This window comes from Apostichopus japonicus, chromosome 21, assembly GCF_037975245.1.
Source record: "Apostichopus japonicus isolate 1M-3 chromosome 21, ASM3797524v1, whole genome shotgun sequence".
Classification (NCBI taxonomy): Eukaryota; Metazoa; Echinodermata; class Holothuroidea; order Aspidochirotida; family Stichopodidae; genus Apostichopus; species Apostichopus japonicus.
The window spans coordinates 16,680,961-16,799,059 of NC_092581.1; the positions used below are offsets into that span (position 1 = coordinate 16,680,961).

The 118,099-nt window shown below is 37.5% G+C and overlaps 2 protein-coding genes and 1 long non-coding RNA gene across 4 annotated transcripts; 2 read left to right on the plus strand and 1 right to left on the minus strand.

Annotated features, from left to right (window-relative positions):
• Positions 1-21,488: 21,488 nt before the first annotated feature.
• On the minus strand, positions 21,489-92,315 carry LOC139963055 (proteasomal ATPase-associated factor 1-like). The gene is made up of 11 exons (XM_071963532.1): positions 92,198-92,315; positions 92,060-92,100; positions 91,049-91,152; positions 89,292-89,381; positions 87,680-87,778; positions 86,347-86,497; positions 83,795-83,992; positions 83,139-83,230; positions 82,296-82,411; positions 81,279-81,361; positions 21,489-22,494 (listed from the first exon to the last, which is right to left on the minus strand). The coding sequence occupies exons 1-11, from the start codon at positions 92,260-92,262 to the stop codon at positions 22,337-22,339; spliced, it is 1,197 nt and encodes a 398-aa protein (XP_071819633.1). The 5' UTR covers positions 92,263-92,315; the 3' UTR covers positions 21,489-22,336.
• On the plus strand, positions 27,451-43,224 carry LOC139963060 (uncharacterized). Of its 2 annotated transcripts, none has more exons than XR_011791493.1 (3): positions 27,451-34,153; positions 38,506-39,061; positions 41,981-43,224. It is a non-coding gene; the product is annotated as an uncharacterized lncRNA (long non-coding RNA). The 2 variants fall into 2 exon arrangements; XR_011791494.1 differs by having other exon boundaries at positions 41,984-43,224.
• A 175-nt stretch (positions 92,316-92,490) lies between the features above and the next one.
• On the plus strand, positions 92,491-114,933 carry LOC139963054 (WD and tetratricopeptide repeats protein 1-like). The gene is made up of 15 exons (XM_071963531.1): positions 92,491-92,618; positions 95,896-96,069; positions 96,759-96,845; positions 97,861-97,907; positions 98,437-98,548; positions 99,788-99,975; positions 100,924-101,060; positions 101,484-101,651; positions 102,712-102,921; positions 103,310-103,460; positions 104,310-104,483; positions 106,874-107,109; positions 108,033-108,237; positions 108,646-108,838; positions 109,237-114,933. Exons 2-15 carry the CDS (start codon positions 96,016-96,018, stop codon positions 109,420-109,422), a joined length of 2,148 nt encoding a protein of 715 aa, XP_071819632.1. The 5' UTR covers positions 92,491-92,618; positions 95,896-96,015; the 3' UTR covers positions 109,423-114,933.
• Positions 114,934-118,099: the final 3,166 nt, after the last annotated feature.

Below are 118,099 nucleotides of genomic sequence, written 5' to 3' on the forward strand. Positions count from 1 at the left end.
TTAGCTAACACACAAGGGACACACACACACATATATAATATTGTGGTAGAAGCCGGAAATGGTGCTATAGTTAAATACGTGTCCAGCAGGGGCATATAGAACGTCCGAACCTGATACGTTGGCCACATAATTTTGGTGATGGGTCAAACATCAACATGGCAAACGGTGAAAGTCAAATAAAACGTGTTGATTGGCCACATAGGACATGATTTTAGAAGGCCACGGATATGGTAAGCCAAAGTCGTGTGGTAAAATATAGAGAAACCCACACTACGGTGGTCCTGAAGGGACATACAAGACGTAGTCTAAATGTAGCGAATGTCTTAATGAAACATGACTTTCATTTCCGATTTTCAGTAACATACATCTTGATAACTAGCTAGGAATAGTTTATAGTTGCATTAAGTTAGGTAAATAAATCTATTTTAGAGGGGTGATTAGCATTCCAAATACAATTATTTTTTAATCTACTTTGTGTGCTCAAACACAGAATTCCATACGGTACCGTTTAAAATAATCATTGTACGAATTTTGTTTAAAATATTATGAATATTACCATGGCAACAATACAGATAGTATAACCAGAAGAGAAAAATACAGGTACGGTTAAAACAGCACAAAAACCGTGTTATATTTCTCCTTTGGGTTTAATTGTTGCGTTATCAGTTTGAGCGTGCGATACAATATCATCTTACCCTTGTTATCATTTTTTATGAGTATACACTGAAACGATGAATTTAGGCTTATTTAAATAATATTATGAAAATATCACAGACTATATACACAATGCAACCACATAGTGTATAGGGTACAAATCAATTTAATATGAAAGAACTGCTCTTTAGCTATACAGCATAGGCTTAGCATTATTCTTGCAGGGGTGGGTTGGAAGAGGGTGGGTGGGTGTAGGAGGGGTGTTAGAGATGGAGAAACAACCACCATATTCAGAGGGGGTTATATCTGGAGAGAACGTTCTTTCTCAATCTCTAACACGTCCCTGCTTAAACATTACCTATACTTTAGTGCATAGCTTATGACGTCTGTTCCGCACAAACAATGCGAACAGGTACCTGATCCTGCTGTTCAGACAGAGTTGAAGGCAAATTTTTGTGGAGAGAATTATAAAGCAATGGTTTAATATTAACATTTAAGCTGGTTTTAGCAATGATAATTCTGGCCCAGAGTAGAGCTGTTTTATCCTTGGTGTTCTTAACTAACTTAAGACCTTATCGAGCGGAGGGGTAGGTGGGAGTGGGAGGGGTGGGGTAGGGTTAGGGGTTGGGGAGTTAGGGTTGGGTGGGGATGAGGTTGGGGTTTAGTGTTTTATAGTGAGTTTTCATAGCACTGGTTTATTACTACCTCTATTATAACCCAGTTTAGTTCAAGAACTATTTATATTGCCCACCCCCCAAGAAATAAAATACTACTACTACTACTACAGCTACTACTACTACTAATAATAATAGTAATAATAATAACAATAATTTTTAGAATATATTTCGAATCAATCGGAGGTAAATATTCCGGTTTTGTAAGTCCATTCAACTTACTTTTGTGACTTAACGTCTTACGTACAGGTCTGACGTCATGAACGGCGAGGTAGATGTATAGTGAATAAATGTGTTCGATTCTTAAAGCAATCCAAGTTTTTTCTTACGTTTTAATTTGATAATTTGATATAGTTTGATATTTTTGGATCGTTACTGATTCACAGTATACAGGTACCAGTATGCATACAGAGTTTCAACATATACTACTTCTGCGAAAGTCTGCCCTGTGTGCATGAACTGAGCGCATATTCACGGAATAGTTCACTGCGTGTTCAGGCAGCGTCAAGTATAGAGAGACGGTAACTCAATAATATCTGGAGAAATGAAGTGATTAATTAGAAATACTTACAAACATACTGATATTGCGTGAGGGAGAGAATTGTCTAGATTCATTTAACAGACTAGTCTGTTATTCATTTGCGGCGCGACCTTGAAACTGAATTATGCATGGCCTAGTTCCAACAGTCATAGAACTTATTAAAAGGAAAGGACTTTGAAACACTTACAAATATGATTTTGTGGTGAGGAGGCTATTCTATTCAAATAACATAACTTTCTCCTGATCTTTTAACGAAACTCCTAGCTGGGGGGGGGGGGGGGAGTCGGAGTCACAGCTAGCAGTTATTCTTGATTTATGAAAGTCGTTCTTTGATGCGTAGAGAGTATATCTTATTTTATTATTTATTTAATAATGGGAAAGGCAAGGAGTAAACCTGACTTCAGTGAAGGATTGGATGGATGGAAAACATGTAACCAGGGGCAACTCATGTTTGAAAATTGTATACTTACAACAACAAAAAAGAGTTAAATTAGAAGAAAAAAATTTGTTCGGTAAAATTACTTTGTTAGGGAAAACTAGGACTTAACATTATTTCATAAGCTCTGCACTATTCCTTGGTTTACACAGGTAATGGAAGATATAAAAACATGATAGAGCATTCTGATGGTAACCGTAGTCCCTTTTATACACAGGGATGTGCTCACACTGGGCGGCACCGGGCGGCTGTGCCCAGCAGTTCTGAATGCCGCCCAGCACAACAGTATTTTAAACATTTCCGCACTTTTTTATGATAATTTAACAAATTTACCATAACCAAAATCTGGGAGAATACATGGCACAGAATAGGAAAATAGCACCACCTAAGCATACTTCATGTGATGTGCAAAATTTTTCCAGTGGGGAGGGGGTACCCCATCCATGAGATCCCTCTCCCAGGGTGTGGATCACACTACCGCACAATCTGCCCGGCACTCAAATATTCCTGAGCACATCCCTGTATACATTATACTGAGGGGAAGCCATATTGGGAATTTGTTATCATTATTTGTTTTTACATGTCAAAACGGGACCTACTGGTGGGGGAGGGGGTTGGGGTGAGCTGATTGGGTGGGCCATGTAGGGGACTGTGTCTCCGTATTCTTAGTTAAAAACATTGGGGAACTGATATAGGGGCTAACAATGAAACTACGTTTATTGTTATTCTGACGGCAAAACTCGTGAAAACCAAAACAAACTCAAGGGTCATGGCATCATCCACGATCGTGTATCTATGTGATGAGCGGTTAAAATAATCATCGTAGGCCTAATTTCATTTAAGACTTTACTTTAAAAGTAAGAATGATAATTAGAAAAAGCTTTTCATTTGGTGAAATTAACTATTTCTATATGCACGTGATTTGTACACTTAGTACTGGGTGGTTGGGTCGGTCGGCCATGTTTCTTATCATGTTATGCACCATCAGAATACAAAAATGTCCAGTTGTCATACTCTTGATAACATTTGTTGGCAGCCATGGAATTTTAATAGGACTTTTGCGATGTATGTAGTTAATGAGGTGAGAGGGGGGGGGGGGGGGAGCCAGCTTAATAATTTCATCATGGATTGAGAAGTTACAGAAACAATACAGTAGGAGAGACATTTCAAAGTTGATAAAGAAATTTAAGATGGAAAATCTTTCGAAAGACTTTGCCGTCGGCTTCTCTCAATAATTGTCAAACGAAAATCAAATGCAGGTAGCAATAATTCCTTCTGGATAAAGTCCAATTAGAATGATGACAAACTTGAGCCTATGTTATGTTTTTGCAAATGTTTATAGCATGCCAATTAATGCAAACATATAATTTTGAAAGCTTCATTTCGCGAGAGTTTGCTTTTATGCAGTTATTTATACATTATATAAAGAATATTACTCAAATATGATTGCTATCTATGGAGTGAATCAACCCGCCTCTTTTTGTTTCAAATATTATGATAAAAAGTTAATAATTTTAGCATAACGATTTGCAAAAAATGAAAAAATAAAAACTTATTTTAGGAGACTATAAACTTCAAGCCGTCCAATACATTTTTTGAAATTATATATAGAATTCTTTTATTTGTATAATGGCTCATCATTAATATCTTTATCACGTGACCACCGTTAATTATAAATTAAATTATGAATGTTGGGTTTGTTACTATTTAATGCATGGTCACCTGTGAGGAGTTGAATCATTCCAATGATAAACTTTATCATTATTATTTTTTTTTTTAAATTATTTTATTTTTAGTTATAAAATGTCAAATATACCGCTGGGCGGTGTTATCTATATTGTGAGATGTCAAGACCAAGTGTTGTAAGCAAATATTGTTAATCATTATATATCGATACGTGCTATATAAAGAACACTGCGGCTTAAAACGTGTTCCAAATTTTATTTTATTTCAAACTGAAATCAACATGATGAGTCACGTGATATGGGGAGAATTAAAATTCCAGTCACAATACATATCTAGCTGGATATTACCTAAGCATATTTAGCAGGGGAAGTATATAGATTGAGTACGGTTGTAGTTGGTGCAGAGTCCAAGACACTCGAAGTAATATAATACCGTCAGCAAGGAAGCCGTGTGGCTCGCTAGAGTGACCTTTCCACAAATTGCATGTAGACTTTTCCAGAGCACGAATTAGGCTAAGAAGATGTAACTGGGTTAATAGAATAGTTCAAGGACGTTAGTCAGTCTGTCCTGGTAGCCAGCCTCTTTTCGCGGTGTGTTCTGTAATACGAGTCACTGCAGTGTACTGTAGTGTACTATATACCTTTGTTCTAGCGTTTCTCCACCCGAGGGACCTTCGTTAATCCTCCGGTACAGTCTATTTGTTGTGGTGATGCGTGCGGTGTCCGTACTTCGCTACCATGTTACCTCAAATAACCCCCAAAAAGAACATCCGTCTGCTCACTATAAGGAGAACCGTGCCGGTAACCTCAGTAAAAAAAGTTCTGCACGGTTCAAGCGATATTTTTTATGAGTTCATCGCAAAATTCAATCAAGGATGCGTAACAGAATCGGCTGTGATCTATAAGGCAACGAACCATTTCGGCTAGCTATATATGTCTCATAATAGAATCTTGATATGAGGATCAAGTATCCCGAAACAAAACATGTATTCAATGTTATCTTGTAAGCAAAGGTCTGAACAAAAGCAGTGGTCATAACGTTGTAGAGTATATGGTGTATTTGCATAGCCTATTGGCAATGTCTTGGAAAGTATATATAGACCTACAACAACTGGTCGAACGCTTTAAGATGTCCTAAGCCACGCAATGGAAATATATTTTCTGTATTTACCTCTCTCACTCTCCGACTGGCTGAGTCATAGTAACGCAGTTTTAACTCATTAACTGTCGGGAACTTAGGTACATACCTATGTAAGTCTTTTTTTTGGGGGGGGGGGACCAGATGTTGTCCGTATGCGTACGCTCACTGGTAAATCAAAGCAAAGAGGGAGTCAGTGTTCGTCGCATCTGACAGGAGCAACGTGTTTCATCTATATTATTGTTTCGATAAAGTTCATTTCAGGCCAAACCAAGGCCCTTGTAGAAGATATTCCAACGGGAAACGAGATATTACGTACGTTGTCTGCATGCATGGTTACAATATGACATATGTGGCATACATCGTACATAACATATAAACGACTGAGAGCTAGCCACTCAGGACGTTCCGGGCTTTTGCGTACGCAAGGAACATACTACCTAGATCATACAAATGTCATATTTGTCATTTTCATTGTTAGCCTAGTCTTCTGCTGCAATGTATACGGGAATTGATAGATCACTTCACTGCACGATATTACACGATAACGAACACCGCCTCATACGGGAATAGTTAACCATGCCCTCATCATCGGTGCCGACAAGTCGCAAGAATAAGTGCGTTTTCTGGAGCGACCCCTGAATATGTGAAAATAGGGACATTCCCATTTATTTATTTTTACACTTATACCTCATTACCGTTGAGCAGACTTAAGGTGACCAGGCCCGAATCCAGTGGAGATATACACCCCTTCCCTTCTTCTCCCCCCCCCCCCCCCACCACACACACAATAGTAATCATTAACAAATAAAATTAGGTATGGGCATAACCTTGCGTGTAGACCTAATTTTATCCAAAGTATAATACCGAATGCACCATTCCACTTCTAATTGTTTTGTCTGGGGGGGGGGTGGGGAGACCCCAGCCCCCCCTTCGTGGGAGCAGGCTTCAATGTCCCGCCCGGGCCACGCTCGCCTTTTTTTTAAATTGTGGTTTCCGTCCCTAGCGGGGGGGGGGGTGCTTGTTTGTCTCCAGCATGCATCGCTCTGACTAAAATGTTTCACAAAACCATTGATAGGTAACCGCAAAACCACGGATCGCGTAGTAAAGAGAACATAAACCCGGGAACATTAATATAGCGTGAAGCTCAGCGCTACGTGTTATCTTTTGGCGGGAATAAGTGAGTCTTTGCAGCTGGGTATACGCACACTATACAAGTATAAGGCTTGAGGACTACGCCCATGCTGACGACTTCAAAATAACGCAAAGATGTAACATTGAAGTTCCCAGACCATTAGATGTAGCAGATGTTACTAGTGCTGAGTGCGAGTCGATTTGTCAACCAGATTTCGTAATCCTACGGATTCCATCTCGAGCATTACTGTTTATCGTCTGATGATTGGCTACTTTAACACGTGACTTACACTTAGTCTACAGTGAGTCACATGATTGGTTGTCTTTACTCCGAATGGATCATTGACTAATCATAATATTTCTATCTTAGAGCACTCCATTGATTACCTCATTATGTGTTGTGGTCAGTCTAGATAGAGACATAAAGAGTAGTATATTTCATTGTGGTGTTGGGTGTGGATGTGGTGTTGGGTGGGGTGTTGAGTGGGGTGGGGTGTGGTGGTGAAAAGCAAACTGTTAGGGTTGCCTGTATGCAATAGCTTTGTAAAACATACTTGCAATAAAATTCGAGTAACTAGAAGCGTGAGTTAGCAGGTTACTCCACTTACAAGAACAACCGTATTGGGATAAACGTTTGTCGGAAGGAGGTGGGAAGGGGGGGGGGGGACAACGTAAGGATAATGAATGATTGTAATTCCTTTATCTCAGTTGGCGACTCTTGTGAATCGAGACTTGGCCATACACCAGATGACCCGGACAAAAGACGAACATGACCCGACGTTGCTATAGCCTATAAATATTTATCTTTATTACTTTTGATCAAGATCCATGTTAGCGGTTTTCAAATCGAAGTTTCATCATTCCGATAAACGTTGAAGTCTCATTACATGGCTCAAGTTTCCGTAGGTTCAAATTCCTCTGTGTACATGTGGTTGCCGCCCAAATAATTATTAATTTAATGCAAAACCGTTCTCCCTGGAGGAATAATTTGCCGGTTGGCTTTCGCAGTAACAAATTCCACAAACTTGGCTTTCAGTCAACCGGTTCGGGATCTAAAGAACACGCGGGCTTTTACAATTACCACACTTGAGGACATAATTACGTCTGAATGTTTACCGTATGTGCTCTACAAAGATATATGCGTATACTTAATGTTAGCGTGAACGGGGATAAATGATAAGATTTCAAGCTTCTGTTGTGCGCATGCTCCTATAACGTTGTTCGAGTGCATGTTCGTAGTTTTACTTTGTTCACGCAATAAAATTGTTTACATGGAACGCCGAAAGGTTCAAATATGATATTGTTTTGAAGAATAGGACCGTGTGTATACTCTAAAAGATATGTTGCTGCAAGACATCATACTATGATGCTGTGATGTTTATTAAGATTGTATTCTGATATAATGAACACGGACATTCCACTTTAAAGCAGCAGGGGCGTCAATCATGGGTAGGACAGGGGAAACATCTCCCACTTTGTGAAGGGTGGGGGAACAATTACAAATGTTACCCCACCCCCAGGTTTAGTGACTAACTCATGTAGGCGTTAGGCCTATCAGGCTCATAATGACTCGTGTATCATAATGGGTGCTCAAACATTATGCTATGAGCTAAGTATAGTTATTAATGTTAAAGTCTAATCTGCTCACCCCCCCCCCCAAATGAAAATAAGAACTTTTCAACTGGATTAAAATAAGTAATAAGTATTTCATTTAAAGCGTAAATTATGGGGGAGGGGCAGGGGTAGGGGGGTATTGTATGTGGTGACTCATCACCCATGGAACAGTCGTGAACCTAAAAAGCGAAATATGTGGTGATACATGCGCAGTATGTATATATCATGAGGGAATAACATTATCTGCACCTCTTGGTGGTAGGGGAGGACCAAACACAAGCTCTCTTTCGATACCTTGTGGACCATTATTCGCTACCTGTCCAATTGCTACTATAATGACATTAGGATAGCGTTTTTTTACCACTAATGGAAACGAAATTGTCCTTTCATCTTCATTGATTGTTCTTCAATGAAAAGCGGCTGGACTACCTAGGTTAACAGACAGCTCCGCGCGAGAAACTACAACACGTTACTGTAGTTAGACTTATTTCGTCTCAAAGAAACATATTGATATTACTGTATAATTCAATTCAAAGGACAAATATAATTAAAATTAAATTAAATAAAATTACAATTTATAAAATAGAAATGTATTAATACTTAAAATCAGGCCCGGACTGATGAACCATACAGTCTACTAGACGGCGACCGCATAAAAAATTAAACCTCTAAGTAGATATTAAACTATAACATTATCTTTATCAACAGTTCTGCTTAAGTCATACGTTAAACTTCCATGGAAGTCATTGACATCTTAAGTATACTGCTTTCGCTTAATTTTTTATATATTATTTTGATGAAAAACATGAAAAATTAAATATTACATTTCCCTCAATTGCAAGAGGACACGGCAGACGTTTCCCTTCGATGGTTTTGGCTGATCATCCGGGAGAAAGCAGTGATTCGTATTGTTGTGTACGGCGCCGTCTCGGTTGGCTTGTGATTCATTTAACCGCTGGATATTTATCCAAGAAATTAAGAGAAGTTTAAGCGATCGTCCTACATACACGGTTATGAAGTGGCTTAACGTTAAAATCCCATCGTATCACGTTGAATTCTTCTCGGCAGCATTTAAACATAGAAGCAGATCTGACGAAAGGGGAAGGGAGTGGAGGGGGGGGGGGTCATGGGATATGTTATGATGAATATTGTTATCTACTTTTACTGAAATTTTCATAGAAAATGGCAGTACTGAAAAAATGATACGCCCAAGAATGTAGCATGAATTTGGAAAAACTTCAGAAAGGAGGGAGGGTGGGGGTGGGGGGGGGGGGGTTGACGTAATGTTCCAGGGCAATGTCTCTCTCGATTTCCCTTCATATAAGGCTGCCGACCTTTGAAATAAATTACTTAATGTTTTACGAACCATATTCGATGTAACCCGCTCGGGCCGACATGCAATATGAAAATTGGGTAAACTTTTCAACTTTTATTCATTACTTAAAATCAAACTTGTCCAGCTAAGCTAAAGAAGTGCACTTTTGGTGGGATTCTAGCTTCAATGAGCTTCGACACACTGTTATTGATCAATACAAACTTAAAAAATGACCTTTACTTGTTGAAAATATAGAATGATGTCTTTGTGTGTGACTGTGAGACCCTGTGTGTTAGGTCTTTGTCAATATCCAGCCACTCAGTCTACAACATGAGGCTGAAGAAACTATGTTCCGCCAGTTTTCCAAACCGACAACTGTGTCTGGCGGAGTCTTAAGTGGTATCCTTCTTTGGAGAATGAACTCGTTCAGTGAACTGGAACAGAAGTTATACAGCTAGCTAGGCTGGAAAACAAATTGTATAATGTTTGCAACGACAGAGGACCATGCAGTTCTCTAACATAGTTTTATCAAATACAGTGTGTAGAGAGCACGATCCAAGCCCCTACCAATCAGAATGACATAGGCTGTAACCATGACAACTTGTGCACGCCGGACTATCATGCACAGTCGTCTGGAAGCACGTCTGCCCGTTTGTGGTAATTGCAAAACGGTATCCCGTGTTACTCTTATCCACGAGATGGGGTCGGGTATATCAGGGTCGGGGTAAAATGGAGTGAGTGGTAAAGGGAACGAGGGAATGGAGATATGGGTAAGGAGGTAAGGGTAAGAAGGTTGGGGTGGGTAGGGTAGAGGTGAGGAAGGGGCTGGTCACTCGGCTGGAAGAGAAAGTTGTGGTGATATGGGCGGGGATAGGCCTTCTTACTCCATCATGTGTCGCCCTTCGGTATAGCGGGAAAATGAAACGTCACTTCTATGGAATCTGATAGTTTTATAACGATGTTACTCAACGGGACATAAATACGTGAGTCGTGACTATACGAATAAGTACAATCTTAATTATTATCTACCGGTGTTTAATGATATCCAAACATTTATGTATATATATATTTATATATAAATTCTACTCGTGCAATAAATGATATCATTTCCAATACAAAGGTAGGGTAATCATAGCCCAATCGATATCTCAACCGTCCCATTCTGATTTTTATGAAAGATACCATAATTATGAGATTTCGGGGACTTTTAGATTAGTTTGGTTCGGTTTTTATTTATTACATGTTGAGAAAATCTGCCCACGCAAACAACAAATGACTCAATGGGATATTCAAAACCGTTTTGTTTTTTCAAATGATGAAAGGTATTTCGTAGAATCGTTTTGAATTTAATCACCTTCTAACCCGCAGCTGACGTCATTTGGCCTATAAGGTGCAGGTTGAATTCCTTGCTTAATGTATTAACCGACGTTTCCCTTTACCTTCTGGTTGTTCTGAACGATGAACCTTTCGACTGTTTATGCACAGGTTTCTCGGAATAAAGAAAAGAACAACAGGATGTGAAAAAAAAGAAACACGGTTTTTTATGGAAGAGAGACGCCGATATTAGAATAAAAGATAAGAAAAAAGAACAGAAACGGAAGAAGAAAGCAGAAAGAACTGAGAAGATAGAAAAGACAACAGAGGGATTAGGGAGTTGTATACCAAAGTGGTAACAGTGAGTAGTGGAATTGGATTGTATAGACAGTTGATATACAGCTGAAGGAGCCTAGCTTTTGGTGGTGATAGTACGTAGTGCTGCACATGAATGTTGCTAGGGACTCAGGCATGGATGACAAGTGCGTCCCTTAAATATCCGTGGTCCATGTATACCCAGTGACAATAGCTTGTTGCTGAGGGAAAAAAAATAAATAAATAAAAGACACCCTTTATATCAACATGTCAGTTACTGACTCATGTTCCAGTGCACTATTTTGTATATTTTTGGTTTAATAACAGGAGCCCTATATAGTCAGTTTGTGCCGTTACGTATCATGGGTTTGAGACTAAATTATTTCCACGCAATCTACATCCATCCCTACACATGTTCGATACCGTATAGTTGTTAACCACAATAGTAATTATAACAATGTAGAATATTGCCGTGTTCTCAAACTGCAAGAAGTTTACAAAGGGTGAAAAATAAGAAGTTAATCGCAGTCGACTTAGTAAACTGTCGCAGTTCATATGATATTATCTTACAAGCATTCTAGTAACATCTATATCTTTGCTAAAACGAATATGGATCAACCTCAATGTTTGTATCCGCCGATCTATAAATGTTGAGTACAATGAAATGAAAGAAAAAGTAGCCCGCATTTCGTCCGCTGGATATACGCTAGGTGCCCTATAACTAGCAAATGGACCCAACACCGGACGGCAGAATACTGACGAATTACCCCCCCCCCCACACACCCCCGCCACTCTTAAATATGAATATGATACCTGTGTGCCTTAACGACGCCTGCACTGGGCCGCTGGTGATAAACACAACTTCGGATAAATCCCCACATTATGCCCCTTTACATGTCTCGGCCGATAATTGTTTCGTATGGCAACATTTACATGGAATCCATAGGCTATGAGGACATGTTTCCGCATGTCGTAGACATTAGTGCATAAACACGCAGAGCACTATGTCATTCTAACCATGGAGCTATCTGTTTATAGCTCCATGTTCTAACTGTCGGTCAACGGACGCAAGTTCGTCATGCCAGTCGTTTTCACACAATGCAACACTCTAATCATTTCGATATATCTTTAGGTATGCATCGTTTAGCATGCAAGTAAAAACTCAAAGAGTCAATATGCAATGAAGCATTTCAACTTGCAGACATATCTACCAGTCTGTATGACATTGATCAATCGATTCTAGCTGGATGGGAACTATAACTTACTTAACGAGTACTACTTACTGTAAGCGTCTATATTCATAATTACACTTATCATGGCTGGCGACGCCATAGATGTCTTTGGCATCGTTTAAAATACACTTTACAAATAGGAAGGGAAGAAAGGTTTCTTCTTTTCAGGCGAACTTTCCTGGCGGAGTGACGCTATCAGTTTATCGCAAAGGAACATTTTGTTGCGAGGACACGAGGGATTCAAGCAAGAATGTTGGGGAGGGTCAGTGAAGGATGGGGTAGGGTAAGAGGAGGGACGGGCTTGGATTTTCAAGCTATCTTCGCTAGAGAATGGGGAGTGGGAACATGAACATTAAAAAAATGAAGGAGCGATCGACTAGGCGCAAAGCCTTTATCGGGTGGGGTCCAGGGGCCCGCCTTAGGACCCTTGATGGGGTTCAGGCACGAAGCCCCGTCGGGGTCCCAGGGGCGGACTCACATCTAGAAATCTTCAAGGTTCTGGTTGGTCCCTGAATTGATATGTCAGTCATAAACATATTTTAACAAAAGTCACATCTGACAAGAGATCAGACTTAAATCAAGAAAGACTTATCTAGTTAACATCCGGGTATTTCTAAGGCCCTTTATCATGATTAGTATAATTGAAGCCAAAACCGGGAAGATTCTTAAACTTTGCACACACGAATACATTCATCTTGTTATACAGTTGTTTACAACATGCACACATATAGTATCATATGTACATTAAAAAGCACCGTTGGGTATTTGGGCACATTTACTTTATCGGAAACATTACAACCTATAAAGTAAAGGTACTTCAGGGCCGTAGGCTGGGTAGAATCTCTAGGGGCAGTTTAGGAACACCGAGAAACATTATATATAGTCGAAATGTTACATAGCGATGCATTTGATGTGCTCATATACCACGGCCATTTTAAAGAATTTTTAGTGGGTGGGCCATTTCCCAAAAGGGACCATCATTACAATATCTAAGCGGAGCGCTACCATCGGTTGTCGCGTAGCGTAGCAAGAAATCCCCCAGCAAAATCCCAACAAAATCCTGCCAGATTGCCGGAAATGGCATCTTAACATTCTTAATTTTGAGATCTCATGTTTTAAAAATTTACACTTCGAAAAAAAAGAAGGTAAACTAGAAAAGTTTTATTCGGTGGAACCACTTTGTATAGATTAATATTACTTTACGTGACTTTTAAGCTCTGATTTATTCATTGTTTTACACAGGATATGGAAGATAGGCCTATACAGCACACTAAAGAATTCTCATGGTAGCCGTAGCCTGTATATGCTGAGGGAAGCCAAATGGGGACTATCGGATTTATGTTACCATTATTTGTTTTACATGCCAAAATGGGATCTACTGAGGGGGGGGGGGGGGCAAATGAGCTGAGTGAGTGTGCCGTGTAGGGGACTATGCCTCAGTTTTCTTAGTTAAATATTGGGGCACTGATGTAGGGGTTAACAATGTAACTGTTAGGCCTTCATAAAACATATAGACGTGATAAATATATTTATGAACCGTAGTTTCATATTAGACTGCTACACTGCAGACTGTTCACGCATGTTGAATCTTATGGGAGCTCTCTACGTTTATTGTTATTCTAAGAAAACTCGTGTAAACTACAAACAAAGGCACGTTCATCACCTTCGCGATCGTGCATACGTGATGAGCGGCATTCTGGCTAAGTTCATGTATAGAATTATGTTCGAGGGGGGTCGTGATACACACCTGACGATAATCACACCGTCACAGTCTATACATGCATTGGGGCTGGGGTTGAGAGCGGATCAGTCGTTTGGTTTTTCATGCCCAGGTCCTTTCTTGTGTGACATTTTATTAAAAAGTACCCCGTGTTCTTTTTGAACGCCATTCCTACAATACGTGCCTAGGATCTTGAGGTTACTCACTATATCGACTTATGAAATCAGAAGAAATGATGTGACCATTTTGTCAAAACTAACTGAAATAGCGCACACTGTCCAGGCGTTCACATTAATGTAGGCCTATTTTCAGTTAGGAAGTAGAAATCGTAGGGGGTAGCTGCCCACCCCAGTCCCAACAGGCTACGGTCATTGGCATCAGTTACCTTAATCACAAATACAATATTTTGTGAACATATGTACATAACTACTCAACTAGAACTCGAGGTAAAATGGGTAACATGTTTATAACAACAACATGACTAGCAGCTTAGCACCCATGCTTAGCAGATAGCCTCAGCGGTTTATGGGCGTGGTTCCTCATATAATTTACGCTATAAATAAAATCCGTAATACTTATTTCAATCCAGTTGAATAGTTCTATTTTTCATCGGGGAGGGGGAGGAGGGGGGGGGTGAGCAGATGAGAATAAAATATTAAAATTGACTTATCTCATTGCACAATGTTTGAGCTCCCTTTATGAGATACAAGCGTAATTATGAGCCTTATCGGCCTAGCGCCTACACGAGTCAGTCACTGTACCTGGAGGTGGGGGGATGGGACATTTAACATTGTGTCCCCACCCTACACAAAATGTGGATCCCCTGCCCCCCTCCCCCATGATTGTCGCCCCTGCTTGAAGGAAGTTGTCTTCCAGTCAACAGTTTTTCTGTATTTACCGAGAAAGGCCCAAGTTGGTCATCGATTTGGGCCCGCATGTAAGCGTACTGGTTAATAGGAAAGAGCCCATTTAGACTTTCAATTCATTTTGCACATTATTATTAGCCCAAAGTACATTTTGCTCAATTACCATTAGGTATTAGTTGAACGTTGTATCTGTTGCGGTTTAATGTATCGTGCTTTAACATATCTTGTGGTTTAAATTATGGCGAAGTCATAAAGTCACACAGAAGGCGGTAGAATCACATTAAGGTTATTGACTTCCAGGAAATCTATCCTAGCACATTTGCCTATAATGACTATAACACATTCAGTGTATCGTGCTGGCGTTATCAATCATCGTGTCAGGACTGCTGAGGTTACCTCAACCTTCAACGACGAGCAATCCACAGGGTGACGTTAACTTCGACTCGGTTTTCAAGGGAAATTTACTCCAGCGTTGAAGTTGGTTAACAAATACGTCATTAAGGGCTCATGGGTGACGAATTTTATCGCCATTAGTCAGAATAACTTCTTGAGTAAGAAATAATCGGAGTGACCCGTCAGACATAGGGACGATTTTTCCCTTTGTGTTGTGGAAATGACACTCGGGTGTGTGAGAAAGATGAATCCATTAGTTAAAAAACAAATATTAATCATAATATTTATTAAAATGATATTAACAGATTTGAGATATTGGTTGAGGCTGGTTAAGGTACTTTGAACTGTAAAAGCGGAAACAGGACGCCGAGTAATATGGAAATACGACATAGGATATGTCGGGTGCGTGGTCTGAGAATGTCAGGGCTGAGTTCATTCCCAGTACTATATAGATCACACAATATCAAAAATAGATTACATGGAATACTATAATAAACTAAACGTCACACAAGAGTATAAGACTGGTATAGGCTGTTAAAGCAGCTAACTACTGGTCAATTGTTGTTGTCTGTTGTTGGTTTTATTACAAAGGGGTAACCGTCGACTAATCGCATTCCACGTCACCAACCAGTTCAAACGTACTTAATTAACTGTGCCGTAATGTTCTTTACGTTTCGATAAGCAATTCATCCCATCCAGAAGGTGCGGATAGCTGATAACACTTAGCCTTCGTTCCACCCCTTTGTAACACACTGGCCGCTATCCATCACAGATACGTAGTTCTTCGATTTCGATGCATGGTTGACAAGGGCGGCGGAACCGGGGGGGGGGCACAGGGGGCACGTGCCCCCACCTTTCCTCAGGTTAAAAATGTGCCCTTTTTCTACATAAAAATTGAGGTGTCTCAAGTTAGCAATTAGAGGCCAGAGAACCAGAATGAACACTCGGGAAGGGCCGTTTCCGGCCATCTGAGGGGTTTGTAAAACCAAAAAATTTCTTGTACGCTCCGCGCCGCTCCGCTCAGATAGTCGTGCATACAACTTTGCAAATCCTGGCGACGCCCCTGACTTTTAATGAATTTCTGTCGGTCAAACTCAAAGCTATTTCGAATGGAAAAATTTGTTAAGATATTAACAAGAAATAAACTCTAATTCGGAAGATTCCTACATTAGCAACTAGCATGATTTCACCTCATTTTGTCTCAAAAGAAAACTTGTTCCCCAATTTGCACATTGGATATTGCAGTGCTAGTATGCATATTTTCCTTGAAGGGGGGGGGGGGGGGCTTGATGGAGTGATGTGTATACGCAAATAAGATAATACAATAAGAGTTATAAAGGGTACTAAATATAAGGCTGCATCAGTCCAATCGAATTTCTGCAAAGTGCCCTTTGATGTCGGTGCCCCCCCCCAGATTAAAAGTGCTTCCGCCGCCCTTGATGGTTGAGAATTTAGAGCTGGCAGGTTCATTCAATATTTGGTGCGTACCAGGCCACATGGAGTCAGCCTACATTTTTTATGTCACTTCTAACCAACGTGTTTGTTCCAAGCACACATATCAACAAACTACTACCTCATAAGCGCTGGTAGCATTCGTCACTCCCGCTAACCACTTCGGTTCCGGTGAATGTTGATGAGCGAGCAGATGGAAGGGTGGGGGTTCAGTATCAAGGGCGGCGGAACCGGGGGGGCACAGGGGGCACGTGCCCCCCCACTTTTCCTCAGGTTAAAAATGTGCCCTTTTTCTACATAAATATTTCGAAATAAAAAAAGAGTTTACAAAGCGAAACCCACGTCGAATGAAATATTTCGGGAAGTTTTAAATGTTTACTACCACAGGCGTAGGAGCCCGATTTGATTTGGGGGGGGGGGGGAGGGGCTGTAACGACTTGCCCGAAAAATATTACCAAAATTTTTCGCGCGCTACGCGCGCGTTCAACATGTTAATGTGCATAGGCATGCGTTGGTTATTACATCGCATGCCAATAACATACAATCATTTGCCGTGTTATACCCCTTCCAAATTGGTTATTATTGTGGGAAAGGGTACTAAATATCAGGCTGCATCAGTCCAATCGAATTTCTGCAAAGTGCCCTTCGACGTTGGTGCCCCCCCAGATTAAAAGTGCTTCCGCCGCCCTTGCGCCCAACCAATCGTTTTTCTCGTCTTCCCATCTTCCCTCTTTGAAAAGTTTACAATGTCATCGATAAGCATGCCAAACGTTTGAAGAAACGGAAAATAAATCGCATATATATTAGCTAGGAGACATTAGAAAATGCGCGACCTTTATTGCACAATGCGTCCGTTATTTCAGAATGTCGTAATTGTTTTTCTAATTCCGTCGATTATTTCAAAATGTCACAACCTTTATTTCAAAATGCATAAGGTATTCCAAGTTTTGTCGGTTACGGTCATTAAAACAACATTATCATCGTGGGACATACCAGCCGCAAATTTTCGTTTAAATTAATGGAAAATATACAGTGGTAGAATATATATTATGCGGTGATATGAGTCATAGCATTTTCAAGATACCTTTTACATAGAAATGATGGTTTAACATTTCTCGGTAACTTCCTTTTTGTATCTTCATTAACTTACCCGCATCATGCCACCCCTCGTCAGTGTAAACATTCGTTACTTTACTGCCTGTCATCATAGGTTCACCTGGAATGCTGACGTAGCAAACAAAGCATTTATGTAAAGTGACTCGTCTACGATGAAAACAGCTTATGGAGGCGATAAGAATGATACCAAGCCCAATCATACTATGTTTTGTTTGCTGCACTTTTACGACTTCCCGGAAATCCATACTTCAGTTGTCACTGAGCACGTTCAGTTGTGCTATTCTTAAAGAATTCACAGGCCATGTTATTGTGGGGGAATTGGTAACACGTTCGACAATCTGCACCCCCGAACATGGATTACATAGCCTACACATATGGTATGAACATCGAATTGAGACCACTTTCTACGGGTGTTAGAGAATAAGATTTGAACGTTTTTTCCGGCGACTGTACAGTTTTATTGAGAGACCAAATGATTTAACAATTCACGATTAATCCCTAGACTTTTGTTTGTCAATGACATGTTCCGAAGTGGAAAATAGGAATTCTGTTCTCCACAGAGTAATCATGATAGTGCCATATCCGGGGTTACTACAGATGATGTAAATAAGAAATAGCTCACCGATGGTTGGGCTTGGACCAGTGAATTTGGACTCTCTTTATGGGCCCATTTCTGCCATATTGCTCCTAGCCATTACACTATCAGTGGGTCTTACGTACTGGGGGGCTATTGGATGTTGTCGCATCATTGATCGATTCATATGCAGGCACATTCAGGGTGCTATGGACTATCTGCAGTGATTCATTGTAGTGAAGATTAATGCAGTATATTATGAGTGGGGTTACTTCAGGGTGTTATGTGTGGTTACTTAGGGTGTTATGTGTGGGGTTACTACAGGGTGTTATGAGTGGGGTTATTTCAGGGTGTTATGTGTGGGGTTACTTCTGGGTGTTTGTGTGAGGTTACTCTAGGGTGTTATGAGTGGGGTTACTTCAGGCTGTTATGTGTGGGGTTACTACAGGGTGTTTGTGTGAGGTTACTTTAGGGTGTTATGAGTGGGGTTACTTCAGGCTGTTATGTGTGGGGTTACTACAGGGTGTTATGTGTGCGGTTACTTCAGGGAGTTATGTGTGTGGTTACTTCAGGGTGTTATGTATGTGGTTACTTGACAGTGTCATGAGCGGGGTTACTTAACGGTGTTATGAGTGGGGTTACTTAGTTTAGTTTAGTAGAAAAAAGGATCAGGAGGGACACTTAAGTCCCCATCAAGGACCCTATAATAATAATAATAATAACTGTTTTTTGTATAGCGCAGGTATCCAGAGCACAAGGCAATGTTCAAATGCGCTCCCACGTAAAGGGTCTAACTGTGATATTTCTCAAAAAGGATAGTTTTTAACTGTTTTTTGAGATCCGTCTTACTGGATGGAGAAATAGGTGCCTCTTGTTTGGCTATGAGATTGTTCCACAGTCGTGGGGCCATCACGGAGAAAGCTCGCCCACCAAAGTTAGTTGAATGAAATGATGGCTCCGCAAGCAAATATTTATTTTGGACCTCAGAGATCTTGGTGGAATGTAACGATGGACTAATTCTGCTAAGTACAATGGAGCTTCCCCGTTGAGTGCCATTAAAGGTGAGATACAAAATTTTAAAATCTATTCTTGCACGTACAGGTAACCAGTGAAGTTCACGAAGTACAGGTGTTATATGGGCTCGCTTGGGAGTTTTCACAACAAGGCAAGCAGCATTGTTTTGAAGCATTTGTAATTTATTCATCAACTCATTGGTGATCCCGTACAGAAGGCTATTGCCACTCATAACACCGTCAAGTTACCCCACTCATAACACAGTCAGGTAACCCCACTCATAACACCAACAAGTAACCCTATGACAGTGTTATGAGTGGGGTTACTTGACGGTGTTATGAGTGGGGCTACTTCAGGGTGTTATGAGAGGGGTTACTTCAGGGTGTTATGAGTGGGGTTACTTCAGGGTGTTATGAGTGGGGTTATTTCAGGGTGTTATGAGTGGGGTTACTTCAGGGTGTTATGAGTGGGGTTACTTCAGGGTGTTATGAGTGGGGTTATTTCAGGGTGTTATGAGTGGGGTTACTTCAGGGTGTTATGAGTGGGGTTATTTCAGGGTGTTATGAGTGGGGTTACTTCAGGGTGTTATGAGTGGGGTTACTTCAGGGTGTTATGAGTGGGGTTACTTCAGGGTGTTATGAGTGGGGTTATTTCAGGGTGTTATGAGTGGGGTTACTTCAGGGTGTTATGAGTGGGGTTATTTCAGGGTGTTATGAGTGGGGTTACTTCAGGGTGTTATGAGTGGGGTTATTTCAGGGTGTTATGAGTGGGGTTAGTTGACGATGTTATGTGTGGGGTTACTACAGGGTGTTATGAGTGGGGTTACTTCAGGGTGTTATGAGTGGGGTTACTTCATGGTGTGTGTTATGTGTGTGGTTACTTGACTGTGTTATGAGGTGGGTTACTTGTTGGTGTTATCAGTGGGGTTACCTGACTGTGTTATGAGTGGGGTAACTTGACAGTGTTATGAGTGGGGTTACTTCAGTGTTATGAGTGGGACTACTTGACAGTGTTATGAGTTGGGTTACTTGTTGGTGTTATGAGTGGGGTTACTTCAGGGTGTTATGAGTGGGGTTACTTCAGGGTGTTATGAGTGGGGTTACTTCAGGGTGTTATGAGTGGGGTTACTTCAGGGTGTTATGAGTGGGGTTACTTCAGGGTGTTATAAGTGGGGTTACTTCAGGGTGTTTTGAGTGGGGTTACTTCAGGGTGTTATGAGTGGGGTTACTTCAGGGTGTTTTGAGTGGGGTTACTTCAGTGTTGTGTGGGGTTACTTCAGGGTGTTATGAGTTGGGTTACTTCAGGGTGTTATGAGTGGGGTTACTTCAGGGTGTTATGAGTGGGGTTACTTCAGGGTGTTTTGAGTGGGGTTACTTCAGTGTTATGTGTGGGGTTACTTCACAGTGTTATGAGTGGGGTTACTTCACAGTGCTGGGGACAGAATGCATCCTTGGTGATTTATTGATTTATTTTCATAATCACTTCCAATCAACATGGTTGCCTATTGGATAATAGAATTTGCAGTTGTTCCATTTGAGTATATTCAATTCTTGAACAGAATGGGAAACTCCCCCAAAAATCAATTTTCTGGGAACAGTAACTGACATCCGAGGGGGAGGGGGTAGACACTGAGGTGGGATAGATAAGAGGAAGTAACAATGTACTTTTACATAAATGATATCACTCTGCAGGGATGTGCCCAGGATTTCCTGAGTGCCGGGTATACTGATCGCTGTCCTGGGGAGGGGGTCTAAGGGGAGGGGTGACATTTTTACATACGTGGTGCACTCGCGCTACAACTGTCAGCCTGACGGTGACAAGGGCAAGTTGTATAGATAGCTAGTGTAGTGTGATACTGCATGCTGCAGATTAAAGCCACGCCTACTCCATATCTCTGCACCTGTGGTTATGTGAATTTGACCAATGGGGGTAAACGAGGATACATGTGGCCCAATTTATGTTGAATATAATATTAGGAATATCAGAATTTTAGAAAATAATAGTACTGGGCGGGAATCACGATTTTTAAGACGGTGCTGGGCGGTAATTTTTAGTGCTGGGCGGGGCCGCCCAGCGTGGGCACATCCCTGCTCTGTACGTTAACAGTAGGATGAGTGACAAAGGATAGGGCGCAGGGATGACAGAGAGATATGGAAGGGCTGGGGCAGGGGAACATGGAGAGAGAGATATATGAATTCCTATGTCAGTTATGCAAAATGTAGGGGATAATTACAATAAGAAAACTACTTCTATTGACAGTGGCTGGGTAAATGCAAATAATGAGAGGACACAAAGTTGTTGTCAGTCTTGTCCAGAAATTTAATCTGTTTGGAAACATATGCAGGTGCCAAACAAAATTTGTTAAAAGTTTCCTTGAAATATAAAACCTCACCCACCCAATGTTATTGAAAATTATTGTCAATAACTGTGATTCACACCCACCCAGCTGTTCATGTCACTTGTAAGTGACTATAAAACTATCACAGACAATAAACATTTATCTTTATAAATGTTATTGGTTCTTCCAAATTAACAACATTTATTACTACAAAATACCATAAAGGATACCACAACAACTATAGTTCATTCCATTAGGGTGGTTTAGTATCACCTAGCATTCCTGAGTCTGTTCACCTGTTGTGACAGCTAGCAGTTGCTCTGATCAGGGAGTTAATCTGCTGACTCTGGCCAAACTAATGACAGGTTGTTATCAAGAAAATCAATCTCACTCTCTAACCTTAACTCTGTCCAGCATTATAATATAGAATAAATATAAATAACTGCCCAAATCCTTCACAAATTAACAGACTTAACATGTACAGTAGCAAGCGCTCTATCTGACGTTCTTCAAAGGAAATTACAGTAATGAACTTGCTAACGCTTGTCATTTTGACCCTTGATTGAACCGGAGCCTGCTTGGCCGACATTTGATCTCTTGATATGGCTCAGGGTACTGTGCAAATAAGCTACACTGAATTCAAGCAGTGCCTGCCCAGCGGACACCATATGATAGAATGATGATGATGATAGTGAACTCCCTCCTTCCATCTAAACAGTTCTCGCAATCTGAAGACCTTGAAGTAAACCATGCCTGCAGGGCACCTCTAATTGTCAACCGACACCTCGCCTGGGATATGATGCAGGTGATATCAGACAGTGTACCTGCGAACTGCACCATCTCGGCAGGCGGTGAAGAGCTGGTTGCCATGGCAACTCAAGTCGTATATGGGATGACAATCCGGGCCAGTGAACTCCTCCTTCACACACGACAGACTGCTCAAGTTGAAGTAAGTGCAAGAACCATCAGCTGCAGATGAAAAGAAGAAAAAAAAAGTGTAAATATTTAATCCGGGAGGTTCCCAGGCTCATATGTACTTAAAAAGGAGAGGGGGGGAAAAATGTTTTTATGATTTTTTTACAATATTGATGGAATTTCTATGAAACTTCAAGGTCTCTCTCCTCCATCATACAATGTTGGATGTTAATAGCTTTCCCTGCATTCTGACAATTCACAAATATCAGCCACACTCGAAAAGATTTTCTTTGACGTTAACTTATTAGGTTTTGACAGATGAATAAACATTAAATATTTAAACCAGTTAAGCTTCTTGAGCTTGACAAGATGAAAAGGGTCAACCAACCTTTAGCAAAAAGGAATGAAAAATATTAAACAAAACCAAATAAAGATGGGTCTACAATCTGAGCTACATAGATAAGTCTACAATTGCTATAAGTGAGTTGACTATAAACTACTTTCAATAAATACAAACAGAGTTCTAGTTCACTGTTCATTCCTGTTGTTACCGTAAGACAATTCCTGTTCTTCAGGTTAAACATGTCGAAAGTATCTGATATGTTCTCTAAGAGTATGTAAGTTACCCTAGGGTGATGAGCATTCATTGACAGATGCAGAAATGGTTCATGCAAGGCTAATTATCATGTACAGTTATCATGTAAATACAAGTGTGAGAGGAAAGGTTGAAGATTCTATGTGAGAGGAAAGGTTGAAGATTCTGTAACATAAGGACTATCCATCTAGAAATATGGTAATTATACATGAGGTATGATAACATCAGAGATAACATCAGTAGGATCTATAAAAGTATGTGTGAAACACACCAGTAGGAACCGTATAAGTATATGTGTGGACCACACGAGTAGGAACTGTATAGGTATATGTGTGGACCACACCAGTAGGAACCGTATAAGTATATGTGTGGACCACACCAGTAGGAACCGTATAGGTATATGTGTGGACCACACGAGTAGGAACTGTATAGGTATATGTGTGGACCACACCAGTAGGAACCGTATAAGTATATGTGTGGACCACACCAGTAGGAACCGTATAGGTATATGTGTGGACCACACCAGTAAGAACCGTATAGCTATATGTGTGGACCACGCCAGTAGGAACCGTACAGATATATGTGTGGACCACACCAGTAGGAACCGTATAGGTATATGTGTGCACCACACCAGTAGGAACCGTACAGATATATGTGTGGACCACACCAGTAGGAACCGTACAGGTATATGTGTGTACCACACCAGTAGGAACCGTATAGGTATATGTGTGGACCACAGCAGTAGGAACCGTATAAGTGTATGTACATCAAACGTTGTCATTAACATTTTGCAACCAATCTATGATTATTTATGTTATCTTTACCTATGGCAAATATTGCAAAATATTGAGTTGCCAACTTATTTGTATTGGTTTGTATCTTATTAGTTCCCTTTAGAGTAAAGTTATAGCACATACACCTGGTTATGTAAATATTTTTTTTTTCATTATGCATTTAAATGCCTCTGTTAACTAGTACATGTCCAGTACCAACTATATGTATAGTAGTATCAAGTTATATCATTGCATCTACTCCTTGTGTATCAACACCATTTGTTATCATGTTAATCATATTCATTATTCAGTGCTAACAGACAACCAATACAACACCACACTATCAATTGATGTGAATATTAATATTGCTTGGAATGCATGAAGTAAGCTGAGGTGCTAATATATCCAAATATATATTTGCATTTATTGTTATCTGTCTACTCATTTCAACAATTCTGAGATACCTTCCCTTTCCATACCATGAGTAAACCCACCATCATAAAGTAATGTCCATTTGTCAAGCAGGGAAGTTACTTGATCAGGAAAACATCTTTAGGTATCATCAAGAGGATCCTCCTGGCAGCAGCGATAAAAATCAGAGATTTAATCGCAGCTAAAACTTGGCACATTTTTCTCTCTGCAATGCTTTATTTATATACAACTATGACAAGTTGTTTACAAATGTTTTACTATAAAGAACATTTCAGACATTAAAGCAGTATACTGGATCCGTAACCCCTCAAAGACATCATGAATGATAACAAACTATAAGAGATCAAGGCTTCATCTTCCCCATCGAATAGTTTATCTATGTCACACATGTAGCATCACATCAACTAGCTAAAAGGACTTTACCAATGCAGTCACACAATTCATGGAATATGTCAGCTGGGGTAGGGTAGACGGAATTTTTGATTGGGTATAGGGGTAGAATTTGTGGTTAGGTGTAGGGGAGAATTTCCTATTTACAATACAAGCTGGAACCTTGGGTCCCACCAGTCTTAGTGATATACAACACAACATCCAAAATATATCGGTAAGGGACATACTTGATGGATATCCTATACGTATATTACCTATTCAATGATGAAACTATATGAAATTAATTCATTAAATTTGCAATTTCATGATAAATAATCTTTTATAATCAGTGGTGAAAGAATAATTTTAACACAGCGGTAAATAAGTAAGAGGGCATTTGAGGTTGCAACTTGTAATGCTCAGACTTCTAGTGGCATCCTTATTAGCCCCTTAACAAGTATCTGACCTCTGACCTGTTTGCTAGATAACAGACATATTGTCCAGCCAGTTTGATGTTATGTCAAACATAGCAAGGGTAAGACTGGTCCACCAAATTCACCCTAGGAAAATTGATCAAAAATTATCAAGGTTTTGCAAATAAAAACACTCAACATTTTGTTAAATTTGTGGGACAAGAATGTTACTGTAAATAATCAGTTTTGGATAAAACTGTTATTACTCACTAACTGGAGCAGCAAACTTTTTGTAGCAAATGCCATTTAAATCAGTTAGACCGAAGCATGCCTAATCTGAGTGGATGTTACATTGTTTGGTCAAGATGACAGAAAAGTCACAAATTTGCTGTTGTAAGCTAGTTGGGCAAGAAGCACAAGTTTGTCAAACACAATACAATTTGTACCATGCTTATACACAACATACAGTTTGGACTGATGTAACTTGGAAGTCACTAAAGATGTGGGTATGAAGGAGCAAAGGAACAGCAAAGACTCCCCCCCTTCTCCTAAATTCCCTTTTCTTATGTTCCTGGCATTGTTGACCTGTGAGTCATCTTCCGCTCATAATTACTCACGAGTTACTCTGAGGATTATAGGAATTGGAAATGGACAGAATTGCTCGCTCAGAGCTGCCTCCTCAAAGAACCACTTACTTTGGACTTATTAATTATGCTATTCTCATTGCTGGTTTGTTTGACAAGGTAGGTCAATATTAGCCATTATTTACAGAGTAAGTGAAAGGTGTGATCCCAAAACTATCCAGAAAAGAGCTTTTAAGGAAAGTAAGGGTTAGGTAAGACTGGTACAATCATCTCAATTATTGAAGCTAAAAAAGTGTCACATGATATCTGAATACACCACTTATTCATACATACCTTTAAAAGTGTCATTGCAAATCCCTGGAAGCTTTCCAGAAATGAACTCCTCTAAAGTGAAATTACAATGCAGACCACATTAACCCCATTTTACTAAAAGGTTAATGCAAACACACTCTGACAGTTGTTTATAGCAAACCTTAAGGCCAACTAAGGAACATCTGAAAACCATGACTTGTAAACCCAACTACATCCATTTAAACTTGGCTAAAAACAAAAGGGGGGAATGTATGGCTTCATGCAGGATGCAGGACATGAGGATAAAGACTAATGTATTTGGTGACAGGCTGTGTAACATTAAACATTCAAACTATATCTTCTGGAGTCAGATTAGTACAAATGAGGAGAAGTTAGGGTCAGTTTACAACTTTATCTGTCATGGCACTAGCATCTCCCCTGATGCCTGTAAACAGATAGGGATTCTGATGGGAGGAAGGTTAAACATTGACGGTCTAGATAAGATGGCAACAGGTCAAAGGTGACAATGATAGTCATTGTAATGTAGGACTCAATAATGGTTGTGTGCAGACCAGGAACAGCGTATATACCACACAAGATACAGTACTGAGTTATGCGTATTCTAGGCTAGATATGTGGAAATACAGCATATAACACAAAGGTTATGCAGTAGATGTGAGCAGGCTAGAGATATGAACAACAATGGCAGTCTACAGCAGATAAACCAAAGGTTGTAGTAGATGTGAGCAGACTAGAGATATGAATAACAATGACAGTCTACAGCAGATAAACCAAAGGTTGTAGTAGATGTGCGTAGCTTAGGGATATGAATAACAATGACAGTCTACAGCATATAACACAAAGGTTATAGTAGATGTGAGCAGGCTAGAGATATGAACAACAATGGCAGTCTACAGCAGATAACACAAAGGTTGTAGTAGATGTGAGCAGGCTAGAGATATGAATAACAATGGCAGTCTACAGCATATAACACAAAGGTTATAGTAGATGTGCACAGGCTAGAGATATGAATAACAATGACAGTCTACAGCAGATAAACCAAAGGTTGTAGTAGATGTGCGTAGCTTAGGGATATGAATAACAATGACAGTCTAGAGCAGATAACACAAAGGTTATAGTAGATGTGCACAGAATAGGGATGTGAATAACAATGACAGTCTACAGCAGATAACACAAAGATTATAGTAGATGTGAGCAGGTTAGAGATATGAATAACAATGGCAGTCTAGAGCAGATAACACAAAGGTCATAATAGATGTGCACAGGCTAGAGATATGAATAACAATGGCAGTCTACAGCATATAACACAAAGGTTATAGTAGATGTGAGCAGGCTAGAGATATGAATAACAATGACATCTACAGCATATAACACAAAGGTTATAGTAGATGTGAGCAGGTTAGAGATATGAATAACAATGGCAGTCTACAGCAGATAACGCAAAGGTTATAGTAGATGTGAGCAGGTTAGAGATATGAATAACAATGACATCTACAGCAGATAAACCAAAGGTTGTAGTAGATGTGAACAGACTAGAGATATGAATAACAATGACAGTCTACAGCAGATAACACAAAGGTTATAGTAGATGTGAGCAGGCTAGGGATATGAACAACAATGACAGTCTACAGCATATAACACAAAGGTTATAGTAGATGTGAGCAGACTAGAGATATGAATAACAATGACAGTCTACAGCAGATAACACAAAGGTTATAGTAGATGTGAGCAGGCTAGAGATATGAATAACAATGGCAGTCTACCGCAGATAACACAAAGGTAATATTAGATGTGCACAGGCTAGAGATATGAATAACAATGGCAGTCTACAGCAGATAACACAAAGGTTATAGTAGATGTGAGCAGGCTAGAGATATGAACAACAATGGCAGTCTACAGTAGATAACACAAAGGTTATAGTAGATGTGAGCAGGCTAGAGATACGAATAACAATGACAGTCTACAGCATATAACACAAAGGTTATAGTAGATGTGAGCAGGCTAGAGATATGAATAACAATGGCAGTCTAGAGCAGATAACACAAAGGTCATAATAGATGTGCACAGGCTAGAGATATGAATAACAAAGGTTTAGTAGATGTGGACAGTGAGGCCAGGGGCTTGAGTTACAATGGCAGTCTAGAGCAGATAACAAAGATAGTATGAGCATGGAGGTAAAACTGACTGTTTTACCTCCATGGTATGAGTGAGGAAGACAGACATCACATAACCGAGTGGTTATAAAGCCTATATACAGTTTAAAAGCTTTTCTCTTAAAGAACACACTCAAAGGGTCCTAATGCTCATTATGCAGGTACTTATAAGGTATTTAAAGGTATTTAAAACATTGCAGAGGAACTTTCCAATCTATTTGTTTATCCTATACATTTTTGGAAACATGGACAACAGACAAAAAAACATTACCTCCAATCTAGCTGTTTAAACATCTAAATTGGCATCACAAAGCCAAGTGTAATTATAATTTTTATACTTGTTAGTCAAACTACTGAAATAATTATACCAGAAAATGAAAAAAGAACCAAAAAAGGTACGATAGTTTGTTAATGCTATGATTATCATGGAGCAAACGAGCACAGAACCGATACAATTTGTTCTTTTAATTACTTCATTATAAATGTTACTTAGCCTAGCTTCTTCTATTGCAGAAGATTTGTCAAACTGCTCCAGAACTGTCAACTTCAGGATTAATAAAACTTTGCTAATATTCACATCCGCTATCAACAAAGGAATTGACGATTTCTCTCCAGAGAGTCGTCGTAGAAACCCACTTCTTTACCTTGCTAGGAGTCATTCAACTTCCTTAAGATGACCGCACAAATCGATGCAAATATTGCCATCGTAGGAGAAACGAGATAGGCTAGTAATTACAGATACGACACTAGTTCAAGTGTTTCTAACACCTTAAGTAGCCATTAGTGTCTCTGTTCCCTTCGTATGGTCACTGATGAAGGTCAGTGAACTCTTTGGCAACATCTCAAAATTCTGGAGGAGATGCCTAGATCTAACAGATATATAGATAGCGTCAACACCATGGGAACTTAATGCAAATGTTCACGTTGCCACTTCCATAGTCACCCTGACAACGACTCGGTAGAAAGGTCAACATCGAATCCTTAGACGCCTTGAAAATCTTGATTTCCCAATCACTTTTGCAAGTTCTTTTGAGAAGCTTGACTCCTACTTTTCTTTATCTAAGCTTTTCACATTTTCTTGAAAAAGGTGGAATCAACAATGAAAACCATGGGACAAGTATGTTTGTTTCATGGGGCTATATATACACATTCTAATTTAATTTGAAACCTACAAACTATAAATCAGTATTGACTGTATCTCCAAGTAAACAACACACACTTATCGGTTTGAAATATGGAGAAGGTTTTACGGTGGATTCCATTCGGGTCATGAAAACTGTAATTTGTCAACTTTGAGACATTATTATTAAAGATATTTCTCTTCTGCTAGTAATAATCAATCATTTTGGAGTCCCAATAAGGGACCCACCCTTATAGGTAGCTAATCAAAACTGTTTTCTGGGCCTATGAAAAAGAGGAGTTAAATCATGTATTGTCACTGATGTTAAAGTAGCCATATAAAGCATAGAGATCAGGCGCATAACATGGATCAAGAAAAACAACTTTCAGAACGAATTCAAAACACTTCTATAAAAGGTGGATGACATTTTCTGATTTTTGCAGTAATAAATCACTCGAGTTAAGCACTTCATTATGATACTTGATCAACCAGGCTTAAAAGCTTCGTTTGTAATTTGGCATAGTGCAAACAAGGAAAGACAGAAGTTATGAACCGATCAGCCGATACCGATTCCAGAACTGATAAAAATAGAAAACGAGTAGCTCATATCTCATTTAATATTGTTTCTAACTACTGCGTTTCTAGCTGACTGATTCTTAATCAAATACGAGCTATTTGTGTTTAAAATTTTACTCTTTGGTTAACTTAATATTCGTTTTCGTTTGCAGTAAGATTGCACAATTTTGATGGTAGGCCTACACTATTATAGGCTTCTATATAGCCTACACGTTGCACACGTTATGCAAACCATTAATTCTTACTTATATACTGTTCCTATGCTATGGTGATGCATGAGAATGCAAATTTAAATGTAGTTAATCTTCAAACATACTGTACATACATCGGCCTTACTGATAATAAATAAATGAATTCATGATAATTAATTATCAGTTGACATTTCGCTGACCTAAAGTTTGTTTCCTCTACAATTCAACACTGAGAGCATCCTAACCTGTAGCACAGTTAAAAGGAAACTGGAGTAATAACATGTATGACTGATACACCAGTGGTTGCTATGGGAGGACATGGAACAATTTGTGCAAGTACGCCTAATTAGTGGTTTAGACAATACAGGTTCTTGCATGCAAGTAAACTTACAGGCCTACAAGAAAATGATACACAAAGCACCTGTGATTAAACTAGTAAGATGCCCGTATTAGTGTATCGTATGGGAAGATGACCCTGTGACTGCCAGCATACTGCCACCAAAGTAACATGGCCGTGGCTTCTTGCAGTTCTTATACGGTCTGTATCTACTAACTAGTGTGCAGTAGCTGTGCATTGTAGCCTACATTATTGCGCTCCGCTGTGCACTGTTTCTGTTCCTAACAGATGTATGGCTTGCAAAAATGATATTATCACAGTTCAAAATTTTCGTACTCAAAGGATTTACTACGTTAATAAAGAATAGAGATTGGTTTCTAAACCAAAATATTTTCAACTGAAACACTGATAACAGCAAGTTTGTTTTCAATATTGGTTGCTATATAGCTATTGGTAAATGAAGCAAATTTTACCGACTAGATCACATCAGACTGGTATCGGCCAATACCGATAATGCATGCCGATAATCGGTGCCACGCATACTTAAACTGTGTGGGCTGAGAACCAAACACGTACAAGCAGCTAGTCACCTCGGTTATGATTGGCTACGGTACAAATCAAAACAACCTCCACACAAAGTATTCAAACTTGATTTCACCTTCGGCTCCTCAAGTGAACCCTTGACTAATGTGAACTACATCTCGAAATTTCACTCTTTGTGGTATCCAGAAATTACCACTATAGCACTGTAGCGCCTAAACCAATCAATTAAAATTTTAGTGGAAGATTTAAAGGAATCTACAAACTTACATTACATGAAAGTGTACAGTGATGCAAATGACTGCTATAAACTGCTAAACAGATCTAGCTTCAAAGTACCAAAACAAAAATACCTTGACCATACCATACCATACAATATAATACAATATTATTATAAGTATTATTTCGCAGTTCTGGAACACGTATCTATACTGTGTTTATAGGTTTGTGCATAACTTTATATGGAGGTATTAGCAATAGTCATGTGTTGAATTATGGTAACAACAACCATAGCTTGTTGCTACCTCCTGTAGGACCTTCAAAGTGTGAAATTAGATGGATCTGATGATGTGGTTAATTTGCATGGTGTTGAATTGACAAATGTTCAAGTTGAAAACACATTGTTTCATCTTTCTTATGCAGTTCTGGAACAAACTAAAGTAAATGGCTGATAGTGATTAGCTTAAACCAATGGATACCTGGCCAAGAAAACATGACAATTTAAATTCTCTGTTTTTACCTTTGATTGAAATGAAAGCCAGAGCTAATCTATAGTTGGCTTCCAATAGGACCTGATGTGATCCTTTAACTTAGCTTTCGGTGGTAACAACTGCACGAAGCCAAGTTAAAAGTAATATGTACATCCCCCCTCCACTCCCCGACATGCCTCTTCCCCCTATCATTCCAAAGTTTTGTTTTAAAAAAAAATATCCAGTTCAAATAACAATTAACATGTTCACTTGTTGACAAAACAGGATGTCAATGTGTGATGGCTAAGTTCCAAATTCCTGGGTCGATTGCAGGTTAACTACGTTTTTCTTTGAACACAGAATCATGTGTGCTATTTTAGACTGTAATTTAAACTTGGGGCTGAGAGAGATCGGTTATTAATGTAATATTAAAGGACTTTAAAAATAGACTGGCTGACTTCAGCTAAGGCTTAAAATAACATATGGTGTTAGGTAAACTGCAGTTTAACCTTTTAGACACAGCTTTTATACCTGATACTAGTTTAGTGCTTGATTAATTGGATCATGAAAAATTAGAATGGATTATTTATTTTCCAAAGCCATGCTTCTACCAGTTTATGGAAAGTGAGAGAAAAAACCCCCCAAAACCAATGTCTTTTTGATTCCAATATTTTGTCACGCATGCAAAATGCACCCTTAAAACTAATCATGAATGTTTTAGGAACTTTAAAGGTTAGTCTGTGGGCAGAAAGGTAATCTTCCGTTTCATATTTCATTGACATTTTGAAACATCCACAAGCAGGATATAGCCTGGATATCAGATATGGTTTGAAGTTGAAATAGAGGTCACACATATGGGAGGCGTGGTCAGTGTTTATGCTGCAAAGTTGAATATCTCACATTTGCAATCAATTAACTAGCAGTCTAAGTATTAATAACTTTTTACCTGAAGTAAATGCAAGGATATGAGCATTTACAAAAGTCACCAGGTTAACACAGGTTGTTGTTGCGTTAAACATTCTAGACATCAAAGTTAACTTGACTAAATTATGAACAAGAGTGTCCCAGACTGAACCATAGCGTGAGCAGTTTCCAGTGCAGGTTTTTTTGTGAAAATGTCATGAAAATGTAAACTATGTCACATCTGTGTGCAAAACCAAAATACGGTGTCTACTCCTAAGTGGTTCTCGGCGTTGAAGTTTATCATCTATTACTGGTTCATATTTTTAGCTATTAGGATGGATACAAAAGGAAAAAGCTGGCTCTAAATATCCTGCTATGTAACTTCTCAAAAGTCCACAATTTGGTAGCTCGGAAAAATGTTGTGAAATGTAAAGATGTTTCGATATATCTCCATAGAATCTCACATGTATAGGAATTGCTTTCATGGTGACTTTACACAATGTACTGTTTAATGATGACTTCTTGTCTTTTATGGCACCTTTACCTAGGCTTGAATGGAACCTAGCTTCAAGCTTCACATAGAACTTGTGTGATACCTAACACCTTTCACAAGAGCTTGCGTGGTTCGAAACCCCAAAACTCCCTGGATTGGATTTGACCAGCAACAATACCTAAATACCTGTCTCGAACGTCTACTACATGGTAACTTTCCGGCCATCTACCTAGCATATTAACTGGTAACATTTTTAATAGCACTGTGCCCCCCTCCCTCCACCCATTTGATCCTGCTCCTGGTCAACTATCCATCACTCCTTCCTTCTGAAGGTAAGAGAGGAGGGCAGTTAACTATACGATGCTTCGATAGTACTGGTATCGCACATAAAGTCGATCATTAGAGCTTGCATGAAAAGTACAAGCCTCTCGCCTCTAGTACATGTACCACATCTAATGCCTTTCACTAGAGATTGTTTGGCACAAATGGCATTTCACATAGCTTGTCTGGTACTTAACAAACTCACATTTGCAGTTTCAGTGAGTGATTGATCTCAACCTCTTCTTCCTGTCACAAAGACAGAAGACCAGACCAATTCAGTGAAATGACTGATTTCCCCAAAAGTAGGCAAAAAAAGAGTTTCAAAGGACATCAAACTGCAAAATGCACTTTTTTACTTGATCTTTTTTTCAAATGTCATTTTTTTCCAGTTTTGTCTCATAAAAAACAAAATGATTTAATTCTAACATCGTTGTGATTATAATACGACAGTTTAGACGATTAAAGGAAAAACATTCAGATTGCGTGTCATAATGGGTCATGTTCTGAATGTGGGGCTTGCTCGTATGTGGACATCAGCATATTCAGCACGACCCTCAAAAGAACGATAAAAGTCGGTTTTGACAGACGATAAAACGTGACCGATGCATGAGCCTCATTGCCATCATTCCTGGATCAGAGTAGACATATAAAATACTTCCCAGCAGGCGGCTTGTCCTTGACCTCATTGCAGAATCAAAAGAGAATTAAAATAATAGCCTGACGACACTTAATGAACAACATTCAAGGTAACTGGGATACCTGACCCATTTATTCTTTTGTTCGAAGACCTTGAGCGCTCTCATTTTCTGGAGAGCTATTTCCAACGAGACCCAAACCACCACCACTGTCGCCGCTGCAATGCTGATAGGAAAGATTGCATGCTAAAATGAAGAGGTCCACTAATCACATCAGGTAATGTACTTTTATGCCATATCAGTCTATATATATCAGTCATGATAAAATATCTACGTCAAAACTTAGCTTATGACAACAATTACACACAATACAACGCTTAGTAGGGGTTCCAGATATTTTTGAGGCTAAACAGCTGATCGACTGTTCACAAAATTGACCTTGCATTTATACTTTTAGTGCTAGTCTGAGTATTGTACTCAAGTCCAGAGAGAAATTCCCAAAAGTGGAAGTGAGGAGAAAATTTATCAGGTGGACAATTTCTATATATATTCAAATTTTGTGAATATGGCAATAATTGAAACTCGTTCTCACCGGTAAAAATTCATAATATCATTCAATACTGAGTTTTTATGGAGATGAGTTTCATACAGAGAGAGAGAGAGAAAGAAGGAGAGAATAGGTGAGGGGGGTTGTTCCCAGGGGATGACAGTGGGGTCAAGTGTCTTCAACTGACCTCGAATATTATTACTTTATAATGCAACAGTTGTACATATCAAAATACTGCCAAACATTTGGCCTGCTTGCTACTCTTACAATCTGTACACACAAACTGGTTCTTTTCTCAAGTTCTGCATTATATACACTGAGTATAAACCTGCCCTTTAATTTCTCAAAACTGAAAGTGTCTGTCTGATCAGATTGAAGCCAAACCTCATTCTTTTGTAACTGTCTCATACAACCATCACGACTCTATGCACAAAAGGTTATGAGAGTTTTCAAGGACTGTTTCTTTGCCAATCCCATATTTCCAATGCTGAGTTTGCTGTTATGTCCCTTCCCATGCACAACCTCCCCTATAGCCATGTATCTGTTTAGTACCATGAATCACTCTGAGAAGGGGACAAAAATTTGCTAGAAAAGATTTTAAATTCAGTCTGACAAAACCTATAGAATAGGACCCACTAGTTTGCACATGATCTTAAATCAGCCTTCCACGTTTCGTTACAAATTTCTAGAAAGTTCTGAAAACCTTAGAACTGATTGTTTCTTCATACCAAGCAACCTTTCTGAATGTAATCATCAGCACATGAACATTGATTTGTGGGCAGTTCGTTTATGATTCATATTGGAAATTATCATGTTTTCTCTTCATATAATTGTTTAATAAACCAAATTATGATATTAAGGAACTGTTACTTAAACTTTTAATAATGAAGAACAGTACCAAAGGTTGACCAAAAAAAATCTCCTTAAAATGTTGTTTCCCAATGCGTGATTTTCTGGAAAATCCAGGTATGAGTTTAGATATATATCTCTTTGAAGTATTTCCTAGACTGTCTAGCTTAATTGTAATTTCAGATCACATCAGGATATTACTAGGCATTTACAGATGTTTTTCTTGGTAAGAAGGATATTTTTGGGATTAATTAAGCAAGATTGACGAATTTCCTGTCCTGACAGAAATTGAACTTTCTCTTCTTTATTTTAATTACCAGAAATGCTCAAGGGGCCATTTTAAAGGGTTTGAATGAGAAATAACAAAACATGACCAAATACTTGCAAGGATGTATTATTTAAATTATTGGCTGGTTAAAAGAAATTACTATGGATTTATTCTTTTATAAGGAAATGATGCATGCTTAAGTGGTGGTTAAATACAACAATAAGTTTGAAAATAGCCAGCCGATGAACTGGAAATAACCTCTAGAATGATATTAATATTTCAATAGTTCATGACAAGTCTTAATGTATGATCATCCTTATGTTTATTCAAGGTAAATGAAGCTTACATGGTCACATGTACTTGTTTAATAAAAACAATCACTTCCTTGAATTCAGTTTTGTGTCTTCTGTTATGTCTGGATTAGAATATATAAAATTGTTGTCTGTTTGTAGAATATAAAATGAAACTGATCACACGATCTGATTAGCTGTAACTTTTGTTTCAGAATTAGACCTTATATTGTATGCTATATATTGGGTTGTAGCAAATCAAACCAGATCTTTGTGGGTACAAACATTTGGATGCTTGAAACAAGCAAGCAACATAATCATTGGAGAACTAGAGGAATCCTAGCCAGCTGGAATCAGAACTGATATATATATGTACCAATGTTACTGACAATAATTTGGTCATATTTAATTGTGTCATTACACACAGAGGTTGTATCAGACAAATCTCAACAACAAATTGTTTGTCCTTTATTTTCATTTTCTGTTGATGACTCGTGGTTGAATTCCCTTTCGGTATCATATACTTTCGTGTATTGAATTGTAGCTTAACAGTGATATTTTAATAAGATACACACAATGGCATCAATCATGAACAACATCAACAAGTTTCCATGTTATTTGGGAATGAGTCTTAATAAAACTCCAATACTACAGACCATGTAGCAACCAAAATAAAAAAGTCTCTAAGATACTGTTTTCATCAATCCTTTGCAACAAGAACAAAATGGAAGGTGAATGGGATGGGGGGGGGGGGCAGGATGAAAGAACAGGAAGTAGGAGTAAACATGCAAACAAAGAGTAAAATAACTATGGAAATGAAAGAAGGGAGGAAGGTAGGTTACAAAAACTAACCAACAGAAGCTTAAAACACTTACAGTGAATTAATTTGTCTTTTTGAAACCATCTCTCTGTCACAATTGAAAACAGATAACCTTGTCCCAGGCTAAGGAAGGATTACATTCTTAACTTTCTAGCCTTCAAATTTCCCTCTTGGAAATCTGTGGATTTAAGAGGTGCGTGCAAGAAAAGTAATGTATGTAGGCCTTCTTCGTGACCTCATCCAGATGTGTTTCTTTTAATAGATGGGTAAAGCATAAATGTATCGGCTATAAAGAGGATTGATATCTATATTTTTGTGAAATTTCTGATCTTATTAGTGATGGCTTTCTGATATATAATAACAACCTTAACTGATCCTCATGCTAGTCAACGATCAGACAACTGTCAAAGATTATCTTTAGAACCCTCCTCCCTAACCAAATATGGTCAAAAGTGGTCAGCAGAAGTCAAAGTTGATCTATTGTCATATTACCCACTTGAGAATGCCTTACTCTCACAGAGGAATTTAATCACAGTCTAACATTTTCATGAATATAATTTGGGACCTATACTAAAGTTTGCTTTGGGAAGAGAAGGGGGAGGGGATGGGTTGGGGAGGGGGGTATACACTGTAAAGCATGGGTGTATGGGAAACTGGTTTTAAACAAAATCAATATACAATATCATTAAACAATATCATTTCCATCTTTCTTGGAACTGGATGCCGGGATATTTGTTTGAATAGTACAGCACTAAATATAATACTCGCTGAAAATGAATTTGCAAAACTGATGTACTTTGAAGACTCAACAGGTTGTCCTTCAAAGACTGAATTATTGAACCTAATGCGAATATTCTACTTCATATTTTTCCCTTTTGTTCTTCATGTCACTAAAAATCATTAAACATGTATTACACTATTGAGGGTACTTTACTGACCGAGGGTCGCGAGGGTGGGGGGGGGGAGGGGAGTAATTTAAGTTCTAATTCTTATGAAACTTGTTATATATATTATTGAAATTTCTGTCATGGTAAATGACTGAATAAATTATGTAGTCTGCTACAGGGATTTATACCAGCCAACTGTGTTTAGTTTTACTGAATTATTTCTACAAGGTTTAATGCATTTCACCTGTACCAGTGGTGGATCTCCAATTGTTGTTCATAATATATATTTTCAAACATTAAGAGCTTTCTATCACCAACATTGGTCACTGTACCTGCCTATTGTTTGAAACACAAACAAAGGCAACCTGTACATCCATGATCCAGAGGAGTCAAATTTTGTGGCAATGAATACTGTGGTAAACCAAGAAAAGATTTCATGGCTTCACATTAAATAGACCGGGTATCCATGGTTACCAGGTGTGACAAACAAGGCAAAGTCTTACCTAATAAATGTTATCGTCCCAAAAGAAATTGTCTGGGATTATCGTTTGTCTTTTCTGCATGCATGGCGCCAATTAAACGATAAATAGCAGACATAGATTTATAATAACTGTTGAAATGTTGTAGTAAGAAATATTAGCATCTAGACATATCTTAATAATTGTTATAATGTGGCAGTAATAAATAGCATATAGACATATCTTAATAATTGCTCTAATGTTGCAGTAATAAATTATCTTAATAATTGTTGTAAGGTTGTACTAATAAATAGCATAAACATATATTAATAATTGTTGTAATGTTCTGGTAATAAATAACATAGACATAGCTTAATAATTGTTCTAATGTTGCAGTAATAAAGAGCATAGACATAGCTTAATAATTGTTGTAATAAATACCAAACACATAGCTTAATAACTGTTGTAATGTTGTATTAATTTGGATTATCCTTTCATTGAACCATCTAGGGATAGAAGGCTGTAGAAAACTGAACAAACAACTGTCAGCCGTGTGATGTGGACGGCCATATCAGCATCGTAAAATGTCAGGTACACTGTGAGGCCATTCACAAAACAATGTCAACAGAATCATCTTGTAATCCAAAGACACCAGAATAATTTCAAACCGATGTCATGCACCTCACTTGGGGACTACAAGGGAAACACTTTTACAGCTGACAATCAATGTTACACCCTCTGGCAGTGTAAATCATTGCATTGACTTTGATCGGACATAGTTTGATCATGAACCAACCTTAGAACAATTGACACCCCTGCCTGCCCCCTCCCACCCCTTGGCCAACTTTCTAGTATCAATTATATACTAAGTCATCATTCCAACCGAGCTATATAATCCCCCCACCCCCCCAGTATGGGTAAGGGTTTTACAGCGGTGACGAGAATGGGAGGATTTTGTTTTCATTTTCCTATACACTTATAGAGATTTGACTTCAAGAGTGGGGGGCTGGCTAACATATTACAGCGGGAAGACCAGGCTCTTCATGCCAACTATGCATCGATCCTGGTACGTACTACCTTTGTGTAATAGTTTCCGCAATCAATGCATCCATCCTGGTTCATACTAGCTTTGTGTAATAAATTAAATGCATCCATCCGGGTATGTACTACCTTTGTGTAATAAAATTTAATGCATCTATACAGGTATGTACTAACTTTGTGTAATAGTTTTAATTAATGCATCCATCCTGGTTCATACTACCTTTGTGTAATAGTTTCAATTAATGCATCCAGCCAGGTTCATACTACCTTTGTGTAATAGTTTTAATTAATGCATCCCATCCTGGTTCATACTACCTTTGTGTAATAGTTCAATTAATGCATCCAGCCAGGTTCATACTACCTTTGTGTAATAGTTTTAATTAATGCATCCATCCTGGTATGTACTACCTACATGTAATAGTTCTAATTAATGCATCCATCTTGGTATGTACTACCTACATGTATTAGTTCTAATTAATGCATCCATCCTCGTAAGTACTACCTTTGTGTAATAATGTTAATTGGTGCATCCATCCTGGTTCGTTCTAGCATTGTGTAATAGTTTCAATTAATGCATCCATCCTAGTTCATACTACCTTTGTGTAATAGTTTCCATTAATGCATCCATCTGGGTACGTACTACATTTGTGTTAATTTATTCAGTTTTCTCCTTGAAATTAAAGAAAGGAATTCATAATAAGCATTAAAGGTCGGAAGAAAGAGCTCATATCCAGGACGCTCCATGGCATTGTTAAATTATTTCTGATGGAGCCCATTATTATGCTTATTTTGGAAACAGTTATTTTGAACTACAACACATAGCGATTGACCATGAACCTATGGAGTTTTGCCTCACGGCATTCTCTGATAAATTCTAAACGCTACAATTTGATACATCTAATTATGATATTATCCAGTACAGCTATCGTAAAAAAATCCCAGGGACCTTATTTGGAAATGTTTTTGATGTTGACATTATGCAGAGTGTGTTGTTGACACCACTGAAATGAATGACAGTGTTAGCCACAATGTTTTTTGTGTACAGTTTCTGCCTATTGCTGCTAAGTGTGACTGATGTTGTGCACTTAAGATGCTCAGGTGTTGCAGCAGCGTACAGGTGATTGAATTGGAAACTTTCAAAGTACTCAATTATCTCGGAAAATTTCCATCGTCCAAGGAGCCTTTAGATGTATCGGCACATTCCCGATAACACTGTATGTTGTCCATTAAAAGCAAAATGAGTAGGTGGACAGATGCGAATTGTGAAACCTACAACAATTATCCAATAGCTGACGAATCAATTCTACAACAAGAATGTGCACAGTATAGCAGTTGCTCAAGCAAGAGACATGCTTGCGGTTTGAGTACTACACAAGTGACTCGGGTTTGAGTACTACACAAGTAACTTGGGTTTGAGTACTACACAAGTGACTCAGGTTTGAGTACCACACAAGTGACTCGGGTTTGAGTATCACACAAGTGACTAGGATTTGAGTACTACACAAGTGACTCCCGTTTGAGTGCTACACAAGTGACTCGGGTTTGAATACCACACAAGTGACTCAGGTTTGAGTGCCACACAAGTGACTCAGGTTTCAGTGCCACACAAGTGACTCAAGTTTGAGTACTACACAAGTGACTTGGGTTTGAGTACTACACAAATTGACTCAGTTTGCAGTACCACACAAATGACTCATGTTTGAATACCACACAGGTGACTTGGGTTTGAGTACTACACAAGTGACTTGGGTTTGAGTACTATACAAGTGACTCAGTTTGAAGTACCACACCTGACTCTGGTTACCATTTTTAGTCTCCAGTTCTCCCATGCTATCATCTTTGGATGCACAAATTGTATGCAAATATATATACTTTCATCAAACTCACACCAGGGCAATTTCTTGCTCAGCTGTTCATTACTGAGTGCAATTGTGACTGCAAATGATCAACCAGCTGAAATATACAAACATATTAAACATCAAGACAAACAGTTCAGGGAGCAGGCTGTATAAAGCCTGCCCACTACACTGCCATGGCACCATAGTCAACATTTCACCTGGATTCTATTTGATCCAGCTCTACAACCGACTGACCGCACAGCTGGTGTTGGTATTGCCAACTTGGGCGTTAATTCAGCCCGTGGTGCTGTTGCTGAGGGTCCTGTATATGTAAGAATGTCTAACACAAACTTTCCTCTCATCTATCATCAAACTATACCTGCAAAAATGTGACAGCTTCCGTAAAGTTCACAAACAAAAAATTTGTGTCTGGCCTATTAGTTAGCTCCATCACGTACACAGAGAATGAGATCACGTTTCTAATTCGGGTTTCCTTGACCTCGGTAAACTTGCCCTCAGCCCATAAAATATTTATGATTCAGACAATAGCTGAGGGTATAGAGAGGGAGGATGAGAAGAGGTAGTAGCATCGGACGACCGACACAGTGACCCCAGAGGGAGAGAGTCTAGGATTATATTAAAGTGATAATTACTCATATCCAGAAATACAGAATCAAATCTATCATACCTTTCCCTTTGGAAAGTATAGGTTTGGAGTTGTTTGTAAAAAAAGTTGAGTTTAATACCTGAGTATTAGAAGGTGTGAAGTTCAGCTGAGGTCAAGTAGTAGCTGACTAATATTGTATTGTTGGAGTTATGGTCAGGTAAAGATGGAAAATTAGAGTAGGGAGGGAAGAAGGGGGCCTTGGAATTATATTTGTCTTTTATTACCCAAAAGTAAAAGGGCAAATTTCCATGGATGAGATCTTGCCTATACTTTTGCAATAAGTGTGACCAGCTTTTTCAGGAAAAAAAGTATTAGAAATGAAAAAAATTAATTTCACAAGCATACAACCAAAAGTAAAATGAAACTATTTTTTGTCTCCTAATTATGTCACCTTTCAGGTACTTTCAGTAAGTTTGTATTGTTTTTCACCTTTTTTCAGCAGTGAACCAAATGTTCAACATATTCTGTCGGCAAAACCAACTCCAACTACTGTTTACCAAGCTCATGACTAAACAGCTGCATGAAAAATCATCATCATCTCCTATTCTGGTACAGACCAACCAAGAGCCCAGCACCGATCAACACCGAGCAAAATACACCCAACCGTCTGGGAATTTTCATATCGAGGGCTGCAGCAAAACAGTTCCAGTCTGGTACAACTAAGAGATTTACAGCTAAAATACAGACAGATCCTTTAATTATTTGATCCATTTAACAGAACCCAAAGCCTATGAAACTCAGATGATATAAAATGCCATGTGAAAAGTGTTAGTATATTATTCATTGACGTTGTGTAGCACAGAACTAGTATTTCTACCAGTCATCTCAGCTTTAACAGATCCTCTAACTTTCTACATTCAAAAGTCTACTTAAGACCCACCCATCTTTTCACTTGTTCTTTTGTAAATTAATCTGCTTTCTTTGTAAAGCGCCTTTAGCAGTGACTTTTGTCTACTGATTTGGCGCTATATAAGTCTCATTTATTATTATTTAGGAGAATTAAGCAAAGTTTAGCTCAATTCCCACTGACAAGGTTTATAACATGTTATCAATAATGCAGACCCAGTCAAGCTATGAAATGTCTTCTTGCATGAAATGTTTCAGGAACTTTAACATGATCAGCCGAGTCATCTAGTTACCATGTCAAACAGTTTTGCCAAAATTGCAGTTTTTTCTCAAAACGTCAAATTCCTTCATCATTAACAAGTTTCTCTTTATTGGATATGTGACATTACATTAACTTCCACCACACACTTTTCAAACAAGTCAAGGCATATCAAATTTCCACTCTACTCTCCTTCTTTAAAGATATTATGCTCGAGTTTGGCTAAAAGCAAAATGACTTTACATGTTCTAAGGAACTGTTTTGTCCATGTCTAGCTCCCCAGTTTTATCTATTGATAATACCTACATTCAGATTCTCTTGAAAGTGACCCAAATGTACTATTTTTTTGTTAACCATCCTTAGGCAATCCGAAGTTAATTTAGTAAAAAAAAAGAGAACTTTTTTAGCCCAATGTGTCAAATGACTTCCACCATCTTTAGTAAAACCTGGAGATTCATGCATAAAAAAACTAAAAAAAAAATCTCTTTAAAAACAAGAAGCATCTGAAAATGACCTTGGACGGTCTAGTTTTTTTTTTGTGGCTTCTTTGTGTGTGTTACCGCTAGATTCATAAAGTGCTACTAACCTGAATTCCTCCAAACGATGGAAATTGATTTTCATATTACTTACAGCCTACCATATTAAAACACTTGGTAAACAAGTCAAAATCATTCCATCAGCTCCATAAAAGCTACACGTAACTACGTACCTAGCTCTGTAAGAACCGACCCGGGAGGAGAGTTTAGCTCCCAGCCTTGAAAATTATGAAACTGTGCCAATGTATGCAGTTGCCATGACAACTTAACAAAATGCAGGCAATATTAGTGAGGCTTGAATTACCTGAGGGGGCTATGCTTTATCTTACTGTGGTCCTCATGAGATAATGTCATAAAAAAGGTTGTTGTTTAGCCCGGGGGGAATGACTCTGTTTGGTTAACAAATGGAGATTGAATCTAACATATGTAGGTGAGGGCAAAGACCCTCCTTACGAGCCAAGCCTCTGATTGCAGAATTGTTTTCAGAATGTCTCTCTTTAAAAACATAGGGCTGTCTGTTAAACTGGGAAGTAACATTTCCCATATTGTAACTAGATCCCATTCCCGACACTTAATCCAATTACAGTTCTTTGACAATGCGAGAATGTTATATTCAAAAATAACAAACAAACACATCATAATCAGGCAAATAACAAACTTGAGGCTCCATGATGGTTTAAACTTCACATATCTTTACCCCGAGACGAGTTCCGATTACACTCACAGGCAATGCATTGATAATAATAACTGTGAGTTATCTAAATAAAAATAAAAACAAAAGGAGGAAAATAACACAATAGAAGGGAAAACAAAAATGAAAATGTCCAAATAACAGCTATAAGTCTCAAAATTATGAATAATCTCTCTACGATTTAAACATATGAAACTAGCTTTGTTAATCATTTTGAAATTTTACATTTATTTTAAATGATGACAGTTAGAGGGCCTGATGTTTTGACACCACCAGGATCTTTCCAGTTGAGGGCAGTATTCTGAAACAAGCCCATGGTGCTAGTGTCAGTGACTTAGCCTGTCAACTGTTGAAGAAGTCATATAACTCAAGTCATGTGACATATTTGTTACCAATTATGCTACATGCACAAAGAGTAAAATTGTATGCAGAACTCAAGATACTACCCTCCTGGATTTAATCATTTTATAAAATAAATAATGATTCTGTTTTATTCTAAAACTTTCATCATAGGATACTATCCTCCAGGATTTAATCACCTTATATAAATAAATTAATGATTCTGTTTGTTCTAACAATTTCATCATCAAGTTATTTCTTTTCTATTAACAGTATTAATCACATCCACAAAGCACTTTGCATCTTTCAAAATTTTATATCTTGTCTTGACTATTTTAAAATGAAAAAAAAAAAAACCCCAAAAGACCAAAGCTAGGTTTAATGAACATCATTAATTATGGGGATTTGCATATCAAAATTATTTCCAAATCACTGCAAAAAAAGCTGCTATGAGACACACAAGATTCAGTACAAATTCAGTCTTCATTTGAATATTTCTTTCATTTATGTATATGGAATCCTCCATGTTCCTTTAAACATATGCAACCTTCTCAAGAAAATAAAAGATACACCTGTAGATATATTTCAAGAAATTTAAAATAATGAATTTATAAATAAAAAGTGCAACGATCCTAAAACCTTTGAGCATGATACACACATATTTAGAAAGTTTTACTAGAAAACATAGATTTATCTATCCAGTGGAGTGAATTGATATAGAAATCCATCCGACCATCTCACTTCTTTTACAACAACAAACTAAGACAAAAGACTATATTCCTACAGGCAATCTTTCAGCAGTCTGCTTAAAAATCATAAATTGGAATAAGGTTTATGGATTCAAATTATTCATAGCAAGATGAAGTCTGTAAGACTTATAGATTAAGAATGGATAAGTATCAAATATATATGAATTGCCAGGTTACAGTGTGAGATTAGAACCATTTATAAGACTTCATTTTCATTTTGCTTCTGGTTTTTTTTTTAAATCTATGCATTACACTTTGAGCTGAAGCAGTACAACCAGCCATGAAAGACTTTGATGGATTTGGGGAAACTGACTAATAATATATTTCATAGAAATGAAAACTAATAAAATATTGATATAAGTATTCAGACTGACTGAATTAGTGCAGGTATATATACATTCAGTTAAGCAATGGTTGTATATATATCACCATTATAAATATGGATGGTAAGAGGGATGCGAAGACTGTATCAAGTCAAAATCACCAAATTTTAGCTGAGGGATGAATTTGATATTACAGTTGACTAACAGTTCTAGTCTGTTTTTTTTAAATGAGCAGTAAAAACTTTGCTTTATCAGCTTTTAATGTAAAGGGAGTAAATCAACAAATTGTGTGGTGCATGTCCCCTATGTCCCAACTCCACCCACCCCCTCCTGATACATTGCTGATTCTCCTATAGTTCCACCACCCCCACTTATCCCCTCCCTATACAATGCAGATCCCCATGTTCCTATCCCCACCCAACCCCTCCTGATACAATGTAGATTCCCCTATAGTTCCACCCCAACCCATCCCCTCCCAATACAATGCAGATCCTCTCATGGTCCTATCTCCACCCACCCCCTCCTGATACAATGCAGATTCTCCTATAGTTCCACCCCCACCCATCCCATCCCTCCCTATACAATGCAGATCCTCCCATGGTCCTATCCCCACCCATCCCCCTCCTGATATACTATAGGTCCCTGAAGACCCACTAGGTGCTGGTTTATCATTAGATGGTGGACCAGGTTGGGGACAACATATATATCTGCATAATTTCTGTATGACTCTAATAGCATGAATTTTAAAGATGTAGGCTACACAATTCAGGGACATAATTTGTTAGGGTTTAGATTGAAGTTACTAACAGTATTATCACAGAAATTCTATTTCAAAAGTAATTGGATAAAAATAATCCATCGAATTAAAGAGGTAGTGGGTGTTGACCTGAATGTGGGTCAATGGGGGCGCTATGCTAAAATGTTACCAATTTGTAGTCAAGGTGCATGGGAAAGTGAAGTAGTTGTGAGAAGATAGGTTAGAGAGAGTAGTGTATCCATATTTAAATATCAAGGTATAGCATCCTGCATCCTACACACACACAGTCAATTACTAGTCCTGTACATGTAAAGAGACCAGCCTACCTTATGTTTCAAACACTCATACTTTAACATTTCACTGCAAGCCTTAGTATATAATAGAGAAAGAAGTAAAGACAACTTAAAAGATCTTGAGTGTTTGACAAGATAATCAGACCTGTCTGGGTTGAACACTGTAGTAATGTCTGTGGCAGATTATGACTATAGAAACATTCGTGGTTTTGATTGACTTTTAATGTTGAGATTAACAAAATTGACATAACACAAGCAGGAGAAACTCTTCACGCTAACAAGGGTCTTAATATGAAAAAAGAAGATTCTAATCCAAAAAACTTGAAGCATTTATAGACAGCTTCAAATATAACCTGTCAAGTAAAGGATGAAGACTGATAAAAAGGATGTTTTTTTCTCTTTGAAAATCCACTTTGACAATTTCACTTGAAGATGACATGAACTTTCTCAGGCCTTATTGTCTCCACGCTCTTAGAAGTAATAATCTGACAAGTGTTAAAAACTTCAACAAAATTTCAAAACTCAATTTTTTTTTCTTTTAGAAAATATAATTTGGAGACAGTTAAGATATTACTTTCATACGAAACTGTGTTTATGTTTGTATGGACTTCTGACAAGGCAATGCAAATTTTGAGCTACCAGAGTTGACAATATTTTCGTTCAAATTGAAAAGTTCTTGGCCTTTTCAGCTCAGAATGTAAATGTTTGAGAGAGGAAATGAGGCTATTTCTCACAGGGATATCAAGTTTACTATAAATATTCATGAGGGGGATATATGTTTCTTAAAAGGTTTGAGTTTACAAACAGCTGAGCCAACAATTTAGGAAATTATCAAGATTCTTTCATCCTTGACTTCTAGTTCAGAATTCATCATCACCTCAGAGGTGAATCTTACTTATGGATGTAGCTTGGAGGTGGATTATTTCTCATTGCAATATATTACTGCTTGCGGTCAAGCTGTGGTCGTACACACTAACTGGATTGCATAATGCCAGGGGACGAATTGGGATGGGGTGGCAGGAGGTTGACAAATCCTGGGGCCCCCTAGTCTTCCAAAGTGACAGGATACAATGTCATTAAGAAGATGTGGGGACCGTATGTTATGAAGTATGTTAGATCTATTGTACAACAAATATATACCATTAAGAAAAACCCTGATCAATTACCATGTACTCCGGGTTTTTATATTATTAATATTATTATTTTTTTATGGTAGGGGAAAATATACATCGGCTCCTAATAAATGTTGGGTTTGTTTTGCTTGTTTTAGGGGCCCCTATCTAATCTTTGGCCCCCTGACCCCAAGTTAATCATTATGCCACTGGATTTTTGTAGTCGTACAGTTTGTGTATCACATTCACTGATTTACAAAAAGGCAGCTTTAAAGCACACCATGCTATCAATGTGACAGAGAAATCAGTAATATACACTGTACAATGAAAAAGTTATCCCAAAAATTGGTGTAAAATATACAGATTTATGGAAACATCAATGTTACAGAGACAACAGGCCTCAAATCTGACGGTGACATGAAACACTATCACTCAATAGGCAGAGTGAGCAGCAAACTAGTCGTACAGATGAGATGATCCATAGGCAAAGTGAGCAGCAAACTCTGAGATGATCCCATAGGCAGAGTGAGCAGCAAACTCTGAGATGATCCCATAGGCAGAGTGAGCAGCAAACTCTGATATGATCCCATAGGCAAAGTGAGCAGCAAACTCTGAGATGATCCCATAGGCAAAGTGAGCAGCAAACTCTGAGATGATCCCATAGGCAGAGTGAGCAGCAAACTCTGAGATGATCCCATAGGCAGAGTGAGCAGCAAACTCTGAGATGATCCCATAGGCAGAGTGAGCAGCAAACTCTGAGATGATCCCATAGGCAGAGTGAGCAGCAAACTCTGAGATGATCCAGGTGCTCTTTGTCATGACTGAATATACATATTATTACAGTTTTGGCTGATTTGTATGTCTTGGTGGATGAAAAAGTGCAGTAGCATAGACAGGTAATGCATGACGAGGCATAAAGTCATAAAAAAAACAACAATCACATAAGGAATTGTGACAAAATCCTTGATTTGAAAGACTGAGTTGATGTTTGGTCCAGTTCTGGAAAGCTAGGCCTACATTTAGACTTTGACCTCATATTCATCATTAACCTTGCAACAATAGAGTCCTTGCATACATACAGTAGCAAGAATGAGGATTGGAAGTTATTGCACAGAGATTGATCTGTTTAATTTCAGTTGAAAACAAATAACCATCAATGATCCCTACAAGAAAGGAAAGAGTTCAAGCACTGTGCACTAGGGTAGGCACTGTGCACTAGGGTAGGGTGGTCCCTGCAAGAAAAGAAAGAGTTCTAGCACTGTGCACTAGGGTAGGGCAGTCCCTGCAAGAAAGGAAAGATTTCTAGCATGGTGCACTAGGGCAGAGTGGTCCCTGCACAAAAGGAAAGAGTTCTAGCACTGTGAACTAGGGCAGGGTGGTCCCGGCAAGAAAGGAAAGATTTCTAGCACGGTGCACTGGGGTAGGGTGGTCCCTGCAAGAAAAGAAAGAGTTCTAGCACTGTGCACTGGGGTAGGGTGGTCCCTGCAAGAAAGGAAAGAGTTCTAGCACTGTGAACTGGGGTAGGGTGGTCCCTGCAAAAAAAAGAAAGAGTTCTAGCACTGTGCACAAGGGTAGGGTGGTCCCTGCAAAAAAAAGGAGTTCTAGCAACGTGCACTAGGGTAGGGCGTTCCCTGCAAGAAAGGAAAGAGTTCTAGCATTGTGCACTAGGGCAGGGTGGTCCCTGCAAGAAAGGAAAGAGTTCTAGTTCTGTGCACTTGGGGAAGAGTGGTCCCTGCAAGAAAGGAAAGAGTTCTATTACTTTGCACTAGCGTAGGGTGGTCCCTGCAAGAAAGGAAAGAGTTCTAGCACTGTGCACTTGAGGAAGGATGGTCCCTGCAAGAAAGGAAAGAGCTCTAGCACTGTGCACTAGGGCAGGGTGGTCCCTGCAAGAAAGGAAGGAATTCTAGCACTGTGCACTAGGGCAGATTGGTCCCTGCAAGAAAGGAAAGAGTTCTAGTTCTGTGCACTTGGGGAAGAGTGGTCCCTGCAAGAAAGGAAAGAGTTCTATTACTTTGCACTAGCGTAGGGTGGTCCCTGCAAGAAAGGAAAGAGTTCTAGCACTGTGCACTTGGGGAAGGATGGTCCCTGCAAGAAAGGAAAGAGCTCTAGCACTGTGCACTAGGGTAGGGTGGTCCCTGCATGAAAAGAAAGAGTTCTAGCACTGTGCACTAGGGTAGGGCAGTCCCTGCAACAAAGGAAAGAGTTCTAGCACTGTGCACTAGGGTAGGGTGGTCCCTGCAAGAAAGGAAGGAATTCTAGCACTGTGCACTAGGGTAGGGGGGTCCCTGCAAGAAAAGAAAGAGTTCTAACACTAGGGTAAGGCGGTCCCTGCAAAAAAGGAAAGAATTCTAGTATGCTGCACTGGGGTAGGGTGGTCCCTACAAGAGAGGAATGAGTTCTAGCACGGTGCACTAGGGCAGGGTGGTCCCTGCAAGAAAGGAAAGAGTTCTAGCACTGTGCACTAGGGTAGGGGGGTCCCTGCAAGAAAAGAGAAAGTTCTAACACTAGGGTAAGGCGGTCCCTGCAAAAAAGGAAAGAATTCTAGTATGCTGCACTGGGGTAGGGTGGTCCCTACAAGAAAGGAATGGGTTCTAGCACGGTGCACTAGTGTAGGGTGGTCCTTGCAAGAAAGGAAAGAGTTCTAGCACTGTGCACTAGGGTAGGGGGGTCCCTGCAAGAAAAGAGAAAGTTCTAACACTAGGGTAAGGCGGTCCCTGCAAAAAAGGAAAGAATTCTAGTATGCTGCACTAGGGCAGAGTGGTCCCTGCACGAAAGGAAAGAATTCTAGTACTGTGCACTAGAGTAGGGTGGTCCTTGCAAGAAAGGAAAGAATTCTAGTACATTGCAGTAAGGGAAGGGATCAATCCCTGAATGAAAGGAGAGAATTCTAGTACTGTGCACTAGGGGAAGGGTGGTGGATTTACAATTGCTGTGTAAGTTCATCCAACCTTTCCAATTAACGTATGTTTAAAATTATCACCAGATGACTAGATTCACTGACTTATCACAATATGCATGTCATATGCAACATATTTAATTTAATAACTGACATTAATCAGTTGTTCTATACTGGACAAAGTACAATCAACTATACCTTACTAAAATAGCCTCATAATTCACACAACCCATAAACAATCTAAAAGGTTACCTGTCTTATTTTAACTACATTTACCAAAAAAAAATTGGAATTCTCTAGCTTCATGCATATATGAAAATTCAAGAGTTTGAGAGAAAAAAAACATGTCCTTGGCCATAACAAGATTGTAACTATATTGGGAAAAGAACACACACACACACAAAAACGAAGATAAAAAGCAAAGATGGGAAAAGGTTTGAGAGAAAGAAAGAGTGGTGAAAAACTTCAAAGAGAAACAAAAACTTGTCGTGATAAAATATTCCCAGTTGAGATGGATATAGAGAGTATGAAATCTGAAGCAGGGGTATTGATATCTGATGTCAGCCATTTAGACATCCCTCCCTGACAAGTATATTCAGACTGGGATGAGATTTTAGGTTTTTGTATTTGATAGATTAATGGGAAGGATGGCAGCATCAGTGGGACTCCTGTCAATCAATGGAACGGGAAACCTGGGGTCCCTGAATATAGTCTGGCTCCAGGGATGAAGGTGTCTGCTTTAAAGCAGCTGCCTTTTACCATTCAGTATTATAAAGCAACTTAACCAGACCCAGCAAGTTTTACACCAAACATGAGACAACCTCCGATGCTTTATTGACAATGCGATGGGAATTTTAGCAATTCGAATAAATTATAATTCGAATAAAGCCCCGACAAAGTTGTGAACCAGAAAGCCTCAAATGGCCATGAAGTGAGTCGTTTGATACCATATTTCATATATGTAATATATTTAATGTTACACTGTAGCATCGACCATTGCTGAATTTGCATGATCTACATAGATTTTTGCACTCATGTGAATCTTTTCACTTGTGTGGTTTCCATACCTTGTTATTCAATAATTTTTACCTTTGACATCTATGTAAAAAACTATAGAGATTTTTAACTAATACCAGGCACATAAAATTTGAAGTTAATCCATCGTGTACTTACTAAAAATATATATGTGCATATATATATATATAGCCATATTATGGTATGTACAATATTATACATATCTTGCAAAAGATGAGAAATAAATACCAAATTAAGCCTGTGGCTACTTTAATGGTGATCCAATCATTCATACACCACAAGCAGTTTCTGTTAGCCCCGGCATTAAAGGGATAGTATTCCACTGCTGCCAAAGAGAACTCTTCCACAAAGCTGCTGTTAATTTGTTAAACATGGTATCAGACAAATGCATGTTGATAGCAGACAATTTTGTTTCAAGTTGTAGACAGGTATATCGGTCATTGACTTACTATGGTGATGTACCAATCATTTGTGGAGAGAGGACTGCAGTAAGTCTGACCAGAGAATAAAACAGTAATCACAAAATTTAGTGCAGTAATCAAACAAATGTAATATTGTATCTGGACAATTGCAATACAGTAGTGTGTGCATCAAATGTATCATAGTACTGTGAGATACAGTATGTCGGTTCTATGCATCATTGACAAACAGATGTAACAGAGTAGTCGACAACGATGTTATAGTAGTGAGAAACAGGAAGAAACTAGTCAGAAAAATGTCACATAGTCAGAAAAACGAAAAACTGTTCTATGAGAGGATATGTAATAAAGCAGTCTAGAGAATGTAATACAGCAAACAAAAGTGAAAATATAGTCAGAAAATGTCATATGTAGTCAGCATAATGTAATATGTAGTTGGAAAAGTGTCATATGAAGCCAGCAAAATGTCACATGAAGTCAGCAACATGTCATATGTAGTCAGTGAAAAGGTCATATGTAGCCAGCAAAATGTTATATGTAGTCACAAAAATGTCAACTGTAGTCAGCTAAATGTCATATGTACAGTAGTCAGCAAAAATGTCATTGTCAGCAAAATGTCACATGAAATCAGCTAAATGTCTTATGTAGTCAGCAAAAATGTCATATGTTGGCAGCAAAATGTCATATGTAGTCAGTAAAATGTCATGCAAAATGTCATATGTAGTCAGCAAAATGTCATATGTAGTCAGCAAAATGTCATATGTAGTCAGCAAAATGTCATATGTAGTCAGGAAAAATGTCATATATGTAGTCAGCAAAATGTCATATGTAGTCAGCAAAATGTCATGTGTAGTCAGTAAAAATGTCATATGTAGTCAGCAAAACATCATATGTTGTCAGCAAAATGTCACATGAAGTCAGAAATATGTCATATGTGGTCAGTAAAAATGTCATATGTTGTCAGCAAAAATGTCATATGTGTCACAAAAATGGAGTCAGAAAATTTGTTATACAGTACACACACTGTAGTAAACTTGATGTGAAGTATAGTGACCAACCAAACAAAGGAACTTTCATAGTTACTTCATCATTTCCCCCCAAAACAAATATCCCAAAGAATTGCTTGCATAGTCTGACTAACTTATTACAACAATATAAGTTACAACTCATCCAATAGATATATTATGACTCTATAATGTCCAACATTGTACCAACCTCACTCTAACTTTCTCCTCTCACAATGTCACTGAACTTGATACCCCCTCTCATTATGGATAAAAAAAATACATATTTAAAAAAACAAAAGAAAACAGAGAAGCTTAAGAAGAGATGTATCATCTCTCAGCGATGGCAATAATCCTATTTCAGGGTAAACATATCTCCATTTCCTTACTCCCCTTTTAAAAAATATGATCTTGAAAAAATAGGAAATCATAGATTGCTTTGATACTTACAAAAAAATTATCAAGGCTCCACGTAAATTAACTTTCTTTTAGCCTCAATAATAAAAAAAAAAATAAGCAATAAGTATTCTATGGCAAAAGAAATGACTCTGAAGGCTATTGGTAATGATGTTGTGTAGGAATTACCTAAGGGCAAAAAACCAGAACAGGCTGAGATAATGTTCAACCTGGGAAAGCCTTAATGCTGCAGATACGACACGCTAAATTCAAGGACAACCTTTAAGCGGGAGAGGAGAGGAGACGGAGAATAATCTGACACAATGCTGTGACAAAAGAATGAGCAGCTTGGGAGGGTAACTGTCAAGTTAGGCCTTCCTCTTTGCTGCTCCCCCCCCCCCCCCCATAAGCTGCTTATTGGGGGTTAATCTGCTGAGGTAAAGACTTATCAGGATAACAAGACAGGAAAATTGGAAGGTCAACAATAGGTCAAAAAACTCTCAGATTAACACAGCGTTGTCAAAAGAGAGAGAGAGAGAGAGAGGGCGCTCGGCAGAATAAACTTCAAAGTGTATTGTGTAAGCATGGCTGGCTGGCTGGCTGGCTACAGTTTGAATGCGTAGAAAGCAAAGGTTGCATGTAGTATAACCTGACAATATTGAACTACTGTGCTATTATTATGCGTTTTACTGTTTTTATTTGCCTTGCATATTTCCTCCTCTTAGTCAGCTAGTTAGTTAATTGTCTGTAATTGAATAGTTTCTACCCATCTTTTACCATTCAAAATCATATGCCTGTATAATTGGCATTTTTCGCAAGTATTTTTCGCTGCACTTCGGTATCAAACTTGACCCTAAACATGCAAAAAGCTCCTTTAAAACTCCTTTCCCCTCCTCCTTTTATACCCATTCCTATTTTTCACCAAGAGCAACCAAGAACCATGGCCATTATCCTTATTAAAATATTAAATATTGAAGTTTTGATTTTAAAGTACTGTCAATACATGCAGCTACGGTCAAAACAAGTGTACATAGCAGAGATGGACATCTCAGGTTTCATTACTGTCTGCACTTTGTAGTGACAAGAAAAAAACTTCACTTGCAAGCAACGGAAAGTGAACTTTTTTCAGAGGGCAGCACATGCTTTGGGGCTATACTCTTCAATGCCTTTAAAATAGTGTGTTAGCTATACGCAGCATAAATTAAGATAATCATTAAGTGCAAGTTAAGCCCATGCATATAAATACAATGCAAAAGTAAATGTGAATTCATCACAGAAGAAGTACAAGCAATTATTGCATGTATAAACCAAACACCCAATGTCATGTCATAAAAAGGAAATAGTTTTTTTTTATGGATCAAAACAAGTCTTAATGTCACTGACCTTGGAGCAGAGCCCTTGTAAATGATATCGATGATGTAAATGAATCTGTTGGTAATATTTCAGCTAATGTTTCCATGTTAGTGATAGATTCAAGGCCACCTGGTTTGTCTGCTGTCATGCAACACCAGAAACGTCCTTGACATTCTTATTACGGGTTTCAATGGGTGCAATGCCTGTCAACACAGATTTAAATTTACCAATACGAGCCATATTGATCGCTCTACAAGCTGCAGTTATTACATGTTGTTGACATTAGTCAACTTCTTTTAGCCTCTATTTCTGGCAGCCCACATACTCATTGTGCTTGGGGGTTGTGACCTTAACATTTGGAGGTGGCCTCGTCAACCATTACAAAGTAGAACTGCCAAAACGACTGTTATCAATTAATAATGTTTTAAATATAGATCTGGAATGATTAACAAAAGAATAACTTTCACCTTGTGAGGGAAAGGTATTGCCAAAAGTTGTACTATGTTAAAGAGTCGATAATTTTTAAATTCATATTAAATGTTAATTTTCCTTTGGTGACAACATAAAACTCAGAGGGTTGTCAGAAAGATTCTCTATAAACATGTTTGGTGCAACTTTTGCACCATTCATTTTACCTTTGCCCATGCCGAAACGCTGCTTTCTTCCGAAGGATTTTGCGAACTTTTTCAGAGGAAATAAACTCACCTCTCCTCTCCTTTTTCCTTGCCATCTTTATTATGATACCTTGCTCTTTTCACTTAGTTCTCTACGTGCGAGAATGATTAAAAAATCTCTTCTTTCTGTGCATTTTCTTGAATCGCTATCATGAAAACATCAACAAAATTGTGGAGAGCACGTATCCATTATTTCCTGAAACTCAATTGACGACAGGATACTTCTGTTAAAAGGATTGTCTGGTGGCCCAAAGAAGTTACCTTAAAAAATAGCAAATAATTTTCCAAACATGTTGTCAAAGTATGAGAACGCTAATGTTGCGTTTGACAGAGAAACGATTTTTTAATCGTTATGGATAGACATTTCAAATATGATTTGAACAGTGCAATACGTGACGTCAGCTCTGCCATAGCAGATTGCGTCATACCCCACCCTCCGCACAGTACCAATACGGTAATCACAACAAAAACCGCGTTTGTATACAGATAACTTTCTTCCTTAATTTCCGGTGAAATTTCTTAGAAATTAGATATGTTTTCAAAAACTCCTTAAGCCGCCATGTACTAGATCGGTGGTTCCGTGGTCTTTGTGTAACACAAGGTAAATTTTAACAGCAGACTCTTCGTTGTTTAGGCTTTACATCGCGCTATCCAGCTCCAATGCGAGAACTGATCCATAGCCACCGATCAAAGCATATTTAATATGGGGAGGTCATTAAGTAAGTGGCTAAAATCTTTTTCACTATGGTGATTGGTCCGATGGAGGGAGTTACTTCTGAACATCTCCTCATATCAATAGGTAGGTTAGGTTACCTGTAAGGGCAATATTTACCCAATTCTTTTTAGGTGTAGACTGCTTGGGAGTAGTCCATTTGAGGCCAAGAGAAGGTCAAATAGTGACCATTGTAAGGAGGCAACTATTTTAAGTTGATCTTATGATGTTCATCCTATTTTTAGTGGCTTGCAGTGAGACGTACAGCTAGTTATAGAGTTTCAGAGGTTGACATACGAAAAAAAAAATTAAACATCTAAGAGATGTCATGGAGGTCGCTCAGTGAGGTCAATAGTTATACATTTCTCAGGGGTCAAAGGTTAAGTAATAGCGTCACTTCTCTTTACCATAATCTCAGATATCAGAGTCAGGAATTTCAGCCACAAGGATACAAACAGCTTTATAAGCAAAATCTCAACAAATTAGGAAGGTTTGTATAGCAGGTTTGTGCAGCAAGATCAAGAGTGCAGTAGGTGTGTGGAGACAGGTAACTTTGAAACACACTTAATTAATCTTATTTCTTTACAAAAAGACTCCATTTTGATCCATAAAATGAACTCACAAATTTCTGCAATGGTATTATCAAATAAAGTTGAATGCAGCATTAACTTCATTTGAGGTCAAATTTCCCTGCATGAGCCTCATCATGTACATGAAACATCCACAGAGCAGTTTCACATGATATGTTTCAGTAGACAAATGAGGTTACATAGGACCTCCATTAAATACCAGGAGACCATTCAACAAGGTAGCTGAAATGAAAACAAATTAGTTAGCCTACAGTAATATTTCTTCAGTTTTCCCTCAACTGCTCTTTAAACCAAAACCTTTAAATATTTGTCAAGTTTAAACAGGCAAAACATGCAACCATTATTTTTTTCTTTTTTCTCCTGCTGCCTCCAGTGGCCTTGAACATTCCCGTGGAAAGTTGAAGAACCGCTAAGCGTCACAGTTTGCCACTTGAGGGCATGTACTGACTAGAATCTGGTGCCGCTGTTGACTACTGTGGAACACCCCATCATAGAAAAGGCAACAAGGAAATGAGGTTACTTATGGTAAACTGAGACCAAATGTGTCCTTGAATGTCTGAGGCAAGCTTGGTTAAAAGAAAAAAAAACGGAAAAAGCTAGGTTTGGGTGAATAACCTCCAGAATTAGCAAATATATAACATTTCCAAATGAACCTTGGCTTTGACATTTCTAAAACATATGGATTTAAAATGGACACAGAGACTTTAAGGATTGTAAGCAACAAGCTCACTCAATATAGAACTGATGTCTGTCCTTTAGTACATCAATGTCACAGTATGGTGAAAATACTGCAGTTTGATGTATTCTTTAGTACATCAATGTCACAGTATGGTGAAAATACTGCTGTTTGATGTATTCTTTAGTATATCAATGTCACAGTATGATAAAAATACTGCTGTTTGATGTATTCTTTAGTACATCAATGTCACAGTATGGTGAAAATACTGCTGTTCGATGTATTCTTTAGTATATCAATGTCACAGTATGATAAAAATACTGCTGTTTGATATAGTCTTGAGTACATCAATGTCACAGTATGGTGAAAATACTGGCGTTTGATGTATTCTTTACATCAATGTCACAGTATGGTGAAAATACTGCTGTTTGATGTATTCTTTAGTATATCAATGTCACAGTATGATAAAAATACTTCTGTTTGATGTAGTCTTGAGTACATCAATGTCACAGTATGGTGAAAATACTGGCGTTTGATGTATTCTTTACATCAATGTCACAGTATGATGAAATACTGCGGTTTGATGTATTCTTTAGTACATCAATGTCACAGTATGGTGAAAATACTGCAGTCTGATGTATTCTTTTAGTACATTAATGTCACAGTATGGTGAAAATACTGCTGTTTGATGTAGTCTTGAGTACATCAATGTCACAGTATGGTGAAAATACTGGCGTTTGATGTATTCTTTACATCAATGTCACAGTATGATGAAAATACTGCTGTTTGATGTATTCTTTAGTACATCAATGTGACAGTATGGTGAAATACTGCTGTTTGATGTATTCTTTAGTACATCAATGTGACAGTATGGTGAAATACTGCGGTTTGATGTATTCTTTTAGTACATCAATGTTACAGTAAGGTGAAAATACTGCTGTTTGATGTATTCTTTACTACATCAATACAGTAAGGTGAAAACACTGCTGTTTGATGGATTCTTTAGTACATCAATGTCACAGTATGGTGAAAATACTGCTGTTTGATGTATTCTTTAGTACATCAATGTCACAGTATTGTGAAAATACTGCTGTTTGATGTATTCTTTAGTTCATCAATGTCTCAGTATGGTGAAAATACTGCTGTTCGATGTATTCTTTAGTTCATCAATGACACAATATGGTGAAAATACTGTGGTTTGATGTATTCTTTAGTTCATCAATGTCTCAGTATGGTGAAAATACTGCGGTTTGATGTATTCTTTAGTACATCAATGTCACAGTATGGTGAAAATACTGCAGTTTGATGGATTCTTTGGCATACCAATGTCACAGAACGTAGTGAAAAAAAACTGAAGTGGGATTATTTTAATAATGAAAATACTGCACATGGTAATGTTGTGTTCTATTCATAGATATTGATATACTATTCATATCTCGGACTGCTCTGTGAAACTGTAATTTATTGCTAATTTCAGCTATGTGTGTTTTACAAGATCAGGGTTTAGACTACAAGATCCACCACCTTCTTTTGATGAGTCTTTAGACACTATGGCAGCCCATAGTTTAAACCATGTATCACAGGGTACCATTGTCACTGCTCCCTCCAATAACATCAAAACATCATACAAAAGCGTTCACTAAGTACTGCAGACTATTCAACTGTTCCAGACTTGTTGTTACTGAAACCCTCAGGCGAATTTCCTCACAGTGACAGTCAATGGCGTCATTTTAACCATCCCCAAAAGCCTCTCAAACAGTTTTGTAGCACATGTGTAGACCAGTTTTAAAGTATTCACTCATAATTTGGAGTAAAGCAAAAAACTTTTTAAGTTTTCCCTAATATCTCTGGAACGTAAAGTGAAATTTGAATTAATCTATTCGACCGATAGAATGAAAGAAAAGAGGAGATGTAGGAAATGAACTTTCATAAACTAGCAGGCATCAATGAATGTAGTAAGTGATGATTCCTTCTGTGTTTTTATGTGTGTGTGTGTGTTTGTGCCTTCTGTGGAAGCTCTTCATGGTTTGGACTTTTTGTCCTTAGTGGACCCATGGGTAGCTTAATGGGGGGGGGGTAGGTAAGATACAACATTCAAAGCATTGTTCAGAACATGGTACTTAATAGATGATAGTGCAGTTCTTATGAGGAGACAGGTAAGGCAGACTTAAGGGACATAGGAGGGATGAAGTGATGAATATTCAATAAACAGTACATGGACGTGTAATAATGTTAGTGTAATAATGAGGAGAAAAATAATATTTCCCCCCAGTTTAGAAGTTCTTATCTCCTCTTCTGCCATGCAAATGGCTCTTAATTGGTTTTTTTCATAATTACCTAATGTGCTGAACATTACCTTTCACATTTTACATACAATTTTATCCAGCTATCTGTTTTTATTTGGTTATGAAAATTGAAAATTGTCAATGATGTTACTTGACCTTCTACTGATGTACCCCTGTGCACACCCCTGACAGAACTATAGCCCAATAGCCAAATGGCAAGCTATGAAATTCAAATTGATTAATTCCTGATTTATGATAGTAACATCTTTAATATAAAATAACTTCCAGCTAAACTTTCTGCTGCCTCTGACATATCTGAGACGGTCGTCCCAAAATTGTTGAAGGATTCCGAAGAGACGACGCAATCTGTTCTTACTGTACCTCTGACCATCTAACATCTTTAATTATTAAAAACCACCTTCTGAGAACAACAATATTACCCAAGACAGCATTTTAGGCCTCCACTTATTTAACAAATCGATCAGCAAGGGAATTGTAAATTCGACAGCATCTGTGAAGCATTGGAAAATGTTATTACACGAAAAAAAGAAAAAGAAAAAAAACGGGTAAAAATACAGGTCGTCTAAGTGACTGACTTCGCCTAGAGGAGGGGATGATGAAATCCCACAAATTTAAAATTTTAATATTGTTGGATAAAATACTGTTAAGGGGGAAAGAAAAAAAAAGATAGAAAAGAAGTAATTTCTACAGCTGGCAGAGATACAACTTGCAATGTGACATTTGAAAGATGGTAAATGTCCTTGAACATATATATCTATATATATATGTAGCAACAATATACACTTGAAGAGCAAGTTTACTCAAGGTTATACAACAACCTCCGGGAGACTCCAAACTTTGTAAAGAAAAATCGAGAGAGAACGGAGAAACTTGAGGTGCTGTAGGTGCTAGAGTATTCAGATGCAAGAAGGGTTGACAGAAGGGGGACATGGCACATCTCGAGCAGTCAGAAGGGATGGTTATAGCATCGGTCTATAATGTCAAGGCCAAACATGATACACTAAGGACAACCTTTACAAAGAATAGTCCAGATTTTTTTTTTTTTACTTTTTCTTTTTCATACTCATCATAAATAACCAAATATGCAAATCTACACTTCATTAAAGCATACATGAATATGAAGAAGAGGTTACATGACAGTGGAAAAATAACCTCAACACCCGAAAGTTTTATACAGTAAGAACATGTTCGTTGTGCTGTCATGGATTCAATTGCTATCATATAGCCAACCTAGATCTATGGACTACACACATCTCCATAAACCACTGTATAGATGACTATTGGCCAAAACATTTAGGTTTTGATATAAGAATTCAAAACACCCCCAACCAAACAAATTTTGTTCATCTAGATTCCTGACACTAATTAAAAAGTGTATTGTTTCCATCCACTCATTTATGATTATGATTATTCACAGATAATTAGAAGTAAATAACTTGAAATAATGTTGAGTGAGCCTCTCCATCATCTTATTGATTAATACTTACTGGCTTTTAGCTCCAGGTTTTCATGTCGTTAATTATACATTGATGGACTCTAATGCTCTGTTACATTTCACATTACTATGTAGTAATTGACACTACATTTATGTACAGGTAAATGGCCTAAAATATCATTTCAAAGGTTTTTTTTGTTTTGGAAACAGGACCTAGCAGTAGAGGCTCTAGACATTTGGACAGTCTCCAGTGAATATGTGAGGTCACAGCAATGTTCGTACTGTTTTAAAGTTTGCTGGGAGGGGGAGGGGGATGGGGGGATTGTGGTAAGTGTCAAATGCTTTGGTGAAGTGATGTTTTGCAGTTTTGGATTAATCTATGATTAATATGAAAATCCTCTAAACCATTTCAGTTCTTTTCATTTAGGTTCTCAACCTTTTTCCATCCACAGGTCCTTAGGGACAAAACAAAATGTTCATACATCACCCCCCCCCCCTTCCCCCAGACAGAGGGAGTATCACCAATGACCTCAGGCTCAAGTTTGTTTGGGCTTTCTTTGCCCTAAAACTGCACTCTAAGGCTGTGAAGCATATATAGAAATCAGTAAAATATTGATGGACCCCTTTAGCTCTGACTACTTCAGTTTTATCTGTGGATCCCTAAGGATCCCTCTGCCCTCACAGACTCCCAATAATCCCTTAAATGGCTCATTTGGGGATGAAAATTTTTCTTAATATTTGATATTAAAATGCTGACACATTGTATCTGAAGGTTTCATGTTGCTTTTGCTCAGATTACTGGGTCGAGGTTGTTGTTGACGACACCAACATTTAACATTTTGTACCTCTCATCTGTTTACTTCAGAAATGATACCAAGATTCCTGCTAAAGTAGGCCAAGTGAATATGGAAAACATCACAATTTCACCAAAGATACTACATAGATAAAGGTCAGTAGTAGAGTTCAAACAATGGTATCCCATAAGGGGACTGCACACAGGGAGGTTATGATGGTAAAAGCTAAGACTTCTCCTTTTCACATCTACTGACAAATGAACACGTAAGGTAGTAGTAAACCCTCCCATGTATTAGACAAAGACGCTAAAAAACATTTGTGCGACTAATTCGTCTTGCAACGCAAATTCCATCTCCCTTGAAAATTTGTCGTTTTTCTCTGGAGGCAAGCAGAACAAGCAATGATTAGGTGATGAGAAATACAATTATATAGATTAAAAACACCTACGTATGTAAAACAATATGGATAAAGGGAAACTGGGAAACTGGGACAATGAGAGTTGTGGAGAGGGCTTTTCTCCCAAATGATTCTAATGTCAAACTGATTAGATCAAAGGTCTTATCTATTGCCTATGTTACAATTGCAAGGTTAGAATTGTGTCCTACATGACAAACAAAGAACTAAAACATAAGAAAAACACAATTTTTTTTATTTATAATATTGAACAAAATACTGCATTGTCTGTCATTATTGCTTAATATTGGAGGACTTTTTGAAATTCAAAACGGTGTTGTTTCACACTGCATAGCAATTGGATTACACTATTGACAATAAAGGCCAACTATTTGATCAGGTTGTCGTCTATCTTCCAAATCATGGATCTCACAAATTCCAAAACAGCTTTCAGTTAACTTTGAAACTCCCTCTCACCAGACATACTGTACATTTAAACATGTTTATATGATAGGTTATCTCACCTTCCAAACTCTCTCTTAAGTTCCAAACTCCTGATAGCCCTCCTAAACCTCTTTCAACTATGAAACCCTCTATCACAAATTCCAAACCCCTTCTCACCTTCTAAACCCCACCTCACTTTCCAAACCCCTCTCTCGTCTTCAAAGCGTCTCTCAACCTGCCATCCCTCAAACTTTCCAAACCCCTCCTTTATTCAGTTGCATATGCCTAAAAGAGATGCAGAATCGACACAAAAACATGTATGAGAGATGTGTGTGTGTGGGTGGGGGGGGGGGTGGGGGAGATGAAATGCTTCAACCTGAAATAAAACATAATTGAGTTTTACAAATTGTATTCTTCCATGACTAGCTTGTCTTTCAAGTCTAGCGTATTTTAGGACAGTGAAACTGAAAATGCAGATTAGTTTATAGCAGCAGGGCAGGCAATTAAATCTACTGCAATACATGTACAAAACATATACAATACATGTACCATACATATATAATACATGTATCATACATATACAATACATGTACCATACATATATAATACATTTACCATACATATACAATACATAATACATGTACCATACATATACATTACATGTACAATACATATACTATACATGTAACATACATGTATTGATACATACAATACATGTACCATACATATACAATACATGTATCATACTTACAATACATATACCATAGATACAATACATGTATCATATATTACATGTACCATACATATACAATACATGTACCATACATATACAATACATGTACCATACATATACAATACATGTACCATACATATACAATACATGTACCATACATATACAATACAAGTACCATACATATACAATACATGTACAATACATGTACCATACACAATACATGTACCATATATATACAATACATTAACCATACATATAAAAAAATTCACCAAACATAATACCTGTTCTTAATAGATTTCATCTATCACCTAGCTATCATCAATACCCTGAACCTAGAGGTAACTGTTGCAGGTAGCATTGGTTTCAAATCAATAATTTCTAAAGAGGTGAAGGCCAAACATCAGTTAAATGTGTGGATATATGGTGTTTTCCAGTATTACTATGAACCAAATAGTATGTATGTAAACAGCATCAGTGAGCAAGACTAGTCTTTCCAACAATGACACACAGTTATCTCACTGAAGAAATAAATAATTGCTATCTTATAAATTATGTCAGATTAACATCACTAGTTTGATGAAAATGAGAAAAATCTACACACAAAAGCAACTTTCTTTCCGACATATTTGTTTTAAGCATCTAGGTATGTACTTTCGTTTGTAAGATAATTTCAAAACATGGTAGGTACTGTTGATCACTATGGCCATATATATCTATTATATGTAGGAAAAGACCTTCCCTTTAGGCAGATGCTGTACAATCAGAGTAGAGGGCATACTTTACATTCAAAACAAGAGACTTCTAATAAGTTGCCAGTGACCTCCTGAGCAATCTCAACTTCACTGACCTAGCTATATTGCTCAGTTCTCGAGTCTCAACTTAAACTTGTCAATTGAGCTGAAGTTTGAAAGTGTCATGTTGTCACCGAGGTAAATTAACATATTACTTTAAGATAAGGGCCTAAACTTCAAGCTTGAATCTTTCCTGTTTGCCAGCACTTGTGTCTAGGACTATATAGTTGGACTGGATTTTAGATGAAAGATGATAAATAAAGTAGCAGTTGTATATTTAGATGATATCTGAGGATAAAGACTGCCTGAGACAGGTCTTAGCTGGCTGAAGGTTTCATGGAAGTGTCAGAGCAGTGTGACAACAGTCATATACTCACTCCGGCAGTTGATGATGAAGAACTTTGATCGAGAGAACAAAAACTAGTGAAGAAGAATCTTGTGGAAATCAGGATACTAGCATGGCCTTCAATAGCTAGCAAGTACATGAATATGCATGAGATCAATGAGTACTCATTTGACATAGCTTGACAGCTGAAGGTATAGAAATTTGTGACAAAATGATATTTTATTCTGGACCACAGGTATTTAGGTACACAGAGTGAATTACATCCAGTTAAGGTATAATGACTGTATATATAGTATGTGTTGCACCAATTATCGGTATCCGCCGATATCGGTGATCTGGGCTAAGTAAACTTTGCGTCATTTACCAAATAGCTCACAACCAATATCGATTCTTCCAAATAAACATGCCCTTCTGTCAGAGTTCATACTACTTTAGCCTAGACAACAAATCCCCCTCTCACAGAACCTACTAATACCGGTGGCACAAAACGTTCTAGCTGCTGAACAGATTACCACAAACTGCAAGGAATCACCTGATGCACTATTCATCATTTGCAAGTTACACTCCTGTTTATAGGTTTGGACTATGCTGTGAACTTTATTTGGCCTTTCCAACCCACAAAAAGTGTTTCCTCTGGAAGCAGCCACAGCACCGCCCCCCTATTTCCCCCTCTGCCTAAGGAAATACTGGCAAAAATATGTTTTAACCACTTTTAATCACTTGTGTTCAGTATTTACGTAAATGGTTCATCTGCACTTTATATTTGTCTGAATGTTGCAAACAATCACTTGCTCGATTGTTTAATTTGTTTGGGTACTTTTTTACAAGTTGGATCAAATTCATAATCTCTGTTATGTACAGCATATATACATTTACATATTTTTATATTGAATGGACAAAATTGTGCAGACCAGTTGTTAACTACTACTCAGTGTAACTTTCATTTTTGGTAACTCTTTTTTTTGCTGGAAAAGAGGAAAAGATTGCCAGGAACTATTATTGACTAGATAGTGCAGGGCTTTTATCCTCAGATAACAAAATGACTTTGTTCTGTTCCAGTTTGCTTATAAATTTTTTACGTCCTTTATTGATCATCATAAAACATTCTCGTTGTATCTTGTCCGCGGTTCTAGCTGGGTTCAGATGAGGGAGAGATCTCAACCAGTGCTAACATGAAAGGTTCCATAAAATTCTTTATACCAATAAGCAGTTCAAGAACTTGATGACCATGCTGGACAAATTTTCCCAAAATTTCTTCAACTATTGAATAATTTCTGTGTGAATATGTGTCATTCATCTATTAACTTTCATTAATTAACCTTCCTGTGTAACTTTGTGTCAATCACCCTGCCGTACAATAGAGAACCAACTGGGGCAGTAATTTTTGTATCTACTCAGTGACCTTGAAACGGTGACAATCTATTCCAAATAAAGAGCAATCTTCAACCAACATGCACACTGTACTCCCTTCGTTGATTCCACCCTTTTACTTTTTTGACCACATTTGAGGGCATTAATTACATGGATGATTGTATAGGCACAACATTTAAGTTTGATACACACAATTAAGTAACTGAATGTTATTATGAATTGAATGAACAAAAGCAAGCTCAAAGCTTTAGTAGTTATTTGAATAATTTATGTCATATGTAAAGTGTATGCTAGAAGCTACAACAAGAATGGTCACACACATCAGAGATGGCATCAAAATGTTTATATTTTTGTGATATTTGGTTATTTTGGATCCATGTTCATATATGATAGCTTTGTCTTCAGAAAATTCAAGTTGAGTATGTTTATGAACTAATATGACATCCATAGTCTCATAGTCTCTGTTGTCGACACTTTAGCTAAGAATTTTTATTTTTAATCTGATTTTTCCTGCACGTTTGAGCCATTCTCTGTAACGAATTTGAAATATCTAGAATTAACAGATTGGAACAAACAGGAACCATTTTTTTTGTCAAGTTTGAACTAAGTTGATTTAATTCATGACAGAATCAAGAAAAACTTGGCAATATAACCAGACTCTATAAGAATGTTCCAGAGGCAAGGACGAATTATCCAGAAATTCAGTTTGTGCAATTAATTATTAGCAAAATGCCAGCTAACTTTAAAGTATATTAACACCGCCTAATAGTACATATTACAGTCAACATACTAATAGCCAGCTTCCAGCATTTATTGAACACATTTACTGGTATAATTAAGGAGTTTCTCATCATGCACGCGATATGGTACTAGACAATCTCATGATTTATTTTGCAGAGGTACAACAACTTCCACCAAGTAGTTTGCAAAATAACCAACCGGTGCTTGACTTAAACCTGGAAGTGACCGAGTAGGTTATTCACAGTGATCACGAAAAGAGGGAACAAATATCTCATGTGTTCACACACCATTAGACCATAATAAGCAAGGACATATATTCAAAGACCAGAAAGTTTTTAAAGCTATACCATCCCAGAGAAATGAGCAAGAACAAAATTTTAACAAGCTATCCATACTTGTTCCATCAAGTACTACATAATTCTATTTGGTAACTAGTAGGTGAATACTTTGTCTGTTCCAAGTGCCAGTTTAGGTATTATACCAGGTGTAATTGGTGACAGAGGTGGGGGGTGGCTTGGGTAGAGATTAAAGGGAAGACTGTCATTTCTATTAAAGGGTGTGAAGACTCGCGCAAAAGAAACATCTAATGCCGGTAATCTGACCTTGTTTCGAATGAGGTGTAACAGAAGTGTAAGACACCACCATCGATCCCAGAAAATACACACACAGCTTGCTACCGTCTGTAATTTGACAATAGTGTACAGTCAGTACATACAGCTGCGGTCGATAACCACAGCACAGTGTACAAACGATACAGCGATGGACATCTCAGGTCCAGCTAAAGATAACATGGTATCACGTTTCATTGCTGTCTGCATTTTGTGGCGACAAGAGAAAAACTTCACATGCAAGCAATGGAAAGTTAACTTTTTCAGAGCGCGGCAGGCAGTTTGGGACGAGTCTTCAATACCTGTAACTGGAGCATATGGTAACTTCTTTTTACCTCCTTAATTTTTAGCTCATTAATGTAGTATTCCACACAAGTGGATGACATGTTAATGCTAATTATACAAATAGAGGTACATACATATATCCTACCAAATGAAGTCAATAGTGTCTGCATCCTAAACATACAAGTGTCACATATCTATTTTTCTAAAGGGTCATGCATTTTCTTTCACCATGAACTTATCTGTTGAGAGGGAAGTTATCAGAGGTAATGAACCAAAAATATCTGTTGCTTCCGTTGGGCAAAAATTTCTTCTCCCATTGCCCGCCCCTTGCATAACCAGAATTAGGTCGTTAGATGAAGTTTTGGACAGCGAAAAAAAACGTGACGCCATCCATTTCCAACAATTTGATATTTGATGGAGGATGTCAGATATCTGACCTTGAAAATACAAAACTTACAGCTCTGCACTTTTTTCCCACAACTTTATGATATTAGTTTCTGCTATCTCCTTGCCAAATCAAATCCTCAAGGGATCATCCCCGCTGCTTGTTAATTGTTCAAGGTCATTCAAGCACTCTAGATGTAATATCGGATATGAGCTGTGACTTTCAAATATCTATACACCACTGGACTGGCGAGGAGGAACTCCTCAAGGTTAAAGGTGTAGGGTAAATGATAGGTTATTAACCTACTGTACCCTCTTGATATTAACAGCAAATCTAAGCTAACAACACAGCTGCTTTGACACTCTCTGTTATTTCACTTTCAGAAATGTGAGCGGTCAGGCTAGTTCAGTGATAAATATCAAGGTTTTCTACCGTACATAGGCAGGAGTGCATATGTCACTAGTTCAAAGTGTTTACATATATACATAGTAGACATTAATACACAATAATGTTGACACACTAATTTACAACATGCATTTCATTGCATGAACAAGCAGTACTGTTATACATAGTAGTGCTATGCTTCCTATAGTTCAAAGATAACAAACAATTGAGCCAATTGTCACATTTAGCAAGGTGGATCCTTGCAAATATGCAATTACCGCAATTACAATAAATTACACTCACCACTGTCAGTCGAAATTATAGATTAAGAAACAAGTCCATTGAACATTTCAAGTAAACTTGTCATATAGTAAGTGTTTCTCAATGCTTGAAGGTCTATGCTAGGGGTATGTGTCGATTTTCTCACTGCTAAAATAGGTCTTTGCTAGGGGTATATATGTGTTGAGTTTCTCCCTGCTAGAATACTGTAGGTCTATACTAGAGGGATATGTCTGTTTTATTCAAAGTTAGAATATGTCTATACTAGGGGAATATGATTGTTTACTCACTAGAATAGGTCTTTACTTATGGTATATGTCTGTTTTCTCACAAGAATAGGTCTATAAGAGTGATAAAGTCTGTTTTCTCACTAGAATAGGCTTATTTTGTGGGTGGTGCGTGCATTACCACCCTGGTAAGTCTTAGTAGACCATGGTTTACAAAAAGCTTTATTTTGTTTCAATTTAAAGAAAAGAAAATGATTTAAATCTGCAATTTTTTAAAGAAAATCAAGAGATTAAATTTATTATTTAGTATCTGTACATTGGTTTAACAAAGCTTTCTTTGTGTCAGTTTGAATACAGAAAAGAACATTCTGCATAAACATTAATGAAATTAATTAAAGCTGCATATCATGCAACCAGCTATGTATGTCCCCCTTCCCCCTGCCATCATTGACCTGCAACTTACAAACTTTCATTTCTTGACAGTGACAGTCAGCATGTCAAGGAATGCCATAGATCATGCAAACATTATGTTGCAGCAAGGAAAAGTATGATGAATTCTGCAGGAAAAACCTGCGGCTAATTATTCGTATGCTGAATAGGAAACAAGAGCAGACATTCCTTACCCTCCCTCCAGGAATGATATTCATCTTTTTCAGAATTCGAAATTAGAACATCAGAGAATGAGAGAGAATCAAAGAGTAATAAGAGAGAGAGAGGCTTTCATGAATGGCCATAGCACTTGGTAAAAAGGTGGGTGACTTCAGCCTACTTCCTGAGGATTTACTCTCAAGAAAAATTATCAAGGGAGGTTGTCAACTTTATGATAACTGATGTCAAAGCAGTAATTCAAAGACAGATTTTAGAGAACCAGAGCTGGGTCACATGTAGATGGGGTGACAAAAAAAAAAATGGGGAAAAAACAAGGGAATATGGACCAAAATACAATAAAGTACATTCGGCTTGTACTTATAAGACAAAGTTAACAATTTCATGCTACTTTAGTGATCATGCAGTACACACACGTAGTAGTAATATTTGTGTGTTTACCATATTAACAAGCAGTGACGCAGTATTTAAACCGTGGTGAAGACGCTAAAATGGTAGAGTTCACACTGCATGTAGGTTGACCTACAACAGACTGGATCAAGCACTCTCAATATTTATTTAAATAGCAACAAAAGAAACAGATTTTTTCTCTTCTTTTGATATACTTTCAAACCATCTGCATTTTTCTAAACTCTGCTGATCAAGCTTCGTTATCAAATTTAAAAAAAAAAAAAAAAAAAAATCAATAACATATTCTAATCTGTTGAATTTCCTTTAGGCATGAATGTCATTAATAATGTGGATCATACAACTCTCACTTTTTCCAATTTCCTTAATTTTAAAAATACCATAACTTATTCACTAATAAGGTCCATTATCTGGTTGAAAAAACAAAAAGCACTTAGTTACAAGTCACATGTTTTTTTTTGTCTTTGCAAGATTATATATAATGTATTCATATTGAATTATATAACTGTTTGTGCCAACTTACAATGGCAACAGAAATAAAAACATTTTGTAAGGTCAGGTTACTGATTGTTTTATTTGTAGGTATAGGACAGGGTACATTTACTATGTAAAGTGTGGTATACAGGACAGGTACATTGCTATGTAAAGTATGGTACGTAGGACAGGTACATTTGCTATGTAAAGTGTACGTAGGACAGGTACATTTGCTATGTAAAGTGTTGTACGTAGGACAGGTACATTTGCTATGTAAAATGTATGTAGGACTGGTACACATGCTATGTAAAGTGTGGTATGTAGGACAGGTACATTTGCTATGTAAAATGTACGTAGGACAGGTACATTTGCTATGTAAAGTGTGGTATGTAGGACAGGTACATTTGCTATGTAAAATTTTCCAGACAAGGCCGGTTGGATAAGAAGTTGATCTTGAGGCCAAATTGAAGTTGAACTCAATCCAAGGGCTGCAAAAGTTTACAATTAAGGATGTACATACCTCCTCATGTAACAAAATGGAAATATTAATATTGCATGGGAAAATGAAAGATCAGAAAAATTCTTCATGTTCATCTGTTATAACATAACCTATACCCAAGGAACAATTATGGTATATATGTAGGCCTTTTCCACTGTATTTCATGTAGAAAAAACACTCATAGAGTTACTGATATCTAGCACACCGAACGGTACTTGCTCGATGATTTCACTAGAGTGTCATTGCCCCAACCAGCCAATAAACGAAAGAGATTTGATGCCAATTTATAGGTCTTCTCAAAATTACACCATAAGTTGTTCCATATGCCCTGCAGAGAGCCACGTTTCCATTCAAATCGTTTTCTTAACAAACATCGAGGCACAAACTGAAAAACAATATTACCAGGGAAGGAAATGAAAAAGGGATTTTTTAAAGAGGTGTTTATTTACCATTCTATTGTGGAACAGCTTTTTGGCCCCTAGTAAGACTCTATTTTCAAGGAGTCATTTACTTCTATAAACTAAGGTTAACATTATGAAGGTCAAAGCTCTTTTTTAGATCATTGCATTTTTATACAACATTCTTGTCCTAATAACTCAAAATATCAAAGTTGATGGAGTTATTTCAACTTTCAAGAACAGGATCCAGAGAGCTAACCTACAGAGGTTTCATCGAGATAAATTGAATGACACGCTCGGACATGAAACTTCCCAAACTTTCATCGGAGTGTTGTAATCTTATTTTGCTTGATTATCCTATTATGTACTCTCTATATCTGCTGCTATTTTTTGAAGGGGGGGTGGGGCAGGGGGTGTTGGAGGTAGAAAGTAGAGATGTTGTATTTAACAAAATATCTCAATGAAAGAGAATCCACAATTTCTCTGATTGAAATAAATCCTGGCAGTTCAAATTAATTCAATGAAACGTTGCAAGTTAATCCCTGAAAAGTACAGTTTCAATTAGTAAACACAGTGTCTATCACTCCTAAGGGAAATATTCCCTATTTCAGAGGGTAAAACCATTATTTCTTGCAATGGATCAATGTTGTTGACTAGCAATGCTTGTCAAAAGACAACCCAAAATGCCTCTGATGGATTGAAAATTCAGAGTGAAAAATTATAACAAACTATAAGAACTGGTAGTAAAGCTAGCTGCCTTCAATGCAAAGCAAACTATTCCCAAAACTCAAATCAGCAATTATTCCGCAGAGGCAGCCCCAACTAAAGGAAACATTATGGTTTGGGAAATGTTTGTTTACACTGAGATGGAAAAATTTAATTATGTTTGACATGAGATCTGGGAAAGACAAGATATCTTCTCTGCTACACATATGTTAAGAATGAGGTGACCGTGTTGCTAGATACATTTCAGATCAGTGCATAACAGAGACATTTAAAGGGTCGAGATAGGAGTAAAGATACAACATGGGGAGAGGGAGGAGGAATGAAAAGAGATGGGTGAGTGAAAGGTGAGGAAGCAAAATTTGAAGGACTAGGATGAGCAGAATGGGGAGTGGAAGGAGGAGGGGTTGGGGGGGGGGGGGAGAGGGAGGATGTTGGGTGGAACTAGGAGGAGCAGAAATATCGGAAGAGGAATTTGAAGTGGGAAGGACCAAGGGATGGAACAGGAGGGGAGACAAACACAGTGGGGGGGGGGGGGGGTTAACACTACAAACTGTACCAAAAAAGGAAAATTTTAGTATACGAATGTAGTTTAAAAAAAGTGGATATGATCGCACCATTTTGCATCCAAGCCCTATGAGAAAAATACAAATTTTCAAAAGGGGAATGGGTGCACCCCCTCCTCCAGGATGGCGATCCACCACTTTGTGCCTGAAAATGGGGACAGAAATTTGACTTTGCCCCCCCCCACACATCAAAAAACCTGGCTACGCCCCTGTACATGTAGATGAGTGAGAGAAGGAAATGGAAAAGGGGAGTATGGGAGGAGAATGAACAGAAAGAGAGGAGAGAGAGACAGAGAGAAGATGAAGAGCAGGAGTGTTATGATCAGTTATGATGAACACTTCTATTAATTATTTTATTAACACTTTCTTTTTTTTATAACAAATTGAAAAGCAACTTTTTCAGTCTACTGCACATGTTTCCAATTAACTAAATTTTTTTCCAACCACTGATCAAAAACACCTGAAGTATTCCGCTATTTTTTTTTTTGTGGACTGCACATAATACTACCTACATATATTGCTGTGAGGAGTTACATTTTTTGCTCTTCATGAGAAATATATGAAACAAAAACAAGATTTATATAGACAACTATGTTCAAGTCTCTATAAATTATTCAAATTTATTTCTTTTGCCACCCTAGCAAACACAGGGAACTTCAAAGAATATTACAGACAGCTGTTAGAGGCAATTGCTTTTATGACTTTCAAATGTACCACTGCCATCACCATGGCAACAATATATCGGTCAGGCAATAAAAATCTATCGTGATCCTCTTCAACTAAATGATTTACTTTCTTTGATATTCAATCGAATTATCAATGACATTTATGAAACTGAGTGCTTTTAGCAATATTCATCATTTATGATATCAATTTCCAATTCACTGTTGCATACTTTAGATGAGACTACATTTAGCTGATAGTAGTCTGAGCCGTAAGTCCTATTTGAGATTCTGGTCGTAATGGTTTTACATTATTATAATCTCTATAGAAGTTTATTTCGGTATATTGTTGTAATTGAGATGACCAGTTTCTGTTGTACACAGAATGCTAAAAGTTCATTGAAGCATTCCTACAATGAGTAAACAATACAGTTCTGTGCATGATTTTAATTATGATAAGCTTGTATGCATGAGTAAACTCCTTAAAAGCTATTTGATACTTCATACATTATAGTTCTGCTACTGAACCAGATGTTCATTTGATGGGAAGAGAAAGTTATGTAATCATTAATTTTAGTTAATTAAGCACAAAGCAACAAAACTTAGCAAGTTTTAACTCGCTCAATTATGATGCAATATAACAATAGGATATGAAACAGCATTATACTTCAATATCCTATCAAATAAAGCCTCAGTAAGATTTTCTAATGAATTATAATTTATGAATATTCATAGAGCTATAGATCAGCCTTTTAAATGAGATTAATAATTTTGAGAAATGGTCACAATCTACCAGAGGGCCAACAGGAGACTTATTTTGCAGTTCATGTATCATTTTTTTTTTTACATAATTTATCCCCTAAGGGTGATAAATATTAACCAGGGCATAATTGCTAAACCACCTGCTATGGATTGCCATACAGACAAGCCATATCCCTGAAATAGAAGACCATTTCACATCTGTCTTTAGTAGCCTTGCTATGAGCTATAAGGAAGACGCAATACTACATTTTAGTGATCATATGTGCCATTTGGTTGTCAAACATATATATTCATAAATAAAGGAAGCCCCTTTCAAAAGTATTACCTTGACAAATCTTTATGCTGCTAGCTGATATCATGGGAGGAGGATAGAAGGAAAGGGGGAAAAACAAGGAAGAAAAAAGATTGTGGGTTTTATTGAAACATAAGAGAGAGGTTCAAAGGCAAAAACTACCTTGGAAAGAATTCACAAGAGGTTGGAAAAATGCAATTTAAAATGATAGAGATATTATAAGGGATGACATGGTATGACTGCGAGGGAGGCCGTCCTAGCAGGTGCACAGCATTGAAAGAAAGTACAATGTTACCTCATACATATGGAACAAGAGCCCAAACGGGCAATAATGTTCCTTGCTTAGTGGAATATTAAAGTGTTGTATGTCATCATCACCCAATATATATCATAGATGCTCAAATAAATGCACAGTATCAAGTTCACACACATAGGCAGGTTCCATAGCTGTCACTCCATGTAGTTAAGTTATCACTATGTCCAAACTTGAGCCGGCAAAAATGTCGGCTGCAAACTATTCGGTCCCAAGAAAATTTCCTGACTATTCCATGACTTTCAAGGATAGAACTGTGAAAAAGGGCCCAGTAAAATCCTGCGCCTAAATGGTCCACAAAATATTTGGCCCAAACAAACTGGCTGAATTAAATAAATATTTGCCCCCTCCCCACAAAAAAATTTGACCCCATGAATGTGGGCCCAAATGGTCCCAAAAATTATGGGCCCAAAGATTGTGTCCCAAAATCCATTTACGGTGAAATAAAATTTTGGCCCACCCCAATAATGGGAAAGGAATTGCTTTGGGCCCAGAGGTCCAAATGTAGCAGCGATTTAACCAACAACTGTATACCAAGTTGGCTACAATTTGACAATAAGGTTGCAGAGTTTTATGTTTGACCCCTAATCTCATAAATATTCAGATTGTCAGCACCAAAAACAATAGAATGTGCCTTCTAACTACAACCACATCTACACAGCAAGTATGGTAAATATCCATGACTCTGTTGTTGAGTTATCTCGTACCTAAGCAAGTGTCACAGACGCACACACTCACATACAAACCTGATTGCACTGGTTGCTTTGCTTCCAGCAAGGAACCAAAAAGGCATTGATGCCTTGCAGAAAAATATAAAATAGATATTAGAAAACCCTGCTGCAGATGATAACATGACCTATGTGATGTACTAAATGAATTATTTGAACATGCCTCCTCATTCCCTCCCTCCCCCCCCCCCCAACATGCACTACCCCTCTTGTCCCTATAATTCTTTACCATATCTATCTGATACATTTGCATATACTTGCTAGGCCAAAGGATGATCTAAACGAACACCAGGAACGACCTCCCTTGAAGGTACTTTGCGTTTGTCTACTCTGATATGGATATGGAGTCAACAAAGAAGCATCTTTCTTGGTTACTACTTAGTAATCTTTCATATACATCAAGAAAAATCCTCTCAAACAGATGTGTTTGTCACGTGTTTGTCACAGGTGTGTTTGTCAAAACCAGCTGAACTTTATTTTGCAACCTTTTGGCATAAACCAAATGACTTCAATTTGATTTGATTTTTTTTTTAAACCTTTTCCTTCGAGAAAACCTTTTGTTTTGCTCTGTGACCTCTACAGATATGAAATCTGCTGCTTAAAACTGTTCAAAACCAGAATGTCAATTGAACCTTTCTCCTCTCTAGCGGTAGCGAGAATTGTTTACTATTCCAGGCAAACATATATGCTAATATTAATAAAGAGCTATTCCGCCAGCTGGCTTTGTTGACATAAAATTATGACCTTTAAGTACTGCAAAACAAATGCTTAGAATTTTAGTTATTAATTAAAGCAGAAAAGCAACAAATATGTATTAAAAAAAAACAGCAAACAGCTGAGTACACAAAGTTTGGCAGCTGAGTGAATGAATCTAAAATATGACATCCATAGAAGTAGGTTGGTTGGTTACCTGCTAGGTATCAAAGGTGCATCACCTGACATTATGGAGGCGATGTAGAACAAATGGGGTGCAGGGTCAGACAGGGCAGGCGGGACAAGGGATATGTACAGGTTTTACCAGAGGGACATGCTCAAGGCATGGCAGGTTCTTTTAAATCTTAATTCTCCAACTGAATGAAGGAGAGAAAAAAAACAATTGCTGACTTCTTGGCTTTCTCTTGTCATCTGCTTTGTTACTTTGGGATAAATCCATTTACTGTCTTGTTCTCTTTGCTGTTCAGTGTGATGGTTCACTTCTTTAATCTTTTATTGTTGATACTCCACTCTTTGCTGTTGTCTTACCACATTTCATTTGCCATTTTGTTAAATGTGATATCCCACTTTGTTGCCATTTGTTAATTGTGATATCCCACTTCGCTGCTGGTTTGTTCACTGTGATACACCACTTCTTTGCTAATTTATTCATTGTGATATCCCACTTCATTGCCATTTTGTTAATAGTGATATCCCACTATGCTGCTGTATTGTTAATTGTGATATCCCTCTTTGCTGCTGTTTTGATAATTGTGATACACCAATTCTTTGCTATTTTATTAAAATTGATACACCACTTCTTTGCTATTTTATTCGTTGCGATACCACACTTCGTTGCCATTATGTTAATTGTGATATCCAACTACTCTGCTGTATTATTAATGTTGATGTCCTACTTTGCTGCAGTTTTGTTCATTGTGTTACACCACTTCTTTGCTATTTTATTCAAAATGATACACCACTCCTTGCTATTTTATTCATTGAGATATCCCACTTCAGTGCCATTTTGTTAATTGTGATATCTCACTTCGCTGCTGCTTTGTTCACTGTGATACACCACTTCCTTGCTAATTTATTCATTGTGATACACCACTTCTTTGCTATTTTATTAAAATTGATACACCACTTCTTTGCTATTTTATTCATTGCGATACCACACTTCGTTGCCATTTTGTTAATGTTGTTATCCCACTTCTTTGCTATTTTATTCATTGAGATATCCCACTTCTTTGCTATTTTACTCATTGAGATATCACACTTCTTTGCTATTTTATTCATTGTGTTATCCCACTTCTTGGCTGTGATGTACATTGTGATGCCCATATCTTTCATCTTTGTTCAAAGTTATCTCCAAGTTCTTTGATGAGTTCAACCCGTTTAAGAATAACGGGAACCTAAAATCCTTAAACCTGTCACCTCATCAGAACTTTTATGTTCTCAACAAAGAACAGTTGTTCAGATGATTAAAAACAACAAAAAAACTGAACCTTTATCATTTGTTCAATCTTCAATCTGTAAGATAACTTCTGATAGAAATATGCAATATTCATGAAACCCCTGCTTTGGTGTTTTTTTTCCACGAATAACTTATCCATGTGTTGTTGGGAGGCAAATTTATATTTGATCCAGCTGTGAAATCATAAATTTTACAGCTCTCAGTAGGATGCAGATGTCATCAAAATTAATTTGTGAAATTTCCATAAAAACACTTGATTAAAACTAATACCATTACCATATATTACAAGTCAAGGACATATGAAATTATGGTGAACAGTAACAACAAGCCTACAAAATCCAGTAAAAGAATAATTTTGTAAGCTGATCACTGTAGTGAGTTGAAGAGCTCTCACTGTATTAACAAACACCAATTCATAACGACCTTTACATATATTGATAACAAATCTATAACACAATGTTACAACCATAGTGATAACACAGTTACGGCACAGCTTATATCAGCTTTCTCTTGAAAGATAAGAAGATAAAACAACAAGAGAAAAAAAAGAGAAATTAAATGGTGATTTCAAGATGAAACAGAAAGTATCAGTTTTGGATATATGCTCTAATATTGCAGAAAGATAAACTTTGTTATTAATTTTGAAAAAACAATTTACTTCATTTTCAAAAATTTTGGCAATTTAAAGAAAAGAGTAGAGTTTGTTGCTTTGTAAGAAATGTCATCAAGTACTTGAGTGAGTGAAATACCAGCAATTTTTAGTTTGTCTCTGTATAAAATATGTAAACCAGAAGATGATCAGAAGAAGAGCCGCACCACACATAGTTAGAACTGCATAGTATGAACGGACACATAGTTAGAAGAGCTACACCACACAAGCCATGTTCATATTTGAGAATGCAAGGACCTGATCCCAGAAGGGTTATCAAAGTTCTGCATAGTATGAACGGACACATAGTTAGAAGAGCTACACCACACAAGCCATGTTCATATTTGAGAATGCAAGGACCTGATCTCAGATGGGCTTTCAACTGCATAGTATGAACGGACAACACATAGTTAGAAGAGCTACACCACACAAGCCATGTACATATTTGAGAATGCAAGGACCTGATCCCAGAAGGGTTATCTACTGCATAGTATGAACGGACACATAGTTAGATGAGCTACACCACACAAGCCATGTTCATATTTGAGAATGCAAGGACCTGATCCCAGAAGGGTTTTCAACTGCATAGTATGAACAGACACATAGTTAGAAGAGCTACACCACACAAGCCATGTTCATATTTGAGAATGCAAGGACCTGATCTCAGATGGGCTTTCAACTGCATAGTATGAACGGACAACACATAGTTAGAAGAGCTACACCACACAAGCCATGTACATATTTGAGAATGCAAGGACCTGATCCCAGAAGGGTTATCTACTGCATAGTATGAACGGACACATAGTTAGATGAGCTACACCACACAAGCCATGTTCATATTTGAGAATGCAAGGACCTGATCCCAGAAGGGTTTTCAACTGCATAGTATGAACAGACACATAGTTAGAAGAGCTACACCACACAAGCCATGTTCATATTTGAGAATGCAAGGACCTGATCCCAGAAGGGTTATCTACTGCATAGTATGAACAGACACATAGTTAATAGAAGAGCTACACCACACAAGCCATATTCATATTTGAGAATGCAAGGACCTGATCCCAGAAGGGTTATCTACTGCATAGTATGAACAGACACATAGTTAGAAATCAGATCCTCCAGTTGAGGATAACTGAACACAAAGCATGCTTGGGAATCACAGTACCATTTGACATAACTTAGTCTCTTGTTGGATCACAAATAAGCCTACATCTGTGGTCACTTGAAGGGAAACAGAATTATGTTCAGTCCTTTAAAGGTTTGTATCACACAATGCCAAAACAACAAATATACAAACTAAATTGGTTAGACCAACAAATCTTGCTAATTGAAGAGTCTAAACAGATAATCTTGTTTGTCCATGGGACAGCTATCCGTACAATATCTCAGAGATCCTGTAAGTCAACAATTCATTTACTTTTGTTGACATCTTTACAAACTTGCAAACGATGCAACTTCCTCAGGCTTCCTGCATCTCAGCAAGAAACAGACAAAAATATCTATTGCATTTGTTGGCAGATAAATTTTCATGACACAGAACAACATAACCCTGTTGTTATTAACAGCAAATTAAGCAATCACCTCCAATCTGTTGAAGTACTTCTCATTTCTCACTTCTTAATTCAATTTATGGAACAGCATTTCTATGTGTTAATATGCAGGATTTCTTAGTTCATAACAAATGACTTCAGACCATCAACGTTAATAAAAATCAAGGAAACCTAAAACAGCGAGTGGTAGTCCATGCGTGCTGTAATTAACACTTCATCTGTGTGACAAATCCCAAAGGAATGCCATGAACTTTATGAAAAAACGTAATGTAATGTTTATAACCTTCCTATGTGGTGTCACTTTATGTAACGCTGATTTAAAATCACAGGATAACATTTGATTAGCTTGTCAAGAAGCATCTCCAAGTTCAGGGACAAACAAATTTGTAGTTTCAATTTCACAGCTTCCTTCAATGGATTTTGAAAAATTCTAAAGTGAATTGGAGTGAATTGGAGTGAATTGGAGTGTTAGCTCAGTGGTTATTGCCAGTGCCTTCCAATCATAAGGTCCCCAGTTCGAGTCACCCCAAGATTAATGTATGTCGTCCAGTTACAGAGTTGCTGACAATTGACAATTCATAATCATGGACGTTAAATATGAATGTAAGAGACTGACTTCGATCAGCTTGCAGCTTTGATAAGCCAATGATGTCTTCTTTGCTAGTTCCTGCTTGCAGGAGGATCTAAAATACAATACAATTGCTTCCTCGAAGTACTATGGGTGTAAATGACTCCCTCAAGAATTTTGATGCCAGTATATTGGTCTTGGTATTGTAATTCTGTCGTTCTCAGACACTGGGGGTGGGGGGTGGGGTAAGAGGTGCGGGTGGGGGAAAGGTGTATGGCTCGCAATAGTTTTCACACTGCGATGGTGTTGCCACGGGCGATTATTTCAGTCCCACTGGATATAGGTCTGACTTCTCAACCCTCAAACCAAATCAGTGTCATGGTCCCTGAACCAGATTGTGAAACTGGAACTCTTTCAGAAGTGAAGTACTTCCATTCCATAGCCGAAGGAATAATGTCAGATACCACTTACACAAGTAACTGGTGATAAAGCAAGGATGATCACTACACATAGCAGGTGGTGGGCAATGACGTAGGGCAGCTGGATGAGGAATCATGCATAGCGCAGGTATACTAAAGCTTACATAACTAAATAACAAGTATACTTTGTCAACAGTTTGCCACAGACGATAAAAGATGTTGAAATATGTGTTGATGTTTCTATTTAGTAGTGGCTTGAGGAGGGAAATGGCGATCAAAATGCCATTCCTATTCTTTGGTACATTTCAACATTTCTATGCAACACTTAAATATTTTAATAAAGCAGTTTAATATCTTTATTATTCAAGTACCTTTTCAAAATCATAGCAAAACTGTTGCATGTATGGCAAAGATTTCCAAGTGCCTATTGCAATATGCTATGATGAGAAAGTGTCAGGGAGAATAACATTTTGTGGCATTAGCACCCCATTCCTTGGTTTTTTATCAATCTATAATGCTTGGTAATTTGTGAACACAAGCAGACAGTTGTTGTAAATCACTGTCATGAAGAGATATTACTGCAATGAATCATTCAATTAAATGTCTGAAGAAAATGATGGATTTACTGTTACTTTTAGAAAGTTCTGTTTCAGGAGGAAGATGTAGCATCCACTGGCTAGAGCCTCTGTGAGTAATATAGCCAATTTCCTTGTCTTGTGCAATGGTCTGTTTGTAATGTCTGGGCGTAATAAGTGTCATAAACTCACCCGATCCAGCCACGAATCCTTCCCGGAATGGTTGTATGCATAGGACTGGTGAGGCTGACACGTGGATGACTAGAGCAGCAGAACTGTAGACAAATATCAAAAGGGATGAAAGAATTTAAAAATAAACATGTCAATATATCAATCTAGGCAAGATGTGAATTAATCCAGGAAAAAAAAATATAAAATAAGAAAAATCACACAGCCCTATAAAAGAAGGAATGAAAAAAAGAAAAAAAATGCAAATTAGACAGGGCTCTGGAGCGAAAAAAGTGCCGTAACAATTTACAATCACACTCCAAACACAGTACAGCTAATTTTCAGGAGATATTTGAGTGAAGAAATAAAGTATTGACTGCTCTCCAAATTAATTATATCAAAGTTCCAATGCAGAGTGACTTTGACCATGTTCTGATAGCAATTACATTTTGCCTCATTGTAGGTGAGATTCCTGTCAACCCTTTGTTATAACTGATACTAATTCCTCATGAGTTTGGCATGTTCACATACTAAGACATTATGGCCAATTTTATCCTAGCTTATAATGTTTATCATGCAATAGACAATTTTTGTGTCATTTTTTGGTGTGTCTTTTGATACTGCATCACTATCCCCTAAGTTTGATGTTTGTAAATGTTTAAATAATGCAATCTACAGACATTTTAATGTTCATATTTTTATATGTTTTGCCATTTTTCAGGGTCTTTTTTTACACCTACACAAATACTTCATCATAGCTGACATCACACACCTTGGATTCCTTAAATCAACCAGACAAATACTGCCATCATATAATCAAGAAATAATTACAAGTCTTTGAGTTGAGAGCAGAATTATTTCCTTAAATCAACAAGATTAATACTGCCATCATATAAACAAGAAATATTTACAAGTTCTTAACTTGAGAGCAGAATATTCAAAAGTAAGATTTTTAATGTTCATATCTTTACTCATTTTGTCATTTTTTTGGGTCATTATTTACACCTACACTGCTACTCCATCATAGCTGCCATCACGTACCTTGGATTCCTTAAATCAACCAGATGAATACTGCCATCCTGGTTACCTCCTACAACCTTCTGAGATGAAACAAACCCACAGCAGTTAAATGCAGATGATGTCTGAACTCTGAACACCTGCAAAAATAACAAAATCAGTCACAGGTGAAAGTCTCTTGCATTCAACTGAGAAAGTATGTCTCCCATGGAACATGTTCTCCCACCACCTCCACGCCCATTTGCAACCCCCACCTCAATACTTCAGGCTTTGTCTGTTGGGATTTATCTGCCTGCACCAGTCAAGAAAACAGCCTACTTTGAACAACTGCAAATTTACTTCGATTTATAATCTGTAAATTTAGTAAACCTCCATACTCAAAAATCTTCTTACAAATTCAATTTCTTGAAACTTTTCTTTCTAGAATTTTCAGTTCTTGCAGAAAAAAGAACTTGCTAAGATACCCCGAGATAGATGCACATGCCAGGTTAATAGACTAGCACAGATTCTACATTTCGTCTGTCACAGGAAAGTTGGTTTGCCTTTATGTGTGCAATAACTCCAAAAAATAACTCCAAAAACACCAAAGGCATCCAAATTATATTTTTCTCTCCTCTCCTATCACAGACTTACGGTCACCTTTTCATTTCAACAATCCTAAGAACCTGATAAACATCAAGGGCTGGAATCAACCTTGACAAGATTAGCACAAAGACAGGAGATTTCAAATAAGCCCATAGGATGCTGTGCTGTCTGTTACTCTGGTCTCATGCGTGTGAGGTGAACAGACTGATCCCACTAAACAGCCTATTTCTTACTTTTTCTTTTGCTATTTTTGATGGGAGGTGGAAAGGACCGATAGTTTACCTCTTTGCGGCTACGTAGTCCCACACCTCTCAATGTTCCATCTTCGACAGCTAACAACAGTAATTTACCCTCTGTTCCAACTTCACGCTCACCTAGCAGCAGAACGTAAATAAGATATATTTTATGAGTTGTCTAGATGAGAGCAAGAATTGAAATATTCAAAGTAAGTCTCAAACATTGGATATTGTTACATTCAATATCCCTGTCTTGCAATGAATGAAGACCAACCCCCATCCCATCCCACCGCTTCCCTCACTTACTTAAAACTACACCTTAGTACTTTTCCCAATTAAGTTGTTTTTAAGCAAGGAAGAATTTAAAAATGAGTAATGTCCACAAAAATTCCTAGAAGAGAGTGACTTTTCATTTAATTTCTATGAGAAAACATCAACTTTAGAACTGACCCAGAATAGGCAACCTCGATTTGGCATGCATTAAACAACCCTGTTAAGTTGGTGGCAGTATGTAAAAACATGTACAAGCAAGAGGAAGCCTGAAACAAAAGAGCAAACTCAATGCTAAGAGTGTATGAACAACTGAACATTTTCACAGCTGCAATTCCTGCCAAGATGTCTTCAGCAATGACAGAAGCATGGACAATGGAATATAACACTGATATAGAAAGTATATTACTGCTTTGTTTTCTTGTCATATACCTGCTGGTTTATCAGGAATGCCCAAGTTCACAGAGTTGTCCGAGACACCAACAGAACAGCCATTTATGGGGGCACCGTCTCCTTTAAAGATAATCTCCAAACACTTCCCTTCGCCACAATCCCAGAGCCTTGCAGTGCCATCTCGTGAGCAGGATACTATGTTGCGCCCTCTGTCGATTACGTCCGTTCCGAGAATCCCTATCAGAAGGATTGAAAAAATGCTGGAAACTAAATAAGCTAATGGTACATCATCAAACAAAAAGGGCAACATTTATCGCTCGCGGCTAGACGAACCCTAGAATCATCCACAAGGCAAGCCAGGTCCAGAGCCATGTAATGGCTGCAAATATACCATTAAAAGGTTGATAATTATTTAGTAGATGTTAGTATCTCACTCCATGGAGAGTTCTATTCAAAGCTGCATATATCTTAACTTTACATCTTGTGGAATCTTTATAACAGCTTTTCAAGAAGCGGGTAGATATGATTCGGGTTTTCTTGTCAATGAAGTAACCATCCTCCTGCATTACCAGAGGTCAATAGCAGGTCAAATGTTCTTCAAATTTTTAGCAGAGCATCCCAACTGACAAAGTTTGCAACACAAGGGCCCAGTCTTTAAATTGCTGAAAGTGTCAGTCACCCTCGACCTTTTGTATCTCCAGATCTGTGTAAGCTATACCAAAAGTGTCTTGTCTCATGTGATGACTGTGCATTTGTAGCTGTTTTGCCATCGGCTGATACGCCCTCTATTTTCGGCCGAATCGTCACGAAAATGTTTTTTCCCGGAAGAGAGAAAAATCGTAGAAGAAACGTTTCCTTCATTTTAGTAGATATGTTTCTTTGGATTTACTTACACTCGCTGACTTGCTAGCACTGAATTGGGTGAGTTCAATATTTATCTCTTTCGCTTCCTGGAAACATTCATTAAGACGACAAGTTTAACAGTACAAACTTTACAGTCTCTTCTTTTAATTTTTTTCTTTCATTTTGTAGCTTTTCAACTACTCAGGTCTTTAGTTACCAATTTTTATCATATACTATTTATTGAGCTATTGTAATGTTTGACAGCAGCATATAGCTTTTGGTTTCTATAGCCTGACCTTATGGCAAAATTCCTCTTGACAGACTAAAGTAATTTCAGACACAAATTCGGAGGCACTTTTACCTAATTTGGTGGATGAAGCACACATCTTCTCTTAAATGTCTCCAAGCATAGCTAGTGGAGAATGTAAAACAAAACGGAGTTGCCAGTTTCTGTGTGATGCAATCTGCCAAAATGGTAGCCAAACAGGGTAAAATAATGCCAGATATGAATTTTATGACAATTGACCCTGTTAATGTGTAGGAATTCATTGCAATTGGGGGGTCCCTTAACTGAACATTAGAGAGTGAAATGTGGTAAAACATTGCCAATGTTTTCACCAACCCATAGCCCTACATGCATGTCTTGAGACGGATTGAACAGCATGTAATGGTTGAAATCAATGTTTTTGAAATCAAGGATTTTACCAATTCTCAGATAATATTTTCTGAAATTTTGTAGGCCTTCAACAAAATGCCAGAAAACACCAAAATGCTGTTGGGTTGTACCAGTTCATTTCCCTCCGGCCAAGGAAACTCGAAAAAAAAAATACAAATTTGTCATTGTTGGCATTATAAATGCCATACTGTCAACCCTGATGTGAAAGAAGAACGTTGCTCATCCAAAGAAATGTTGACTGACAAGTTAATTGCTGAACAAGGAATTACTGACACCATTGACTGAGGCAATTTTGTAACAGGCTGTGCTAATGTGCAAGTGATACCCATATATAGCAAGCAGTGGTTGACAGATTCCTTACCAGATATTTATAACATGCACTTTTGAACTGAAAATATTGCCAGTGGGTTGGAGAGAACTCTTTAATCACTAACTTCTATTTGTCCTCATTGATCTAGTAGGTAAACCTTTACATTGCTCAATTTGTCCTTAAAGGTAGTCAGTTAAGGCCCCAAACTATAGAACTCTATAATTGCTAGAAGTTTTCAAAAAGTATTTTTCCTGGAGGTCTTTACTCTCCAAATTGTGCTCAGACATTGTTAAGGAACACACAAGATGACTGAATGTCCCAGTGAGGAAAGTTTCCTCAATGGTTGTAATAAAACCAGTTTAAGAATTTTGACCAAGGTGACCATATTTGAACGTCTAGCATATTTTGGGCCAATACAGCATACCTTTAAGTTATTCTGTCTGGTTTGGTATTGTCGTTGTAACCAAAAATCTGTACATGAAAGGTTTGTGATAAAAAATGCTTTATATAACTTCCAGCTAAAATACCTTGCAAAATACCTGTTTCAAGTGTTACACTGTGCATAATAAAAGTACAAGCACAGCCGCAGTTTGAGATTCTGCAGCATTGAAACAGATCTAGCATAAATGATACTAGAGTAACATCATCACATCTTCTCATATTTTGCATATTGAATTCAATTCAAACTGTAGTTCTGTTTGATAGAACTTATTTTCACTAAACATGTTTCAGTATTTAAAGGCATTTCTGATATTACAATACCTCCTTCATGTCCTCTCATGGTCTGTGGGCAACTTCCATCCTCAACAGACCAGATTTTCAGCTGTGTATCTAACCCACCACTGAGAATCACCACACCAGATGGGAAAAACTGGCAAGTATTGACATCACCAGCATGACCTTCCAATTTCCTCTGAAAAGGTAAATCCAAAGAAAAATACAAAGGTATTCAAAATACCACATGGATAATAGAAATGATTTAATGTTGGTTTGTCTTGTTTTGTTTTCAAGGTAATATGAGGTTGGTATTGGTGATACTAAGACTTTTGCTACAATTTCTCCACCAAGTGAAGGTTAGTGAACAAGTAATTAGGAATTTGATTTGATTTTCTGCATTTTATCACCATAGAAATATTTCACCACATTAAAAGTGTAGATTTGAAAACAAATCTAAAATTTGAATAATTTTTCCTATAATTTCCTTTCTGTAGTTGAAGAGAAACTTACTTTTCAAGCTAAAGACCTGCCTTTGTCAATTATGAAGGCATGTTTGGTTCAAGCAGCATGGAAACATTCAGCAAAGCTACTTTCAGTCAAAGAAGTTCAAATGTTTTGCTGAAAAACAGAGGAGTTTCCTCACCGATGTGGCCAAACATTTACCAGCTAAACAACAGCTTCAAACAACAGATGTTCAGAACAGGCGAGCGTATTGTGCAGATAGTCATAATTTATGATCAGCTTTCACTTGTTTTAACTAAAGTCTACTTCACATTTTTGCTTTTACAACCATATTTCCTACCATATACTTGAAGTATCTTATAAAACTAATTTTATACAGGTATAGATTAAGTTGTTGTTTGTTGTTTCGTTTATTTCTGCCATTAAAATCACAATGAAGTACATTTCTTAATACATAGTTATAGCAATGAGACAGTAGGACTTTTTGAGTCTGGTCCCTTACAAAGTCAAACCAGAAAAAGAAATTTTATATAGAGAAAAGAAAACAAACACAATAAAACACATAGGAAACATACACATAGGGGTTTCAAAGAACTGGGTAATAAAACAGCAGTGCAATGCTCATAACAAGGCAGAACTATACGAAAACTATTCGTTGAGTAGATAATGTTTCAGATGTCTTTAAGTGAGAACGAAAATTTTGAAGGAGTTGTCAGAATTGTTATAAATATGGGATTTTTAAAAAAAAAAAAAAAAAAATTTTTATAATAAATATGGGAAAAAATTGATTACTTGTCCTCATGGAGTTATGTTGAGAAAGAAAGATAGAGCTATGAAAATCTATACCCTTTATAGGCAAGACAGTTACAAGAAGACAATGGTACTCAGTGTTGTGATATGTGTGCATGGTACTTACCCTGACTGTTCCATTGTTTGTCTGCCAGACTTGAAGAAGACCATCAGAACCAGCAGATACTCCTAATTCACCTCCAGGTGAAATGCTGAGGCTTTCAATCTAAGGAATTGAAAGGTGTTTAGATTGAAATATATAGCAAGGCCTTCAAATGCGAAATCGATTATACTTCAAAACTTACAACCTGTGAAATCAAAAGGTGATCGAATTTAAAATAAGACAATGACAGATACAGAAGACATTCTACTTGTGTATAGTTTGCTGGGATAATATATTGTTATAAGCTGTAACGATATACTAACAATGTAACCAATGTTCCTTACACCTGACTAGAGAATAGAGATGACTAGATTTACATATTCATATCGATATAGAACAATGGAGACTTTAGCAATTAAGCAGACACCAACTTTGTTGCTTTAATGAAGCTAAAGGGGATATTTAACAACAATGAGTTTAGAAATGTCTGATATGAACTGGAAGTAACCTCAAACCACAGCACTATAATAAACTTCATACATAAACTCATAAACTTCATACATAAACTTCATAAACTCCATCTCAGCATCATTAGGATATTATTACTGTATATTTAATCCTTACGTATATACTGTATTATATATATTTGTACATTTTTCTTTTCTTTTCTCACAGGGAGTTTCCTACCTTGTAAAGTCTTTATAAGACTTTATAGGATACTTCCTTTCCCACTGTACACAATTGGCGATAAAACAAATAAATGAATATATAGTTGATGCAAAACAGAGGATTAGAGATATAATGTGATGAATAACTATTATAGGTAATACATGAATGTTACTAGGAAGTTAAAGCCTCATTATGCATTCCACTAAAACCAAAACCTAATCAATCCTAAAACATGGTCCTTTATTGGTACTATTTATAGTAAATAAAACACAATCACAACAATGGAATTGCTTGCCAATATTCTGGCCCATTGCCAGAGATTGTGAGCATTGAAAAATTCGAACATAAACACTCTGTTCTGTGTTTGTAAACAAAAGTAGCAGTTGAAGCAAGATGCATGAGCAAATGTCATGACCTCCATAGGTAATATTGATATATATATCCTACACATTGTACATGTATTCAACAACTAGACTGGAGAATATTTGTTAAATGTGTCCTTTCAAACTGCTACTGTACCAAACATTAGCTTAGAGAGAGAGAGAGAGACAGACAGCCATTACTTCATGGTGCTAGACATAGCTATTATATAAGATATGTACTTTAATCATAGAATACTTCCATGCCGCAGGTATGAATGGGAGGGGTCAAAACATCTACCCAAGGATGTGCCTGATTAATGCTTTGGACTGTTATGTACACAAACACAGAATGTTTATGTTTGATGTTGTCATTCACTTGTTCTCTGCAAATGAGACAAAGTTTAGGGGAGAAAAGTACATAAGGATTTTGTGATTATTTCCTACACAATAGTAACAAAAAGGAATGCTTAGACTGTCAAAGATTGAATCACAAATGAGGCTTTAAATATTGAGAGAACAAATCAAAATGCATATAGCAATCAAAATATTTTTTTATTTAATAAATAAACTGTTATTAATATACATTACCAAACAATGTTACTTACACTTTTGCTATGGATGGAGCTAAGCGTAGCTGTTGGAGAAGTAAACTTTGTTTTCAAATCCTTGTCCTTAAAAGTTAACTCCAAGCTTTTCTGTAACAAAACAAAAAAAATGTCTGAAAGTAGTCTTCATAAATATGAAGTTCTCAAATTGTTTCCCAAACAGTCATGACCAGTCACAGCTTTCATTGACAATAATAAACTAATGAAAGAGGGTTCTGATATCTAGACAAAGAAGCAAGAATTACCACCAGAGTGCAACTGTGCATATAGCCTTTTCCTGGTTGGTTACTATGGAGCTACAGTATTCGTGGCTCAAAGGGTACAAATTCAAAGCTGTATTTAACAATCCAGTCCACTCATTTATTTAATTATGTGTGGAAATTAAGTGTAGGGATGCACCGGATCCAAATTTTTGGATCCGGCCGGAACTGGATTTTGCCGGATAGTACATGAAATCCGGCCAGATAAAATCCAGCCGGAACCGGAATTTTTCATTACACAAAAGAAAATCATTAATAAGAAGTAGAAGTATGAAACAAGGAGTATTAGTTTGGTTGGTTTTTAGAAACAGTGGGTCAGACCATTGAGAAAATTAAATTAAATATGTTAAACCTAATTTTTCCTTACTTTGAATGTTTTTATTAATTTTTGGAAATAGTTTACTTTGATATAAGTTAATACCAACACCTTTTTAAGGAATAATTCAGGCCAGATTTTGAAAAAGATCCGGCCAGATTTTGAAAAATATCTGGCCGGAACCGGATAATTGCTCACTATCCGGCCGGATACTCCGGCCGGACCGGATATCCGGTTCATCCCTAATTAAGTGCACCTAAACTAGGCTTATTTTTATTCATCAGAATCCTTAAACTCCTAAACTATTGTGTAAGAGAAAATCTAAGCATGATTTCTAAGCACAAATAAACAATGAAACAAAGTTCTTTATCTACACATGGCACAGTTATGGTGTAATGCAAATATTTGTTTAGTAGAAGACAGCATGACTAGCAAACCAACAGGGATAAAGTATACATCAAAGGAGGACATTTGTTAGTCATCATTGAAACAAAGTACTTGGTAACAGATATTATGAAAAACTGACAGCCTTAACAAGTAAGATATGGACCTAGAGGCAGTTACCATGGTAATTTTTGCTTCAGCAATTGTAAAGTTATTGACTTGGGTGGATTTATCAAATAAAGACATGACAAGTCTCTGACTTCAACACATATATATTTACAAGGAATAACATAAATAAACGAGCACGGAAACACAACTTAGAGACATCAGGTAGGAATGTGGAGTGAAGGCACACGCCTCGTGTACTGTAATATATATCACTTGTTGGAGACCTCTGATTGGTCTATTCGAATAACATGTACACTTCACGTTTTCATAATGTTATGTAACACATCACATTACATCCCTCTTTTTCACTATAGGACACTTATTAAATACTAAGGGCTTAATAAACAAATTCCACCTTGTAAACGTATTCATAAATCTAATAACTTTCTTGGATTCACTCTACGTCCTGATTGTGTATAATAGTATTCAGCCCCATCTCCACTTTCAGGGTCTTGAGTACTTGGAGTAGTATCATCTAAAAGTAGAGATCTGGAACCCCTTGATCATCTGATGTATGTCCACTAACATCAGGTTCTCTGAATGTGACATTTCTCTCCCCTTCTTTAATATTCCGTTTATTTCGGATGGTCCCATAATATATGAAGCTCATCTTTGCAGTAAAACCATACCTGAGTTATATCGCTGACAGCAAAGCCTTCTGATGCAGTAAGAATGGGCAAACCTTCATCATTAAGACCATGTGACCTTAGTTCACCACTGATGGATGTTTCCCCTAAGGAAAACAATTAAGTTATATTACACATGGGTAATCTTTGAAAGGATTTAAAAAAATCTTGACAAACTATTGATGAAATCAGGAAAGCACTACAGTATAGTCCTACAAATATCAAAAAGAACTGTGTGAAATTTAGATCTGAAAGAAAACATTATCACTATGCTAAATTACCATCATAGGATATTACTCACGACTATGCCTAAAGCCCTCAGGCTCGGATTATATTTTTGGTGCTGGAAATAGCCCTCCCCCCCCCACCCCTCTGCTCAAACAACATATACATTGGCCTTCTTCCATGAATTGTTTTTATTTTATTTAATTAATTTAGCCTACGTAAAATCCTTAGTTTTGGGGAATAGCAATTTTGCCAAGCGAAAACCCTAGCCAAATTGGAAAAATTGCTACATTATTAACAAATTTAAAGAAAACATTTCAAGCTAATTGATTTCCAATCATTGGACACCATTTGAAATAATGGGCATACATCAACCTACAGAAGTTAGGTTTAATAAATTTCATACTCATAGCCTCACCTTACATTAGGCCTAACTCTTTTACTTATCCTGGCAAGATGAAACAGGTGCCAGGAAAGTGAGACAACAGATCGAATTTTCAGGCAGCCACATACTAGGCTAGGCCTAAATATTTTTGACTAGTGTTGGGTCTGACTTTTGGATCGAGTCTCTTATTTCTCTGGTTGGATTGTTCCATTTATTTATCATGCACAGGCCTAGGGGAACTTTACAGCAACAAAGTCGTTTGTCATTCTCAAATTATTTTGAGTAAGTGTAGGCTAGGTAGTAGGTGTGCCAATGATTTTATAGAAATTAGGACTATGCTAGGCCTAACAGTTACTAACAGTAAACGAGTAGTGTAGCTAGAGTAGGCCTAGGCTAGGCCCTACCGATATTCTTGTAGGATATCCAAGCTCGACCTTCGTTATCCCTAAAGACAAGAGAAAATGACAAAGATTAGAGGATAATAATAAAATGCATTAAATACAATTATTTAACGACAGTTGTACTCGGATTTTTAGTCTTACTTGAGAATTTTTGACCAATCATTCTGGATAAACAGCTTCCCACGATTTACTGCAGCAGAAGACATTTCTAGGGCACAGCGGTGACCAGGGCAGTGAGATATTAGCCAAGGTGCGTTGAATAAATAGAAACAGTTACATTCTTGAAGACCATGGATGCAGATTTTCTTGCTATAAATAATAGTATGTTAATGAAAAATACTTATTTTATCGATATAAAATAAATTTACAGATAATGGGATCTATATAGAGATCAATTTATTTAGATTTTGAATATATGTTTCGACTAAGGAAAATCATCTGGCAATGAAACCATGATCAGCTGTCTAGTCAAAACATTGTTGATGTATATTAGACTAGAGAAGGTTAATTCGGAGTCAAAGTCGTCGAAGCTTCGTTCTTAGTACATCACCGAGGAATCGTGGTATCATTTATCTTAACAATTTTCCTTTAAATTGAAGAAGATGTTATTTTAGTCACAGTAGCATAATTATACGATATAACGTAGATATTAACCACTTTGACGAATAATCTAAATGTAAGGCAATATTCCTGTGTTAGGCCTTCGCACTTGACCTGCACAGTGCACCTTCAAGGATGTACAAGACTACTGTAGACCTATGTTGTAGATTAAACAACAAGTTTATAAATGTAGTGTACTGTACAAGTTAGGCTATTGTATAACTGTATTCAAGCATCCATCTTAGCAGCGACTGTGATGATGATGATGGCTCACAGCATTTTAACAGTATTAACAGTTTTATTATGGTACTTATTATTAAATAGCATTGTGGGGTACTTACCAAGCAATTAAGACACTGAAGTGGCAATTTCTACTCATTGTTAAATTAATTCATGAAACAACTAGGCCTATATACTCAAGCTCTACATTGTTGCCAGCAGTGCAGTCACTTGAAATGGAAAAGAAGGACACATAACTACATTGTGTACATGCATAATCACAGCATATCACAGAATTGATTATAGTAATGATTTTAAAAAAACTGTCTAGTATGTGGCTATGCTTGCTGGCTCTGTGGCTGTGATGCATAAACAATATAAATTCAGTAGGCACCTACAGTGGTTATACTTATAAAAATGACATCCTGTTGAATAAAACATTTGTGTAAGCGGTTTAATATGTAAAGGATGACTTTTAACAGCATTCTAGACTGGATGCAGTATAGCATAGTCAAAGAGAAAAGAAAACTGAGTGTTAGTAATGTTTCCCACAGTCATTCCCGTTTACCAGATATTCAGGTTGTTTTGGTCAAACGGTAAGGACTTGTGATCTAAGGATTGCAGATTCAGGGGCATAGCTGTCGAATACCCCGCGTTATTGAAACTTAACCAAAATAGGTGCTACGGGCTACGAGGTAAAAGTGGATAAGTGATAGATGGCGCTAACTTATTTAGGTTAGGGATAGGGTTAGGGATAGGGTTAGGGGTTAGGGATAGGGTGACTTCGTAGCCCGTTGGGTCGTCGCCACTAAATACTTCAATCCCCATTCCACCACTTCTGACTTCGTAGCCCGTTGGGTTTACTTAAAAACAAAGCTAGACCCAGTAGCCCGTTGGATGTCGCCCCAGATCCCCACCTCCAGGGAAAATTTAGATATAGCACACTGTAGTGCCCCAGGAGTGACTGTATGAATTCTACACACTTGGTTGTCTGGGCGTGACAAGTTGCCAATGACAAGGCGTTAATTGTTGATAAGTCGTGTGAGAAGGCCTTGCCTTGATACAAGACGGTTAACCTTGAACTTAAATCTTGCATTTACAGAAATGATGCAGTTTGGTGATCTTTGTTCAGTTCCTTAATATGAACATTGGAATCAACACTCATGATTTGTTGGATGAACTTGAAGGGAACTGCCACCATCAGCCTCCGATTAATATATGGGATCCTTCTTAACATTGTAGCTCAGATTATGATAGCATCCCCAATGAATTGTATGTAGTTCATGATTGTAATGGCTACTGCTGAAAATTCAAACAAAATAATACTGCCACGCATATATAATAGACCAAGATAAAACCAGTACTTTACAAAATATGTTTATCTGGTGTTGGTGCCTTATCATGGATGTACAATATATCAATATTTAAGCTTCTTTTGGTAAAGTTAGCCAAAACAATTGTCGAATATATTATATTTTCGATCAGGAACACGCACACACGAATAAAAATGCACAGTAATTTTATAATGCACCATGCCATAAACCTCAGAAGTTTTTCGTCGCAAAATCAAATTAATTAGTAACCTTTATTTTGCTGGCGACAAAACATGCTTTGGAACAATTACCAGAATAGCTCCTTGTATTTTGTTGTATTGATAATGGGATTGGCTTGTTATGGGATACATCATGAAATAGTTTCTGGGGAGTACAATTATTACAGTAGGGAAATCTCATGGGACAATCCTAAGTTATAGTCAAAATTTACAATTTGTTTTCCCACTATGCAGGGCTGTCCATCATGTGGAATAGTTAAGACTGGTTTAAAAAACATGAAACTAACATACTTCTACAACTTGGCACCTAAAGTAATATACTTAGAAGTTGGCACCTTAACTAATATACTTCTACAAGTTGACACCTAAAGTAATATACTTCTTCAAGTTGGCAGAAAAACTTGGCACCTTAACTAATATACTTCTATAAATTGGCACCTTAAGTAATATACTTTTACAAGTTGGCACCTTAACTAATATACTTCTACAAGTTGGCACCTTAACTAATATACTTCTACAAGTTGGCACCTTAACCAATATACTTCTACAAGTTGACACCTTAACTAATATACTTCTACAAGTTGGCACCTTAACTAATATACTTCTAAAAGTTGGCACCTAATATACTTCTACAAGTTGACATCTTTTAATGCAACTTCCTTCAATACTGTATTATCTTACAGCGCATTGATCATTGCAGACGAGGTAGAAGTAAGGCACCAGTCTTTCCTGCCATAATTTCCTTGTTTAGTGTTTAATATTGATTTTTCAAACAGTGTCAGTCTAATGTTTGTGTAAGGGGAGGGGGAGGGGGTGATAGGGGAGGAGAGTAATAACATAACCCTACACAACTACTCAACTAAAGCTACCTTGAAAATCTTTTATTTCCATCTATGTACAGTAAGAGTAGGCCGTAGGGACAGATGTTTATGTGTAACTCCATTGTACAGTGTGTTGTTTCACAATTTTAATGCAAACCGTTATTTAGGCCTCAGTTATTGACTTCACTGGTACAACAATTATACTACGTATAATCTAACACGTTCTTATGTGGATAGGGTCTCAAATATAAGCTACTGTAAGGCTTCCTGATCCTTGGGTCTCTAAACTAAACTAAAGTATAAGTATTGTTTATATTATATACATGTATATACAGTACTACTCTATAGTATACTATATCAGTACAGTACTGTATTTCTAGTATGTTAGCTGTATCCTACTGTCTTATTGTCAACATATCAACACCAAGCATCATGGGAAGTCTTCGGAATTACTTTTTCATATTTCAGCACTATTATTACACTTTAAATTCAAATATCTCTTATACATTATGCCTGCGTTTGCTGTGTAACAGGAGTAGCGTATCATGACTCATATATGACATATGTATGATGAAGTATTACTTTAGGATTAGTGTATGATTCCATTCATTAGCTGGTATGTCTGTCTGTTGGTTTTCTCACCACAGGATTTCATTATCCAGAGGAAGGTGCACTACTGCTGTCAATCTTAATTCAATTTAATTGTCAACACTATCAGGGAGTGAGATCATCTCCCAGTCGGGGTTGTAGCTCTTCTTCACAGCCAAATGGAGCTGAGAGGCTCCAATATAACTTCACACCTTTCTCTTAGAAGTGTAGAGGTAAGGAACTATTTCTCAAAGCATCTTTAAATAGGAGAGTCAATACTTTAGTAGAAAAACCCTATGGAACAGATGGGGGAAGAAGCATTGGAACTTGGCAAAATGTCATTGGTTTGGGGCTAATATTTTATTTTGTAGCAATAAACTTTAATGAATCATAGAGTTGTTTAAATGTGATACATTTGTGGAACTACAAATATTCGACAGTGCTGGATGAAACCCCATCTTTATTTTTACCAATTCTAGCTTGAAATGTAGTTGTTTTAAAAGATAACCCTTTTGCCAGTTGACTTGATGTGAGGTTAATGTTTCATATCCCTCAGGATCCTCGTACAGTACAGTCTGAAGAATATTGTTAGTAATGTGGATAATGATTATAAGGGTTTGGTAATGAATGTGTGGTAGCTACTCTTTCCTAAGAAATATTTCTATGATACTTCAGAAAGTCTCAAGAAGGTTTCTTGTAGGAGAATGTAGCTAGCTCTCGAGTGTTGACATGATACAAGGGTTGTATAGTGAATATTCAGTGTCCCGCAGCAATGTTTGTATAATATTTCAGAAAGTTTCAAGATACTGCAATGATTCCTTTGGCCTTTCTATAATGGTTTAGGTTGCTTTCAGCAATGTTTGTTAAGATTTACCCAAAAAATAACATCAGTATGTTTTGTTTCCCCATTTTAAACTTTCAGTACAGGAAACTCAGGAAGAAATTCCATAGAATAAATCATGTAAATGAGTCAATGATACATCGACTTGGTCTGGAGAAGGAATTAGAGGTACTGCTTGATTTCAAATCTGCTTTTACCATCATTTAAATATGAGAACAGAAAAAAAAATGTTTTGATTAAAAATGTTCAGGTTCAAATGAAAAGATGTGCCATGTTGGCTGAGTAACATTACATTCTTTCAGAAGTCCAGGAGCAATTCTTAGTTTGATTCCTTCCCAAGGGTATTTAGTGTAATTCCTCTATGGTAAAGATATCCCAAAATTGACGATTGAATAAAGGTGAACAAATTGCTTATCTACAGCGAAAAGCCTGTGTATGCATCCTAAAGTTGAAGAAGATCCTGCTTGGATCAAAAACAGCAGGACATCTAATTAAGCAGAGAAATCAGCTGGCACTTAGCCAAGTCACACATTGTTATTGACATCTTCTTCAACTACTGCTATTACTAATATTGCTGTGACAGTAATATTTTTATGCTCAGATAGTTAGCAGTGTAGGAACTGCAGGCTTTACACATTACAAAAAACACCATGAAAACATTGCACAAGCCTTCCAAAAGCATTTGCAGCTAGGCAGGGCTTTGCTATTTGGTTGCTACAGTATAGTTGGCCAACTTTATAGTGTACTGAGCATTTGTCAACATTTTGAGAACTGTGAGAACCTAAAAATGTTGTTAAATTTGTCAGTGCTCTTAATTTTAATCTCCAACCCAGATACATGTGTCAATAAAATCCTCCTATTTTTCAGACTTATGGTTTGTATGCCACCTGTTAATAGTGCATCAGATATGATTATTAGTTGTAATTTCTAAATATTTTAATGTCAATTTTCTGTATCACTGTTTATTTTCTGCATGTGGTATTTCAGACCCTTTCTATAGTACGATCTCACATATTTGAACAACTATGTTTCTACAAGTATGTTTCTACAAGTACGTTTCTACAACTATGTTTCTACAACTATGTTTCTACAACTACGTTTCTACAACTACGTTTCTACAACTACGTTTCTACAACTACATTTCTACAACTACGTTTCTACAACTATGTTTCTACTTTCACAGGGTCATCGCGGCTGTGTGAATTGTCTAGAATGGAATCATGATGGATCGTAAGTTTACCTCCATCTGTTGTAGATGGTAGATGAAGATATCATCCATTTTGCATTTTAGTTTCTGTTTTCTCATCACCCTAATTAATTTGTGCATACTTATGTTAGCCATAGCAAGCAATAGCAAATGTCTAAAACGACTTCAATATGGTTTATCGTTTTGCTCTGCTTTCACTGACAGTACACAAGTTTGTACAATGATTCCGTTCCATATGTTGTACTACCGCCTATGATTGAAATGAATCCGAGGAGATTAAGCCTAGGTCAAACCAGAATTGCTTTCATAAGAACAGAAGGTGGTAAAATTATATATATTTTTTGGTGAAATACAAGTTTGCCTTGAATTTTTTCAACCACAAGGTTTTGAGGCCAATATGCAACTTGTTGCTTTTTGCTATATACAAGAGGCTTGAGAATTCACAGATTGGGGTAATTATACATCACTTGTCAATTCTAAAATACCACTCAAAGATGGCCTCTATCTAGCACCTCAAAGGTTACACTTTCACGTGTTTTACTTCTCAAACAGTCTGCTCGCCAGTGGATCTGATGACTTGCATGCAATCATATGGGACCCACAGAGACAGAAGCAGAAATGCACACTTCGAACCGGTCACCATGGCAACCTCTTTTCTGTCAAAGTGAGTATCATTTCTTTAATTCCATGTGTGTGGTGTCTGATTCGAGCTGGATCCAGTCGTAACTGTGTGAGACTTGAGGTGATAGTCTGTGGTCATTCAAGGATAACCATATTGCGATAAAACTAATAATAAAGCATTTCGATTCTGCCTCATGAATTATTCAACGGTAATCCGATGCTTGCTAGCTTCTTACATCTCGTAGTCTTTCATAATTTCTATCCTTGAGTTGTGTGACTTCCCAGTACAGTGTGTAAATGATAAGTAATGAGTTGGTTATACTCTTACCAGTATTAACATCAATCATATGCTGCACTGATGTATTATTATGATACTTATCAATAGACTGTAGGAATCATGGCTTTATCAAACTGCCATCTTATGAATGTGTTCAATCATTCAATTGTACAGTAGTATGATGTAAGAAAGTGTTTCTGCTGAAGAAAGAGGTATAGTCTAGGGAGGATGGTTTTACGATTTTACGGTCCTTGTATATAAATTAACAACAACGTCAAGAGAACGGTGCAAATTGTATATGAATCGTTCTCAGTTAAGTACATATTGTTTTCAATATTGCATTGTGATTATTTGAATAAAAATAAAACAAAACTGTTAACAAACTGCTTATCCACTAAAAAGCCTGTGAAAGAGAATGTGTAAAATGTTTCGATCCTTGCAGGATCTTCTTGAGAGGCTGAATGACAAGTAACAGAAACTACAAGGGACAAAATACAAGCACAGAATACAGATAGGTTAATGAGCAGGGTGAACAGGGTGTTATTATTTGTTAGGGAGTTGTACATAACCTTGCAATAGGATACTATGCATTCATCCCAGTGTGATTTAAAGGTGATATTGTGTACAGATATATGTTTAATAAATAGTTGGCACTGAAAGCAACAGGGAGTCAGGTTTTTAAGTGGGCTCTTGGAAAGATTTTTAAAGACTGCATTCCATAAATTGATTGCTAAGTTTTTATGCATGACAGCAAATCATTGGTGAAAATTAAAAAAGGAAGAAAACAGAGTGTGGATCGTTATGAGTGGGTTGGATTTGATAAACTGTTCAACAAAATAAGAAGATGATTTTGAGCTGAATTTCATTTTTGAAGACATTCTCTTTGGTATCTAGTGTATTCACTACGTTCTTTCCTCAAGCTCTCGGTGATAACTAAAACTCTGTGAATAATTAAGCTTTTAACCTGTTTATTGTCATTTTGCTTTTCTTCTTTGTTAATCGCAGTTTTTACCAAATGCTAACGATACCTCGATTGTCACAGCAGCTGGGGATTGTAAAGTCCATGTTCATAATATCCCCAAACTAGAAACATCTGAGGTCTATAGCTGTCACGTGGGACGGGTCAAGAGGCTAGCCACTGCTCCCAACGTCCCTTACATGTTCTGGTCAGCTGGAGAAGATGGAACTGTCAGGTAAGAGTATAGATCTACACAGTTGTCTGATATCAGGGTGGGGGTGGGGGGAGGGGGCAGGGGAGGGGGTACATATTCTGGTCAGCTGGAGAAGATGGAACAGTCAGGTAAGAGTATAGATCCACACAGTTGTCTGATATCAGGATGGAGGTGGGGGAGGGGGAAAGGGAGGGGGTACATATTCTGGTCAGCTGGAGAAGATGGAACAGTCAGGTAAGAGTATAGATCTACACAGTTGTATGTTATCAGAACGGAGGTGGGGGGGAGGGGGCAGGGGAGGGGGTATGTTCTGATCTGCTGGAGAAGATGGAACAGTCAGTTAAGAGTGTAGATCTACACAGTTGTCTGATATCAGGACGGAGGTGGGGGAGGGGGGCAGCGGAGGGGGGGGCAGGGGAGGGGGTATATGTTCTGGTCTGCTGGAGAAGACAGAACAGTCAGGTCAGAGTGTAGATCTACACAGTTGTCTGATATTAGGTCGGAGGTGGAGGGAGGGGGGCAGGGGAGGGGGTACATGTTCTGGTCTGCTGGAGAAGATGGAACAGTCAGGTTAGAGAGTAGATCTACACAGTTATCTGATATCAGGACGGAGGGGGGAACGGGGGGGGGTAAAGTAGAGATACCAAAGAGGTGAGAGAGAGGAGAGCAGCAACTGCGTTTATCAGCAGAAAACTAAATTGTGAAACAAACTACTTCTAAAAGGGAAATGAAGAAAAAGAATCTAAATGTTTTGTTACTTCACTATTCAGATCACCTTGATTGAAATATTTCTACATCATTTATTGAGCTTGTGGAACTTTATTTGTTAAACTCAGATTGCCAGCATTCAAGGATGAGAAACACAGTCTGCCTTAAAGCATGATATAATGGAAATGTCTCTACCGTTGTAATATTGCACATTTCCACGTTATTTCTACCATTGTAATGTATTCATCCTTTTTTTACCAGGCAATTTGACCTCAGGACTCCTCACAACTGTAACGATAAATGTAACAATGTAATTGTGAACCTGAATGCTTACATCGGGAGACATGCAGAGTGTAAATGTCTAGCAGTTAACCAATGCAGACCTGAACAATTGGCAGGTAAGAAACAGACTCAACTCTTTTTGTCTTTTAATTATGATTGTAATTACTTTGATTCTTTTTATTTACTTCGTTCCTTGCTTACCTGTCTCCCCACAACCTTAGCACCTCCTTCTACTGTGCCTAGAATGAACTGGTAGCCTTTTAACACTGTGCGCCCTCCATGACTTCTATATGCACATTCCATTCTGCAGTGTGAGCCAGTGATCCTGTGAATTTAGTTTCATTTCTCTAAGTTTCAAATGATTGCACCATTTCATAAATGTATATATCATATTTTGTATATATTTTGTATATTTGTATATATTTTGTATATTTATATTTTGTATATATTTATATTTGTATATATTTATATTTTGTATATATTTTGTATATATCATACATTTCATGTATCTATCATATTTTGTAAATATCACTTTTCAGTCGGTGCCAGTGATCCTTATGTCAGACTCTACGACCTGAGGATGTTGTCTCCGCATGACGTTAGTTTTTCTCACCTTGAATGGCTGGGACATTCGTGGCACAGTCCCACGGCTGAACCAGACAGTTTGGGCAAGGTGCCCAGTAATTGTGTGCAATACTTTATAGCAGGTTAGTCTTTGTCTGTACTTGTAAGCTTCAGTGCTTGTAAATTATTGATAAATTACAGTTTAATGGTGCTTTTGCACTAGATATAGGAAAGGGGATCAGATCCCGATCTGATCAAACTTCAGTGCTTGTAAAGTATTGATAAATTACAGTTTATGGGTGCTTTCACACTAGATCTTGGACAGGGATTCTGATCCCAATCTGATCAAATTTCAGTGCTTGTAAATTATTGATAAATTACAGTTTATGGGTGCTTTCACACTAGGTCTTGGACATGGGATTTGATTTGGATCTGATCCTCCTAGTGTGAAAGCTCTCACACTCAATATCTGATCCCAAGACCTCAATCCTCCTCTCGGAGATCCAGAGCTTAAGATCAGGATAACAAGTGTCAAAGCTCGATGGCTCACGCTGACTCAAGATCTCTGTGACCTTTGACTTCCTTTCCTGTTTATTGCCCAAGAATAGACAAAAGTTGACACCAAGGGTACATGCAACTATAACATGTGGAAACGCTGATGTGATTTGCTGTGTTCTTTGTAACTTCATGTTTACTGATCGCCTGCTCGCACTCTGACCTTCAGAGGATCCAGTGTGATTGTAATAAGAAAGTCAAGTGGCACGAAATATTTGTCATTTTGGACACTATATAAAGAGTGAAGGATCTAGCATATAATGCACACTATATGGTTGGGAGGGTTTTATTCTGTGTATCTCTCCATTCGTAAGCTAATCAGTTCCTTAGATAAGTTCAAAAGTTCAAACTCTCTTGAGAAAGACTTCAAATCATGCAGCAGTAAATTCAAATATTATACAATTAGTTAATACTATTAGAAGTGAATGTTCCACCCTTCCTGGTTACGAGGGCGAGGCCTGTTATGTCCCTTTTCGTCAACCTTGCAGAAAGCAATAGTGGTCACTTTTCAGTCTGGGAAGTCCATTTTAGACCTAGTGACAATATGCTAAATGATTACCTGGGGGAAAAAAACCCAAAAGTATTGCGTTAACTTGGTAAAGGAGGTAAATCTTTCTTCTTTTTATCTTCTTTTTTTTCTCTACCCAGGCCATCTACCAGCTACAGAAACGAGTCGAAGAGGTTACAGAACGTTGGCTATTACTTATCTTACCTTTGGGCCTAAAGGGGATGAACTTTTAGTAAATATAGGCGGAGAACAAGTTTATTTATTTGATGTTAATAAAGCCAGACGTCCTAAGTTATACACACTTGGAGACTATGCATTACAACCGGGAACCAACGGTGTTCACAAGAAGGGTACGTATCCTAGCCTATAGTCTCGGTGTAGTCTCGTGTCTGATCAATATCCGGACAGCTTGAAGAATCACAGACTAGTGAATACTTGTAAACGATCATTGCATGCTATGCTTGTTACTGTTTAACAATTTCATATTGAATGAATTTCTTGAGAGCTCCCAATAAATTGCTTCCACTTCTTCCGTAAGAGATGGAAGAAAAAAGTGAACCTTTTGCCCCTCTGTGCCTGATTTTATTTTGACCGTTTTTCTTTGTTTTCAAACCTTCATTCATTTAGTATAAAGCATTATTAAAGCTAGTCTACAAACAACATTGTCAAATGGTATTAAGCAATTCTTGACTTTCTTTGGATATCGTCAAATATTTTAATGTCTTAATTTCTCAACAGATGTCTCAGAACAAGTGGCTGGTGTACTCAGCTCAAATGGGACGACTAATGGAGTCAATCAACTCCATCTCCCTCACTCAAACGGGTTCCATAAAATGCCTTCCAGCGACCTGCCCGCCCCACCTATACCTAAATCCGCACCAGTTAATAGGTATGTGCAACTTTTACCAAAACTAAGAATTACTTGGTATCATGTATGAAAAATAAGTGCAATTGTAACTTTTCATGTAGGTAATTAATGAATTAATATCGATGAATATTTATTACAACCTGGTTTTGAAATCTACATATCAGAGCTTTGAAAATTGTCTATAGTGTGTTTTTATTTTAATTAAGTGCAGCCTACAAGATCTGTTGTCTGTGTGCTGCTTCTACAAACATCATAGGGGCTGTATTATTATTTTGAAAGAATTCAGTAAATCACACAGGTCTGTGTACAGCTCTACAAGCATCATGCAGTCTGCTGCGAATGTGATTCATTTGTATTGGTCTGTTATGATGATGTCCATAAGTCTTCCAATATTCAAATGACTTAATTAGAGCTCTTCTTGTTCTACAATGGTGAATTTCTGATATCCAAGAATGTAGAGCCTCAGAATAATTTGAATAATTTAAGTTTCTGATCTCTGTTGAAAAGAATCTTTGTTTTTGTTTTGAAGTAATACCATTGTGTTGTTTGTAAGACAAACCAAGACGACGAGAAAAATTTGATGCATAAATTGTATACCATAGTCTGTAACTGTCTAATCTGTATTTAATAATCACCCCCACTCCTTTTGATCCTGACCCCCTCCCTGTCCCTTCTCGATGCCAACATGCAAGAATTCTTTGTGTCAAGTCTAGGTGGGTTTATTTGGTGTTTCGTTGCTTTTATTATGTTTTCATAACCCTCCTTTATATGTCTTTCATTCTGTCTTTCACCATCTTTGTCTTATAATAAAATATTCCCCTAAAATCTCCTTGAATTATTGATTGAAGGAAAAAACATTGCTCTTTGCAGAAATAAACCTCTCCCTCTCAGAGCGGAATTCTTGAAACTCGAGGCCAACAAATTCTACTGCGATAGGAAAGATTTTACAGCAGCTATCCGCCTGTACAACCAAGCTATCTCGATAAGTCCACAGAGTGCGGTGTTGTATGGTAACCGAGCAGCGGCGTACATGAAGCGAAGATGGTATGTATTGTACAGAACTTCAATGGTCTGGCCGACAATGAGCAGTGTTACATAGGTCTTGCCTACAATGAGCAGTGTTACATAGGTCTGGCCTACAATGAGCAGTGTAACATAGGTCTTGCCTACAATGAGCAGTGTTACATAGGTCTGGCCTACAATGAGCAGTGTAACATAGGTCTTGCCTACAATGAGCAGTGTTACATAGGTCTTGCCTACAATTAGCAGCGTTACATAGGTCTTGCCTACAATTAGCAATGTTACATAGATCTTGCCTACAATTAGCAGTGTTACATAGGTCTTTTGCCTACAATGAGCACTGTTACATAGGTCTTGCCTACAATTAGCAGTGTTACATAGGTCTGGCCTACAATGTGCAGTGTTACATAGGTCTTGCCTACAATGAGCAGTGTTACATAGGTCTTGCCTACAAGTAGCAGTGTTACATAGGTCTTGCCTACAATGAGCAGTGTTACATACGTCTTGCCTACAATGAGCAGTGTTACATAGGTCTTGCCTACAATGAGCAGTGTTACATAGGTCTGGCCTACAATGAGCAGTGTTACATAGGTCTTGCCTACACTTAGCAGTGTTACATAGGTCTTTTGCCTACAATGAGCATTGTTACATAGGTCTTGCCTACAATGAGCAGTGTTACATAGGTCTTGCCTACAATGAGCAGTGTTACATAGGTCTTGCCTACAATGAGCAGTGTTACGTAGGTCTTGCCTACAATGAGCAGTGTTACGTAGGTCTTGCCTACCATGAGCAGTGTTACGTAGGTCTTGCCTACCATGAGCAGTGTTACGTAGGTCTTGCCTACAATGAGCAGTGTTACATAGGTCTCTTGCCTACAATGAGCAGTGTTACATAGGTCTCTTGCCTACAATGAGCAGTGTTACATAGGTCTTGCCTATAATGAGCAGTTTTACATAGGCCTCTTGCCTACAGTGAGCAGTGTTACATAGGTCTTGCCTACAATGAGCAGTGTTACATAGGTCTCTTGCCTACAATTAGCAGTGTTACATAGGTCTTGCCTACAATGAGCAGTTTTACATAGGTCTCTTGCCTACAATGAGCAGTGTTACATAGGTCTTGCCTACAATGAGCAGTGTTACATAGGTCTTGCCTACAATGAGCAGTGTTACATAGGTCTGGCCTACAATGAGCAGTGTTACATAAGTCTTGCCTACAATTAGCAGTGTTACATAGGTCTGGCCTACAAGGAGCAGTGTTACATAGGTCTTGCCTACAATTAGCAGTGTTACATAGGTCTGGCCTACAATGAGCAGTGTTACATAAGTCTTGCCTACAATGAGCAGTGTTACATAGGTCTGGCCTACAATGAGCAGTGTTACATAGGTCTTGCCTACAGTTAGCAGTGTGACATCGGTCTTGCCTACAATTAGCAGTGTGACATAGGTCTTTCCTACAATTAGCAGTGTGACATAGGTCTTGCCTACAATTAGCAGTGTGACATAGGTCTTGCCTGCAATTAGCAGTGTTACATAGTTCTTGCCTACAATGAGCAGTGTTACATCGGTCCTGCCTACAATTAGCAGTGTGACATAGGTCTTGCCTACAATTAGCAGTGTTACATAGTTGATGCTTCTTCTGTTAAAGCTTAAAGGGGTTGTCTTTCAGACAGTTACTATTTTTTAAATTCATAATATTTAATTTACTCTCACCTTTTCTATCCCTCTCCTTTCTTTTTGACTCCATTTACTAGTTACCTCCATTAGTAATTACCTCCATTCACTAATTACCTCCCATTGTTTACAGCCCTCAGAGTTTATCTCCACAACCCTTCATCCTCTCATCACTCATCCCTTTCATCTTACCCATCCTTTGTTGTTTCTATTTATTACTCTGTCCGTTGCTCCAGTTTAACTGTCTGTCTATCTGTGTCTATTAAGGTGTTTTTAATTTCTTTTTGTTTCAGTAAGCCTTGGAATATAGACATATATGTCATACTGTCATTAAGATTATTGTAGCCCCCAATATGGCAGCCATACAACTAAAACAAATACTGCACCTCAAATGTGATCTCCCCCTTTACTCCTGTAATAGTAGTTAGTAAGTTAGCAGTAGTAGTATTTATAGTTATATATATATAATAGTAGTTGTATAAGCGTAGTTGTATATAGTAGTTAATAGTAGTTAGTAAGTTAGCAGTAGTAGTATTTATAGTTATATATCCCAACTTTAGGTCATCAATCCATTAGGGATGTTGACTTCTATTGATTCATCAGCAACTGCCATTAGTGTTTGCTTTGGCCCACTTTCAAGACTCCAGAAATAATATTTCCATGCCAACATGTCTAGCAAAGTTGACCTTTCCTCGTCCACCGTGACTTTGTATTTCATCAGGACTAATTTCTTTAATCCCTCAGGGATGGTGACCTCTATGCATCCATAAGAGACTGCCATAGTGCACTTCAGCTAGATCCAGCCCACCGTAAGGCCCACTTCAGGTTGGCTCGGGGTCTCCTGGAGCTTGCCTGGATCAACGAAGCAAAGGTCTGCTTGAATCATTTTAAAGAGAAGTTTCCCGAGTATTCAGAGTACAGAGAATGCCGTATGTTAGACGGAGACATCAGAAGAGCTGTGTTCACAATGAAAGAATCTGGTAGGATATTTGAGAATTCTCCCTTCCATTTTCCCTTCTTGAGAATATTTTAAGATTCATCATTCCACCAGGAATAAATAAGCATCCAATAATATTTACATATTGAGCTGATTTCTTGAATTCTATTAAAGAAGATGTACTAAAATCAACCAATTAATCATAAAAAGAATTCCCACTTCGGAATTTGCAACCCCTCTAACCATCTCTCCCTCCCCTCCCCTCCCCTCTCTTTATTCATCCCTATCCCCTTCCCCTCCCCTTCCCCCTGCCCTTCCCCCTGCCCTTTCCCCTGCCCTTCCCCTGCCCTTCCCCTCCCCTGCCCTTCCATTTCCCCTTCCCCCATGCCAACAACATCATGTATATGTCAGTGAACTCAGAGATTGTCTATGACTGATCAGATGCGTCATCAAAGTGACATCAAGATGCCTTTCGAAGTGAAATTCAGAATTAGCTGCAGACATTTATGGTTGTTATACCTTGAAATATGTTACACTTATTCAGAATTCATTAACCAAGTGGAGCTATGTTTTGTCATTACTGTTATTTTTGTAATGTTGTATTAATTGTTTTGAGAACAATTAGTCAATTTGTAGGCTGACTTACTATTTTTTTTCTTTTTAATATTTATTTATAGCAATAAAATAACAAATTCTCTTATGATTCTTGTGCACACTGCAAGGTAGGTCTAGAATCACATTAAATGTCAGAGTATTTGTAGGCCAAAGCTAGACCGTTCTAATGTTTTAACATTTCACGTGGCATCACAACACAAGCTCGTCACACCTTTTGTTCTCTATGGTATTATTTAAATAGTTTCAGAAGACAAAATATTGTAAACAACTATGAACTGGTTGCAATTCCACCCTGTTCAGTTTACATTTAAAGTTTCTGTAAATGGTTTTTCTCAATTTGTTCCTATTCAGAGTCGTCATCGGAGATGGAGGCTGAGAGGCCCTCCTCATCCGCATCATCTCCATCTCCATCTCTTGGTTGCTCCTCCCCCATCAGAGATGTCCATGTATCGGAACATGAGAGATTTTTCAGGTCAAAGGCATTTGACTATCAAGAGAGATTCTGTGGTCATTGTAACACAACAACGGATATCAAAGAAGCTAACTTCTTTGGAAGGTATTTTCATTTTGTATAAACTTACTATTTCATTTTTATTTTTCTGAAAAAAGCAGTAAGCACTCATTTATTCCAAGGATTAAGCTCATTCATGGGAAAGCCGTATGTGGACATTTGATTCCATGTCTTGCAAATATAAAGTATGCCATACCCATGCTAATCTGTTTTGTCTCTATGAAGAAGATACCATACTAAAACTGTGAGGACAGGGTGAACAGGGAGGTGAAGTCTCAATGTTTAGTCCTCTTCCCCAAATTAAGTTACAAAATAAATAGTTTTGGTTGAAACCGACAACAGTAACTTATGTCCAGGTGATTGATGTTATGACCTTTCTGATGGTCGAGGAGGAGTTGAGATGACCGATGACATGTTCACAACTCTTTCCCTTTATGTCTCCTATTTCCTTAGTGATGGTCAGTATATAATGGCAGGCTCGGATGATGGGTCATTTTTTATCTGGGATCGTAAAACCACTAATATCATACGGGTTCTACGAGGCGATGATTCCATAGTTAACTGTCTTCAACCACATCCTACTAGTTGTTTACTAGCTAGTAGCGGTATTGACCCAGTGGTCAGATTGTGGAGTCCACGTCCAGAGGTTAGTCTCTCACCATCTTATTCTCTTTAATTCCTTTTTGTTGCGTGGTTGGTATATCGATGGCGTGGTTGGTATATCGATGGCGTGGTTGGCATATCGATGACGTGGTTGGTACATCGATGGCATGGTTGGTACGTCAATGGCGTGGTTGGTATACAGATGGCGGGTTTGGTCATACTGATGGCGTGGTTGGTATACCGATGGCGTGGTTGGTATATCCATGGCGTGGTTGGTATATCCATGGCATGGTTGGTATATCCATGGCGCGATTGGTATATTGCAGCAAACTACAATTGCATGTTTCTTTATACTTCAGAGATCTGCTTTATGAGAAAGTTAGGAAATAAGCTCGCAGGTTTTATTATTGGTTACGTTGAAACATGCATTTTATCTTCCAGGATGGATCGATGGAGGAGAGATGCATTAAGGAGGCAGACTCCGCTGCCACTGCCAACCAGCGTAGGATGAAAGCCGACCCTTTTGAAGTAATGTTACTGAACATGGGATTATCAACCACTGGTGTCCCTGGTGAAACCTCTGATGAAGATGGTGCAGAACGTTCTGTACAATGTCATCAAAGTTAGACTGTTCTGCAGGATCGAGTGGGCTATATTGCTGTAGTATGTTACATGATCATAGCCTATATAGTATCGAGTGGGCTTTATTGCTGTAGTATGTTACATGATCATAGCCTATATAGTATCGAGTGGGCTTTATTGCTGTAGTATGTTACATGATCATAGCCTATATAGTATCGAGTGGGCTTTATTGCTGTAGTATGTTACATGATCATAGCCTATATAGTATCGAGTGGGCTTTATTGCTGTAGTATGTTACATGATCATAGCATATATAGTATCGAGAGGGCTTTACTGCTTTAGTATGTCACATGATCATAGCATATATAGTATGCTGTAGTATGTCACATGATCATAGCATATATAGTATCGAGTGGGCTTTAATGCTGTAGTATGTTACATGATCATAGCATATATAGTATGGAGTGGGCTTTATTGCTGTAGTATGTTACATGATCATAGCATATGTAGTATCGAGTGGGCTTTAATGCTATAGTATGTTACATGATCATAGCATATGTAGTATCGAGTGGGCTTTAATGCTATAGTATGTTACATGATCATAGCATATATAGTATCGAGTGGGCTTTATTGCTGTAGTATGTTACATGATCATAGCATATATAGTATCGAGTGGGCTTTATTACTGTAATATGTTACATGATCATAGCATATATAGTATCGAGTGGGCTTTATTGCTGTAGCATGTTACATGATCATAGCATATATAGTATCGAGTGGGCTTTATTGCTGTAGCATGTTACATGATAATAGCATATATAGTATCGAGTGGGCTTTATTGCTGTAGCATGTTACATGATAATAGCATATATAGTATCGAGTGGGCTTTATTGCTGTAGTATGTTACATGATCATAGCATATGTAGTATCGAGTGGGCTTTAATGCTATAGTATGTTACATGATCATAGCATATTTAGTATCGAGTGGGCTTTATTGCTGTAGTATGTTACATGATCATAGCATATATAGTATCGAGTGGGCTTTATTACTGTAATATGTTACATGATCATAGCATATATAGTATCGAGTGGGCTTTATTGCTGTAGCATGTTACATGATAATAGCATATATAGTATCGAGTGGGCTTTATTGCTGTAGTGTGTTACATGATCATAGCATATGTATATATATATATATGTATATATACATATATATAGTACTGGAATAGTCAAGCAATGGAAGTGGTTTATCATTCATCTTAGAATATTAGGCAGTTTCCAAAAGTGCTGGAACAAAGACAAAAACATAGTTCATTTTTACTTGTTTATAGAAACTTTAGAAATATCCAGTGTGATAAACATATCACACGCTTGTTGTTTTATTATAACCATGTTAGCCTTAATGTCTTACCGGAAAAGAAATATATCAACCGTGAGCTACATACCCATTGATTACATTGCGTTCCTGCTAACCCTGTTGATAGTGATCTGCAAATGATGTTATATCACATGAATATTCATACAATCAATGACATCACAGTGTTGTCCCTGTTGGAATTATGCTATATTTGTTACAGTTCTTTGTAATTCTACAAGTCATACTTGCACTAGAATATCATACATATTCATACCATTCATACAACCAGTGATCTGCAAACGATGTAATATGACATGAATATGCATACCATTAATGACATCATAGTGTTGTCCCTGTTGGAATTATTCTATATTTGTTAGACTTCTTTGTAACTCTTCAAGTAATACTTGTACTAGAATATCATACATATTCATACCATTCATACCACCATTGTAAAACATTGGTCGACAGTTATAAAAACAGATGTGACTTCAGCAAGACAGAATAACAATATGGTGGTTCAGCTAGCTCATGAATATTTAGCATGTATTTTGTGTGTGACTCAATTGCATGTGGTAAGGTATTGTGTGCAAATACTATTATGTTACAGAACAGGTATGTAAGCCCAGTCTGTCAATAGGCTGTGACACTTTGGTGACAGATTTGCTAGGCTAGGCTAGGCAGCCTTTCACAGTCTAATATTGATAGTCCTTCCTGTCATAACCTTCTAAGTGTGATTCATCTGAATGAGAGTAGGTGAATATCAGTCGATAATCAACACTTGGCTGTATCAGGATTGTGATATACTGACAGTAGTATGTGTACCTTTTAACATGTTTGTGTACATACATCACTGTATAGAGTGTAGAATCAGGTTAAATGTCTATGAACCAAAGTTTTGTACTGTTACCGATATGACCTGTTGACCTATTGCTCAATACACCTCCATGGTGTAACTCCAAACTAGCTTATTATAGATGATGATATTATCATATGTTGGTAGATCAGGAATTGTAACCCATTGAAGGGAAAGTTGAGCTAGTTATACACTGTTTCCTTCATGAACTTCAAATTTGAAGAAAGCTATAACTCCTGCAACAATTATTTTCTGGGTTTCGGAAAGACATGAAATGCTCTAAAACTGCCCCATTTAACTACGAATGAAGCGTGGTCATGTCGCAATGATGTCATTTTTTACACCGCATAAGTACTCCGTGCTGACTTTATTATTTATGCTTTATTTATTTTACTGTGAGACAATTCTCAGATTACTGAGACCAAAGCTCTGTTCAAGATTTCTTTAATTTCAATCATTCAGAAATAGAAAAAAAAAACTTACAAAATATTCATTATTTACCATTAGAGGTATCAGATTGTGTAGATAAAGTGTAGGAGGGATATACAGATAAGATAAAGGAGCAGTAGCAAACATAATTAACACATGAAAAAAGGTAACTAACAGAAATTAATTAAACGTGTACACAACTAACAAGAAAATAATTTGTGTTCAGAGCTAGTCATTATAAGCTGGTCTTCTTTAATTATATGTACATTGCAGAACAACTCATTTCTATCAACCAAGTCCAGAGCACTTATTTTCTCCCCCTTTTTTTTGGGGGGGGGGGGGGGAGAAGAAGCCTGGGTCAAAATGTTATACTCTGGTCGAGCCTGTTAGATGTAAGGAAACTATTAATGATATTAATTAAGGATTGAATTTCCATTAAGCGGGTACTGGATGTCTACATTATGAGGCATCATGTATCGAAGAAATGTAGCTTAATGAATAGTGTTCACACCATGTCTAGGCCTACCTCTAGTTTATGTTTTTGTTGTTGTTGCATGTACACCTAGGCTGATTGTTCAATTCTTCTGTATTTCCAGATTGCTGTATATGATTGCTTGTAGTTACAGAATGGGTGTTGTCATTTCAATCAAACTAAATTATACTCTTACTGTCAAATTTCAGTTTTGTTAGTTTTGGCAGTGAAATGAAAACTAGCAAGCATAGCTATTGCACGCTTAGGCCAAACTAAACCAAGTGAGTTCTTGCCTTGATCTTTAAATATTTGCTCAGAATGGTTATCTGCAACAAACTCTTTTTAATAGCCAGGTAGCAAAATTAAGTTTCTTTCTCTTGATTGCTTGTGAAATTCGCTACTGATCGTTACGAGTCTTCTATTAATTATGGATTGTTTTACATTTCGGTCTTGGATAATTTTGTTTTTTTTTAACTTCATTTCTTTTTACATCTTTACAATGGTTCTGTAACAAGCAAGTGATCAAAGCCTTCCTTCCTTGTGATTATGTTGTATTTAAATATCTTTCAGTTTGCTAGAACAGAAAACTAACAGGAAACAGGAAAAAAATATAGACATATATGAAATTTGAAGGTAATTGAATTTTATCGAAAGAATAAAAAGGAAAATACTTTTAAACAAAGTTATGAGCTAAAATTGACTGTTTTAATTAGCTTGAAAAGTTGATGAATATTCAGCTGTTGTTGTTGACATGTGACTTTGTTGTGGAATAATTAGTTTGATCTTTGGCTTTGCAAGTATTCATTCCTTCGATGGATCGATTGACCTTTGACATGACCAGGTTTCAAATGTTCATGATATGACCATCTGTGTCCTTCATGTTAGCTTATTCAATAACAATCTATAATTAACCAATAATAAATTGTAAAATTGCATCGGATAAACTTTTATTTAGGACAGTCTTACTAGGTCACTGAGATCATCCACCTGCTATGTGCCTAATGAAGGACTTATCACTGAGGTGACTCATGTTTGATCCCAGTACCATTTTAATATTGTCACAGATGGATCACTGAGATGAATCATTTGATCCCAGTACCATTTTGATATTGTCATAGATGGATCACTGAGATTAATCATTTGATCCCAGTATCATTTTGATATTGTCATAGATAAATCACTGAGATGACTCATTTGATCCCAGTACCATTTTGATATTGTCATAGATGGATCACTGAGTTGAATCATTTGATCCCAGTACCAGTTTGATATTGGCATAGATGGACCACTGACATGACTCATTTGATCCCAGTACCATTTTGATATTGTCACAGATGGATCACTGACATGACTCATTTGATCACAGTTCCATTTTGATTTTGTCATAGATGGATCACTGAGATGATTCATTTTATCCCAGTACCATTTTGATATTGTCATAGATGGATCACTAAGATGACTCATATGATCCCAGTTCCATTTTGATATTGTCATAGATGGATCACTGAGATGAATCATTTGATCCCAGTACCATTTTGATATTGTCACAGATGGATCACTGAGATGAATCATTTGATCCCAGTACCATTTTGATATTGTCACAGATGGATCGCTGAGATGACTCATTTGATCACAGTACCATTTTTATATTGTCATAGATGGATCACTGAGATGCATCATTTGATCCCAGTACCATTTTGATGTCATCATAGATAAATCACTGAGATGACTCATTTGATCCCAGCTTCAGTTTGAAATTGTCATAGATAGTTGTAGTTGGTAGTATAGTCGTGCTTGGTAATTACTTGCTCAGAAGTTGGTAAACTGGCGTCTCTTCAAATTACCTGAGACCTGTTTCAGTGTCATTTTGTAAGCAGTGCAAGCAGAAATATTAGTAATGAATAATACTAACTAAATAATGTTTGGTGTGACCATTAACTGCCCTCTCCCTCACCCCTGTCTATAGCATTTCCGTCATCCCTCTCACAACTGAGTTTACCGTTAGTCTCCACGAACTGAGGAAGCAAAAAAAAACAATTGTAATTGTCATTGACAAGAACATCACTTGATATGGAAATTATGTGATCCCGTCAGGGGTCATTGTTCACCCAGGAAAAGAAGCCGTTATATTAATTGCGTTAATTAAATTAGGAATATTCATAAACATTTTAGTAGCCTCTTAAAGTTTGCCTGTCTCCTCCTCAAAGTGGAATGTCACAATTCCATTCAAACTATCCTCAGCAGTCTGAGAAGTAACTTTCTTCATATTTGTAGCTTTGGGAGTTGTTTTGAATGTTGCGAGCACTAATGGTATGAGCCTCAAATCCACCTTCAATGTCAACGACATAGAAATAATGTGTTGACTTTGGGGCATCTGTTTAACTTCTATAGAAAATCTGGTTTACACTTGTAAATAAAATATCGAAACCGAAGAGAACATTAGTTTCTTGCTGTTTGTTTCTTTTAGTGTATTTTATTTCTCAAAACCTATGGGACATTACCCACAAAGTGATGTTGGATTCAATATTGTGCAATTGTGAAACTCGAGTCTGAAAGGATAATTTAAGACCAGTATAGATACGTTAAATACTTAAATTTATACACTTTAAACTCACAGAGACAGGTTAAGAATGGAAAATGATATAAGCACGCAGCTTCTTAAGATATAGAAATCATCCTTATAACCTCCAAACATTGTTAAATGCATATATTGAAAAATGCTTGGAGCAGTGGGTGGCTGCTCTTCAATGATTATTAATAACACATGAGCGACATAGAAAACATGTGAAAAGTTTATTCGTGGCCCTTCCAAAAAGGGTTACAAACCACAACAAATTGGGACATGGGGAGGGGGGGGGGCGGTTGGACAAAGTGGGTTTGTGTCCCTATTTAAATAATGTGTGTGTGGGGGGGGGGACACAACCCCCATTACTCCACCCCACTAAATCATGGTTGGATCTAAACGCTTGCGTTAGTGACATAGTTATCCGGTCAGTCGAAACATAACGTACATTACCTTCGAGATTAGACAAGAATAAACTGTTTGTTGCAAATCCTAAGGCCTGGAGTTTTCAGCAGAACTATGTTTGACGTTATAGGTGTATTTAAAGCAGTAGCTAAATGTGACCACAGGAACAGGTATAACTTGATGTTTACTGTGCCACTTCTACATAACCGAAACGGTCAAATCCATCAAAAATTTAAAAAAGAAAAACGTATACGTTTTGCCCACATTCTGCTGTTTCTGTGTGCTAATATCTTTGTCTTTCTCGACGTTTTGTTTTCCCATTATGAAGCCAGTACTTGGACCATGCATTGAAGGCATGTTTATAAGATACAAAACTATAAACCGAGAGTGAAATTCACTTGTTTTTTACTAAATTTTAAATAATTTATCTTAATTTTAAGAGTTTCTTTGAAAGTATGAATTTTACATTAGGAAACCATTACTTCTAATGTTTCTTGACATACTCTTACATTACTTGGAGGCCTTGCTAGAAAATACCCGCAGTGATTCGTGCTTGCTAAAGGGTTTTCCTCTTAACTGTCGGTATACAGTCAGGTATCTGTCTTATATCATCAAGGTGTTAAAATTCTATTCATTGAACATTTTTTAAGAGAGTTTTGTAACACGACTTCTCTACCCGTTGTTTGCTGGGTTTATTATTTCTGAATTGTCACGGATTCTTATCAGCTCTTTGCGCAGTGGATCACTTTGGCGTATGGCAAGTCATGTCTCTCACTGAACGGCACGTATGAATTTAGACGAAAACACGAACTTATCCACGTCCTTAGTGGCCAAACGTGCGCTTCCTGCGATTTTTACCAATCGTGTTGTCAAAGTGTGATGTGAATTGTTATTTGGGCTTCATCCGGCCCTGAAAAAAACGTGATTTTCGGCCACCTTCATCCCACTTTTTTTTTGCTTTTTTTTTCAAAACTTCTTACACTGCCTGAAGATTAAAAGGACAAAACAAGAGTCCTGTAAAATATATAGCGCATGAGAGCCAAATCATATTCGGGATCGGTTTATATAAAAGAAAAAAAGAGTTTGTTACTGAGCTTCATTCGTTAGTCAGAACTCCTCGATTGAAGTTGCAACCTCTTAATGACTCAATACGAAAATTTGTTGGACAATCCAACTGACATTTAAATTGTTTCTCTTGTGGTAGCTATTTTCTGATCGAGCAAATATTTTCTGTGGATTCCAGCGGGAACTTATATTTGATTGGGGAAGTTTTCAAACTCCCTCCATCGAGTTTTCGGACTTTTCTGTCGGACAAAATCCCTCTGTCAGTCACCACATGATAACACTATTGATATTTTTAATTGAAAAAATGGATTCCAAATTCTGTTCCACAAATTAGATTTTATCAACAGTCATTCATAAAATCAGTAACTTTTCATTTGGACAGGAATCCGGAAAAAAAACTGGGCTATTACGGAAACTCTTAAGTGTCATCATGGGATTATTTGAACAGCAAGTTATAGAATATATCGACTTTTGGAAAGGGTCGTTTTATCGATTAATCGTGACCTTAAGTTAAGGTTGGAGTTATTACACTGTAGTTGTCTGATTCTAATTTTCACTGCTTCCATCTTATTCAAGGATTGGATTAGTCTAACGTTTGCTGAATAAGTTTTCATCCGAGAGACTCCATACTGCAACTGGTAAGCCTGTATGGTACATATTGTACCCCGTATTATTATTGTTGTCAAATGCCTTTTATTATGCGTACATCATAGGCGTTCTTTTTCAGTACTTTTTAATCTCCCTCCCTCCTTTCGGTTTAATAGTTTTTGCTGAATTAATTGTCAATAACTATATTATATAGAAATGAGCTGATAACTTAACGGATTAAGTTGTTAATCTGTTTGATTTCAAATCGAAACAATAGTGATGATCTTTACTTACATCCACGTACATATCAACATATCACGTGACTTTCCTGAATACTTGTTCCAGATCCATTCCTATGTGAGGGTGTTAGATTAGCTAAAGTATTTTAATACTGTGTGGGATTCCAGGGCGTGTGTAACTCATTATGTTTTATTATTCAATGCTAAGAGCTAGTGTGAAGTTCTACTTGTAATGCATTTGGTACAGTGTTTATATCGCTAAATGCAGACATGCATGTTCTTATATATAGTGTGGGATCGCTTAAGCTTATATGTGATTCCGAAATCTTTTTTCCCCCGATATTCGGTCACCCACCGATCTGTATTAATGAATGTTCTGTAATTATAGTTGACACATTTATATACAGTTAATGACCAACATGGTGGTATTTTTATTGCGCATTGTATTGATAGGTGGCTCAAGTATAGGTATTAACTTACCACAAATGTGGATATATTCCAATATAAGCAGAAACGACCCCCTCCCCTGGCTAGCTTATTTCTGGTCTTCACCAAACCAATGCCAAAATATTTATATAGAATATTCATACTTAGGTTGTGAATATGTATAGATTAATGCACGGTTTTATACTCCTGTATTTTTTAATAGATTATCGTTGACTTTTTATATGGTCTCGGTTTCTACCTCGCACTGAATGTGATACACCCCTTCAACACCCCCCCCCCCCGCTCTCCTTCTCCTCCCAAA

What these genes read in the sequence shown, in the direction of transcription:
- LOC139963055 (XM_071963532.1), bottom strand. Translation starts at nt 92,262, where the DNA reads ATGTCTTCTGCTGCAGTAAATCGTGGGAAGCTGTTTATCCAGAATGAT. An exon ending in GATATCCTACAAGAATATCG is followed by an intron (nt 91,153 to 92,059) that starts GTAGGGCCTAGC and finishes TGTTTTCCTTAG; the next exon opens with GGGAAACATCCATCAGTGGT. An exon ending in GACTACGTAGCCGCAAAGAG is followed by an intron (nt 82,412 to 83,138) that starts GTAAACTATCGG and finishes TTATTTTTGCAG; the next exon opens with GTGTTCAGAGTTCAGACATC.
- LOC139963054 (XM_071963531.1), top strand. Translation starts at nt 96,016, where the DNA reads ATGGAGCTGAGAGGCTCCAATATAACTTCACACCTTTCTCTTAGAAGT. An exon ending in GCGTACATGAAGCGAAGATG is followed by an intron (nt 104,484 to 106,873) that starts GTATGTATTGTA and finishes TTAATCCCTCAG; the next exon opens with GGATGGTGACCTCTATGCAT. An exon ending in TGTGGAGTCCACGTCCAGAG is followed by an intron (nt 108,839 to 109,236) that starts GTTAGTCTCTCA and finishes TTTATCTTCCAG; the next exon opens with GATGGATCGATGGAGGAGAG.